General features: G+C 57.6%; 3 protein-coding genes across 4 annotated transcripts; all 3 read right to left on the bottom strand.

Moving 5' to 3' along the window:
* Positions 1 to 650: 650 nt before the first annotated feature.
* Positions 651 to 23039, bottom strand: ALKBH5 (alkB homolog 5, RNA demethylase). Its single transcript, XM_004432995.3, has 4 exons — positions 21521 to 23039; positions 12736 to 12816; positions 3243 to 3398; positions 651 to 2377 (listed from the first exon to the last, which is right to left on the bottom strand). The coding sequence occupies exons 1-4, from the start codon at positions 22288 to 22290 to the stop codon at positions 2200 to 2202; spliced, it is 1185 nt and encodes a 394-aa protein (XP_004433052.1). The 5' UTR covers positions 22291 to 23039; the 3' UTR covers positions 651 to 2199.
* A 3993-nt stretch (positions 23040 to 27032) lies between these two features.
* On the bottom strand, positions 27033 to 80626 carry MYO15A (myosin XVA). Its single transcript, XM_087440299.1, has 64 exons — positions 77004 to 80626; positions 74915 to 74997; positions 74233 to 74296; positions 73403 to 73512; positions 73004 to 73078; positions 72696 to 72786; positions 68736 to 68839; positions 68541 to 68604; positions 67487 to 67600; positions 66833 to 66994; positions 65161 to 65274; positions 64469 to 64527; positions 64261 to 64384; positions 63098 to 63193; positions 62512 to 62643; positions 61873 to 61998; positions 61116 to 61193; positions 60190 to 60338; positions 60027 to 60072; positions 59714 to 59838; positions 58882 to 58999; positions 58155 to 58330; positions 57566 to 57650; positions 56829 to 56882; positions 56650 to 56731; positions 56440 to 56570; positions 55873 to 55968; positions 54650 to 54885; positions 53026 to 53207; positions 52622 to 52694; positions 52229 to 52420; positions 51841 to 52001; positions 51635 to 51729; positions 50952 to 51072; positions 50672 to 50739; positions 50522 to 50599; positions 50184 to 50364; positions 49960 to 50092; positions 49539 to 49644; positions 49312 to 49384; positions 48068 to 48189; positions 47830 to 47889; positions 47306 to 47381; positions 46842 to 46957; positions 46626 to 46744; positions 45927 to 46068; positions 45143 to 45254; positions 44991 to 45065; positions 44346 to 44524; positions 43624 to 43739; positions 43337 to 43409; positions 42966 to 43038; positions 42638 to 42711; positions 42321 to 42403; positions 40854 to 40984; positions 39612 to 39706; positions 39301 to 39378; positions 38823 to 38919; positions 36802 to 36962; positions 35611 to 35744; positions 33515 to 33648; positions 32992 to 33125; positions 31375 to 31515; positions 27033 to 28184 (listed from the first exon to the last, which is right to left on the bottom strand). Exons 1-64 carry the CDS (start codon positions 80580 to 80582, stop codon positions 28083 to 28085), a joined length of 10563 nt encoding a protein of 3520 aa, XP_087296425.1. The 5' UTR covers positions 80583 to 80626; the 3' UTR covers positions 27033 to 28082.
* A 9497-nt stretch (positions 80627 to 90123) lies between these two features.
* DRG2 (developmentally regulated GTP binding protein 2) lies at positions 90124 to 111701 on the bottom strand. Of its 2 annotated transcripts, XM_004432994.3 has the most exons (13): positions 111540 to 111701; positions 107927 to 108087; positions 101915 to 102004; positions 101223 to 101283; positions 99530 to 99620; positions 98834 to 98906; positions 98655 to 98745; positions 97700 to 97797; positions 97218 to 97294; positions 95793 to 95881; positions 94911 to 94969; positions 91264 to 91317; positions 90124 to 90929 (listed from the first exon to the last, which is right to left on the bottom strand). In XM_004432994.3, exons 1-13 carry the CDS (start codon positions 111601 to 111603, stop codon positions 90843 to 90845), a joined length of 1095 nt encoding a protein of 364 aa, XP_004433051.1. In that variant the 5' UTR covers positions 111604 to 111701; the 3' UTR covers positions 90124 to 90842. The 2 variants fall into 2 exon arrangements, with proteins under 2 accessions (XP_004433051.1, XP_087296423.1); XM_087440297.1 differs by lacking the exon at positions 95793 to 95881.
* Positions 111702 to 114101: the final 2400 nt, after the last annotated feature.

Raw genomic sequence — 114101 nt, 5'->3', positions numbered from 1 at the left:
CCGGGTACTGGAAGCAAATGAAGGAGATGCGAGACCAAAGCCCTTGACTAGAACCTGGCAGCCAGGTCCGGGATCTGGAGGGACTAAAACCCTCCCAATCCTACTCCACCCCAAAACTTCTGCCTCATGCCTGGATCCAAATCCCACAACTCTATTGTACACATCTTCAAAAGCAGAGACCAGAAGAGTTTTGTTCACTATTGGGGCCACACTGACAGCTTGGCCAGCATATAGTAGGAACTCAAGAATTTGTTTAATGAGCAAAACCACTTGCCTATCTTCTACAAAGGCCTTCCTCCTGCCTTTGCTCAGGCTGTCCCTCCTTCACTGGCATGCAGCCTCTCTGATCGCCCCCAGAAGAGGGGCTTCCAGAACTCAGCAGGGTGTGATCCTGGCCCCTGTGGGCCCATAGCACCCTGGGCACCTGGACACTCACTTTGAGAAATCCATCCTCCTGGGAGTGGGAGAGACAGCAGTAGGCAAGTCTACCTTCAGCTTTCAACTCCAGGTCAGCGACTCCTCTGGGGCTCTGGTGGGCAATGAGCTCTGCCTCCTGCCCCCTGCCCCATTCAGAGTTTAAGGAGAAAATAAAAGGATCAAGGAAGAAGCACCAAAGGCAAGCCCTCTCTTACGACAGCATCAGACAACTGTTTCAAAATATATTAGATTTGGTTTTTATTGTAGAGCACACATATCAGGGCAAAGTGCTGCACACACAACTACAAATCATTTTTGGGAAAAAAGCTGTAAAAAAAAAAAAAACTGCAACTGCTTTAGTTATGCAGTCCCGACGTGAGGAGTCCACGCTGGCAAAGGAGTTCTGGCCCCTGAGAGGGGCTCCTCGATGGTGACTGCCCCCGACTTCTGCAGCCTCAGGCCTGGGCCTCTGTAAGACAAGGCCCCCGGGGGTGATGGCAGCCTGGGGACTGGGAGGGTCTCTACTCTCAGCAGGCCGGGGTCTTGGCCCTGGCTGGCAAGGAGACATTTCTAACGAACCTAGATCAGCAAAACCTTGCAGCCTTTGAGGATCTGAGTAGGTGGAAATTGCCAAAGAGTTTACCTTTTTCTTTCCTTTTATTATTATTTTTTAAAAGCCCCTTCCTCAGCTCCCACACCCCTAAGGCTGAGGAGGCACCAACCCAGTTTGCAAGCCTGAGCTGTGGCCTTAGATGCATGCTGCAGGTGGACAGAGGCAGCACACACCTTCCTATGGGGATGACGTAAGAAGAAGGCCCAAGCTGGCCAGGGTAGGAGAAAGGAAAGGGAAAGGAAAAAGCCAGGAGACCCAAGGAAAAAATAAACTCGAAACAAAAGAAAACAGAAACCCTACCACACACCACAACAATTTTCCATACCCCAAATGCTAGACTGGGAAGGACGCCAGTCCCTCTAGCTAGAAACAATTTCTAAAACTGCCCCAACATGGCAAGTCTAACTGTTCCATACAATCACACGCATATGCTTGAAGGGAGCAACCCAGCCAAGAGGCATGCTCCTGGCAAGAGAGGTCAGGACCACTGCAGCCAGCCCCTCAGCTGCCCTGGGACCGACCCATGGGCAGAGCAGGCCAGCGGGCGTGAAGGAAGCCCGGGGGCTCAGCCAATAGCTCTGGGGTGCAGGGGCTGGCACTATGTAAGCCCCTGCCTGGTCATCCTGAATGACTGCTGCAGGAGTAAGAGGGCGTTTGCGTGAGCTTCCAGGGCCTGGAGAGCAGGTGAGAGGTGGGAGGACAGCAGGCCCCTGTGGAGCGGGCAAGGCCCAGAAGACCTCAACCCAGACATCAGTGGGCGGAGGGGGGACAGGAGACTGAACTTCATTCACAACACTGAGAAGATTTACATTTAAAGCAAAACAAGAATTTCCTTAACCAAAACATTTTGTTGCTTTTAAATAAACCCAGCATGACACAGCCCCACTTGAGGACAGCTGCCCCCAGGCCTCTACTGGCCACTCCAGCATGAGCTTCTGTCCCCTGCGGATGCCAACAGCCTTTCCATCCAGGAGGAAAACTAAGAACATAAGAACCAGGTCCCAGCAAACGCTGTTCTTCAGCCTTATCAGGCAACAAACCAAGGAAAAAATATAAAGCTCAAAAAGAAAAAAAAAAAAAAAAAAACGGAAACAAAAACCCTCAAAACGAAACTGAAGGAGGGGGCAGCTACATGAGGATTAACAGAGTCCCTGGAGGCGCAGCAGGCCTCAGTGCCTCCGCATCTTCACCTTGCGGGCGGGGCTGCCTGCCGCCTCGGAGCAGTCCTCCCCGGACTCATAGGACTTGCGCCAGTAGTTCTCAGAGCTGAAGCTACCCCTCCGCCGGTGTGTGGGCAGCAGCACCGAGCGCCGGTTCTCTTCCTTGTCCATCTCCAGGATCCGAGGCCTGCAAGGAAAGGGATGAGGGATTACCGGAGAGGCTGGCCAAGGGGCCCGGCCTCCTACCTCTGCGCCAGGGTCTGACCCTCATATGCGGCACAGCTCACTCCAGCTCGGTGCTTCTCCACAAAGGGCAGTGCTGGCAGAAAGCACTGGTGTGACTGTCCTTGCCCACTAAGTGCTAGTGGCCACTCCTAGTCTTTGAGACATTTCCCAATTACGCTGTGGGGTCTGCTTGGCTCTGGAGTCCAGTGCCCCGTACTGCCAAGGCTGCCACACAGAAAGAGTCATTCCCTCTCACAACCTCAAGATCCCACCCTCTACCTCTACTCCTCAACCCTCCCCTCTACTCCCACTTTCTCTCTCTGCCCACTCTGCCTCTGCTCACCAATCCTACTAGCCCCTGAAACCACCAAGCTCTTCCAGCCTGAGTTTCAGTCCGTATAGTACCTCCTGTCTAGAACCCCCTTCCCGCATGTCTTCCTCATCCTTCTGGTCTCAGCTTAAACAATACTTCCTCAGAAACCTCCCCCAACCCTCCTCAAATGGGTCCCTGGTCCACTATCTTCTAAGTCTCAAGCTTATCTCCTAGCATTTAAGTATAAACCACAAAAGTGTGTCTGGGTGGACTGAACAAGGGAGGATACGGACAAGCCACGAAGCATTCCCACTTGTCAGGGTCTCGGCCCAACTCCCTCTCTCAGTGTGGATAGGCAGTCGATAAGGGGTTAGATGGGAACGCCACCAACCCAGGGGAACCAGATATAAGGCTTTGGAAAGGTGGGCAATGCCAGGCTCCCCCACCCATCTGCCCTGTAGCCAGCCCATGGGGCTACTTTGCTGGCCTTTGTTGAGGGTCCTAAGTCGAGTACCTATGGGCAGCATCAGGGTCTGCTTTGCGGTGGGACCGCTTGGGTTTCAGAGTGGGGTCCCTGTTGTTTCCCGATAGGCGATCTGAAGCATAGCTGGGTGGTAACACAGAGCTGCTCAGGGACTTTGTTTCCAACCGGGGCGCATCTAATCTTGTCCTGCAAAGAGAACACACATGGGGTCACCAGTGAGCCTCTGATGAGGGTGTTGGCCCCATCGGACCAATTCTCTCTCTGGCCAGGTTGAATGGAGAGGCTAGCAGTCTCTGCTCTGTGCCTCAGGCTCCTCACGGTTCAACTAGAGATTGGTCTGGCTGACTTCCAAAGACCCACCATCTTAAGTTCAAGCTTAGCAGTAAGGCACAGGAATACTTCTGTTTGGAGACTTCCCTATGAGACTTCCAATGATAGAGATCTGCTGCCCCAGGAGAAAGATCCCAGGACTCTCTCTCAGCTGGACGAGGCAGCCCCACCTCACCCCACTCAGGTTCTCCAGAGACATTTACTCCACTTGCCAGAGGACTGAGGGCCCCACTGGTGGGCACCAACATACTCCAACAGACACCTTCATCCTTGCCTGAAACACCAAGACAGGAAGGTTCTCCTGGTCCAGTCTTGTGGAAGGGCTGGAGAGAAAAAGAGTAAGAGCGTCCCTACTCTCACACAGGGACACTGAGGCTGTGCAGAGCCAAGAGCCGAACTCCACATTCACACACTTGGCTCTGGTCCTGCCACAGCTACCTGGTAGCTTCTGCTCGTTCCAGGATGCTGGCCGAGCCAAGGCCAGAGCGCTTTTGAAGGCAAAGTCCTCACCTAGCACTGGGAGTGAGTTTCAAGGAACACACCAACTAGTAAAGAGAAAACACGCAAGTATAGAGGGGGACAGAGAAGCTGGGCAGGGAGGTAGTCCAGACAGTGATCTGAGTCCTAGATGAAGCCAGGTCAGCAGGAAGCTGGCCTGGGAAACCTCAAAGAAGCCCCAAGGTTTCTTGTGTACAGAGTACAGAGCGTGCTGGCAAGTCAGACCAGTGGCTGCAAGGGGCAGGAGTGAGGCTGGGGGTGGGAGCGATGGGGGCACAGCTGGCCAAAGTGCGGAAGGCACCTTTCCCATAGGCTGCTGGGTACAATGCAGTAACGTGGTTCTGAGAGAAGGTGCTGTAGTTGGGGCAGGACTCAAAGGACGGCCTTCCAAGAACGCTGAGGGAAGAGAGCAGGAGGGAAAGCTGAGAGCCGCCACAGCCCAGGCTGCCTGGCATTCTCGGTAACAACTACGTCCAGTCCTCACAGCTCCCCCACCCCTGCTGGCTGGCCTGCTGTAAACAGATAGGGAAAACTGGGTCAAAGGCAGGAAGTCACATGTCCTGGAAGTCATGGGAGAAAGGTTTAAGCCTAGGTGAGACTCTAAGCCGGTGAGGCAGGAGCCACAGGGCTCTAAACCTAGGAAGGGGTCTCTACACTGAGGCCAGCAGGGGGTGCCTTCTGGCTGGGAACCAATGTTCTGAGGCCCTCAGGCCCAAACAGGTGAGCAGGCAGGTGAAGCAACTGGTCCCTGGCCCTTTGCTTTGGCCTCATAGACACGGAGGCCAGAGGGGCCCAGCTGCACAGACAGGCCCACTAGTCTGAGCCTCCACTATGGGCACTCCAAGCTCAGGAAAGCAGGCCCTAGCAGCAAAAGATCCAGCCCTGATGCTGCCACTCAGAATCCAGCCTAGTCACCATCCCTCTCTGGGCCTCAGTTTCCCCACCTAAGCAAAGGAGGGAGAAATGCAACTGACTCTAAGGTCTCTTTCAGTTCCGAAGGTCTAGAAACTGAAGACAAGTCCACCTCCTTCATTCTTTAGATGGGCACCAGGAAGAATTGGTGCTGGGCAACACTCAGATATGAGGGTGGTATTTAGAATCACCTGAGCCCTGAGGACATCATCTTTACCAGGCCAGGCCTCATAGCCCTGCACTGAGAGGTCCAGGTGGCAGAAATCAGACCAAATGAGACATTAGCCATTAAGCTTGACTCAGAGGACTCCAAGGCTCTGAAGCCTCACTGAAGAAAGTTCCCGTTTGGCAACCACAGAGCTAAGTCCAACACTTCCCCGTCTGGTACTATGGAGCTAAGTCCAACATTAAGACCCCACGTGTGCCAGGGAGCACACACTCAGGGCAGGAAAGCCTGTTTGCCCCAAAAAGCCCTAATTAAACCCTGGTGGGCAGGGCCTACCACCCTGGAGTTGTTTCCTGGGGTGAGTGACAGATGGCAAGAGAACAGCAGAGCCATCAAGAGGAGAGCTTGGCCTACACACCTCCGGGGCTGGAAAACACGAGCACATCCTTCCACGCGGGTACAGCTGGTACACGCTGAGCCCTGGTGTGGCCCCACAGCCACGGGGCAGTGGTAGTGGCCCCTCACAACGGGTCTAGGACTTCTGGAGAGGCTGGGGAGACAGGTGGGACAAGCTGAGACTGGACAGACAGGCTAGGGACATGGACTGGCTCTGTTTCTCTCCAGCTGCCTAAAGGAAGAGAATGGTGTTGTTCCCCACCCCCACCCTCCCCCTCTTAACAGCTCTGCTGCCATCAGGGGGCAGCCCTCAGATGGGGGATGACGAGGTGGCCCTACCAGCAACCCAGCCCCCTGCACCCACTTTGGGGACAATATGAGCTCTGGGGTCCAAAAGGGCTCCTGAAGCATCCCTTGGAGCTGTTACAAGTACGCCTCAGAACAGCCAGAGAAGCTCCTGCTCTCCCTCCACTTCCAGCCAGCTGTGGGAAGCCAGGCTAAAGTCAGATCCCAGCCCAGAGCCCACGAGCAGCTCATCTTCAGAGCACGCCCCTCTTAAAAGGCAGCCAACTCCCAGGGAACAGGCCAGGCCCCTCAGGGTTCAGTGGACAGAGCCACAAGTTTGGAATAAGGAAGCCCAGTTCTACCAGTAAGGTCTGGGCCTGGGCCTCCTCAGGTGGCAACAGGAACGAAGACCTGTGTTATAGACCTGAGTCAACACCCAGGGTCACAGCAAGGCACCCCAGGCATGTGAGGTGAGGGTTAATCAGGCAGACCACCATACCCAGAAAGGTCAGCCAGGGTGTCAGGACAGCCCCCAGGACAAAGCAGGGACTGGGCCTAGGTACAGGGGAAGCCAGAACACAGGAAGGATGACGGAGCAGTAATGTAACACATTAACATGTGACCTGGGGGGAAAGAAGGGACTCTGTCCCAGGTGCTCCCCTCCTGTTCCTTCATCATTCATGGAATCCTGCAGAGAAGCTGTGGGGAAGATTATTCTCAGTGTGGGAGTGGGAAACAATGCTACTTCAGAGACCAAGTCATTGGCCTAAATCACACAGCTACTACCCCATGGTGGCCTCTGAAGCCCAGGTGGGCTCTCTCCACTGCAGCAGGGCAGAGTGCTGTCGGACAGACCACCCTTTCTAGGAGATGGGGAACCAGTTTGCACTCCAGGCCCGGCTACCAACCACTCCCTCGACTTCTGGCTCCACCCTCACCAAGCCCTTGTAGCCCTTGTGCTACAAAGCCTGGCTTTCGCGAAGGAGCCAGGGGGCAGGGAGCAGTGTGGCGCGCATGCTGAGCACCCCCTTGTCTACTAAGTAACCTGGGCCCCTAGGTCCAAGCTCCAGCACTTCTGAGTATCAGACTCCCACAAAGCACAGACCTGTGCCACTGTTTCTCCTACAACAGTACCCACCGCCCCCCACTCCTGGCACCACCTCCCATCAACCTCCCTCCAACATCACCCTCTCCAACTTCTGCCCTGCTCCCCGACAAGGTACTTCTGAGACAGGTGTAGAAGCCTGCTATGGTCACAAGAGCCTACAAGGCACACGAGGGGTGTCACCCAAAGAGAGGGCACCCCAAGCACATGGTCCTGGGCTTCCAGCAGACCTGCCCCCATACATAGCCTGCAAGATACTCAGGTCCCAAGGGGAGCCTCTCCAAATCGTTCAGCCCGATTACCACCCGTCACACACACGTGTGTAACCCAGGGCTCCAGGAGCCAGGGCTCCAGGGATGCCATCCAGACAACAGGGCCAGCATCACGAGTGCCCAGGGATGCCCCCAGCTCAGGTCTGTAAGGTCTAGATACCATCCTCCAGGACACCAGAAGGCCAGACACCAAGCTTACCTTCCCTCCACCTGGGCCACTGAACAAGACACCTCTGGGTTTCCCTTTCCTCCCACTCCATGTGCCTCTGCTCACACTGTACCCCGACTGAGCACAGCCTTCCTCCTCCCCTACCTCTGACCCCTCAAGCTCAGAGGGGAGCTATGGTGAGGATGGGGCTAGGAGAAGCGCACACAGCATTCTCGAGTTTAACTATCCCCAGCACCACAAGTGCCCCAATTTACAGGTGACAACACAGGGATCAGGTAACCGACCTCTATTCAGTGAGGAAGAGGCAGAGCCAGGCCAGGAGCCCAAGCCGGTCACATCCCCTCATTGCCCCCTTATTCCTTGGGCAGGTTGTGGACATATCAGGCTGGCCAGGCTGCCAAATGAGCAGGGCGTATGCACGTAGACACACACATTCACTGGACCAGGGAACAAAGGTGGGCTAACCCTTGGCACAGGGGACAAGAATCATGGACACAGAAGTAATGGCAGAGTCTCGGTGGGGGCACTATCTCAGGCCTGGCCAGGGTCAGGGAAACCAAGAGCTGGCCACTCTTCCCACTCCACTGAGGGACAAAGCCTAGAGCACACCCTCCATTCTCACCTTCCACTCATCCACACACACAGCCTACATCTGGGCTGCTCTGCTTTCAGGAATGGTCTCCCTCTGACCCCTGGGACCCTTTGGGCTGAATGACCAAATAAGCCATTTAGCTCAGCCTCCTACAAACACTCTCTCCCATGCAAATCCCTCACCACCCCCTGCTCACACGCCTCCATGGCTCTCCAAGGCCCTCTAGATTTCTCTGGCACAGCACGCAGTCCTCTGACTAGCTTAGATCGTATCATGTGCTCCACTCCATCTCTACTCAGTATTCCAGAACAGATTACCTCCAAGTCCCCGGACTCCGAGCCTCTGTAAAGAGCATCTCTTCTGCCTGAATGGGCTTTCCCCTGAGCCTCTTCTATGCATGCCTGAGGCCCACACCTCTGTGACCACCTTCAGGTAGCACTTCTTTGGAAAGCCTTCCTTGCGCAGTCCCTAGTGAGGTGCTAAATGTCTGCCTTCCCCCAAAAGACAAAGGGAATGAGAAGAGACTAGTATACTAACCATTCCTGGCACTAGCACAGAGCCTAGCACACACTAGCCTTGGTTAACATTTGGCAAATGAATCTCTAGCTGCTTTTCCTAGCTTCTGCTCACTCTTAGCTGAGCACCACTTGACCAAGAAGTGGGCTACTTACACTGCCTTGAGCCACTTGATGTCGTTAACTGGAGGACTAACATGCTGGAATAAAGTCTTGTAGGCAGAGCCGGTGCAGCCCTGGGGGCCTCCTGAAGACCAAGGGACTAGGTGCCCTGGCCATCAACTGGAAGGCCTGAGGACCCACAAGCCTTTTCCTGATAATCAAGTTTTGATCCAAGGCCTCCTTCCCCCATCACCCCTCAACTACAGATGTCCCCTTACTTACCACTTTCCAGCCTTTGAGCTTACCATTTCTACCTGGCCAGCAGTTTCTAGCTCAGGAGCCAGATCTACCAAGCCTGTCTTTGCCTTAAATTCTGCTCCCCCACTGATACAAGCTGGATGTAATTTTTTGTTTTTGCTGGGCCCCAGGGGACACATACCGTGCTTTTAGGACAGTGGTCACTCTACTTGCGTTGTACTGGCCTGCAAAGTGCCAACCTATTAAATACCAAAGCACCAAGGGAGCGCTAAGTCTCCTGCATGCCTGCCTCAGGTGCTTCGTGCATGGTAGATGCTTGTTTCCAAGTTAGGAATCCTTGTTCAAAGATCACTCCAAACTAGCTAGATGACCTGAGGCAGCTCAATTCCTACCTGAGCCTCTTTCCAAACAGAGTTCACACCCTCTACTCTGAGGGTTAATGTGTAGGCAACACTCTCTCCAGAGCCTGGCACCTAACAGGTGGGTACTGGGCATGCGGCAGCACGCAAGGTCCTTCAGAAGGTTGCACATTAGGAAACTGTAGGAAAAAATGGAACACTCCCCACCCCCCCCATCGGCCCTGACGAATTGCTACACCATAGAAGTTGGTTAGCCTCTTCATTCTCTAACCAGTAATTTAAAAATTTAACCACATCTTCAAAAAAGTTAGGCCCAGCTTCCCTGCCAGGGGTACCAATAACTAACAAAGCGGCATATTGGGCAGCTCGCCCTGGGTGGGCTGAGAAACAGCGACATTCAGGGAAGTCGGAGGATGCTGAGGAGCTGACCAACCTGCAGCTGCTGCCTCACTCCACTTTCTGTAGAGTAGCCCCCTTGCCACTTAAAACACTCTCACCAATCAGCTTTCTACTTGCATAACAGAGGCAAGAAAGTTCTTCTCTATGTGAGCTTGTTTCTTAAACTCATGGAATCCACCCCAACGACACACTGGGGCAGGAGCAGGGCTTGGGGTGCTCCACTGTGCAAACCACCAAGGGACAACAAGACCCAGCACTGGGAGACCCAGGTTCAAGGCTTCACTCAGCCATGTACTGGTTGTGACCCAAACAAATTATAACACTAAGCTGCAGCCCAAGGATTCCACTACTGTGGAAGCTCTCAGAAGGTTACTTCCAGCCTCCTAGTCCTCCCTGTGAGACACGATGGTACCACGTGCATGAAGACTCAGCACCACCCAAATTCAAAGGAGCCACCTTTTGTTGAACCAGAAAGCACTTGGCAGCCACCCACCTGTTTCTCCCCGAGGCCCTTAGGAAGACCACCCAACTCTGACTGACCTGAGCAATGACAAAGCCCCCAGGCCCTCCCTCAGCGACATGTGCAATCCTTACCTGAACTTAAAAGGCAGCAGGACTGGCTCTATCCCCACCCCCCTCCATGAGGAGCAGGACCAGGCTCAATGCCCAAATTCCACCCACCTGGGCCCGGCTTCACCAGAAGTCAGCCAGGTACTCACCAAGGCCACATCCCTGATATCTGGGCAGCACCCGGGCCAGGATGCTCCCCTTTCTATCTTGTCACCAGCTTGTTCTTTTCCAAGACAAGCCTCTACAGCTACTCTGGAGCTGCTCCTCATCAGCCTGAACTGTCCTCCTCTGACGCGTCCACTGCCAGGGGCCCAGGTGACCAAAGAGCTTCCAGGGGGCAGCTGGTTAACAGTGTAGACTCCTAGCTCCACCAAAGAGCATCCGATTCAGCCAGCCTGGGCAGCCAAGTATGGGAGCCACCATTCCAGAGGAAGGAAACAGCTGGAAGAGACCTGTCACTGGCTATGGCCACCTCCATGTGCACCTCCAGTGAAGATTTTCCTGGGATAAGCTACTAGGAGAGGCTTGGAGGGCAGACCTGGGAAGTTGTTGCTCTGGTACTATATACCCTGGGAGCTCCTATCTAGGTTCCTAGCCTGGGTGGGCAGGTGGAGCTGGAGATGCCAGGTACAGCCCGAGAAGAAATGACTGGGGAAAAGAGGCCAGAAGGGTGCTACACTCTGGGCTCCATCACTTCTAGGTTCTGGGTTTTGACCTGTGCTGGAACCACAGGAAAAAAAAGTGGAAAGGCAGATAAAAATTTTTCTTCTGATGAATTCTGGGCATATTCTTAGGCTAGAGGAGAGAGGCTGCCAGCTGCCAAGCTGACCCGTCTGGAGCTCCTAAATGTGCCTAGTGCTCTGCCTGCACCACAGGACTGCCCCGCAGGTCTGCATCACCTCCATTCTACAGGTGATAAAATAGAGTCTCAAAGTTCTGACGAGACAAAGTGGCAGAGCCATGCCAAAGAGACTTCACCACCACATTATTCTAGAGTTCTCGGCCCAAGTGGCCAAGATGCCAAAGTTATCGACTGAAATTAAAAAGATGGCAAGCCAGAAAGTAAGGATGTACTTTAAAAAAGAGAAAGCTCCCAATGGCCAAAGCTGGAACAAGTTGAGCATAAAATACCTACCAAAGAGTTCATACTGATATAAGTAAATGATTGAATAAAGAAATACACAAATGGGGGAGAAGAGACAACCTCCTGTGAGAAGAACTCAGAATAATTTGTGTGGCTACCCACTCCTTGAGGCGGTAGCCCCAACTCCCCACTCCTGACATGGGCTGCACAAGCGACTTCCCTCCTGAGAGGACAGTGCGTACAGGGGAGGGACACAGGGACCTCACAGTGCAGACCCTGACACGCACGGCCGCAGCCCTGGGTTCAAGGTCTACATCAGGGGGATGAGTCCTTGGCCCGGACATGACACGAGGAGAAGCGTGCTTCTTTGTGGTCTTCCTCCCCAAGACCTGTAACTCCAGTCTAGCCGTGAGAAAACATCAGAAAGTCCCAATGAGAAACGTACGTTCTACAAAACAGCTGACCAGTCAGCATTATCACGAACGAGGCTAGTCTGAGCAACTGCCAAAGCCAAGAGGAGACAACCAAATGTACTGTGGGATCCTGGACAGAAAAAGCACATTAGAAAAAACCGAGGAAATCTGAATAAAGTCTGGACTTTAGTTTATAATCATAGATCACTATTGGTTCATTAATTGTAATAAATGTACCACACTAGTGTAAGGCGTTAATAAGGGAAATGGGGTGTGGGGTACATGGGAAATCTCTGTACTATCTTCACAATTTTCTGAAATCCTAAAACTGTTCTGAAAAATAAAGTTTAATTAAAAAAAAAAAAAAGATGGCAAGCTATAGGACATCCTGCTCCAGCCTGGGTCTCGGGACTGGTCTTGCTCTGCTCACTGACATCCATACAACCCTGGGCAGCCACCTAGCCCCCTGGAACTCCATTCTAAAGACAGGCTTGTCTTGACCCGGCGTCTGCTTGGCTCAGTCCATTCACCCATGGGCAGAAAGAAGGAAGCACTGGTGAGGCCAGGTTTGGCGATGTTAGTCAGTACATCCCCGACTCCCTGGCCAGAGAGGAGGGACAGCCACTAGCCATGTGCCTGCACAACACTGCAGCCTAACCTCCCATCTTCGTTTCCTCTCCTCATTCCCTATTCCTCCCAGAAGTGAAAATAGAGGGATTTTTAAAGCAGACTGCTAAGGCACTGTCTAAAAATAATCAGCAAGAGAACATGTGACAAGTCAGAAGCAAGGAGGCAGGGAGAAGAAGAGGGGGGTCTGGAAAAGTGTTCCCCAGATCTTGTCTCAAGACTGTGCCCATAAACACCAGGAGCATGTGCATTTGCTCAGCTCTAACCTCCCTAGTTAGCCACAGAATTTAATTTTCTGATGAAGAAAAGACAAAACAGCCTTATCCTCACAGAATTAAAATCAAAAAGTAAACAGACCTCGCTCCCAGGCTTCACGCTGCCGTGCTATTGCTACAGAGGAGCCAAGTTCTAAGGGAACCCAGACCTACATCTCCAGACAGGCCTGCAGGTGCCGGACACCAGGGCACTTACTTCCTGAGAATGATGACCGCTCTGCGCTCCTTGATGTCCTGAGGCCGTATGCAGTGAGTGATTTCATCAGCAGCATATCCACTGAAAATAAACACAGAGCATGTGAGCATGGAGAGTAGACACACAACCAAAGTTCCTGGGGCGTAAGAAAACAAAAATATGGTTCAGGTCTTATAGCTGCCCTCTGCTCCATTATTTGAGATGTTCAAGGATCTATACGGAAGGGAAATAACATGTTAAGCTCCAGGACACTTTTGCCCAGAAACCACTCAAGGAAAAACCTGGGATGAGGCAAAGGAGGGCCTTCAAGGCAGAAACTGAAGCAGGAATCTCCCTGTTCAGGAGTCTTTCTTTTAAAAGGCCCCCAAGAGGGTACACCTTTAGTGGCCTTGGAGGCAGCTGGAGTGACTCAGGCCAGACCTTGGTGAGAAGACAAGAACTGCATCTCCTCCTTCTTCCCTCCCTTTCCCCCACCCTTTGGCACACAGAGGAAGCCAAGGCAGACGCTGACAGCACTGAGTCACCAGAGAGAACTAAGACTGCAATGTTCAAAAAGAGAATTTGCCTACTTGAAAAAAAAAAGCTTTCAAAATCACCACTTGGGGGGATCCAAAATCTTGAAGACAGCTGTGTTTGGGATATTTTAAGAATTTCCATCACACTTAAATATCTATTTATTTTCATCAAGTTACATAATTTTTAAAACCGCTCACAGACCAATGAATGTGGGTAGATGACTGTCCTCTTCACAGCTAATGTCTTTGGGATTTGAAATTCTGGAAAGAAACTCAGCTTCCTGAGCCCCTCACATGCCCTCAACGGGAGAATTGGCATCTAAGAGGAACCCCACCCCAAGTTCCTCCACTGAGCTGAGGCAGTTCTACACAGCCAGAAACACACTCAACCACAGGCCTACTGGGAGGTGAGTACCTTCTCGGCCTTCTCCTCCTGTTCAGGATTCCCTTGACCACCCCTTGACCACACTTCTTCCTCTACATGGCTGCTAATCAGCTCCCTTCTCAAGGGCAGCTATAAAGACACATGCTTAACTGTCAGAAACACTGCAGGCCCAAGAAGGACTCCTCAGGATGGCCAGGCCCCTCAAGTGCGGGCAAGAACTAGATGCAAGAACGAATAAATAATAAAAAGGCCAAGAGGGAAACAGCTCTGATTTGGAAATTTAATTTGAGGCCATGGGAGGGGTAAAGAAAAGAATCTTTATTTTAGGGATTTCCCCTCAGAGCTGCTCCTAGACCAGAGTTTTTCACTTTTCTCTGTGAACACCAGTCCCATGAGAAACCATGGACAAACGTCCAGAGTCAAAGCAATTCGCAAAATACTGACGAGTTTAAAAAAGCATTAGTATGTTAAAGGATCCGAGAATTACTATGCAAAAGAATCTGCTGACTTGAACTGAGCACTGACCAAAGAACCTTCTCTCAAATAACACCTATTAGTATCTGCAGGCCCACAGTGAGAAATGCCACAGGGGGTTGGAAGAGCTGAAGAGACCTGGGTTTGAAGCTGAGCTTTGTCATCTACTAACTTTGTGACCTTAGTTAAGTCACTTGCTGGGCTTAAACCTCAGTTTCTTCATCTGTAATACAGACAACAGTACGTTCCTGGGTGTTCATTTTGTTATGCTTTATACCTTAGGTATATGTTACGTGGCCACTAATGACTCTAAGATTTTAAAAGTGGGACAGCGCCTCCTCCCTTCCAGGCAGAATTACAGAGTTCTATGACTACGTGATTGGCACCCCTGGAAAGCGGCAGTGGGAGGCCTACCCGCAGGGCTGTTGTGAGAATCAAGTTAGATAACACAGGATGCCTGGCACCCCACTCCCATTTACTAAGCGCCTGACACAAGCCAGAGGGGCCCTGGACCACCCTGGGGCAAGCCAGAGCCTTGGGTTCAGCACTGCCAAGGAGATGTGATCCAGGCTCCCTCCTGCAGGGATCTGCCAGCAGCAGAGGTCTCCTGGGCCCCATTCTCAGGGCTAGAAGCTCTAGGTCTCCTCCCATGCTCTTGTTATTCCACGTCGTGGGGCGTGCGGGTCTGGGCTGCAAGGCAGTCCCATATAAACACAGGACTTCCCCAAAGAGCTAAGTCCAATTCCCCAAAGGCACATATCTAGGGCCTGAATCTGCAGTACTGGCTGCAGGCAACCTTCCCTACTATCAACAAGTATTACCAATCTGTTCGACACGGCTACAGGCACTACTAAGGGTGGTGACTTCCCATCTCCAACAAGGAACCACTTCCCTTAATGCAATTCTGGAGCAAATCCAGACACCTGTCAAATCTTAACTGATCCCACCCCTCAAAGGGCTCTAGAATAAAGAACAAGCCATGCCAGGTTCCTGGCACCGAGCCCAGGCCTCAGAAGAACTAGTGTAGAGGCAAAACTGCACAGGTCCACAGAAATGACCGTGGCACTAACTCCACCTGACAAACTCATTAACAGTGCCCTTCTAGAGCCTCCTGGGCAGGTGTGACATAGCCTACTGACCCCACCTCAGAGTATCAGACTCCTCTGGGAGCAGGATGCTCCAAGTCCCGACCAAGGGAAGCTTTTCTGGCCAAACTTCCGCAGAAAGTGTCCAGCAGAGACCACAGAGGGTTATTTACTGCCAAGGAACCTACTCGCTACAAGAGAAACTGTTTGAAAGTCCTAGTTTGCCAGCTTGAAACTTAATATGCCCTGAGTCCAGCCCTACCCTTGGCATGAAGAAAAGTTCCAGTGCCTCCTGCTCTTGCGTTTTCACAAGGAAGGGAGAGGAGGAAATACCTCATGCTGGTCAGCCTGTCTGCTCCCTGCCTGGACTGAGCCCCCATCGAGTGCCCCCACCCTATGCAGCAGTGACCAGCATGCCGCAGGCATCAAGACCAACAGCTCTGGCTCTGTCGTCCACTAGCCCTATGCCTGAGAGGGACTCTTGAGAGCTTCCTCCAGTCCCCCACACTGCCGACCCATGCCTCTGCACTACTACATTCGGCCTTGTGGAAACTCTTCCCTGAAAGACAAAGCTCTGCAAAGGCCTAACTCATCTCTGCACACAGTGGACACTACAGGAAACGTATGTTGAGCTCAAATGTTCTACTGCTTTGAAGCCTCAGTTTCTACATCTGCAAAACAGAGATCGCACCAAGTCCTTCCTCAGAGGCTAAGGTGCAGGTTAAATGAGGAATCTGAAAAACTCATTTATCAGGGACTGCGCGGGACTGCACACTTCTCCTCTAGAGGACAGTCTTGGAGACTGAGTTGTTAATGGCACATTTCTAAGATGGCCACCATTCCCCATCTACCCTGTACCTTGCCCAGGACAGTACAGAACCAGAAATGGAGAGCCTGGCCAAGGTATCAGCTTGGTGACAGCCTCCCTCTGGCTGAGGCTATCTGCTCCAGGCAGCCCCCACGAGCATGCCTCACTACTGAGAGGCCCACAGGACCGAGAAGCTTAGCCTTTGGGGGGGCAGCAGGCCAGCCACCTGGGCAGAGGGTGGGGCAGGATCGTGAGCTCAGGCTCAAGTTATAAGCAGACCCGAACCTCCAAGAAGACCCATGGCCTAACTTTATGAGAAGTCCTGGGGCTTTCTGAATCCAGAAGGAAGAGAGTCAACCCGCTCAGAGTCACAATTCTTTTTTTTTTTTTTTTTTTGAGGAAGATCAGCCCTGAGGTAACATCCGACACCAATCCTCCTCTTTTTTTGCTGAGAAAGACTGGCCCTGGGCTAACATCTGTGCCCATCTTCCTCTACTTTATATGGGATGCTGCCACAGCATGGCTTGACAAGCAGTGCGTCAGTGCATGCCCAGGATCCAAACCTGCAAACCCCGGGCCGCTGAAGTGGAGCACACGCACTTAACCACTACGCCACCGGGCCAGCCCAAGTCACAATTTTATACACATTCAGGTATAAAGAGTAGCTGAGCACACCCAGCAATACATGTCCACAGACATTTTACCTAACTTCAAGCATTCAGCAGTGTGAAAGAGATTCAATTTTCAATAGCAACTCTATGGCATCAATAGCCCCATTTTGCAGAGGAAAACTAAGGCCCAGAGAGGTTAAGTAACTTTCCCAAGGTCAAACAGCTAACGTGGTGACAGTGGAACTCCAATCAAACTCTTAGGTTCAGTGTCTATACTACACTGGTTTTTGTTTCTTGGTTTTTTTGGTGGTAGAGCAGGTAATGAGGGCTAGGAAGAAAAGTCCACCTGTGTTTCCTGGTGACAAGGTCCAATCCATCCTGGGGACCTTGGTGACCTCAGCAAAGGACACATGCATACCCACTACCGCCCTGGAAGAAGTCTGCAAAGATGAGCCCATGCTCCCAGGACCATATCTTAGTGACGGCTGCACACCAACTGCCCAGCCAAAAATGGCCAGCCAGCCCTGAACTTTTTACGGCCTATTTAGTTCCTGCTTGCTCTGAGCTTCATGATTAAGATCACGGCTTGCCTGCTAGCTTCCTTGCCTTTGTTGCCCTCTGTGCCTTCTTGTCAGGCCTGGCAGGACTGAGGCCAGCCAACCCCTCGGCCCAGAGCTCCTCCTGAGAATGTACAGCCCTGACTTTACCCTGAGGTTCCTCCTCCTCCCCTGGAATCAGAAGATTCCACACAAGAGATGTGGCCTAGGACCTATCTGCCCTACTTTCCCAACTATTTTAAGCCACAAAGCTAAATTTTGCTTTCAACCAGCTGAACAAGATCAGCCCTTAGCCCAGAACTCACATGGGTGCCCACTCCAGCCAATATCAACTGTTAACTGGAAGTCACAGGCTACGCTCACCTTTGCATGTCCCATAGCTGGGCGATACATCGTTTCCAGACAGGTGGCTAAGGCCTGGGTCTCTGGGCATGTAGCCACCACAACCTCAGACCATGCAGCAGTGATTAAAAGTCACAGCAAGTAAGCAACTAGCCTTGAGGTAATTATTCTAATTAATCCAACTGAAATCTGTTTTAATCTACCCATTCATCCTACAAGGAACAGGAGACGGAATGTGGGATGAACTAATATGAAGAGGAGGTAAAAGATATCTATTTCCCTAGAGAACACCATTAAGAGGAAACCCAGGGGCTGGCCCCGTGGCCTAGTGGTTAAGTTCTGCGTGCTCCGCTTCGGTGGCCCGGGGTTCAGTTCAGTTCCCAGGCACATACCTACACCACTGGTCATCAGCCATGTTGTGGCGGGACCCGCATACAAAATAGAGGAAGACTGGCACAGATGTTAGCTCAGGGCCAATCTTACTCACCAAAAAGTAAATAAATAAAGACCTTTGAATGAATGAACAACAACTATTCAAAAAAAAAAAAAAAAAGAGGAAACTCACCTAGGGCCAACATAGGAAGGTAACAAGAAAACAACTGCCAACTGGGTTCGGACAAAGTGAAGCACTTCCAGAAGGGTCTGTGAGGCCTTGCTCTAAATGCCCACGTTTGGACACTGCTGAGTCAATGTTTGCCACACACTAACATCCACACTGACAACTACAAATATAAAACTGAATTCCCGGGCCGGCTCCGTGGCTTAGCGGTTAAGTGCGCGCGCTCTGATGCTGGCGGCCTGGGTTCGGATCCCGGGAGCGCCCCGAGGCACCACTTCTCCGTCCAACGCGGGGCCGAGTCCCACGTACAGCAACTAGAAGGATGTGAACCTATGACATACAACTATCTACTGGGGCTTTGGGGGGAAAAACTGAATAAATAAAATCTTTAAAAAAAAAAAAAAAAAACTGAATTCCTGCCACGTTGCCTTGGACGGGTAGTCATCACTGCCACCAACAACTGAAGTCTGAGTCAGATGAAAATTACTAGAGCTCCTCCCCATCTACAGAGAACCACTCTTTTCATCAGCTCCTCCTTTCCAATCTGCAGCTTCACCGCTCATCACCTCTGGGCTGGGATACATACCAGGAAGTGAAAGAAAGCATCACCTCTCAGCAGCTTGGAGAGGAGCCCAGGCAGGATTTGAAGAGAGGCAATACCAACAGACAGGTGTTCACCCACCTGCACACCAAGTAAGCTGAGAGTGCTAAGTGAGCAGGTGCCAGAAGATTTAAATCAGTGGTGGTGGTGGTGGTGGTGGTGGTGGTGGTGGTGGGTGTCCAGAACCCCAGAGCCAGGGCTATCAACTAGGGATGATTTTGCCCCCCAAGAGAGATTTGGCAACGTCTGGAACATTTCTGGTTGTCACAGAAGGTGGTACTGGCATCTACTGGACACAAGCCAGGAATGCTACTAAACATTCTACAACGCACAGGACAGCCCCCACACAACAAACAACTAGCCAGCCCAAAACCTCAACAGTACTGCTGCCGAGAAGTTCTGATCTAGAGCTTTACCAAGGCATGCCTCACCGGAATCTCTGCTTCAGGTCCAGGTTGCATCTGAGGACTGACAATGAACTCCATCTGCCTTAAGTCAGCATCTACCAGCCTCCCTTACCTACGGCTACTCCCTCCTACTGCCACCAAAGCAGTTGCATGCTGCCAAACCCCCTCACTTTCTTTGCTTGACTAAGTCTTAGTGACCCTTCAAGTTCCAGCTTACTTCCTCTCAAAAACTTCCAACACTCCAGAGTCAGTTAAGATGTCCCCCCTCAGTGTACTCCTGCACTCCTGCAGTTACCTTCATGGGCTGTAACTGCCTATGGCCTCCCCTGGGCTGTGAACTCCATGAAAGGAAGAGCCATGTTTTAGGCCCCACCAAATCCCTAGCCCCTTCCCCAGCAGAAGAGCAGGGGATCATTAAATGGTTGTGTATGAAAGTAAGCACCCATTAAGTGCTTACCCTGTGCCAGGCCCTATGTCAGACACCAAATCCCCACATTTAATTCCAGTAAGCTTTAGAAGCTGGTATCATCCCCTTTATAGATGGGAAAGCCAGCTCAGAGAACACCCACGAGATCCCAGAGCAAACGAGAGCTGGATGCAAAGCCTGGGGCAGCACTTCTCAGGACACGGCTGAGCCTCTCACACTGACTCCACAGCCAAGTCTGAACCAGGAGGGTTGGAAGGGACTGGGAAAGCTTTAGGACTTGACTATTCTAAGGAAAAGATGAGAATTTTCTTGATGATGCAATCCTGTTGCTGATCACTAACAGACCTGCATTTTCAGAACTTGGAACTTCTGCTCTTCAATACAGGGCTGCGCGTGTATACAGCGGGAGGAGGAGCCTCAACGTCGCAAACTGCCTCTTGTGATCTCCCCATTACACACCTGCCCACTGTCAGACCTCCTGACGACAACCCTGAGGGCCCGCGACTACGTGGAAAATTAATATCCCAATAAGAGACCAAACGGCCCTTGTGTGAGACCCTTTTAGCACCCGGCGCCCTTCAGTGAAGTCAGACACCAAGCTATCTCACACAGCAAGCCACTTGGTAAGGCATGCCCTGGAAACTCCATCTTAAAGTGCTCTGCTAAGACATCAATCTGGGAGCACCATGTGCAGACCTGAGGAGAAGCTCGGAAGCCCAAATGACAAAGAGGCATCTGACAGATAAGTGGCCCTCTAAGTTTGAGATGCACAAGGAAGCCGAAGCATTGCTTCTGCTGCCACTGACTTCCCAAACTTCCCATCAGGAGACCTTGGATATCACGAGGCTCCACTGCCATCCCCAGATACGGAAGCAGCCTCAGCTGTTCAACTCAAATGAGACAGACAGCCTGCTCATGGTAGTAAGAGGGCTCCAGGGACCCCACTTTTCCCCATGACTGTGGCCTATGGCACTGACCGCACCTCACAGATTAAGCTGCTCACAACAAAACCTCAGTGTGTCCTGATCCCGTACTAGAATTGGGTGGCCAACCAAGCCATTCTGAACAGCTGCAATCTAGATCTCCTAAGAGGTTTTAAGGATTACTGAAGTACATTGCTAGATGTACTTATTTCAGGGCTGGAAGGAGGCAGTTTCCAAATAAATTTTCTGCTTTATATAAACAACAAAGGTGTTCCAGCAGGCAACCTTCCCTGGGGGCCAGGGCACTGAGCTAATTCTCAGCAGGATCTAGGACCCAAAATAGGCCAAGAACCTAAGTTCTGCTGCTGACATAACCACAAGGCCAAATTCCAGGTAAAGAAACCAGTTTTATTTTGTTTCATTTGGTCCTGATAACAGATAACAGGTTCTTACAAAGGACCGATGGGACCTTCCGCAGCCAACAGGAGCTGAATTTTAAGAGTGTGCTGCACTCCACTCCTGGCCCAATCACTGATCTGTTCAATTCCAGGGAAGTCACTCCCTCTCTTAGGAATGGAGAGCTGTGTATCAATTAAGTACACTCAGGAGCCTTCCTCTGTATTTACTCTTAAGAAGTCCATGAACATTTTCTCTGTTAAGAAAACCAAGCACGGCAAAGTTGGAAACGCTTTTAAACAGTAAGTCCAACTCACTTCTTTTTAAACACAGATTTGGAAATAAAGGCCCAAAAGGGAAAAGTGACTTGCTAAAATCACAAAAGGAAAGAGACTCCTAAAATCTCAGCTTTCTGAAAAGACGCCTTTAGATTAATTCTCAGTCAAGTCCGTGATCACGTCAAATCTGCCTTTGGGATACAGAATTCTAGATCGGTTCCCTGACCCCTCCCTGCTTTCTTACTACGTATACACGTTTTAAAAGCAGACTCCTTTCCCCTCCCCGCCCCTCCTACAAACAGAAAAATGGGCATGAACTGTGAAAAGCGCGGCTCCTACTGGCTGGGGCCTCCTGAGTCGGGGTGGGCAGCCTACGGCCGCAGGATGCAGGGCGCCCCCTCCTCCCAGGTGGGTTACCTGAGCACAGTCACGCTGCCCCTGCGCACCGGCAGGGAAAGCACCGGTTCTGACACCCGGATAGGCTTGAACTGGAACTTGCAGCCGAAGCAGAGCGCGGAGTCGCTGAAGAAGGACACGGACACGATGGGGCGCTCGAAGATGTGGATGGGGTCCACGTGAGACACGATGCAGCCGCCGGGCTGGTAGTCGTTGATGACGGCGCTGTTGACGAAGCCCTCGGGGATGACGCGGTGCTCCACCAGCTTCTGGATCACCAGCTGGTGCACCCACTCGGGGATCTCGTCCACATCGCCCGGCGGGTAGAGGCGCTCCTGGCCGGGGCCGCGCTTCTGCAGCTGCGCGCCGTACGTGTAGCCCTCGCCGAAGAAGTACTTGTTGCGCAGCGGGGCGCGGTCCACCGTGTGCTCGTTGTACAGGCCCTTCTCGGCGCGGGACACCACCTCGTCGATGCGGGCCTCGATCTTGGCGCACTCGTCCTGGCTGAACAGGCGCATCTGGCGGATGCCGCTCTTCACCTTGCGCGCCTCCTCCTCCTTCTGCAGCTGCTGCTCCTCGTAGTCGCTGCGCTCGGGGTCCGAGTCCTCCTGGTACTTGCGCTTGGCCCCGGCCACCGGGTAGGGCTCGGCGGCGGCGGCGGCCGCGGCGGCGGCGGCCACGGCGGCGGCCGCGGCGGCCGCTGCCTCCCGGCTGCCCGCCTTATAGTTGTCCCGGGCCGTCATGGACTTGAGCTTCTCACGCAGGTCCGTGTAACCGCTGGCGGCCGCCATGGCCCCTGCGACGCTGCTCTAGGGTCCTCCGGGGCGGGCGGGGCGGCCGGGCATGGCTCTCGGGGGACGCGCCCCGGGCCCCGGAGGGAGGGAGGGCCTCAGCGCCAGGCCCCCATGCGAGGCCGCAGGACCTGGCGAGGGCGTCGAGGGGCCGGGCGTGGGGTCGGACTCAGGGGCGGCAGGTCATGCAGCGGCGGCGGCAACGGGGCTTCCTCCTCCTCCACCTTCTCCACGTCCTGGGGGGCAGGGGCGCCGGCAGCACCTCATGCCGCGGAGGGCGGCTGCAGAGGCTCGGCCTGACTCTCGGCCAGACCCTCGGACGCCCGGCCCGGCCCGCACTTTAAAGCGCTCCTCACGACGTCACGGGCCGCCCGCCCGACGTCCGCCAGCGCCGCTCCTCAGCGGGCTCCTCAGCGCGCACGCGCAGTGCTGCCGGCCACCGCGGCTCCGCGCGCAGCGAGCATGCGCGCGCGTGCGGGCCGGGTCAACAGAGGTGCCGGCGCAAGCGCAGACGGGGACCGCTCATCCTCCGCCGCCCCTCCCCCACTCACTGAGGGCTTCGAGGGAGCACCTTCAAGTATCAAATAGCAATCTGTCTCCAAGCCGCGCCACGTCCGCGACCGAAGGGCTCCCTCCACCGGGGTGCGCTCGCGCTGTCAACGCTATCGCTATGCTGCGTCACGGCATCGTTCGAACGCCCGCAAACGCCTCAGCTCCTAGCGCGCAATCACCAGGGAACCGCCACAACCTACGCTGCCGCGTTACCGCCCCTTTTGGCGCTTCTTCTCCTTTCATTGGGCCACCGGCCACGCGCCGGGCGGGCCCAGATGGGATCTTCCGGAAGTTGGTTGGTAATCATGCCTGTCAATCAGGCGGTCGCCTAGGCTACTGCGCCCGTCACTTAATTAGCCGCGGGAGGGCAGGGAGGGCGGTGAGGACCCCTGAAGGGTGAATGGGTGGCTAAATGTATGCCTGAATGGAGATCCCACAGGAGGAAAGCCCTCAGACGCTTAAGGAAACTTCTGAAACCGGCGTAAACTTCTCAAACTGCGCGACGGAGAGCACTAAGTCACAGCTCTGAACCCAGACGACGACGGCCGCAGAAGCTGGACGCAGTGTCGGGGCGCCTCCCTGGCCCCCTGCCGCCGCCGCCGCCGCCGCCGCCGCCGCCGCGAGTGGACGTTCCACGAGTCACGTCCCGGGGGCGGCGGGCGCGTGCGCAGCCGCGGGCACGCGCCGCCGGGTGGCGTAGCTCCTCCCTGGGCTAGAGATGGGTGGGGGCGCACATCTTCCCGAAGGGCGGAAGAAAACTCCAGGGGACGAGTAGGCGCACGGATAAGGCAGGACTGTAGAGAATGACTGGAGACAGTTCAGCAGTTAGGAAGCAGTACGATCGGGCAGGTGCTCGGCGGGAGCAGAGGCGCGGCAATTCGGGCTGCGCGCGGGCCGGGCCACAGGCGCGGGCTTCTGGAAAGGCTCCCGTGGCGCCCCAGGATAAAGTTCAGCGGCTTTGCTTGGCGTTCAAGACCCTTCTGGCCTTGCCCCGTCTCCGCTCCAGGAACGCTGAGCCCCAGCCTCGTCCTGGCACTGCCAGGTCTGCAAACATACCGTGTCACACCTCCTGGACTTTGCCCAGGCTCTTGCTTCCACCTGGAATGCCAGTTCCTTTCCACCCGTCTCCTTCATTTTTATTTTTTGAGGCTCAGCTCACCTCTTTCTAGCAGCCTTCCCAGATTCTCTCTGAAACGAAATACATCTTAGCCTGTAGATCTGGCCTCTGGAAGTGCCTTCAGCTTCACCTCCCTGGCCATTTTGCTCCCGGCCAGGATGTCTCTGGGCCTTCCTGGCACCCTGCCCCTGCGCCAGCATGTCAGGGCGTAAGTACAGACTCGAATCGGACAGACATGGGTTTGAATCTTGACCTCATGAGAGGCCGTATGACTCTGGACAAGTGGCCTCTCCTCTCTGAATTTCGGGGAATAACATTAGCACCCACCTCATATGGTGGTCGTGAGGATGTAATAAAGTCATGTATGGTAAGCAGAGGGGATTGCTGACCTCCAGCTGGGCCTCGGTTTCCGAATCTGTAAACTGAGGGTCCTCCCATCTCTGTTGAGAGGTGGGGGTTATGTAGTGACCCGGCCACCCTCCCTCCCAAGAAGGAGCAGCAGCAGCAGGTGCAGGGGAAAAAATGGGGCAGGTACGAAGCCTGTAGTAAATTGGGCTCCTGCCGCTTTGCCACAGCCTAGTGGGGCATGGGTGGTCATGGAGGTAGAAAGGCAGCTGCAGGCAGGCAGAAGGTGGCCAGTGGGCAAGTCGGGGGCCAGGCGGCCTGGGCTGTACCATGTGGACACCTGGGCAGGACCCCCTTGCCTGCATAATGGACGGTTCAGCTGTGAGGGCTCAGGCCCGTCAGAAGCCCAGCGCTCATCTCTCAACTGCCCTGCAACAGGGTGGCCTGAGACTCTGCTCACACACCCGCCTGACAGGGAGCTCACTACCTCAGTCCTCAGCAAGTCCTCCCAGAGACTCCTCTATGGGGCCCGGCTCCACTCACAGAGGCGAAAATTGGAATCACCTCTGCTCTAGGTCTCAACAGCCCCTCCCACCCGAAAGACCCCCTCGGAAGCATCCACGTGCTCCTCCCTGACTGTGCTCTGGAGCCAGGGCCCTCCCTTCTCTGAGGCACAGTGAGAGACAGCATGGACCCTGGAGTCAGCCTCCCTGCGTCTGCATCTTGGCTAGGCCACTTAGTGGTTACTTGCTTCACCTCTGTGGGCCTCAGTTTCCCCATATATAAAAGGATGATAATAGTACCCACCTCATTGGGGTATTTTGAGGCTTAAATTGGTTAGTACGTGTACAGTGCCTGGTGCATAGTAAAAACCTGATAAGAATTAGCTTTAAAAAAAAGTCTTCCTGACCCCAGATATCCATTCGCATCCTATGCTGGACATTATAATGACCACTTAGAAAGCACTTGCCCTAAAGCTTCTGTCAATGCTTCCAGTTTATAAAAAAGGAAGCAGAAGCTCAGAGAGTGCAAGAAATTTGCAACAGGCCACACAGCTAATCAATAAACAGATGTGGAATTTGAACACAGGCCTCTGGCTCCACAGCCTGGGCCTTCAACTACCAAGCCAAAACTGTCTTAAGAGGCTTTTGGGTCCTGAGCAGGAGGAGGCACCCCTGGGCAGGGGGAGACCAGAGGGGTGAGTATGTGGACACTGGGATCTGGCCAAGTCCAGCCCCATGTACCACATGGGGGCAGCAATGAGATCCTTCGGTCACCCTGCAGCACCCAGATATGGTCCATCCTGCCACACCCCTCTGGGATCCCAAGCCTTCACCAGTTGACTGTCTCAGGCTCCCATGCCACCTAGATATTTCTCTTGTATTGTTCACACCCCATGCTAGGCTAGGAACCCTGGGGTTTGGTCGCCTCTGCTCTGGATCTCCCCACATCGACCTGGAGTTCCTGTCCTGTGTCTTGGCCCGGTGGGGAGGCCCAGTGTGGTACACCTAGGGTGTCTGTGGGACATAGGACTTTCCTGCCACCCCTGACTCTTCCCACTCTGCCTCATGAGGACTGTTGCCTCCTCTTAGAAGGGCTTGGCTCTCTGATGCCACCACAGAGTCACCAGAACAGCTGTTGAAACATGAGCCTTATGCCTTAAGGCCCAGGCCCTAAAATCCAAAAGCCTTGGTGTTCTGGTTGTCCGGTGTTCTGGTTGTCCGGTGTTCTGGTTGTCCGGTGTTCTGGTTGTCCAGTGTTCTGTAACAAACCACCCCAAAACCTAGACCTCAGTCACTTATCCATCTCACAGATCCGGCCAGGGTTCACCCGGGGGCCCCTCTCTGTTCCACACGCATCAGCCGGGGCAGGTCGACCTGGAGGACGCACTTCCAAGTGGCTCCCACGGCCCACTTGGATTCTGAAGCCCAAAAGGCCGCTCACCTCTCACCTGGGCAGAGCTGCTGCAGCAGGGGTAATGTGATGGATAACACACTCTCTGGATCCTTCCCCGCCTCCCTCACCTTCCAAATCAGCTCCGTGCACTGGACTCCTCGTCTCAGGTTGGCTTCTGGAGGAAGCCAACCTAGGGCGGCAGTAATGGGACAGCCCTGTGGCATATGTGTAGAGGGCTCTTCCTTGACCTTCCCGGTCTCAGGACCATTCGATTGATCCCTTAGTCCTGCCTGCTGGACCTCCTAAGTTTCTCCCGAGAGAGATTATCTCTCTCCTCCCCACCTGTCACCACCACCAGTGTCCACGCCACGGTTTCTAGGTGATGCTGCAGCAGCCTCTCCTCTGGGCTCCCTGCCTCCTACGTTCACTCTGCTCTGTGGTCAGAATGACCTTTCCAAAGTACAATCTGCAGAGTGCCCCAGCCCCACCTCCCACTGAAAAACCTTTGAAGCCTCCTCATGGCTCTTGGGATGAAATCCTAAATCCTTAGTGTAGCCTGCAAAGCCTTCCCCAACCCACCCCTGCAGCCTCTTCAGTCTCAAGTCCTACTACAAGGAATGTCCACTCCCTAGTAATATCCACTTCAGAGTCCCCACACATGCTGTTCCTTCTGTCTGGAATGCTGTTCCCTCCTCTCATCACCTAACTAACTCCTACTCACAAGTCTTGTCCTGGTTTATAGTTATTTAACTGTGAGCAACTCCCAGTGCCTGGCACATGTGTAGCACACAGTAGGTGCTTTGTAGGTAGTGAATGAGTAAATAAATCCTTCCTCTGATACCATGGCTCCAGCCAATTATGCCCTCACATACCTATCCAGCCTTCCTATTCTGAGCCTAGTGCTCCCCTCCCCCACAAGTTCCCCAAAGCACCAGCACTTTCCATTAAGATTCAATCATTTATTTATTTTTTCAGTCATGTGACAAGTATTTTTTAAGTGCTTACTTTGTGTTAAACACTGTCCTAGGGAAAAAATACCATTTTCTCTGTTAGGAGAAACAAACTCCTTCTCATCCTTCATAACCCAACTCCAATGTCCCACTCTGGAAAGCCCCTTCCCAGACTTCTCCCTCCCCAGCACTTTACACAAAAATATCTCTCTCCCTCCACTATACCACTCTTGAACCTTGTGTGGCCCATCCAGTGATGGGGGCCTGGGGTTGGGGCTACCTGACTGTGGAGTGGGAGCACAGGGGTCTGCAGGGAGAGGTAAGGACAGATGTCTCTGCAGAAGCTCTGTTCATGGGCAGTGCCCAGGGTACAAGTGGATTTCCAACTCCCGCCTCCTCCCTCAGGCTTGTTCTCCAGCCACTCAGCAACTCTGGAAAAAGGGCTGCCAGGCACACCTTTTATCTGCACAGAAATGACCAAGGGTCACAAATCCAAGCTGAGCGGCAGTGGAGGGGGCACCCGAGGAGGACCTGTGAGAGGCTGGGCTGTGGAGCTGGAGCAGACCTGAACGTCAGACCCTGGGCAAACCAAAGGAGAAGTCCAGCTTGTCTAGACCCTGGTGTGGGGCTGCCCTGCCACTGGCAGGAGTCAGGGGCAGGGCCCACAGGGGAACGTGGCAGGAGGCCCACTGGCCAGCCTTCAAAAGTTCCTCTTGCTATCTGACCCAAGTCTGCATGCTGTAATTCCATCCCACCTCTGGATGGGTCTTCTCCAGTTCCTGGGGACTTGGGTTACTCCTCCTACCTCCTCTTGGTGTCCCCCAAGGTTCTGGCCCCTTATAGGGGTCACTGGCCCAGAGAGGCCCAGGAACTCCCCTGGGGGCACACGGCAAGCCTTCTGGCAGAGGGCGGCTGGAGGACTGGGCGCTGGATCAGAGCAGCGTGATCTCGCTGGGGGGCAGCGTGAGCCGCCTCTCGCGGGCACTGAGCAGGCTCTCCACGTGTTCAGCCACCACGCGACACAGCTCCAGGCCCTGTGGGGAGACAGTGAGGGTCCACACCCACTCACCTCCTCCCTGACTCTCACCTGGGGGTGAGGTGTGGGTGGCAGCGAGGCGGGCTCCAGCCTCGGCCCCCTCCCCCAGGACACTGGGAGGACGTGAGAAGCTGCAGGAGTGACGTTGGCGCAGGCTGGGAGGGGTGAGCCGGCAGGAGACCAGGCACGGTGCCCACTTTGCTGCGCAAGAGCTGTGTGGCCCCGGGCCAGTTCCTTCACCTCTCTGAGCCTCAGTGGGCTCATCTGTAGGGTCTCAGTTTACCAGGGCCTGCCTCACAGGGCTGTGCTGAGGATTCCATAAAATTTTATTACCTGTAAATTCTTTAGATTTTAAAAATATTAGTCCAGTCAATAGCTGGTAACAGTTTCTGACTACGTGTTGCCATGGTTACCACCTGGCACCCACAGCCTAGAACAAGCTGGACCCGCCTCAGGGTTCCTGGTTGTGGGGGGGCCGGGGGGGAGCGGGGAGCTGTGCACGCGGCTCTCACACCACAGCCAGTGTCGGACCCCCCCGGGAAGTTCCTGCTGAAAGCTGCCCTGAGACGCGGAGAAGAACAAGGTGGCGCTCACTGGGCAGCTACCGAGCCAGCACTGTCTTGGGAGCGTCCTGTCACACCCCTCCAGTCCCCTCAGCGTTCCTGTGAGGCAGACGCTCTTAGAGCCCATTCCACAGGCGAGGAAACTAAGGCCCGAGCCACGAAACCACTTGCCCCGGAGCTCACAGCTGGCAGGCGTGGGGACCTGAACCCAGGTGGCAAGAGGCCACGGCCATGCTCTGAGGTGCTCCTTGCTGTGGTGAGCTATGCCTGCCCCCCCAGGGGCCACCTCGGCTACTGAGACAAGGGTGTGCATGACGAGGTCTTCCCCTCCAGCCGATCCTCTGCCTACCCACATGCTGCAGTGCGCCAGGTTCACTGGGGCTGCTGCCCCTCTTGACAGGTGTGGAAACTGAGGCTCAATATGAAGTGGGGTTGCCTTGAGACCCCCTCACACAGCTTGGCAGAGTAGGTGGGATGGAGACTCAGGTCTGTTGGCTACATTCCTGCTACACTCAAACATCACCTCCTCCTGGAAGCCTTTCCTGATTACCTCCCAGATAGCTCACATATGCCCTCCTGGCACTGGTCATGGTTTATTGGAAAGATTCTTTGATGTCAGTCTCCCCCATGAGACTCACAGCTCTGTGAGAACCAGGGCTTAGGGGGTCCCAGTCACTTCATTTATTTTTTTAATTTTATTTATTTTTATTATTATTTTTGTGTGTGTGTGAGGAAGATCGGCCCTGAGGTAACATCCATGCCAATCCTCCTCTTTTTGCTGAGGAAGACTGGCCCTGGGCTAACATCTGTGCCCATCTTCCTCTACTTTATATGGGACGCCGCCACAGCATGGCTTGACAAGCGGTGCCTCAGTGCGCGTCCGGGATCCAAACCTGGGCTGCCAGCAGCGGAGCGCGTGCACTTAACCGCTAAGCCATGGGGCCAGCCCCCCTGTTACTTCCCCCCAGTCACTTCAGTATCCCTGAGCCAGTAAGAGCCTGCTACCTAGAGAGGCTCAGTGGGTATGTGTTGAATGAATGGATGAATGAATAAATGCTTGCCCCTTCCACATACATGCCTGAGGCAGAGGGGGCAGCATAAAGAGGTTGGGGGGCTGCAAGGAAACAGAGAAGCCAAAAAGGCCTCCGTCCATCCACTTCCTGAGTATCTGCTCCATGCCAGGCACTGTGCTGTGGACATGGTCCTGCTCTCTTGGGGCTGACATTCTGGTGGGGGAGACAGACAATACGCAAACAAACAAATCACTAAATGGTTTGCAACCCATAATGGGGGCTACGGAGGCAGAGAGAGTGGATTATCGGGGAGGAGCGTCAGGGAAGGCTTCCAGAAGGAGACGATGTTTGTGCTGAAACCTGAAGAAAAGGAGGGAGGGAGCCCTGTGATGACCCGGAGGCCAGCATTCCAGGCAGAGGGGATAGTGAGTGCAAAGGGTCTGGGGCAGGGAGACGAGGGCAAGCTCGGCATCAGAGAGCTGGACGAGGCCAGGGCTGCCAGCGAGCCAGCAGAGAAGAGAGGGGTGAGAGCAGAGGCCAGAGAGACAATGAGAGGAGGGGACAAGGTGAAAAGTGCTCCTGGGAGCCCGGTGAGAGCTGGGAGGGAAGGTGGAGAGGCCTGCTGGTTTTCAAGGGAGATGCTGAGGGGTCAGGGCAGGAGACAGAAATATGGGGCTGTCACGGCAGAGATGGTTTTGAAAGCCTCAGGGGCAGCAGGACTAGGACGCAGTGGGAAGTGGACTGGGGAGCCTGGTCTGGAGTTGCAGGATCTCCCAGGGGTGCAGGGGGCCAAGGGGGCTCTGTTCTGGCCCTGTGCCTCAGGGGCAGGGCTGGAGCAGTGGAAACCCCTCTCTCTTGCCCTGGGAAATTGACCCCTTCAAGGCAGGTCTTGGCATAGGGGGTGGTCCTGGGCCCAGACCTTGAGGGGGGATGAGGTGGGCAGAAAAGGGCAGACACGTGTGGACCCTAGCCCTGATTCTGCCCATTCTGTGAGCCTCCATCCTCTCTCCAGTGGGGTGAGAACTCTGGTCCTGCCCCACCTGCAGGGGCTGTGAGACTGGGACAGGAGCCGAGAGGTCGCCCCTGCCTGTTAAAAGCAGCCACGGCTGCTACAAATATGAGAAGGGACAGGGTGGGCCTGTTTCCCTGTCTGTCACAACCCTCAATCCCAGGCCCCACAATCCATCTGAGCCTCAGCCCAGGGGAACTTCCTCAAACTTCCTGTGTCCCTGCCCTCTCACCAACTTTCTAAGGCTACCTAGTGCCCTCATGAGAAAGCCCCAAATTCTTAGGTTGAAATTCAGGGACCTTCAAGACCTCCCCTGCCCTGGCTGTCTCTCTCCAGTTCCCCATAAAACTCCTCACTGTTCTGCAAACAACCTGGGCCCTTTGCCATGACCCCACCACCAGGCTGCTTCGCTGGGAGAGCCCCGTAATGACCCATGGTCCTGTGCAGTGTCAGGTTAGCTCTGTCTCCTGCACTGGGCTGGACACTCCCTGAAGCACAGCCAGGACTGACCAATCTTGGAGGCAGGCCCAGAGGAGAGCCCGGTGAGCTCAATGAGGGAGGGTGGCACGGGGCAACAAGGCCTGGGGGCAGGTGGGGGCCCACCTGCTCCAGCTGCAGCTGCATGGTGCGCTGGGCAGCCGCATCCCCCAGGGCGAGCTCCACATAGGGGGAGCTGGAGCTGGCCGTGGGCCGCTGGGTCCGCATCGACTGGATCTCCTTCAGGGGGACCTTCACCATCAGCTCCTAGGGGGAAGAGAGCAGACAGGCTTGCAGATGGGACAGTCTCACCCACCCTTACCCCTCTCCTGTAGATCAGATCAGTAGGAGGCAGGACACCCTGGTTCGAGTACCAGTTCCCCAGGGACTTGCTGTGTGACCTGGAGCAAGTCGCTTTACGTCTCTGGACCTCAGTTTCCTCACTGGTAAAATTGATTCAACAAATACCGACGCAACAAACACATCTACCGGGATCCAGGAATGCAGAAGATGCCGGTGGTGCCGACCTTCACATCAAAGCTGCTTCTAACACCTGCATCTCTTTGGAGCTTTCTTTCTGGCCCCAGGAGCAAACTCAGAGTGCATGCAGGGAAAGCCAGAAGGACAAGACTTAATGCCTTGATGAATGACAGAGGGCGATGGGGTGGAGAGACACCGCGGCTCCCTCGCTCCAGGATGGAGGGCGTCCTCTGAGGGGGGTGTTCCACGCTGTCTCCCAGGGTTCCCAGCCGGACTGAGCGCCAGCTCCCACAGCGGAAAGTTGCTTGCTAACACACCCTTCCCAAGGCGTGTTCCCAAGGTGGGTGAGCCGTCCCTTCTGGGTCTCACCTCCTCACTCCAGTGTTTCCTAGAATCACCTCCACATAAACCACCTGCCCTGGAGTCCTCATCTCAGGGTCCACTTCCGGGGGAAGAACTGAAAAAAGCAGCTCTATTTTTTGCTGAGGAAGATTGGCCCTGAGCTAACATCTGTGCCAGTCTGCCTCTTTTTGTATGTGGGCCACCACCACAGCATGGCCACTGACAGACGAGTGGTGTAGGTCCACGCCTGGGAACTGAACCTAGACTGCCGAAGTGGAGCACGCTGAACTTAACCGCTAGGTCACCAGGGCTGGCCCAGAAGTCCTATTTTTTAGGGACTGAATTGTGTGTCCCCCCATCCATATGTTGAAGTCCTAATTCCCAGTACCTCAGAATGTGACTGTCATGGGAGACAGGGCCTCTAAAGAGGTGATGAAGGTAAAACGAGGCAGTCAGGGTGGGCTTGAGTCCAATCTGACTGGTGTCCTTCTGAGAAGAGGCAATTCAGACAAAACAAAGACACCAGGGATGTGCAGGCAGAGAAAGGACGCAGGGCGACGACGGCATCCACGGGCCAAGGAGAGAGGCCTCAGAGGGAACGCCCCGCCAGCACCCTGATCTCGGACTCGCAGCCTCCGGAGTGTGAGGAGTAACTGTCTGCTGCTGCAGCGCCCAGTCCGCGCTCTCCTGTCACAGGGCCTGTGAGACTCAGACGCCATTTGCGCGCTCAGCGTGAGGTCTACCTCATTTCACCTTCACACAGCCCCCCGGGGTGGGTTCCACTACCGTGCCCACGTTCCAGATGAGGAGGTGAGGCTTGGAGACGGGAAGAGACTTGCCCAAGGTCACACAGGAGTAAGTGGGGACCTCGGCCTCTCGGAGGAGGAGGGCAAGGGGCAGCGCCAGGCTGAGGCCACTCACGTGGGTCTCGGTGCTGAGGAAGTTTAGGCCGTTCTGGTTGACGGCCAGGATGCAGGGGGCGGGCACAGCGATGCTGCTGCAGCTCTGGATGAAGAAGAAGGAGGCGCCGAACATGGGCGAGGCGCCGAGGAGGCCTGGGGCGGGGAGGCGGCGGTCAGCGCGACAGCACGGCTCAACAGGCACAGCCACGGCCCTGACCCGAGCGCCCGCCCTCAGCTGCGTCCAGCACGTGAGCCCTCTGTCCGGGTCTCCTCCCATGCCTGCAGCCTCCCCATCCTGGCACCCGCCTCCATCCCTGCTCTTCTCCCTCACCTGGCGCCAGCTGTCTCCACCCAGGGCCACCCCGAGCCTAGCTGGTGCCGTGCTGAAAATTTTAAAAAGGGGTTTTCTCCAGGTAGGTGCTCAGCTTGGCTAACACGGAAAATGCCTTTGTGCACAGGACAAGGTGCCTCCATCCCCGCCCTCCAGGATCCCCTCCTCAGCAAAGCCCCCCATGATTATCTCCCCCAGCCTGGACTCTTACCCAGAAACTGGGCACGGGCCTGGTGGGGGCTGAGCGCCTGCGTCTGCTGTCGGTGCTGGCTGACCAGGTTGAGCCAAGCCGAGCCGGCCAGGGTGCGGTAGAGCTGGGCCGGAATGTACTCCTGGACCTCTCGCCTGAGTGTGGAGGGAAAGGTGGTCCTGAGCGCTCACCACCGCAAGCGCTCTGCACACGCAGTCTCATTCTGTCCTCACTGCGAGGCAGATGTTATGCAAAATGGATGTGATCTTTGCATCCCCTGGTAGACTAAACGCCGGGGAGTGCAGACAGGTTTAAGATGGGTGTCAAGTGCTCACACAGTGCCTTGGCATACAGCAGGCACTCAATAATCGCCGGCCAGTACCACTAGGCTCCCTGTTTGAAGATGAGGGAACTGAGGCTCTGAGAGATTCACCAGCTAGTCCAAGTCCACACAGTGACTAAGTGAGTCGGGAGCCGAGACTTCAACCCAAGGCGGTTTTGTTCTTCGTAGCCCCTGCCTCCAAGGAGAAACCCAGGCCAGAGGGGTGACAAACACACGGGTGGGGGAGATATCAGGGTGGGCAAAGCAACCACCACCGGCTGGTCAGAGCGTGGCGCAGAGGAGCACTGGCTCCAGGCTGGCTCCCCAGGGCCATCAGCACCCCCACCTGCTCTAGTCCCTTCTGTCTGACACATGCTGGCTCCCTCAGGGCAGCCCCTTTGCCTCTCAGGACATCTGAAAAATACCAGCAGCAGTCCCAGACCATGAGCTGCCCTGGCTGCAGACTAGGGAAGTGTTGGCAGAAAGTCAGGGGAACTCCCTTCCCCCGCTACCGGCAACATCTTTCCATCTTTGCACTGCTGGGGTGAGAGCCTGGCATCAGGACCCAGCCTCCCCCGGTTTGGATCCTGGCTCCCCCACCTATTAGCTGGGTAAACTTCAGCAGGCCATGTAACCTCTCTGGGCCTCAGTTTCCTTATCTGTGAAACGGAAAACAAAGTGCGGCTGGGAAGATTAGCTGAGATAATGTGTGCAGAGTGCCTTGCAAAAAGTAAGAAGTCAATGATTATTTTCCTCCAGGATGGAGATTATACCTTTGTGTGCTTCCTGTGCTTTTTGCTTAGAATTAGAACATAAAAAGAGCTTTACATATTGAGCCCTTACTGTGCTCTGGACACTGGAACATGCACTGTACATACATCATCTTACTATTATTCACACCAGGAGTTCTCCAAGTACGGCGAGGGTCTGGGAGGTCAAAGCCGCATCCACAGTGACACTGGGACCCTGTCTGCCTCTCCCTCCCTCCTCTCAGCGGCTACGTGACACGTGAGATCACAACAGACTGACGGCAGAAGCAGACAGGAGAATCCAGCTGTCTTCTATTGAGCCAGATGGCAGAGATTTGCAAAATGTAAAACAGTGCCATTCTTCTCACTAAATTTTTTTGGAAAATACAGTTGTTTTTTCATAAGTTATTTACATTAACATGTAATGTTAATTTATATTATTTGTATTATAATTATTACATATGATTATAATTATAGTTATTACAGTTATTTATATTAACATGTATTATCCTTATTTTTGAATTAATAAATCAATACTTTAAATTGTTTCTCAGTTTTAATTTTGAATAGGGTAAATATATCGGTAGATACAACCCACATAAACAAAAGCTCTTAGGGGTCCTATTTTTAAGTAAAATGGTCCTGAGACCAAAAGTTTGCGAATGACTAAGTGATCACCTCTTTGAGAACCTCATTTTAAAGGCTGCCTAATGCCCGAGAATTTATTTAAGGAATCCCCTGTTGTTGGAGACGGAGATTGCTGTTGTAGGCGACACCACGGTGAACGCTTCTGTGAGCAAATCTTTCTGCATGGGCACGTGTGTTTCCTAGACCACAGAGGGTGTGTGTCCTGAAAGCTTTCTGATCAGAAACTTTGCTCTGAGCTACTAATACCAGGCAGAAGTGACGTGTGGTGCAAAGAGGTAGGGACCCAGCTCACAGGCGAGCTGGAGGCCTTCAGCTCCAGGCCAGGCCAGCCCCTTTCCACAAAGCCTCACTGTGCAAGAGGGGAGCCTGGGAGCCGGGCTGGCAGGGGCGGTGCTCACACACTGGGCAGGAACAAGTGGTCCTTGGCGCGGTGCTGCAGGGAGGCCAGCTTGGACACCTGCTGCAGCTGCTGCTCGCTGGGCCGGCTGGCCGGCACGCTGCTGAAGAGGCCCTTCAAGTAGTCGGGCAGGACCTGCGGAGGAGCACTCCGATGAGGGCTGCAGGCAGGCACGCACTCAGGCATGCAACTGCAGGGATGTACAGACACACAACGTGAGTGGTTCCAGTCCCCTCTGCTCCTGGGGTTGGGGGGCCTGTCACTTTCCTGGGCTTTGGGGAAAGATAAAGGAGGCGTGTGAGGGTGAGCTGCAAGGGCTGTGGCCTTGAAGCCCACAGGGGAGTCCCACAGGGACCCGGGAAGCGTGTGGGCATCCACGCTGTGGTGTGCAGGAGTGTCTGCTGAGCTGGGGTTTCTGAAAACTGAGCATATGCGCCAGAGTTACTAAAACAGATGCTGGACTGCACCCCCAGACTCTGAGTCACTAGCTCTGGGGCAGGGTTGAGGATGTGCATTTTAACAAGTCCCGAGGGACGCTGCTGGCCCGCAAGGCCACACCCTGACCAGCACTGTACTGAGTGCTCAGGGTGGTCGTCGATAGCAACACCACGCGGCCTGAAAAGCTACATGACCGTGTTCTGTACTCAGAAGTGCCAAAGCTTTGGCATCACTTCCACAAAAACACGTGCTCTCTGTCCCAGCACTTCCACAGATGTTAGCCCAGGAGGGGACACCAGATTTTGTAAACTCCACGATCCTGACTTAGAGAACCAAGTCTCAAAGAGGAAAAATAGAAAGACAAAAATAACAATGACAGCCAAAGCCTGCTCAGGACTTCGAGCGAGCGACAGGCCAGGCGCTCGCACAGAGGAGAAAATCAGCAGGAAAGGGGGAGTCAGAGAGGCCTCATGGGAGAGGTGCTGTTTGGGGGAGCCTTGCAGGGGCGGACTTAGATAAGCAGAGACACAGGAAGAGCAGGCCAGACAGAGTGACAGCACGTGCAAAGGCCCGAGACTTAGGTAGTAAGGGGGACATGGTTTGACCATGCAGGGGAGCAGAAGCCTCATGGCTAGAAATGCCAGCAGGGCCCGAATCATGAAGGCCTCAAATGCCAAGGCCGTGGTGTCTGACCTTACAGGCCTGGGAGAGCCTGGAAGGTTCCAGGGCATCAGAGTGGCCCACGCGTGCTGACCTGGTTGTAGTGCATGGTCACGTATAGCTCATTCTCGAACTTGAGCGGCTGATCCCAGAGCACACGCCGGAACCAGAGCATGTAGCCGCCGTCCACCTGCTCCATCTCCGAGGCCACATCCAGGATGTAGGTGCGGCGGCTGAGCGGGCACACGTGCTGGCCTGCGGAGAGCCGGGGGCAGCTGGGCGGGGGCGCTCATGTGCATGTGTTTGCACCTGCGCAGAGCACATGTGCAGACCCCAACCTGCCACCCAGTTGAAGCATCCCCTTGGGCAAGCCCCCTCCCCGCTCTGGGACACGGCTTCCTCGGTAAAGGAGAGCATGTGCACAGAGCAGGGTGCCCCGTGCCTGTGGATGCTGATGACCACAGACGGGAATGACTCCAACTCAAAGCCACAGCCCAACTGGGTCTAGGAAAAAGCCCTGGCTTAGCCTCAGGGAAAGCCCAGCCCCATTCCAGAGGAGGCTGGGGACAAGGAGAAGCACAATAGGACTCAGATCATGAGACCCAATGGGTGCCTGTCTGCAGAACTCCTTCAGAAGATACCCCTTGCTGGGCTCCTGGATTGTGGGGGGGCGGGGGGGGACTGGGGTCTGGCATTGAGCTCACAGGAGAGGCTTAAGTTTTTATTTCCTGCTCTGACATTTCTGCTCCGCATCCCACACTCTCAGGAAAACTTTACCAAAGGTGGGAGCGGGGTGGCATGATGATAAAGCCCAGACTCTCGAGGCCAGACTGCCTCGGTTCAAATCCCAATTGTGTGACCTTCGCTAAGTCCCTTAACCTCCGTGGCAGGCTGAATAACGGACCCTCCCCAAAGACATCCACATCCTAATGCCCAGAACCTGTGAATATGTTACCTTCATGGCAAAATGGACTTTGCAAACAAGATTAAGTTAAGGATCTTGAGATGGGGAGAGTATCCAGGGTTATCCAAGAGAACCCAATGTAATCTCAAGGGTCCTTATAAGAAGGAGGCGGGAGGGTCGGAGAGAGGAAAAGAGAGAGAGATTTGAAGATTCCACACTGCTGACTTTGAAGACGGAGGAAGGGGCCACAAGCCAAGGAATGCAGGCAGCATTTAGAAGCTGGAAAAGGCAAAAAAACATTCTCCCCTAGAGCCTCCAGAAGGAGCCCACCCTGACGCCACTCTGATTTCAGGACTTCAGACCCTCAGAACTATAAGATAACAAATGTGTCTTGTTTTAAGCCACTAAGTATGTGGTGATTTCTTATAGCAGCAACAGGAAACTAATACAGAGTCCCTGGGCCTCGGCCTCCCCATTGTAAATGGAGATGGTAATGGTCTCCATTTCACAGAGCTGTTGTGGGAATTAAAGGAGTTTATAGAATTAAATGCTCTGAACGGTGCCTGGGACGTTGTATCTGCCCCATATGTGTCAGGTATTGGGACCATTTTGCTACCACCTTCCCCTCTCCCCACGTCTTGGCTGGACACGGGGCAAACAGGGCTGAGGACAGACGGTCGGTGGGGAGGCGGCAGTGGGGAGAGTCGGCTGGAGGTGGATGGAGCCGACCAGCTGGTAGCAAGAGGGAAGACCGCCTTCTAGAGTGGGTGGGCAGCAAATGGACGGCGCTCTGGGCCGCATGAGAAGGGCCTGGTGAGACCAAGGGAGGGCGCTCTTATGGCCACTATTAAGGCACAAAAGGCAGGAGAAAATGCTTGTGCTTGTGGGTTCCAGGAGTCAGGGCCTATTAAGGGAAACCTTCCTAGGGTGGAAGCTCCTTGAGGCCAGGGCCCACTGAGCAGACCCCAAGGGGCAGAGAGAGGAATCAGAGAGGGCCCTGTCCTCCACAAGCTCCCAGTCTGCTAGATGAGACAAACTTATGCAAAATGAAGCAGAGAGGGACAGACGGAGGGCTGGGGATGTTCGATGTGCAGAGAGGTCCTTCCACATGGGGGTCAAGGGGCTTCCTGAAGGAAGTGGCATCTGACCTGGGCCTTACAGGCCGAGTGGCAGGCACGAGCCCTGCATACTCAGTCCTCCTGGTCACCTACCTCGGTTGGTGACAACAAAGATGACGTACTCATCAAAGGCCTCAGGGCGTGTCAGAGCCATCTCAGCACAGATCTCCTCTACCACGTCCAGGGTCACCTGCGGGAGCAGAGTGAGGCTGCACTGGCCAGCGGGCGACCTCTGTCCTCCCAGCCCGCTCAGGCCCCAGGAGCTGAGCACGGAGTTCCTCAGCCCTTCTGCACAGAGGCAAGGATCCTCCGAGGTCTCTGAGAATGAGCCTCACGCGGGGAAGGAGCACGGCTTTGGGAGTCGAGAGACTCAGGTTCCAATGCGGCTCTGACCCTTATTTGCAGTAAGACCCTGAGCCCCTGGGGCTCCATTCGCTCTTCTGAGAACTCAGTCCTCCCTGACGGGGCTGTGGGAGAGTCCGGGAGGGCTCAGTACCCCTGGAACTTGCTCTGGAGGCTGGGGTGTCCCCACCCCTCTGCGCCTGCCTGCTGGAGACAGTCCTTCACTTACAGTGCACGTTTTGATTTTCAGATGGCGTTCGAGGCCCCCGGGGAGAAGAAAGAGCTGCCTCTTGGAACTGCGGCCCGCCTGGAACAAGGAGGAGTGAGGAGACGGGAGAGGCTGGGTCTGGGATCTGGGCCAGCCATTGTCCCCTGCCATGGGAGTCCCCAAGCCGAGGGGCTCTGGACAGGAACACTTGTGCACCTGGACCTGACAGGGCCCGTCTGCACGGCTCTAAGCAGTGAGTGCCCACGACGGGGTCTCTGGGCAGGGCTTGTGTCTCACACTCATCCCGACGCCCCCTCCCACCCCACACTCACCAACATGGCCCGCAGCTCCATGCTGCTGGGGAGTTCCAGACGGCCACCGAAGCGCAAGGTTTTCTGCAGGTTCTGCTCACAGGCTTTGGCGATCCCTGCAGAGACAGGGAGTCAAGGCCTTGCCCAGGGTAGGCTGTGGGAAAAAGGGGTTCCTCTGGCCGCCAGCAACGAGCCCACTGCATTCTCTCCGCACCCATGGGGAGGCGTTTACTCTCCTATTTGACAGCTGTGGAAAGGGCTCAGAGAGGGGAGTGAACCGCCCGAGGTCAAGAGCTGGAGCACAGAAGCCGGGGCGAACCCACCACCACCTGGTCCCCTTGGCTCCCTAGGAGCCCTGGAAACACCTGTCCCCAGGAGCCATTGACTGGGTGATGGCGCTGGTGATGCGGCTGGGTCCCTGCTAGAGGGGCCCCCGTGCCAACCACCCTCCCTCACCCAGGGTCCCAGTGCGGGACTCCCCCGTCTGCTCCTCCGGTTCTCTGGGTAAAGCAGTGTCCTCCCCCTGCTCTGGGGAGGGGTTGAGTCCAGGGTTCTAGGGCACATTCTGCTGCCTTCATGGATCTAAGAGCCCTTCCCTGGAGCTGGGTCTATTCATCTCTGAATCTGGGAAAGTTTGTTAATTGAATCAAAGACGAGGATTCAGAAGAGGAAAGAGCGCGATCCCCTATCTCCTTCACGGCTGCCGTGGTGACCACAGGGGCCCTGGCCTCTCTCTCAGGGGAACCCAGGGGTTGCTATGGCAACAAGGCTGAGGAGTGGCCCCTTTCCTCCATAGTCCAAGCAGGGAAAGGTTAAGACCCTGCCACCAGCTTTTTAGGCCCACCCCTGCCTGGACCACTCAAGAGCCTTGTTGGTTCCCAAAGACCACAGAAGTAGGGCCTCAGCCCAGTCTTCAGGCCCTTGTCACCTTCTTCTCCTCTTCTTCCACAGGCCACACATATCCACCTCTGGGCCTCTGCTCCTGCCCTCTCAGCCCAACTAGAAACCCCTTCCATATGCCCACGACCAGAGCAACACTTCCTCCAGAAAGCCTTCCCTGACATGCCAACTACTGATCAGACAACCCATGGCATCAGCCCCTGCGGGGCCTTCACAAGCACCTGGGGAGTGAATTCACATTAGTAAACACTGCCTGGCACCTGTGAAGAGACAGGCCCTCTGAGTTTCCCTCCTGCTGGCTGCCTGGCCAGTCCCCATGCAGACAGGCCCTCAGCCCTGGGTCCCCACTTGCTGGCCCCTCACCCTGGAAGGGCAGGCCTGGGGTCCGGCTCACATCTTGGAGAAAGCGAATGAGGTGTGGCTGGAGGACCTCGGAGCAGCTGTGGTAGGCGGCCACGATGTACAGCAGCCTCCAGCCTCGCTGGCAGCTGTCCCTGCAAGGACACACGTACAGGGCCACAGCACAGGTGGCCACAGCACCAAAGCACCACGCCAAGAGTCTCCTGGGATGGCGCTGGAGGTCTCCTGTCTTATGAGGATGTTCCTCCCCGCCCAGTGAGAGCAGGGCAGGGAGGCCCCAAAGCCACGCAGGAGGTATGTTCTGCTGGGGAAGCCAGGGTGGGAGGTAGGAAAGGAAGGGGATGAAGCCCCCGATATGCCCGACATGCACAAAGAAACAAGCCTTCCCCAGGGAGAACCTCTCTGGAGAAGCTGCTGGGTGAAGATCCTTGAAGGAGAGCCAGGGGAACATGCTGGGGCTGTGCAGAGATAGGGCAGGTAAGGCCTGGGCTGGAGGGGCAGCAGGATGTGCTGAGCGGGTCTAAAACTCCCAGGGGTGGAGGGTGAGTGGAGGGGGTGGAGCAGATGGGGATAAGAGGGAGCCCAGAGGTAAGGAGAGCAGCGCACACTTTGGGCACCTGCTGTGTGCGCGTCCTGTGCAAGACACGGCAATGCACCTTCACACTGCCCTGGTGTGATGGTTTCACTTGTGGGGACCTCTCGTGTCTGCGACAGCACTTGGGCCCCCTTTGGGAAACCACCCACCCCTCCCTAGGTCCCTGTGGTTTGGAGATGGGCACGGGAGCCAGGTCCGGCCAATTAGAGTTCAGCCTCCCTTTGGCTATGGGGATTGGTTTGGAGGCAGAAATGTGACCCAAGTCCAGCCAATCAGAGCTCTGTCTCCTCCAGCCGTTGTGGTTGGTTCAGGGATGGGCATGTGACCAAGTCAGGCCAATAAGAGTGGATTTGGGAATTCTTGCTGCAAACGTTGAGTCAATCTTGTTTTATCTGGGATTGCTGAGCTGGGAAATGTCTCCCCAGAGATACCATCTTGCCAATCTATGGGAGATGTTTCTTGGGAATAATATCAACACAGAAAAAAGCAGGACCAGAATACAGAGAAAACCTGCTTCCTGATGACACCTGGATCCAGTTACACCTGAAGCCAAACGGTGGATTTTTCAGTTCCCCAAACCCTCTTTTGCCTAAACCAGCTTGAATTGGGTCTGTCACTTGCACCCAGAACCTGGGACTCACATGTTACGATTGCTGTTTTACAGAAAAGAAAATTGAAGCTCACAGAGCAGAAACGGCTTGTCCCAGAGCACGCAATTCCAAACACACATGCCCTGTCTATTGAGTGAGAAGGAGGGTAAGGGAGAGAGAACCAGAGAGGGGACAGGCCTGGGAGGGGGAGGCGGAACCGGCCCCTCCTGGGCACAGACACAGTCGGGGAGGGGCAAGACGGAGTCAAAGGCCCAGCACACTCACTGCTTGGTGCTGGCGTTGTCTGTGACTTGCTTCACAACCTGGCAGTAACACTCGTCCCGCATGACCTCGTGGTTCCCGCACAGCTGTAGGAGGCAGGCCAGGGCCCGTGCCACACACCAGGCACGTAAGAACAGGGTGGGCACTCGGAGATAGGGCTGGTGTCCCTTCCCTAGGCCCCTTCCCACCAGCGGGATGCATTCCTCTTTGGGCCACACAAGAAGCTTCCCACTCCACAGTCCTGCAACTCCGGTTGTCAGACGGGGAAAGTGAGGCACAAGGCAGGAAAGGGAGCTTCTGGCAAAGTGGGCTGGACTGACCTTCAGGAGGGCGCACAGCACGTCCAGTTCACTCTGGCCCTTCATCGGGGCATCCCCCATGAACCGCATCACAGCTGCAGAAAACACCTGTTCCACTCAGGCCACCAGACCCCCAGCTACCCACCCAACTCAGGGGACCCCAGAGTTGGGCCCCTCACTAGGAGGCTGTGGCCGGGAAGCCGGGGGCTTCTTTTCTCTTACAGGGGCCCCACACCTGAGGTGGAGGAAGAGAAAGAATCTGAAGCCCAGAGGAGTGGAGATGAGCTGGGGTCACACAGTGCTGGAGCCCACCCGGCCCAGGGCCCTGGCCGCAGCCCCACCCCCACACCTAGGAACATGTCTGTGGCCATCTTGTTGAGGCTGCTGTCATTGAGCTCGATGAGGGATTCCTGGAGCGGTGTCTGTGAGGGGAGGGAGGAGCTGTGTCACGACGAGGAGGAACACGTCAGAACAGAGGAGGGCCTCGAGGCGCCTCATGTCCGACAACTGGAGGATCCACACAACAAAAAGAGAGCCGGCCAACACTGGGGACAGATGCCCCCCAGGGAAGAATCCAGGCCCCGGGGGCTGAGACCTGGGAGGTCCCGCTAAACACAAGGCTGTCTGCCTTGTGTCCTGGCCTGGGAGGAGGCTGGCCTGGGAGGAGGCTCTTATATCACCATTTTACAGAGGGGGAAACTGAGGCCTGGCGGTGGACACCTTGGTGAAGCGAAGCATGTCCTCCAAGGTTCTGGACTCCCGACCCTCCTTGGATTTCAGCCTGAGGCCATCCCTGCAATAGGAAGGGGGTGCTACTGACCAGTCTTGCCTCTGGGCCTTTGGCTAAATCCTTTTCCCACACAGGAATGTTCTAGACCCATCGTCAGTCAAGCAGGCAGGAAGGCTCCAGAAGCTGAGCTGCAGGTGGGCCTCCCCACTTGGACGGCTGCAAGACGCCCCAAGAGGACCCTCCTCAGAGTGCGGAGGGGGGTGGGGCCACCACTCACTGGGGTCTCCTCTGAGGGTCTCGGAAATACTTCTGGGCAAACTCGAGCATTGTGTGTGGTGGGAGAGCCAGGCCGTCCTCCTCACGGTCAGCAGAGCCAGCCCTTACTGGGGGACCCTGCGGGAAGGCCAGAGCTAAGAGGGCTCAGCCTGCCACACCCCGCCTGCCCACCCATGTCAAAGCTGACTGCCTGAGACCCCAGGCTGACTGTGCCCCTCCCCCAGCCCATATGGACCCACCCTGCTCACCTGACCTCACCTCCTTGGCCTGGTCACACCCAGCTGACCCCACCCCCTGCCCTACTTGGCCACACGCCAACACCAGACCCCTCCCCACCTGGGCTGGCCTCCCCAACTGCCTGGTCCCGGTTGACCTTGCTCCTCACCCCACCCCTCGCTCGCTCCACTCCACAGGCCCAACCCCACCCCATTCACCCAGCCCACCCTATCTCAGTCTAACTTCACCTACCAGTGGGCCCAGGCTGGTCCTGCCCAGTGGCCTGGTCACAACCTTCCGCTGACCCACCCTTACCAACACCACTTGGCCACACCTCCAGCCATCTCTGGTCACAGCCCACAGGTCACATATCCAACTAGCCCTACCAGGTTCGCCCTATCCCAGGAGTGTTCACGCCCTTGGATGACTTTGCTCCCATCCACCTCCACAGTCAGGCTGATGCCCCTTGCTGGATCCACCCCATCGCCCTGGGCCCATCCGTCTCACCTCCCTCCTGCGGCCCACCTCCCGTGCAGCAGCAGTGGAGGCCACGGCAGCGGCTACGGCAGCGGCCCGGCCCCGGCCTGGCTCCGCTGGCAGTTGTAGGAAGTCAGGGGCAGCCGCAGGCTGCACCAGCTCGGAAGGGAAGCAGCCTACGCGCCCGTGGATGATCCCGAACCTCCAGCCTAGGGGTCGGGGAAGGAGGCTGAGGCAAACAGAGGGTCTCCTCTTGGGATTAAGGGGGCCCTCTGGGGTGACCTGAGCAGCTTCTCGGCCCCTCCCTAGAGCTCTGGGAGGGAGGCATGCCAGGGAGCCTAGTTACAGATGAGGAAACGGGCTCAGGGAAAGACGGCACTGCCTCAACGGAGGTGGAGCAGGGAAACGCAGCATTTGTGGTCTCAGCCACAAAGATGGAAACACTGATGCCACCAAGACCCCTCAGCCAGATATGCAGGCCGAGGGCTGGGCCGCATGGCCACCAGGAGGCCCTGACAGGCCACGGCAGGCACTTGGGAGACTGAGCCAGGCCAGACACCTGTGGCGCCCCGGGAACCCACTGCAGTGTGAGTGCATGGAACCGGGCTGAGCTCCACTTCGAGGTGCCAGCTTTCGGAGCAGCAGAGGCTGGACTGGGGGACCCCAGGGACCCACCGAAGTCGGGGCCTTTCCGCCGCAGCTCCTCCAGATACACGACCTTCTTGCGGACAACACAGCCAGCACTGTAGCCTGCGGGCCAGGCTCTGTCAGCACCGCCAGGGGACCCCGGTCCCCCTCTTGTCCCCACCCTACCGTGTGGCGCTGACCCATTCGCGGTGGCTCCAGGGGCTGCAGGTGGATGATGTCACCCTTGTGGAAAGCCAGCAGGGCCGGATCCTCAGGCAGGAAGTTCCTCACGGCGACCACATAGTCCGTGTCCTGGGTCAGCCAGGGGCTGGGTGAGCGGCTGCAGTCCCATGCCCCTCCTCTTGGAGGCCTGCAGCCACTCCCCTGCCCCTCACACCCGCAGGCATCCCTCCTGATTCATCAGCAAAGGAACATTCCTGAGGTCAGAGGAAAAGGCATTCCAGGTGGAGGGGATCGCCCCCCAAAGGGCTGGAGGCCTGAGTGTTGAACACACAGATGTCAGCGCCCATGCACATGCCCTATCCACTCCAGCCCTCGGCAAAGCTTCCCCACTGAGGCCAGCCTGGGCCTGAGGTAGAGAGGACCTGCTCTGGCCCGGGGCTGCCCAGCCTGGAGGGAGGGTGGGGGTAGACACTGCCGCGGCAGTGGGCAGTGGGGGACAGTGCAGTCACTGCAGCAGGGTCAGGAATGCAATTGCTGTGGAGCTTGGGAAGGTGCTGTGACAGCCCCGCTGAGGGCATTAGTAAGGGTCACACAAAAGACAGAGAGGGGCATCCCAGGCGGGGACCCCAGGCACAGGCTGTGCAAAGGCCTGAGGGCTGACTAAAGTCTGCAGACACAGTGACTGACACGCACGCATCCATACTTCCCAGGCACGGGTGGCTGGTGTACATCTGGGGTGGGAGAGCCCTGTTCTTGGGCCCTCAGTCCCTGGTGGGGGGGCATCTGTAGGAGGACCCTGACCTTCTTCAACTCCAGGATGAAGTTGTCCACCAGGGTCTTGACCTGGTGAGCTCGGGCCGAGAAGAGGATGACCTTCTCACTGGCCAGGTTGAACTCCAGCATGTTCTGGGAGGGGATGGCCACAAACAGGATATCTGCAAAGCTGGAGAATGAAAGGTGGCATGAGGGCAGGACCCCATGGCTAGAGGGACACCCTCCACCCCACCCATCCTGCTCCTTCTGCCCCTGCCCTGTCCTGTTCCTGAAGCCCAGCCTCTGGGACCGGCCTCCCCTGTCTGCCCCGACGGCTCCAGCTCACTGCCCACCACCCTTTGAACTGGCAACATTCCAGCCCCTCCCTGCCCTTTGCCTTTTTTTTTTTCCCCGCCTCTTGATCTAACCTCCCAGATTTTGCCCACACAAATCTCTTTCACTCATTGATAAATTCTCTCCATCTTTCAGAGCAAGGAGCTTTCACCCAACCGGTGAGTGAGGCTCTCTTCCTGTCCTGCTGCTATCAAGGACAAAGGGGCTGCAGGCAGGGAGGGGCCCGAGGACTCGGTAAGGTCTCGGTAAAATGGGCTTGATCAAAGCACTCGGCACAGAGCCCGCACACCCTAGGCACTCAGTAACTGGCTGTGGGCACAGCCACGAGGAAACACTGAAGCCAGTCCATGCCCCAGTGTCCAGCGACCCCATTCTGGCCCGCCTGCCGGTCACCTGTATGTGCGCAGGACCCGCAGCTGCCTGCCGGCCTCCCGGCTGCCCCTGACCATCCGCAGGAGTTTGATGCCCGTGTGGGACACGGCTAGGATCTGCACACCAGTGCCCACGCTGCCCTGGGGTGGGGATAATGGGCACGTCAGGGTCGTCTAGCCTCATCTCTAAAGCCCTGGGGCAGGCAGGGCAGGTAGGGGGCGGGCAGGGGGCTCCAACCGTGGCTGGGAAGAGGCGCGAGAAGTAGACCTCCCAGCTGTCGCGTGCGGCGTTGACCACGGCCCGCTTCACACTTTCCGTCACCAGGGGCCGCTGCATGTCTAGCTGGTTCTGGGCTAGGGGACACCAGGTCAGGTCAGGACCCTCTCCCGGCTCCCCTGCCGGCCCCCACTGCAGGGAGGGAGGCCGACACACAACAAGAAGGTATTGGATCGTTGTGCTCTCAGTGTCCATGCCGGGAAATTGAGATCCAGAGACAGACAGGAGGGCCGAGACCACACAGCCTGTCAGGCAGAGCCAAACTCCACCTGGCCTGGCCACGGGAGAGGCCGGAAGCAAAGCGAGGAGGGGTGTCTGGGAGGCCAATGGGGCTAGGCCCATCAGAACCAGTCTCCCTCTGGGAAAGGGCTGCTGTGGCTCTAGCTGGCTGCCCCATCAACACCCCTTCCCTCCCCATGTGGTACCAAACAGGGCCTTCATCTTGAGCCTCTCATCCTCGGAGATGCGCAGGCAGGCCTCGGAGAGTGTGTCGTGCAGGATCTGCGGGAACGAGCCATGAGGCAGGCAGCCCGCGGGACTCCCTCAGCTGGGAACCCAGGCTGGACTGGTTGTGAGGGAGCAGGAATGTGGGGGTCCCATTTATGCAGCGTGGGGTCCTGTGTGAATCAGAGCCCACCTCCAAGGGCCCTCTCCTTCCTCACTTTGCACGCCACGCCCCTCTCCCAGGCCCCAGTTTCCTAACCTATACAGCCGGCTTGCATTCGACCTCTGGGTCCTGCCTAACTCGGATAAACCATGAGCGGGGTGAGACGAACTGTGGGCTCACTGGCTGTGTTCACCGGTGATGGGGATTCAGGAGAACAGCGTCCCATCCTCACTGGTCAAGGACCCCAAACCCAAGAGTGCAGAAGCAGACTGCAGACAGCTAGTCTACGTGCCCACTGCCCTGCTGAGTACACTGAGGCAGAAAGGGAAGCGAGGCCCTCACCTGCCGGAACAGGAGGTCGAGCTGCACAGGGTGGCTGTAGCTGTCCTTGGGGTAAAACACCTGTGGGGGCGCGCTTCAGTGAGGACCTTCCGAGGCCCCCTCACCTTGCTCCACTCCCAGCCCCACCCCCTGGATGCAGCCTGCTCTGTACCAGCCCGCCGGGCCCTGACCCGGTTCCCCTGGCCCCGCCCCCCGGGGCCGCTCCGCCCCCTTCAGCCCCTCCCCTGGCTCCCGGCACCTCTTTGCGCAGGAAGAGCCGCCAGGGGGCGTCGTGGTAGCCGTAGACGTTGGGGTTGGGGAGGCGGTGCAGCCGCGTCTGCACGGGCTCCTCCGCAGGCTCCAGCGACCGCGACCGCAGCGCTGCGGCGCGCGGGGGCGGCATGAGCGAGAGAGGAGGGTCGGCGGGGGGAGACTCGGCGCGATCGTGTCAGGTAAAGGGCTGGGGCAGAGTGGCATCCCACACCCTGGGCGCAGACACGCCTGATCCTGCGGGCACACACACACACTCTCACCGCCCAACCCTTCCTTCCACACATATATAGAGCACCTAGTGTATGCAGGCCTGTGCTAGGGGTTGGGGTGCTACGGCCAACAGGGCAGACAAGGCGCTGCCTGGAGTGTCGAGTCTCCTTGCAGGTGTGGGTGGAACAGACACTTCAGAAGCCACAAAGCTCTTAGTGCTAGGAGCTGGGGTGGAAATAACACTGGGTGACTCAGGAAAGAGTCTGGAGGGCTGGTCTGTGAGGGTCCTTCAGTCTGGTTGCTCTGGCAGAACTCTCTGAGGAGGTGACATTCGAGACCTGAATGATAAGAAGTGGCCAGGCATGCAAAGATCTTTTGGGGAAGAGCATTCTAGGCAGTGGGAATAGCAAGTGCAAAGGCCCTGAGGCAGGAGCAGGCTTGGTGTGTTCTAGGAACAGTACACCAAGAGCAGAGTATGAAGAGATGAGGTTGGGGAAGTGAGCAGATGTGCAGAGTTTCATAGGCCACACTGAAGAGTCTGAAGTCTACCCCAGGAGCCACTGGAGCATTTTTGGCAAGGACACAATGTGAGCTGATTTATATCTCTTAACATTGTGACTGCAGTGAGGCAGAGGATGTAGAGGTCAGGGCTCCAATTATGATGCCAGGAGGTCTGGGTTTATATCCCTGGTCTGACACTTTTGAGCTGTGTAATCTTGGGCAAGTCACTTAACCGCTCTGTGCCTGTTTCCCTATCTGTAACGTCTGTAGGCACAAACGGTACTGCAATGAAGGGTTTTAGTGAGGATTTAGTGAGGCCAGGGTGGGCCTGGCCTGCAATCCGTATTATTTAAGTGCTGATATAATTAGACAAATGCTCACAGAGAAGGCCCACACGAGCTCAGGGACAGAGACACACACACACCACTGACACGCAGACCAAGACGCACCTGTGCTCACAATGACTTACTCGTACCCTCGGACACCTGCCCTGCCCCCTCCCTCCCTCGTGCCCCTTACCTGGAGTGGGCCCCACGGATGGCCTTGGTGCACTGGTCACTGGCTTCACCAGGGCCACAGCCTCTCTGGGGACCTGTCCCCACCCCAAAGAGAGTGCTCAGGGGCAAGGTGGGCCCAGTGGAGGGCAGCAGCAGGGCCAGAGTTCACAGGGCGGCTGGTTTCTGAGCTCCCTGGAGGCCCTGCTTTGTCTTCTGTCTACCCAGGCCCAGCCCGACCCCGCCCCTCACCTGGGCGCCAGGAGCTGCCGACGGACGGCTCATCTGCCCCTTCAGGATCATCAGGGCCTCCTCATGGGGGTCTGCCTGCTTCACGAACGCCCGTCCACAGTCCTTCCTGGGGGGTGGCACACTCAGTCTCCTCTTCCCAGCCACAAATTCCTACAGTAGGGAACTCCTTCCTCCGCCCCATCATCATAAATGAGACCCAGAGAGCATCAGGGACTGGCTTGAGGTCACACCGCACCACCCAGAGCAGAATGGGCCTCCCTCTCCTCGGGGCTCATCTGGACCACCTGCATAAATAGACTCACTCCCTAAAGGCTGCTGGGGGGGGGCGCTGTTGACCAGTGGATGGGCACACGGATGGCAGGCGCTCAGGCCTGGTGACGAGGCCGCTGGGCAGGAGGGCTGGGGTAGGGGCAGAGCTGACCTGAGGGCTTCGGGCCGGCCTCCGCGCGGCAGCTGCTGGCACTGCCTGACGATGTCCCTGATCTGCTGCGTGGGCTGCGGGAAGTGCTCCGAGTTGAGCGTTGAGTACCGCACCAGCTCCAGGCAGGGCGCAGCTGTGGGCAAGGGGTGACGGGGGGGACAGGGTGGGACCACACTCCCACCCCATCCCGGGAACCCCTGCCCCAGCTGGGACAGGACACTCACTGGTTTCCGGAGAAGCCCGGTCCTGAGCTAGAATGGGGGCAGCCACAGGCTTGGTGAGGGGCCTGGGGGCCTTGGCCAGACGGGCAGGGGCCAAAGGCTTTGGAGCCGGGCGCAGGAGCACAGGTTTGGCTGGGGGCCGAGTGCCTACCGACGTTGGCCATGCCTCTGGCGCTAGGGGTTTCTGTGGAAAACAAGCTGTGAGGTGGGCTTCCTGGGACACACCAGCCTGGTCTCAGGGACCCTCTGTCTGCCCAGGGTGGGCGGTGGGGCTCCTGGCTCAGAGAGGCACAATGACGCCCTGGAGCAGCACAGTGCTCCCCTGGGCAGGCCAGGCTCACCTCAGGCAACAAGGGCCTTGGGGCGGGACCCAGGGGCTGCTGCTGGAGCGCCATGGCCTGCAGGGTCATCTCGCGGGCCTGGGGAGAGGGTGTGGTGATGACCAGGCAGGCCCATGCCTGGAGCCCCCCCGAAGCCCCTCCCGCACTCACCAGCAGCACGGCCTGTTTGTGGATGAAGGCTTGCTGCAGAGCCAGTGTGGAAGCGTCCAGGCCTGGGACTGGGGGAGCCAGGTCGGAGGGCGTGGATCCCGAGGCGTGGGAGATGGGGGGAAGTGGAAATTCCCTACCATGCCCCGCCACCCCCCCCCCCCCCAGCATCTCACCCCCACCATGTCCATGGCTGCTTCCATGTTCTAGCACATGAAGGAGCCCCAGGAACCAGCAGGAGGCCCTGCCCAGCCCTGGAACTGACCCGGGGGCAGGCACTGACTTGGTTTTGGCTTTGGCTCTGGGGGTCTCCTGGGGGTGTCTTCCACGCTGCTACTGCCACCTCTTCCAGGCTGGCCTCCCCCTTTCATGCGGGAGGCAATGGCCGTTGGCTTCTCTAGGTCCTGGAGGGAGCAGGTGGTTTGAGTGACCGCCCCAATGCCTTACACCCAAGGTTCCAAGGCAACGGGTACCTGACACCAGCCACCTTCTCTGCCCTGGGGGCCCCCTGCCGACCCGGTGTCTGCTCTGTGCCCAGCCTCTGCCCAGGCAGCATCCCAGTCCGTCCTCCCACGACCTCCTGAGCTCCCGACCCACCCTCTTTCATAAAGGAGTAAACTGAGGCTCAGAGAGGGCTGTGCTCTGCACAGGGCTGCACAGCACGCCATGGAGGGGCTCCTGGGAGTTCCCAGAGCAAGCGAGGGGCCTGAGGGGTCTGGCTCCCACAGGAGATGGGGGAGGGGCCCTGGACCTCTCGCCGTGGCTCTTTCCGGAGTCTGCCAGGGGCATCACTAGCATCTCTAACCATGAGGACACCTTCCTCCTTTGCCCAGCTCCCTGCAGAGACTTGAGACACACCACCCCATGGTTCTGGGGGGGAAAGGCTCCTGTGTCACCCTGTGGGTGTGTGTGACTTGGTGTGTACATGCTGTGCCCGCCGTCTGCAAATGCCCCACCCATCCCTACCGTGTCCCCATAGGACAGCACGGGGTTGAAGAGGCTGTCCAGGTAGCAGTCCAGGCCCTTGTGGGGCATAGCAGGCTCTCCAAGGCTGTCAAAGTCTGGAGCGGCGAGAGGGGAGCCACAAAAGTCAAGTTCTTTTCTCCGGCTGATCACCTCCCGCCGCCCCCAAGCTCCTTCCCCACCAGATTCTTCGGCCACTGCTGGCTGACCTTGGTGGGTTGCTGTCCCTCTCTGGGCCTCCGGCTCCCCATCTATACCGTCCTCGTTGTGGCTGCAGTACCCATCAGAGTCAGCCACTGTGGGCACGTGCCCCTGGGGCTGGGGCCTAGTGGGCGTATCCTCATCCGAGTCCCAGCTGTTCCCAAACACCCTGTGGGGAAGGGGAACAGGGAGCAGCTGACCCCCAGAGACCCAGGGCCCTCCCAGAAGAACCCCCCATTGTCTTCTGCCCTAGAATCAGATGACTCTCCCTTTAAAGGCAGGACCTTTTGGTAAGCCCCACCTCCTCAAGAAGCTTAGGCAGAACTTAGTCTCTCCCAGGAGCTGGGAGGAGCCTCACGCCAGAGGCCGTGTGATGAGGGGCGGGGAGCCACCTACGCTCTGGAGCCTCCCCTGCCGGCCACAGGCCCTTCTGCACCCACGATGAAGTAAGACTTCTGCCGCGGGAAGTCCCTGAGCAGCTCCAGGTCTGACACGAGGTCCAGCACGTAGTCGTGGCCTGCCAGCTCTGCCCACTGGACCCCATTCTTCATGGCCACCGTCCAGCCGCGCCAGCCGTCTGCCAGCCCCCTGGTGACAGCATGTAGAAAGATGGAAATGAGGGGCGGAGCCAAGAGGTAGCAGCTGAGGAGACCCTGGGATAGGAGCCAGACCCCAAGCATGACCAGAGTGGGCCCCACGGGACCCTTTGGGAGATCTGGCCTCCTGCCCCTCCCTCCTTCCTTCCCAGGTGCACGAGGGTGTGCTGGGCAGGGCATTCCAGGAACCAACCTGTGCCTTAGAATGTCTCCAGCCACCTCTTCCCCCGTGCTCCAGGAGTGCACAGGACAGGAGAACTGGTCACCTGGGGCGGCAGCAGTGCCAGACTCAGCCCGGGCACACCTGTGGTCCAGTCCTGCTGCCTCCCCACCTGCTTCCTGCTCTTAGGCCTCAGCGCTCTCATCCTGGACCCTGGAACTGCATCCTCACGGCCCTGCGTCCCCTCCCCAACTCCAGGTCCAGCCTTCCCATCCACACGCATACCTCTTTCCGGGGCCACACCCAGCAGGCCCCTCCCCAGCTCCAGAACCTTCCGTGGCTTTCCTGACCCCAGGGCACACTGGGGACTGCTGACTCCAGCTGCCCCTCCGTGAGCGAGGGAGGGAAGGCAGGCAAGGTGGGAGAAAGCAGCTCACCGTTGAAGCAGCCCACATCCAGCGCCATGGCAGCCTTCTCCTGGGCTGCTATCCACTCGAGCTGGGTCGGAGGGAAGGTGCGGGCAGCCTTGGAGCCCTGCTGTTGGGCCCGGCCCATGGCCTGCATGAGGCGATGCTGACACACGGCCTGGAAGCCATTCCGCCCATAATCAGACACAAACCTGAGGGGCAGCAGTTAGAGTCAGGATGAAGAGGGATCTGAGGCTAGCCCGGGGTGGGGAAAGACTCTGAGGCTAGTCTGAGGGAGGCCCAGGCTAGCCCAGAGCGCTAAGGTGAGGCTGAAAAGGCCCTGGACTAGCCCAGAGTCTGAGACGAGGCTAAAAAAGATCTCAAGCTAGCCCAGAGTTCCAGGACTAAGCTGAAACGGTCCCAGGCTAGCCCAGAAGTATCTCAAGCCCGCATAGAGGTCTGAGGATAGGCCAAAGAGGTTGCAGGTTTGCCTACCTAAGCTTGCTGCAGCAAAACGTCACTGTCAGAGTGGGGTCTGCAGCAGGGTGGGGGCAAACACCTGACTCTGGAGGACTCTGCCCTCTGCTCTTCCAACAGGCAACCCCGGGTGCTCACCTGCCCTCTCTGAGCCTGCCTGCAAGCTCTCCTCCACACCAGAGATGGCTGTGAGGGTCAGCCTGACCCGGGACCAGGGAGTCTGGCCCCTGCCAGCGGCAGGTACTCCTCGTGCCTTGTCCCTGTCTGCTGCCCACCCGCTGCCAGGCCTGGAGCAGCGGCAGAGCAGGTCTCAGATGCTACAAGCAGGAACCTGGAGCTGTGTGCACAGAAAGCCCCGGACAGGCAGGCAGCAGCCCTACCCTCCTGCCACAGACTCACAAGACTGGCTGAGTGAGCTGCCCACCTCCTGCACGAGGCCCGGGCCAAGCTCTGTCCACTCTGGGCTCACAGGTCCCCTGTAAGGTGGGTTCTGTCACCGTCCCTAATTCACAGGTAGGGAAAGAGGCTCAGAGAGGAGCAGTGACTTGCCCTAGGTCACCGAGCAGGGAAGTGTCAGACCTGGGATTCGTACCCAGGGTCTGCTTGAGCTCCTCTCCTTGCAGATCATCCTTATCACCCAGCAAGGTGACCTCATCACCAATCATCATCAGGATGCTGACGATGGCTATACTCACATACCATGTGCTCTCTTCTAAGCACTTAATTCTTACATAGCCTATGCAATAGGTACTCCTATTGTCCCCATTTTATAGGTGGGGAAACTGAGGCTCAGAGAGGTTAAGTAATTTGCCCAAGGTCACACAACTCATACATGGTTGAGCTGGGATTTGAACACAAACTGTCAGTCTATACTCCTAACTACCCTGCTATACTCCCATGACATGAGAGGTCAATGTCTCTCTTCCAAATTCCCCACACCCTGGTCTTGTAACCCTCTGAGTTCTAGAAGTCCTTAATCCAGTCTCACCTGACTCCTACCCTCCGCAGTGAAGATGTGCCCTTCTTTCTTGCTCTGAGCCCAGTGGAGACGGAGAGTAGTCCCCGGCCAGCCTCCGTGCCTGAGCGCCCACGCAGAGACCTCACTCCTCTCCTGACCTTTAATATCCCACCCCAGGGTCACTGTCCCCAGGCCCCGGCCCAACCTGGTTCCACTCACTTGAGCAGGTACTTGTTGAGGCTCGAGGAAGGTGCAAAGCCGCTGAGGCAGGCAGCCAGCAGGAGCCAGCCCCGCTCAGCGTTGTGGGCACTGGGGTTGCGCCACACCTGGTTAGCCAGCTGTGCCAGGACCTCGTCCCGCAGTTCGGGCACCGCCAGCCCCTTCTGCACAATGTAGTTCCCGAAGATGTTTTCCTGGGCACCGTGCAGGTGGGAGTCACCCATGAAACGCAGGATCTGGGCCACAAACAGACTCTCCTGGGCCTCCCGAAGGTTGTTCCTGCCAGATCCCCACCCCCAACACGCATCCCTCTCATGTCCTTCCCGTGGGTCCCCCTGCCCGTATAAAAGTCCCCCATAATACAAAAGAATAACCATAGCCTATGCCAAAACCCAGGCAGTTCACCCCAACTAGGGGAAAAGTCAAGATCCAAGTACATACTGACTTTCTCTCTTGCTCACAAACCTTCTATCGCTCTCCATACGGCCCCAGCCCCCTCCACACACCGCTGGCCTCTCCTCCTGCTCCATCCAGGCCCCAGAGGATATTTTCCAACATTCATATCCAATGACATCCCTCCCATGGAAGCACCTTCCTTGGCTCCCTAGGGCCCTTGGGATGAAATCTGAGCTCTGGGTCTGTCAGTCAAGGCCTCGTGACACCTCTCACCTTCGTTCTCCTGGTCCTCTGTTCTGACCTCGTCGGTTCCCTCTTCTCCCGGTGCCTTCTCCACCCGCCCTGGCTGGGATATCCTGACTACTCCTTCAACTCTAGCTCAAACGCCCCCTCCTCCAGGAAGCCTTCTCGGACCCTGCCCAGAGCTGGATTAGGGGCCCCATTTGGACTCCCCAGCCTCCGTGCCTCCCTCTGTCTATGCTAGTGGTCAACAGTCAGGTCTGCTCTGCCTCCTCCTTCAGACTAGGAAGTTCTCGAGGAGAGGACCTGGATCTATTCTTCCTGTCCCAGGGAAGCTCCAGATGGGCTCCAAGGCAGCCTTTTAGCCAGGAGGATGGCCGGGAAAAGAAAGGCTCCCAACCCCCAACCCCAGCCTAGAGAGGAGGCCAGATTCCCCCTGCCCCCTGACAGAAGTCTCTCCTCCAAGGAAGAGGCCTGTGCTCATGGCTTGGGCTAGTGGAGGGTCCAGGAGGGCCGGTGAGGGGCCTTGTGGCCTGGCCTTGGGGGCAGGGGCTGTGAATTCGAAGGTGGTCTGGGTAGACCCATACCAGCTTGAACAGGCTCACAGCTTCCGCGTGGAGCTCTACGGGCAGCCGCGTGAGGGGCATCCTCAGTGGCACCATCAGCATCCCAAAGGCAGGTTCCTGGAAGCACAAGGCAGGCAGGTGGGGACAGAGCGGGGACTGACAGGCACATCTGGATCCAGCTCTGTGCCAGGTGGGAGACCTGTCTCCACTGTGCAGATGGGGAAACTGAGGCTCGGGGGGCAGGTGCCGACCCTCAGCAAGTTGGTGGGGGAGACAGTCTGAGCCCTGTCGAGGCCCCTTCTGGAGGGCAGGAAATTACAGCAGGGATGACATGTGGTGGCTCCACTACCTGTTAAATTTCTGAAACATTTCCAGACTGTTGGAAATAGCCACTTCTCGAGCCTGAGGGCCCTCCACTGCTACCTAGGCCCCCGGGAGCCCCCAGACTCCTCAGGAGCCAGCAACTGAAGGGCTCACACCCAGCCCCACAGGGCACAGCCAGGAGCCTGCCCCAGGCTGCCGACAGGGTCAGTTCACATCGGTCAGTGCCCACTGGCCAGAGCCCCTTGGGCCTGAGCCAGCCCTTACCTTGAAGTGGCATCTGATGAACTTGGCCATGGGGTAGTTGTTGATATCCAGGGGCAGCGTGACACCAGGCTCGGCCTGGAGCCGGGGAGTCCGCACGGGGGCCACCCGGGGCTCCTGGGCCAGCCTGAGGCCTGTAGAGAGAAGGGCATGAGGTGCTTGGCTCCCTTGCCCACCCCACCCACCCCACCACGCCATCCAGCGCTGGTGTACCTGCCACCGCTCGTAAGAGCGCAGCCAGCTCTGCTGGGACCTCCAGATGCCCCACAGCCACCACCTCCCGCTTGCTCAGCTCCTAGAGGGACCATGCAGGGTGAGGGGACAGGCCTGCCCTAAGCCCCACCTGCAGCCTCCCTTCCTGTGCCCTGCTCCACCCAGACCCCCGCACCCACCTCCTGCTCCCGCAGCCGCGCCTCCTCCACCCGGAGCCTCCGCTCTGCCCTCAGCTGCAGGAGAGCAGATGGTCAAGGCGGGAAGTGGGGGCAGAGGCGACGGCAGGCCCCAGGCTCACACAAGGTGGCGGCACGAGAAGCAGGGGGGCAGTGTGCCTGTTGTCGGGGAGCAACTGTCCCAACTCACAGATGGGGGAGGCGAGGTGTGGCCAGAGAAAAGGAGAGGAAGGGAGGACAGAGCAAGAGAGAGACAGGCAGAGGGCACGATGCTCTGCACAAGGAGGGTTTCTGGGAAGGAGCCAGGAGCACGAGGAAGCCCCTCCCTGTCGCTCCACAGAACCTGCAGTCAAAGCCACAAAGTTCCTCGGTGCTTTGGGGAGTTACATTTATCTCTCTGGTGGACAGTTGACATGACAGCGGGCTAAGGCCAGCAGCGAAGTAAGAGCAAAACCGTCTCTGTGCTGTTCGGTCGCCAGATTCTCATCATACCCCGTCACCCAGGACCCCGCTGCGACCCCAGCACCAGGCCAAGCCTTGCGTGCAGATCTCAGTTAACCCTCTGCACAACCCCAAGGGGTAGGGGGACAGCGAGGCCAGAGAGGGGCCACAGCCACACAGCTGTGAGTGGCAGACCGGGGTCCAAACCCAAGAATGTCCAAGGCCAATGGTCCCTGCTGGGTGCTAAGTGCCTCCTCCCCATGCTGCTGTCCCCAGCCCCGGGCGGGGCAGGCCTGCACCTTGAGGTGACGCTGATGGCTCACGTATGTGTGCACCAGGGACCGGAACTTCACCAGATTCCTCCTCTTCTGCTGATATCGTTGCCTGGGGGTGGGGAGGAAAGGAGTGTCTGGGCAGGGGCCCTTAGGGTCGGGGTCACAAGTGACCAAGGGGCAGAGATGCCCACACCAGCCTGGCCTGGGTGCCAGTGCCTATACTTCACCCTGGGACCCTTTGGCACAAAGGGAAACTGGGGCTCAGAGAAGGGCAGTGACTTGGCCAAGGTCACACAGCAAATTAAGTGGCAGGTCCTGGATTTAACCAACTGGACCATGTACTTCCCATCAAGGTTGCCATCCCAGGGTCCCTGAGATGCAAAGTGGGGCCTCTCTTGACTGGATGGATTCCCACCCACACACCAGTCACAAGGGCCAAGGGGTGGGAGGGAAGGACATCTAAAAGCAGAGACGCAGAGAATCTGATCACCCTTCCTACGGGGGCCCACGCTCAGCTTGCAAGCCTCCAGCAACAGGGAGCTTACTACCTAAGGCATAGCACCTCCCAAGCCCAGCCGGAGGCTCAGGGAGTCCTGCCCTCTCTGGACCGCACCTGGCCAGGTAGCCGCGGGCCCGGCTTTGCAGCAGGATGATCTTGCGGCGCAGAGAGCGGAAACGCCGCTGGATGAAGAAACCCCGGAGGCAGCGCTGCAGCGTGAGGGCAGCCAGGTTCAGGACGTGCTCACGCATGCTCTCCAGCAACTGGTGTAGGTGTTCCTTAAGGAACAGCTGCGGACAAGAGGCAGGTGAGGGCCAGGTGACTGGACTGGGGGCCCGCCCTCTCCAGAAGTCCATGGAGCCAGAACAGAGAGGGCAGCTGGATGGGGGGAGGGCTGGGTTTGGAGAGGGAGAAGAAAGGGTGATGGTGGATCAGGCAGTGGGAATACCGAGCAAAGGTCAGGGGTGGGATTAGATTCCATTAACCAAGCACAAGGGGATGGCCCCTGGGACAGGGATCTTTAGCAGGGGCATTCTTTTTTTTTTTTTTTTAAAGATTTTATTTATTCAGTTTTTTCCCCCCAAAGCCCCAGTAGATAGTTGTATGTCATAGGTTCACATCCTTCTAGTTGCTGTACGTGGGACTCGGCCTCACGTTGGATGGAGAAGTGGTGCCTCGGGGCGCTCCCGGGATCCGAACCCGGGCCGCCAGCATCAGAGCGCGCACACTTAACCGCTAAGCCACGGAGCCGGCCCAGCAGGGGCATTCTGAGTCCATGGGCTCCAGTTCTGGAACCCCTGAACGTGGGGCCCCCAGGGGCTGAGTGTGGCGTGGAACTCACCTTGCTGACACCAACACGGTACATGTTTGGCATGACTGTGCACAGGCGGCTCAGCAGCGACACACACATGTCCCCAGTGGCTGGCAGGCTGTGCTTGAGGGCCACTAGACAGCGGTACCTGCAGGGGCCCAAACTCAGCCTGGGGCTGGGGGACCTACCCCAGCTGCCCACGAGACCATGGGGTCCCCCACCCCCATCCTCTTGTCTCCAGGAGGCGCAGGTCCCAGCAGTGGCTCTACTCATAGTGTCTTCTAATCAGAAAAAGGCACTCCATCCTCAAAACTCTACTTCTCGGGGCCGGCCTGGTGGCGCAAGCTGTTAAGCGCGCACACTCCGCTGCGGCGGCCCGGGGTTAGCCGGTTCAGATCCCGGGAGTGCACTGACGCACCACTTGTCAAGCCATGCTGTGGCAGTGTCCCATATAAAGTGGAGAAAGATGGGCATGGATGTTAGCCCAGGGCCAGTCTTCCTCAGCAAAAAAAGAGGAGGATTGGCAGATGTTAGCTCAGTGCCAATCTTCCTCACAAAAAATAAATAAATAAAACTACTTTTGGGTGTCAGAAAATCGTTAGATGGTTTCAGTAGAATAAGACACTTTACTGCCATCTGCTGGAAGCTTGTCAGAATAACTATTAAAACTATTCTTTAGAATCAACACATATATAATAAAACAATGAAAAAATGCAAAACAATAAATATATCTTCCACATAACAGCTAGCGTGTGGTGATCTTATGTAGTGCACAACCTGAGCAACTGTGCATGGCAAGCCCTCTCCTGCCTGGATTGTGTATTCCTGGAGTAATGGGGGGCTGGGTAGGGGTCTGAGGTACCTGTCGATGAACACCTGGAAGGGCAGCCGCACTGGAAAGCCCTCCTTGCGGATCCGTATGGTCTCCAGCACCCCCGAATAGCGTAACTGTGCCATTACCACATCTGGCTCAAAGACGCCTGGCTCCTGCAGGGAGGGCAAAGATAGGGAGTCTGCACATTGGCCCACCCATGTGCAAAGGGCACTAGCAATGGTGAATAGCCCCCACAGTGGGCCGGGCAGATGGAGGGCCAGAGAGACAAAGCCACTTGCCCAAGGTCACACAGCATGGGGAAGAGGATTTGGCTCTCCTAGGGACCTCAGCCATCACGTACCTTCTTGTGGTTGGGCTTCAGGCAACGCACGAACAAGGGGTTACACCTGGGCAGGGGCGGAAGGACGGCAGTGTGAGGCCCCAGAGAAGAAAGGTGCTTACTGCTGAGGGTCATGGAGTGGGTCAGAGGTGAGGCAGGGTACCCTCCCACCTGCCATGCCCACCTCTCCATCTTTTCCACCAGATCCAGGAGCGACTGCTGGAACTTAGCGGCCACCGTGTGAGCCTTGTACAGCCGGGTGGCGGAGCTGCTCTTGCCCAGGCGCTGAGGGGCAGCCTGTGGGGCGTGGCTAGAGAAGAGGTGGGCCACCACCTGGGCAGGGGCGGGCGGCGGGTCGGGGCAGTGGTCACGGCGCCGAGAGACAGGGAGACAGGGAGAGGCAGGGGCCAAGAGACAGAAACGAGGAGAGAAACAGACGGAGAGGGAAAGGCAGAGAACAAAAGGAGTCAAGTCTCTGGACCAGAGGGCTCAGAAGACTAACCCACTGGACCCTGTCCCCTCTGCAGGGCCACTGTGCTCCTGGCTTGCACACCTTTCGAGTCAGGGTGCTCAACACCTCCCAAAGGACCCACCCTGTGGTTGGGCTGACTTTTTTCTTCAGTCTGGGGAACACACAGGACTGACTGTGTACCCCGCCCCAAGGTGGCCTGTTACACACATGGCCATGAACTCTGGCACCGACCCCAGGAGGAGGGTGCCCACTTAACAGAGGAGGAAGTGGAAGTCCAGAGTGCAGCTGATGGCTGAGAACACCGGCAGCTGGGAGAACCGCTCAACGAGGGGATGGGGCAGGGCTGGGAGGGCGTGGCCAGGATGGGCCAGGAGAGACAGGGCAATCCAGAGGGGCTGGGCAGGGCCAGGGATGGGAGCAAGTACAGAGCGAGGCAAGGCTGGGGGCGTGCAGGGTTAGGGTTGGGATTGGGGTCAGGGCCTGGCCGGGGCTGGGGTGAGGCAGATGAACGACTTGCGGGGTGGGCTAGGGTACCTCCCCTTTTCCTGGACTGGGAGAGGAGCGTGACAGTGGGCTAGATGCCCTGGGAGAGGAGCCTGACCGCAGGGCCCGGGCGGCGGGAGGCGAGGCTTGCTCACTCGCGTCCGGCTCCGCACGAACAGGTCCAGCACGTCCTGGCGCACCTGGTCGTGGTTCTTGTCCAGGAACTTGTGCACCTGCAAAGGGGTTACAGCGGGGCAGCTCGGGCTGGACCCCACCCCACACGGCCTGGGGACGCACTCGAGGGTAACCCCCAGGGTGTGTCAGCCTGCCTGCTCCCCTCCTCCTCCCTTCCTCTTTACAGCCCCTGGGCGACCCCAGCCCTGCCCCTCCAGGCCTGTCTCCTGGTTCCCACCCCCCACCCCCGCTCTGGGCCCCTCCCCTCAGCCCCCACTCTCCTCCCCACTCCTGGGGTAGGGGGGCACCAGCCGCAGCTTCACACGACTAGTCCAGGCCTTGGACTAGTGCCTACTCTACAGACGATGACAGTGAGGCCCAGACAGGGACAGAGGCTTAGCAGCCTGGTCCGAGACACCTCAGGGCAGGAACGTGCCTGAGACAACAGTGATGAGAGCGACCACAGCACCATTGCTACTGACCACAGCCATGCTGCATTAAACCCGCCTAGCCCTAGACTTCTCTCCCTCACCCCAGGACATGGGCACTGTAGTATCCCCATTTCCCAGATGAGGAAACTGAGGCTCAGATAAGTAAAGTGCTCTGCCCAAGGTCACATAGATAAGGATCAGCGGGGCCAGACCCGGGACCAGGTACAAGTGCCTGGAGCCACGTGGTGCTTCCGTGTCCAACAGCAGGGACTGCGGCCCTGGAGGCCGTGGGCTGTCCTGGTCTCACCTGGTAGGTGACTCTGCCTGCATAGTGCCTGATGGTGAACTCGGGCAGTGGCATCTTGGGTTTGGAGTAGAGTGGGTTGGCGCCATGGTGGTAATGGCACTTCTGCAGAAACGTGTGGTCTGTGGCCTAGGGGTAGGTGGGGGTCAGTAGGTGGGCAGGAGGCCTGGGCAGCGTGTTCCCGGCCTAGTGGCAAATTCTCCAGCCCTGACTGGTCCCCAGCGAGCACGGGGTCAGTTTTCCCTGGCTGCCCATTGCCCTGAGTGGACCCCTGCAGACAGGTGAGTCTGATTAGCTCCCAGCCACCTCCGCTCCAGCCAAGCTGCCTTTGCACGCTCTTATCCCACTGCCCAGAGCACCCATCCCACCCTCGTGTTTTCCAATCAAAATCTGAGGCCCAATCCCAAGGTCAGCTCCTCCAGGAAGCCTTCGGTGACTTCTCAGCCTGCCACAGCCCCTCCTCTGGACACCCGTAGCCCTCTATCCAGTCACAACTACCCAGGTTGTGCATGGCAGGTTGGGTGTACTGAGCCCCCATAGCCAGGCCAGAGCAGAGCAGACTGCAGGACTCAGGCCTGATGAGGACATGAGGCTCAGAGACACTGAGCAACCCAACAGGCTCACACAGCACCTGTGGCTCACCTGGGGAAAGCAGCACTGGTCATCGAGGATGCGTAGGATGCCATAGGGCTTCAGTGAGATGAGGTTGATGCAGGGCTGATTGTCGGCGAAGCTGATCTCCCGCCAGTCGATCTGTTCGCGGATGTACTCCTCCTGCGGGCAGGGCAGCAGGAGCTCAGCCTCCAAGCCCTGCCCAAGTCGCACCCACATTGCCTCCCAGGCTGAATCCATCTGAATGGGCCTGGCCAGGGGCACCTCTGCTCGCACACCTCCTGGCACAGGGAGCTCACTCCCTAGCAGGACAACATGAGCCATCCCTGGGCCCTGCTCCTCCCTCCACCTGGGACGGCCCTGCAGAGGGTGAGAAGATCTTCCCCCAGCCCTGCAGATCCCCCTTGTCTGGGCTCAGCACCCCAGCACCTTGCCCTCCAGAATACAGGCCTTCGCACTGCACATGCCGGCCCCCAGCTCAGAATGCCTTTCCCCCGTTCAGTTTACTGACCACCACTGATTTGCCTTTAAAGAACCAGTATATCCTGTCTGTCTCCAGGGAGGCCCCAAGGCCAGTCAGGATGGGCACAGGCGTGCCCACGGAGGCCCCGCACACCTGCTCCTCCTGGAAGACGATCTTGTTGAAGAGGTACTGAAGGTTCTCGTTTGCATAGTTGATGCACAGCTGCTCGAAGCTGTTGAAGCTCAGGTCCTGCCAGGTGGGCGGTGAGGCTGGGCCTGGTCTCTCCTTGGCCAGCAGCCCATCTGGCCCTGCCTAGGGCCCTGTCCGTGCCCCCACAACCAAGCTGAGGCTCAGTGCCCTCCCTGCCCTCCGTGGCCACAGCTTCAGAAGGCTGAGCCCTGACCACAGACCCCCCTGCTTGGAACCCTCTATGGCTCCCCGTGCACAGGTGAGGAGGGCCTGACAGCCCAGGGCCCGATGACAGGCAGCATAGGTAGTGGGCAAAGTCCCAGGCGCTGGAACCTTCTGCCTGGGTGCCAATCCTGGCTCTGCCACTTTCTATGTGACCCTGGGCAACCCCTCTGTGCCTGTAAAATGGGGATAATGACAGTACCTATCCTAGGGCGGTTGTAAGGATTGAGTGACAATAAACATAAAGTGCTCAGAACAGTACCTGGCACACAACAGGTGCCAAGTGAGTACCAGCCATCACTTTTACTGTGATGACCTTACCTTGTCTCTCACCACTTCCTTCACTGTGCACTCAACCCCTCACCCCCACCCTGGCCCCGCCCTGCCCCACCCCACCTGCCCAGGGCAAATGACTTCCAGCTCCCAGACACCATGCCCCACCACACCTCTCAGCCTTTCCATATGCTGTTTCTTCCACCTCAAATGCCGTTACTGGTTCTTAAAGAGTTAGCTCAGGGATGTCTCCTCCCCCTCCAGGAAGCCTTCCCTGACCCCTGCCCAGCTAAGGGCCCTCTCTAGGCTCCCCCAGTGCCAGGCTGCCTCTGTTATGGCTCTGACCACGTGTGTTTGTCAGCGTCCATCCCTCACCCCCACCCAGTCCCTCTGGAAACTCCCCAAGGGCAGGGCCCAGGTCTGGCCCTTCCCGGGGTCCCTGGTGTTGCCCAGCACAGGGCCTGGCCCTCAGAGGCCTCAGAGAGTGCCTGTGGGTGAGTGAAGAGACGGCAGGAGATGGGAGAGGGCAGTGAGGGAGGGCCCTGAACAGACAATGGCGCGTGCTGTAGGCAGAGAGACGCGAAAGATGAAGCCTCACGTCCCCTGCTCCTTGCCCACCCACGAGGCCTTACCTCAAAGCCATAGATGTCCAGGATGGCAATGGACAGCATGTCCTGCTGTGGGGACACCAGCGCATTGACCCTGGCAATGAGCCAGCTGAACAACAGCGCGTACAAGACCTTGGCAATGGCATCCCTGAAGCAGAGATGGTGTTGGGGTGCTGAGGCACGGGGGGGGCCTGGGGTCTGGGGGCTCAGGCAGGGAGGGACGTGGCCTCACCTGGCATCCACAGCACTCTCCACGGTCAGGGGGGTGAAGATCTTCTCTTGCATTGTCTCCTGGGGAGGGACGCAGCCCCTGAGTGACAGCAGGCTGGCCACCACCTCCAGGAAGTCCCCAGAGGATTGGCGGGGGTGGCACGTGGGGAAGGGAGCCCGAGAGACGGTGTGACTGGTCTTGGGCACACAGTCAGCCAGGGGCAGAACAGGACCCCCTCATCCCTCCTTCTGCCCGGCTATGCGGGCTACTGGACTAATGGAGGAGACAGAGGCATAGCAGACACAGAGAGTGTGAGCAGCATAAGAGCATAAGCAGACACGGGGAGACCAGCCATGGGAAGGGAGGAAGGGCCAGGGGTTGTGAGAGGCCAAAGGAGGTACTGACCCAGCCAAGGGTCAGGGATGGCTCCCTGGGGGGGATGCCTGTGTTGGGTCTTGAAGGATGAGTAGGTGTGAAAAAGGGAAGAGCATTTGAGGCAGAGGGAACAGCCTATGCAAAGGCTTGGAGATTGGGGTCTAATGCCTAATGCCTTTGGGGTCTGAGGTCACCCCCCTCTGGGCCCAACGGAGAAGATGGGAGGGACAGGAGGAGCAGGGAGAGGGAGACAGGGTCCACACAGGATGGGGCACGAGGACGCTCTGTCTGGGGGCCAGCAGGAGGCTCAGACAGAGTCCCCGGAGCCCGAGACTCACGGTCACTCTGAAGGTGATGGCCTTCTGCAGGCCCTCGGGGGAGACCTGCAGCAGCTCCGCCACGGCCTGGATCTCCCGGGCGCTCACCACCGAGGCCACCTCCTGTGCATCCGTCTACGCAAAACACCACAGGAGCGTGTTCTGAGCTATTAAGCTGAGTTTAAAATTCAAATAAAAAACACGAACAAGCTAGAATAGCCAGGACAATTCTGAAATAGAAGAAGAGTGCAGGGGGCCCTACAAGATGATAAAACGTTTCATAAAGTTACAACAATCAAAACAGTGTGGTCACAGGCACAGAGGACGTGCACAGATTAATGAAGCACAACAGGAAGTCTAGAATTAGACATAAATGCCCACGGGAATTTAGTTCATGATAAATGTGTGTCTCTCAAGTTGGGGGATTAGTATAACTGCGTAACCATCCGGAAAAAAATAAACTGAATCCCTACCTCACACCTTACTAGGGTAAATTCCTGATAAACCAAAGATTTTTTATAATTTTATTTATTTATTCACTTTTTCCCCCAAAGCCCCAGTAGATAGTTGTGTGTCATAGGTGCACATCCTTCTAGTTGCTGTATGTGGGACGCGGCCTCAGCATGGCCGGAGAAGCGGTGTGTCGGTGCGCACCCGGGGTCCGAACCCGGGTCGCCAGCAGTAGAGCGCACGCACTTAACTGCTAAGCCACGGGGCCGGCCCCAAACCAAAGATTTTGTGTGTGTGTGTGAGGAAGATCAGCCCTGAGCTCACATCCATGCCAATCCTCCTCTTTTTGCTGAGGAACACCAGCTCTGAGCTAACATCTATTGCCAATCCTCCACCTTTTTTTTCCCCCGAAGCCTCAGTAGATAGTTGTATATCATAGTTGCACATCCTTCTAGTTGCTGTATGTGGGACGCGGCCCCAGCATGGCTGGAGAAGTGGTGTGTCGGTGCGCGCCTGGGATCCGAACCTGGGTCACCAGTAGCAGAGCGCGCGCACTTAACCGCTAAGCCACGGGGCCGGCCCAAACCAAAGATTTAAATGTTAAAAAATATATATACACAAAAAAACCATAAAAGGTCTTGAAAAAATCAAGGGAGAAGGCTGTTATAATTTTAGGGAGATAGGACTCTCTAAAAACGATAAAAGGGGCCAGCCCTGGTGGCCTAGTGGTTAAGTTCGGCACACTCCGCTTCAGTGGACAGGGTTCGGTTCCCAGATGCGGATGTACACCACTCATCTACTAGTGACCATGCTGTGGCGGTGGCCCACATACAAAATAGAGGAAGATTCGCGACAGATGTTAGCTTAGGGTGAATCTTCCTCAGCAAAAAAAAAAAAAAAAAAAGATAAAAAGTCTAAAATTTATACAAGAAAAGATCTATAAATGAAATGCCTGAAAATAATTTTAAAAATTTGCATGGCCAAAACAAACAAACACCAAGAAAAACCATAAACAAAGCCAAAATATAAATGGTAAACTGGAAAATATATTTGCAATTCATATCAGAGACAAAGGGCTGATTTCCTTAACATACGTAAACAGCTCTCACACATCAATAAGAAAAAGATGAACAGCCCAAAGGGGAGTGGAAAAGAACAAACGCTATGTGCACTGTGAGGCCTCTGAAAAGAAGCCTGTGTCCCCAGGGCACCGGGCCCTGGGGCGGGCACGACGTTCTCTCACCTCATACTTCTCAAAGTAGACGTTGCCCAGGTGCAGGATGGAGGCCAGGATGCGAAAGATGCTGTCCTGGTCCTCGCTGCTGAAGCCCAGCCCCTCCATGGCGGCCAGGAGCCGGCGGAAGTCACCCGCATCACTCTTCCCCAAGATCTCACAGTTCCCGCCCTGGGCGAGGGCAGGGCAGGGGTCAGGGACCCCGAGTGGGGGCCTGGAGCCCTCAAGGTCACCGCTCTGCCCAGAGCTGCAGCGTGGCCAAGCTGGTCACTCAGCTCTTGCTCCGTTCCCGTGGGCCTGAGGCTCCATGCTAGGTGCCTCACCTACAGTTCCTGCACCTAATCCTCACTGCGTCCCTGAGGACGGGTACTAGACTGGGTCCCCAGTTCACAGCTAAGGAATCCGAGGCACTAGAGGGGAAGTTCAGCTCTGTTCTAGGCTCCAGGAAAGTGAAGAGTCAGGCAGGCCTCCCCGACCCCGGCTGTGCACCCCAAAGACGCTTGTCCCCTTGCCATGATGAGACACCTGAAATCCAAACTCACCCCCCCAAACCTCCATCACCTTGGCTGGCCATCAGGACACCATGACCTGGCTCTTTAGGCCCCCCTGGGCTGACGGGTTGGGGTACAGGCCCGGGGCCCGCACGCGCCTGCCGGCGCTCACCTGGTTCAGGTAGTAGTAGGTCTCGGCCTCCTGCAGGCTGAAGGCCTCCCGGAGCTGGGCGGGCAGCCCGGCCAGCAGCTCATAGAAGATGTGGTAGTTCCTCTCGTTTTTGGCCTGCAAGTGGGTGGGTAGGTACGGAGAGGGGAGCCACCCACCTAGGTGACCCCCAGACACACACACAGGCCCCGGTGTCCCCACAAACACAAAGACACGGGCTCGCAGGGCAGACAGGCACCTCCGTGATGAGGGAGCTCCCAGTCTGTCACTGGCGGGGGTGGGGGCGGGGGCGGGGCTGAAGCCCCGAGATGGGGCGGGGAGGGGGCTCTGGGCAGGACTTAATTTTGTTTAGACAAATAAGAGCAAGGTGGCCCTTCTCGAGTTTCTGCCGGCTATGCACGCCCACGTACACGTGGCTCCACAGACCAGACGTGCGCACACGGGACCTCCTGAGGATTCACTCAGCCAGGGGCTGAGCACTGACCGCGTGCAGGCCCTGTTCTAGGGACACAGTGGGAACGGGCAGACAGACGCCCCTGACCCTACGGAGCCCACCTGCTTGCTGGGGCGACAGACACTCAGCAAATCACTGGTTAAGACAGAAAAACCTTCAGGCGATGAGAAGCGCTGCTCCGGAGAGAAATAACGCAGCGAAGGGGGTGGGGTCAGGGAGTTTTGGCGGGATGGAGAGGGCTGCATGTTTAAATGGGGTAGCTCCCTGAGCAGGGGACATTTCGGGGAAGACTTGAAGGCGAGGGGTTTGGCCATGCAGGTGTCTGGGGGAAGAGTGCTCCAGGTAGAAGGAATGGTACTTACAAAGGCCCTGAGGCAGGATCAAGCCCAGGGACAAGGAAGCGCCCACGCGGTTGGAGGGCATGGGGGAGGGGCGGGGATACGCTTACACACTTACACACATACACACACCTGGATTCATTCACTACTTTCACGTTTGGCCATTCCCCTGGCCACGTTTGCCAGGGTCCAGGCTCTGAGCATCTGCACACACCCCCACCCCAACCCCCTTCCAACACACAGGGCGTGGGAGGGCCCGGCCCACCTGAAACACAATCCTGGACTTCTCGAGCAGGTACTGGGAGGTTATGGCACCAGAGACCACGCCCCTGAGGTGGGGAGCACAGTCAGCTCAAGCACGGGGTGGGGGGTGGGGGTGTCTGGCGTTGGCTCTGAGGGGCTGCTCCAGGACACAGAGTGAGCTGCAGGCCTTGGGGCGCTCCTCCACTGTCCCACCTACCCTTCCAGAAAGATCTCCACAAACTTCCCAAAGCGGCTGGAGTTGTCGTTCCTGACGGTTTTGGCGTTACCGAAGGACTCCAAGAGGGGTGTTGCCTCCAGGATCTGGACCCCAAAAGAAGACGTGGGAAATGTTCTGGGGAGCATGGCTACGGCCACCTCTAGGTTTCCCCAGACACAGAGCCCCCCCGAGGACGCCCTTTGTGAGGGGCAACTGGAGGTGGGCTCCCCCCAGAACCCCAGGGTCTCCCCAGTGTCTCGACCACATGCTGCCCAAGCCCCAAGTGCAGACCTCAGCTACCCCTCCACCAGCCCCGGGGCCCCTTGCACAGCAGCCCCCGGCACGGACAGGCCTTCAGACACCCCTTCCTGCCGTCACACACGAGTGTGCACACACATGCAAATCCACACATGCATTTCACAGGGTCACGAGCGTGCAAACACACGCACACACTGAGTACCTTTATCTTCAGTAGTGGCCAGGAAGGAGGAGGAGGAAAGAGGAACAAGAACAGAAGCAGGTCACCCGTAGGACTGACCACCTCTCGCCCCAGGACAGCAGAGGCCTCAGACCATGGAGGGACTAGTCAACCCCTTTGGGCCCCTGCGGGGGGCAGGAGAGCCACCAGGTGAGAACAAGCCTCAGCGACCCCAGGGGTCTGGCTTGGGGACTGCAGTGTGACCCCAGAGTGGAAGTCTGCTGGGTCCACCTGCCAAAAGGCTCTGGGGATGTCCTCTTCTCCCCACCCCCATGGCCACTGCGGCCATGGATCACCTGGGCTCCTGGAGGAGCATCCTCCCTGACTCCGGCCTTGCTCCCTCCAGGGCTCCTTTGCAAACCTGTTCTGGGTCACATTCTCCCCACGGCCCCCACCTCACTCAGGCTCAAGGCCAAGTCCTCGCAGTGACCTCCAAGGCCCTGCGCAGCCCAGCCCTGGCTGGCCACATCTCCGTCCCTTCTCCCCTCCCTCGCTCTGCCCAGCACCACAGCCCTCCTGACTGTGCCCTGGACACCCAGCACACTCCTGCCTCTGGGCACCAGAATTCCCTTCCTCTCTACCCCTCAGCATCATTGGCAAATTCTCTCATTTCCTCGTATCGTCTGTCTCCCCCAACCAGAATGTCAGCCCCCACCGGCAGGAATCTGTCTGCACACCTCTGGGTCCCAGCGTCTACACAGGGCCTGGTACAGAGGAGTCTCTCAAAAAATATCTGCTAAATGGATGCAAAAAGGAACAGCATTTTACGTGAGCAGAGCGGCCCAGCGCATAGCTCATCACAGCTCCTGCTCAGTAAGCACCCACATGCGCAGCCCCTTTGCCCGCATTACGTGGTTGCTCATAGTCCTAGGAGGCAGGTCCTAACACCACCCTTGTTGACAGATCAGGAAACCGGGACTTGGAGAGGTGAGGTGACGGGCCCAGGGATTCCAGGGTCCGTAAGAGGGAGATCACCACACCTCGACGAGCACGTGCACAATGTGTACACGGCGTTTTCTCTGGCTGAGGCATTTCCTCAGGATAAACTCCTAGGGGAGAAGCAGGGGAGGCCCAGTCTCTGCAGAAACAGTAACTGTCACCCTGGGGTTGGTGCCGGTTCCCTCCATCTGCTCACTCCCATGGTCCTGTTTCGGCCAGGAAACACTGTGCCCGTTGCCTAGAGGAGTAGACTGAGGCCCAGAGAGGAGCGGGGGCCAGCCTGGGGTTGCTCGGTGAGTCAGGGTCCGCCTAGGGTCTCGCCTGTGCAACCCCTCAGCCTGGGAGCCCCTTCAGGGCACCTGGAGGAGGTTGGCTGCTTCTCCGTTCCTATGTCCAGCACAGGGTGGGGCACGCAGCCAGGGGCCGGGGCGAGGACTGGTGGGCCAGGCGGGTTGAACATCTGGCCCTGTGGGGGTATCCAGCCCGGCCCCCAGGTGAGGTGATGCCTGTGGTTTGGGCTGTGCAGCATCCGGCACCCCCCACCCCGGGAACCCCTGTCACATTCCCAGCCCAGAGGCACTCGGCTCGTCAAGGCACGACTGTGTCCAGTGAAGACACACGGCCAAAACCAGCCCACCGAGAGGGGCCCTGAGGCTTCCCAGCACACTGGGAGGTGTGGGCTGTGTACAGTGCACCGTCTTGCTGACCGACGGGAGACAGGTTGAGAATGAGGCCCATACGTGGCGAGGGTGGAGCCAAGACAAGGGACATTGTTTAAGACCCTGGATCCAGACACGCCTAAAACTGACCCCAGGTCAGACTGTCCGATTACACCAGCAGAGCCGAGCGGTGGCTAGAAAATGAGCCCGCGGTTGTTCCCGCTGGCAAGTGCATCCACACCTACTGTGTGCCCAGCCACGTCCCATGGCTCCAACGTCCTCCCCGACCCGTCAGGGCAGCTCTCTGCTATGACCTGCAGATCCCAGCTCCTCCATCCTCTCACTTTGGGACACTGGGCAAGTCATCGCCCCTCCCAGGCCTCAGTTTCCCCATCTGTAAATGGACACAAATGTACCTGCCCCCAGGGCAGCACAGAAGCGCTGGTGTGATGACATAGCTGAAGGCACCCAACACACAGGAGAGGCCTGATGCACACATTTGCTTGCCGACCTAGCCGGCTTTTCCAGAAGTCAACCCTTAGAGGTTTTAAACCCTGCCTGGAGCAAAGGGATGGTCTGGTTGGCTGCCAGGAGCCTCAAGCTGGGATGGGAGGGGTGGCAGGACAAGACAGGCATCAGAGGGGGCCTGCCAGGAAGCAACCCCTCCTGACCACAAAGCCTGGGCCAACCCACTCGCCACCGAGGGCCGAGCAGCCCCCATCTGATGCCAAGACCACTCTTGGCTGGGACACTGTGGCCATCTGCACACCTCCATGGGCCCAGGGCAGAGAGTCGCAGAGTCGGGTTCTGGAGTCTAAGCTGGGAGCCTTCGCCTGGAGCTCCCCGAGCTCCAGGCTCGTGGCGTATCTGCCGCCTCCCCAGCGCTGCTGCATGGACGCCCAGCAGACACCTCAAGGGCACCGGTGTCTTCTTTCTGCAGCCCTGCTGCTCAGCTGATGGCATCTCTGTGCTGCCTGTGGCTCAGGCTGAATGCCTGGAGCTGCCCTTGGACTGTTCTCCTCTCTCACACCCGTCTGGTTCCTCAGCAAGTTGCTGGCTGGCCTTTGAACTGTACCAGGGTCCAGCCGTGCTCACCAACCCCATCGCCACCTCCCTGGCCCAAGCCACCGTCCTCCCTCACCTGGACTCCACACTGCCTCTGCTGTCCCTTGAGCACACCAGACTGGCTCGCACTCCAGGGCCTTTGCACTTGCTCTCCCCTCTGCCTGTCTGCTCTTCTCCCAGACGTCCTCAGGGGTCGCTGCCTTGCCTTTTCAGTAGGGCCCACCCTGACCACTACACTTCAGATTACAACCCCCCAAGTCTTCCCACCCATCTCTCTACTGTTTTTCTCCACAACTTACCACCCTTTCACACATATGTCATCTACTTGTGTACATTTTTCATTCTAATCCTCCTCTAAGATGAAATTCCTACGGGGGCAGGAACATTCATCGGTCTGCGTTGTTGCTGCCTGGCTCACAGGAGCTCCTCAGAAAACCTTCCCTGAAGTTCTAACACTCGCAGGTTCGGAGGATTCAGCACTCTTAGCAAACCTTCATCTTGCAGACCCTGGCCCGGCCTCCTCAGTGCCCCAGCATCTACTCCCCCACACTCAGGCCTGTCCTGCCTCCTTCACGCCCAAGAGCCACAAGCAGGAAGGCGAGGCCAGGCAGGGGAATTGGAGTGGCTCCCCTTGCCCACGTGGCCTCTGCTCTGGCGGGGCCCTGGAGCCCCAGTCCTACATGCCCTCTCTGTGCAACCCCGGGCTCAGCCTCCCCGCCCTCCAAGTGGGGCCAAGGAGTCTTGTCTCTTGGGGAGCACGAGGGCCGCTCAGCTGAGGAATCTGGGCAGACAGACAGACCACGCAACAGACAGACTCACCTGCTGCATGATGCCCCGTTTTTGGTTCATGGTGGCCAGGTAGCGTAGAATCAGCTTCGTGGCCTCAGTTTTTCCAGAGCCGCTCTCTCCACTGACGGGGCAAAGGGGCAGAGTGAGCTTCAACCTGCTCACTGCCTCTTCTGGGCTCCCCCAACCCCGCCACAACTCAAGAGAACATGGGCAGGCAGGCCGGCCAGGGACGTGGAGTGATTTCCCCAGTGCCCCCGCAGGTCTGGCCTGACCCCTGAGATTCCCCCCCACAGCCCCCACACACGCGCACGCACAGGTCCCGGCCTCCCGCTGCTCACCTGATGATTATGCACTGGTTCTGTTTGGCATCAAGCATTTTGGCGAAGGCGACATTTGCAATTGCAAAGAGGTGCCTGGAGAGACAGGCTGCAGGCTCACTGGAGCCGGCCCCTGCCTCCTTGCTCCCAAACCTCCTGGGGGCCGGCAGGGGGGCATCTCTGTCCAGCCAAGCAGCCAAGCCTGCACCACCCCCACCCCCTTGGGGAAATGCTTCCTGCAATGCTCCCCATCCTGGTCTGAGCCACCGTGGCCTCCAACCCAGAGGGGACCATGGCCAGGCTCTGGGAGAGACCGCTGGGCTGAGCAGGTGAGCTGCCCACCGCCATCAGTCGCAGAGCTCAGGCAGGGACCCAGGAGACCCCAGGGCAGTCCCCTCCCCCAGCCCCAGAGCCACTCACGGGGGGTTCTCTCCCAGGGCGCGCCCACTGTACTGCTGCACCTGCTCCGGCCCGTAGATTCCAAACATTCGGTACGGGTTCACTGACACCAGGATGCTGCCGATATACGTCTGTGGGGCAGACAGCGGCCTCAGTGCCCCCGGGGCCTCACGGCCCTGTGTCCCTCCCTCCCCTGCTCCTGGCTGCCTGGCCTCCATATTCGCACCTTGGACCCTCTAACAGCTTGGAGGGTCATCTGCTCTGGGAGTAGAATTTCAGGCATTCTACCAGGCTGAGGCTGGGAGGAGTTTGGAGGAAGCAAAGCCCCACAGCCACGGTTCTGCCAAGGTCGTGTTGGCTGCTGCCTACTTCATTTACTCATAGTCTGGCCAGCTCCAGGAGCCTCTGCCTCACAGTGAGGTCACACCTCCACTGCCCGGAGTGGGGAGGGAGCTGGGAGCCCAGGAGATTCCGGCCCTGCCTCCCGCCCTGTGGTTCTGTGCCTCCGTTCTATCACTTTGGGCCAGGGGCTCCCATCCTGGGATCCAGGTCTATGGATTCTAGGATTCCAGAAGCTGTACCCGTCAGGTTCCTGGTGGGGTCACATTTCTCGGTTCCCTGTCTGCAGGTCTCTGCCCCTGGCATCCACCACTCGAAGACTCTGGGTTTCAGGACTTGGGATTTAGAGCTCCGGGCTCTAGTACGCTCAAACAGAAATCCCAGTGTTCAAACCAGGGGCCTCATGTCTGGGGCCCAGCAGGAAAATCTCTGCTTCCCACTGTGGCCCCAGGGGGCAGGGAGGCAGCTGCCTTCCAGATCTAAGCCCAGGGCAGACCAGCTCTAGGACTTACATAGATGAGGTTCCGTTCAAATCTGTTCTGGAGGTTGGCCAGCACGGTGGTCTCTTGGAGGTCTCTGGCAGTGCATGGAAAGGGGCAGTCAGAGCCCACCTTTCCCCTTGGTGCAGGGCCTTGGTCAGAAAGGCCTGAATTCAAGACCTCTCTCTGACACAAACCGTGAAGCCTTGGGCAAGTTACTTAACCTCTCTGCGCCTCAGTTTCTCCATATGTCTGATGGGTATGATAATCACTGCCCCGCCTCACTTGGTTGGGGGAAGCTCTTAGGTAGCTGACATTGAGGGCTGAGTCACCGTGACTGGATGATGACACTGACCAGCACAGCCCTCACATTTTAGGCACCTCCAACGTGCCAGCACCCTCACAACAGCCACCCCAGTCCTGTCTCGTAGATGAGAAACTGAGGCACAGAGAGGCAAAGTGATGTGCCCAAGGTCCCCCAGCTGGTAAGCAGTGGGGCTCGGATTTGAACCCAGCCCCGTCTGACTCACGGAGCTGTGACTTGCACACACTTGGCTTCTATGACACTGCATGACTGTCACTTTGCAGAAGAGGAAACTGAGGCTCTGAAAATGCTCCAGTAGGTGAGGCACCCCTGGGAGGAGGGGGCTCTCTGGCCAGGAGTGTGACCACCCCGAGGCGACCCCTCACTGACCCCACCGCCCCGCCCACTCACTCCAGTTGGGTCATGTCCTCTACACCCTCCTCCCGGTGCTGCTCTCGGAACCTCGAGGACGGCAGGTTGCGGATGGAGTGCATCTGCAAGAGAGAGTCCATGGTCGGCCCGCTGGGAGGGCGCCCGTGCACAGCCCTCTGGCTTGGACAAGACCGGGACCTGCCCCCGTTGAGCAGGAGGGAACCTTAAGGCCAGGCCTGGTGGGTCCTGCAGAACTCCTTGCCTCCGAATGCCATGGCCCGTGGAGCCTGCATGGAACCCTTATTCACAGGGACACACACCTGCCTGCCCTCTGTCCACACGTGCCCTGCGGGGGGCGCTCCCACGTGTTTCCAAGTGTCCTGACCCGGGGGGATGAGCACACGCACATGGGCACTGCCCCCTCTGATTTGCCTGAAGCCCTCCCAACCTCATGCTCTCCCAGCGCTGACACCCTTCCCCAGGGTGGACCCCAAGTCTCTGCTTATGTGACAGCATGAGGAACATCTGTATCTTGGTGCATGGGGTCTCCAGGAGGGCCAACACCGAGACTGTCCCATTCAGCACCTGTGCCCAGCTCGGGGCAAACATGTAGACCCACACGCACAGACCTATACACAATGGTATTTGCAACTCATACAACTCCCACACACAGATACAAGATGCCTGTGGACACGCATGCAGGCCTGTGAGCCTGCTCACACACGCTCAACATCCATTTCACAGCTGGGGCTCTCCCCACAATTGGGGGGTCTCGAAGCAAAAGTCCCGATGCCACTTTTGGGCTGCAGGATTTCCACTGTGCCCATCTATGTGCACATGTGTGACCCCATGGATGCCGTGTCTGCTCAGACCTTGGCGCGCACACACACGTACTTTCCTTGCTTGGCTATAGTTCGCCCAAGCACATGTCCCAGGCACACAAGCCTGGGGTGACCCGCATGACTGCGAGCACGTGTGTACCCTTACCAGCTGCTCAGATCCAGCCCGCACCCCTCCCTGAGCAGGTGAGGAAAGAGAACACCAGGAGGGAGCTCTGTGTGCTAAGTAGGGCACAGCGAGTATCACCCTTGAGGCCCTGGCCTCCTGCCCACCCGTCTGCCCATGTGCGCCAGTGGCTGCAGACCCTAAATAATTCAGCCACTCACGTATTCCAGGGTGAGGAGGGCCCAGGCATCCTTGCCCCTCACCCCTGGGCGCCCTGCGCCCCGCTCCCGCAATGCTGCGGCCCACACGGCACGGGGCACCCGCCGCCGGGGCCAGGGGCCCCCCAGCAGCCAGGCTGCCCCGGTCGCCATTGCCGGGCCCGGCTGGCTGCCCGCTCCCCGGGACACTCCTGCAGAGGCTGAGAAACACCAGCCACCCCTGCGTGCCCCGCCCACCCCAGGCGTCCCAGGGGAGGCTCCAGTGACCAACCCCCTCCGCTGACGGCCACTTGGCACTGAGCTCGTGTTCCGCCATGACCGTGGTGGCCAGGCACAGGTTTGGCACCCCTCAGACAAGCTGCCTGCCCTGCACCCCACAGTGGGTCCAGGGAAACTCCTGGCTTAGCCTTGATCCACTGTGTGACCTTCTGGGCCTGGGCTTCCCCACTGTGCAATGAAGAGCTGGAAGTTTGGTTTCTGAGCCCCTCACCCTCGGATAGTCCAGAATCCTGCAGGCCAGGGGACTGCCCTCATGCAGGAGCCCCAAAGAGAGAGAAGACTCCAATCTTGGGGAGGGTCAGTGGTAGGCAAGAGAACCAACATGGACATCACTGTGGGAGTGGGCCAGGGTGGACAGGCCAGTACTGTGGTGTTGCACTCAGCCAAAACCTCTGAAGGGCAGCTGGGGATGGAAATGCCATCCAGACTGGACCAGGACAGGGCTGCTCAGAGACCAGGCTGGACAAGATCCCTTCCTCAGAGTGACCTGTCCTGTGCCTGCTTGTGCTGAGCATCCCCTTGTTCAACCCTCCAGAGGCTCTGGGAGCCCCAGGCTGCTCTCCCCAAGTTACAGATGTGAAGACTGAGGCCCAAGCAGGCAGCAGCTCACTGAAGTCCTGAGGCTGTCTCCTGCCCTGTTTCCCAGAACAGACCCCAAGCCCTCCCTCTGACCTGCGCCCCCATACCTTGTTCCACCAGCTTTTGGGGCCAACCTCTTCCCAGGGGTCCCCGGGGGGCAGGTAGGCAGCTCCAGGGCCCAGGCAGCAGGACAGGTGGTGGTTGTGTACCTGTGGCCAGGGTTGGTGGGCCTTCCCTGGCAGCAGGCGGCTGTGTGACCAGAGCAGACTCCAGGCTTTTGGCTTGGGGTGGGGCTCTGGCTCCTGGGTGGGCTGGATGGGGGGCTGCAGGGTGGCAAGACCAATGCGCTGGAAAGAGCTCAGCTTTTGCACCTGAGGCATGACCACGGCAAAACGCCCCAGGCCTGCCTGGCACCGCTCACCCACCTTGGGCAGGGGCCCCGGGGCCCCAGAGGGCACCAAGGGGGCTGGGGCACTGGGCATGGTCCCCCAGTGGCGCCACGGCGGCCACGTGGACCTCTTCCAGTCACACGAGGCCAGTGGGTGGGAGAGACTAAGCCTTAGTGTCTTCTGTTCTGGGGAGGGATCCTTGGGGGGTGTTGGGGTCAGGACCTCAGTCTCTGCTGGTATCTGGGGGTCCTCCGAGGTGGCCTCTTCTTCAGGCTTTTTGGGGCTCGGGCCAGCCGATTCGGCCAGCTGTCCAGGCCCCGGGTCGTGGTGTCTACCCAGGAAGACACTGGTCGAGTCAGAAGCTGGGCCCTGTAGCTGGGGAGCAGGCGATGGCTCAGGGCCCACGTGCTGGAGGAAGGGGTTTTCGGGTACAGGTGGTGGCCTGGAAAAGCCGCGCCGACTGCCCACACCTCCTCGCCAGGGTGAGGGTGGGTGCTGGGTGGGAGGCATGTCCACGTCCCAGCTGGGGGCCAGCGGGGGCACCGTCCAGAGTGTCTCCGAGTCCTCGGGCTCACGTGGGCTCTCCCGGCGCTCCGGAGCAGCCGCAGCGGCCGGCCAAGCCCCGGCGCTGGGAGGCCGGTGGAACGGCTGGCGCACCCTGGGCTTCACGGCCCTGGTGGGCGGCTCGCTGAGCCGGCGCCACGTGTGCGCGAGGCACGAGGGCAGGTGGAGAGAGCGGCGCCGCGGGCTGTAGCCCAGCAGCGGGGGCGGCGAGGGCGGCCGCGAGGAGCCCAGTGCGGGCGAGCAAGGCGGGCCCAGGCGCCCCGAGGCTCGCAGTGGGGACGCGGGCTCCCACCGCGAGCGGGGCCGGCGGGGCGGGGGCGAGAAGGACGGCTGGAAGAGGGCGGCGCGGACGGAGGGCTGAGGGGACGCGGGCCCCGCGGGCGAGCGGCAGCCCGGGCCGGGCAGGCTCCTGAGCGAGGGCTGGGGCGAGGGCAGGGGCGGCCAGGCCCTCCTCCGCGACGCCCGTGGGGAGGGGCCCTGGAAGCCGAAGGCCGCCCCTGGCCCGCGGGAGCCCCTGAAGGAGGGCCGGGCTCCGGGGAAGGCCAGCAGGTCGGGGGGCACCTCCGGGCTCCCGGGAGGGGGCTCCAGGAAGGCCCACCAGCTGGCCTGGGGTGTGAGCGGCACGTGAGCGGGGGCGGCCCAGGGCGGCGGGTGCCGGCGGACGGAGCCGTAGGGCGAGGCGGGCCGCGGGAGGCCCGAGAGGGCCGGGGAGAAGGGCGGGGCGGGCGGCGGGCCGGGGCTGGGGGGTCGGCGGGGGGCCGGCGGGGAGAGGAGCGCGCTCCAGGGGGAGGGCGGCGCGGGCGCGCGGTGGGAGTTGTTGTTGTTGCGAGCGCGCTCCTGCGCCCTCCGCAGCACGATGGGCGTGCCGGGCCGCTCGGGGTCCATGCCCGCCAGCTTGTAGCCAAAGCGCTTGTAGGCCGCCTCCCTGACCGCCGGGCCTCCCAGCCGGGCCTTCTGGCTGCCCCTGAGCCTCGGGGGCGGCTTCTTCTCTGACAGCGTCTTTTTGAGGAACCGCGCCAGCGAGGTGGCCGGGCGAGGCGGGGGGCGACCCAACTCGGGGCTGAAGCCCAGGCCCCGGTGGGCACCGAAGGCCGAGAGGGCCCGCTGGAGGTTGCGCTGGCGCGGCGTGAGGAAGCCCCAGAAAGGGTGGGCGTATGGCACCGGGGGCATCTCCTCCTCTTCCTCGTCTTCATCTGCATCCCCCAAAGGCAGAGGGATGTCCAGGGACGGGGGCAGGGGCACCTCCAACTTCTCCTTCCCAAATAGCTTCACCTGTGGCCGCGGGAAGAGGCGGAACCTGCGGATGAGGGACAGCTTGGACCTGGCGGGCTTGTCCATGCCCTGCTGCTCGAAGAAGGCGGCGCTGGGCAAGCGGAAGGAGGTGCTCGGCCGCTCCGCGCCCGCCTCCTCCGGCTCCTCCAGCTCCGCGATGTCATCCATGGGGTGGGCGTACGGGTTGTGAGGCGACAGGATGGGTGGCGGCACCCACGGGTACGCGAAGGACGACTCCTCCGGGTAAAGATAGGGCTCTGCCGGGGGGTAGATGGCCTGGTCCCCGCCAGCATAGATGCCTTCGGCGTAGGGGGCGCTATAGGGGGCGCCATAAGGCACCCCGTAGGGATCGAGGTAGGGTCCGTCATACGGGAGGTCATACGCGATGTCGTAGGGCGGGTATGGCGCATCATAAGGTACATAAGGATCCACGTAGTAGCCGTGCGGGTATGCCTCGCCCTCGGACCCGTCGTAGTAGCTGTAGGGAGATGCGTACCCCGACGGGGGCGCGTAGGGGGGCTCGTAATCGTCGTAGCCATAGCCGTAGCCGTAGGTGGGGTGGTAGGAGCCCCCATAATAGTCCAGGTGGTAGTAGTGATAGGGGTCTTCAGGCGGGTGCCCGTGGGGGTGGCCTCCGTAGGGTGGCCAGGCCGCGCTGTAGGGGCCGTAGCCGGACAGGTAGGGCTCCTGCTCCTCCTCGTACTGGTAGAGCGACTGCTCGTCGTAGTAGTCGTCGCCGTCGCGGTGGTAGTCGTAATACTCGCCCAGGTCTTGGAAGCCCTCCAGCCCGTACAGGGACTTGCGGGAGCCCGAGGGCTGGAACGGGGCCTCGTCCTCAAAGGGCAGGAAGCCCACGGGCTCGCCCGCCGCGTAGATGCTGCGGCTGCGGGGGAACCTCCGGAGGCGGCCTCCGTGCCGCAGGATCTCGGCGCCCGACGGGAAGGGCAGCTTGCGGGAGCCCACGCGGGAGCCGGAGCGGTTGAGCCAGGCGTCCAGCGTGGCCTGCTCGCTGCCCGACTCCTCGGCCTTCTTGATGAGGAACTTCTTGGTGAGCCAGTTGATGGCCGTGGACGCCTTGCTGAGCGACCGGGCGCGCGGCCGTAGGCGGCCGTAGCCGCGCCGCCCAGGGAAGCGGATCACCATAAAGGACGGCTTCTTGCCCTTCATCGCCCGCTTCTTCTTGCCCATGCGCATCTGCGTCATGAGCTTCGACGTCGACTTGAGCACGGTGCGCGCCTTCTTCTTGCGTTTGGTCTTCTGGGGGCCGGTGTGCAGGCCCCAGAAGAAGGCCGACGCGCTGCGGAATTGGCTCTTCTTGGAGATCTTGGGCGTGCGGTCGCGGAAGCCCATGAAGAGCCGCGACGTCCCCTTCAGGCTCCGTTTGGGCTTCTCCGGCTCCGGAGCCTTCTTCCCCTTCTTCCCTTTCTTGGCTTTCTTCTCATCTTCTTCCTCCTTTGCCATGGTGGCTGGGGCCGGTGCCACAAGCTCAAGGACTTGGACACACGGGGACCTGCTGAGTCTCCTGCCTGTGGCTGGACAGGCAGCCTCCTTGTGCTCAAAGCAGCTGGGACTGGCCTGGGTGGCCTGAGGAAGGACGGTCAAGCTTCTTCTGGCTGGAACCGGGATTCCAAGAGGGTGGATCCATAATTCATCTCCTCCAGGCGCCGCCTTGGGTTTCACCCTCAAGCGGTGGCGGAAAGTGCCTGGGTGTTGTTTACCGGAGCTGGGGAAGCCTGGCGGAGGCCTGCGCTGGGGGAACCATCTTGTCCCTCCAGTCGCCGGCGGGGATAACTATGCTGACATGGGTCAGGCCCTCCCTGTGCCTCAGTGGGTTCAGCCCACCCCAGTGAGAGCTTGGGTCATTGTCACTTCACAGAGGACCACCCTGAGCCCCAGAGAGGGGAAGCCACCAGCCCTAAACCAACCGGTATGTCTGTCCTGGGCCAGAAGGAGCTGGGTTTCCTGAGCCAGTGTGGGACGTTCAAAACCCACCAAGCCACCTTGGAGGGGAACCTCGGACCCTCCAGGTCTTGGGCAAGGGAGGAGGGGAGTGGCAGGGCAGGTGCCCAGGGCTGTGGTGAGTGTAACTGGAGCTGGCTGGTTCTGGGGAGCATGAATAATGCATTGGGGAGAACCAGGCTGTGGGCTCAGCAGGCAGGCTAAGATGCGGCCGTCTCAGTGGAACTCTGGCACGGCTTTGTGAGGCTACATGCTGGGGGGCTGGGGGAGTAGAAACAGAGGGTGGGTCAGGCCTGGCTCTGATCCCCAGCTCTGCCACTGACTGGCTGTGTGCCCTCAGGAAAGCCCTTTGCCCTCTTTGGGCCTGTTTCCTCATCTGTAGGATGGGAGTGATAAGCCATGCTTTGTCTCCTTAACAAGGAGGAAGCAAGACCTGATGGAGCACCTGAGTGGCTGGAGGTGCCACATGTGTGGCTCGTATCTGAGGTCCCGCCCCAGCCCTGGCCCCTCCTCCCAGTTTCTGCCCTTGCTGAGAAGGCAGTGGCTGTGTGGCCCCCTGCCCTCTCTGGGTGCAGCTGATTGCTCCAGGGTGGACACTTGACCCAAGGCCATGTGCCCACTGTCTGGCCAGTGACCAGTCCACTTTTGAGAATCTGCACTATGAGAGGTAGGGGCTGTGGCTTGTTAGTTGAAGGGGGCAGCGGGCAGCTCTGGGAGCTGAAGCCCCGGAACCTCCCTCCTCCCCCTCCCCCTCCCCCTCCTCCTCTCTCTGCCCAGAGATCAAGGATCAGGACATACAGGGCCCAGCGTGGCTGAAGACAGATCTCCAACTGATGTCAGGCTCTCCACTCACTGAACTGCTTAGTCTTCAAGTCCTACAGTGAATTCTTTGGTCGTTTAAGGTTTTGCCTAGGAGGCCTCAGAGCAGAGAGGCTCTGGTTCTGCCACCTGCCGACCCCATGCCCTCAGGTGGCTTCACAGCCTCTGCTTCCTCAGCTGTGAAATGGAGACAGCGAGAAGCCCGTCTCAGAGGAGGGGTGAGGAGCTGAGAGGTGAATGAGAAAAGTCTCTTTCTCCTCATCTCCTCTCCTCTTCTCCTCACCTTCTCTTCTTGCTTTTCTCCTCTTGTCTCTGCTCTTCATCCCCCAAGATTCACGCAGAGCCAGTCAGGTGCCCAGCAGTCCGGACGGGTTGTGCCAGGGGCTGGTGGTGCGGGCTGCAGGTGCCCCCCAGGGAGTTGAAGGGGCGCTTGAGGACACAGGTAGCTTCTGGGGGAGGTGTGCAGGAACCGGGCCTCCTGCAGTATGGGATGTTGAGGGGGCATCCACTCTCCCCCTCGCCTCCTACCCTGCCCACTCTCCAGCCTCGTTCCAGGCTGTGGCTGCTGCCCGCATGAGGAAAAACAAAGGGCAAAGGGTTCATTCTTCCTGAGCGCAGAGATGCCAACACCCACTCCTGCCCCTGCTGGAGCCCGTTTCCAAATTCAGGCTTCGGCCACTATTATCTCCTGAGATTCTCACAACAGGCCTGTGGAGTGAGCACTATCATCTCCATTCTCCAGATGAGGAAACAAATTCAGAGAAGTGAAGTGGCTTGTTCAAGTTCACCCAGTTTGGGAGGGCAGGCCTGGGTGGGTCCAGAGCCACCTTCCTTCCTCGGCCCTCCTGCTCCCTGAGCTCCTGGGTGCTTAGGCTGTCATTCGGGAGGAAAGCAGCTCTGGACACCAGCTGGAGGCAGCGCCTTAACCAAGCTCACCCCAGAGCCTGGGCCTTCCGGGAGTTCTGGGGCCGATGGCCCTGCTTGAGCCACTGGGCAAGCTGGAGACCCAGTGAGGCCTCCACAGTGCTCCTCCCTGACATGCCAATGGCGGTTGCCCAGGTCGGGTGGTTGCCCAGGTCGTGCGCCTCCTTGGGGCCCCCACCTGGGTTCCTCAGTCAGCCTGGCCCCTGCCCCTCAGGGTCCTGTAGCCAGCACTCATTTGCTTGTTCGTTCCTTCACTCGTTCAGAAGTATTTGCTGAAAGCCTTCCGTGCACCAGGCGCTGTCTAGGCATTGGGAACACAGCTAAGAAGGAAACAGATAAAAACCCTGCCCTCGTGGAGTCGACGTACAGGGGGGGATTGTCAACAAACAAGGAAAATAAGTAAAAGATAGAATTGGTCAGATGGTGATGAGTGCCGTGGATTGAAATAAAGCAGGGAAGGGGCATCGAGAAGTGGGGGGGTGTGCAATACTGAATGGGGGCTGGGGAAGGCGACACTGGGAAGTGACACGGGGGCCAAGAGCTGCAGGAGAAGAGGCAGCGAGCCGTGGGGGAAGCACAATGGTCCTGATGTGATGGAGGAAGAGCAAGGTCAGGGCGAAGGTGGAGGTGAAGTCAGAGGTGGGGTGAGCACCTGGCTTTGACCCTGAGTAAGGTCAGAGACTGGACCTCAGTCTTCACAGGACCCCCTGGCTGCTTTGGGGAAGACAGACTGCAGGAGGTGACGGCAGGAGCAGGGGCCGGGGTGGAAGCTGCCGTAGTGGTCCGGGGAGCGACGCCAGGGGAGGTGGAGAGAAAGGGTGGGATGCTGGTGACTTTTGCAGGCAGAGCCACCAGGATTTACAGGCAGGTCACAAGCACCTTTCCTTACTGAACAAGGGGGAGGACGGAGAGGCCATTAGCTGAGATGAGGAAGGCTGTGGGCAGAGCAGGTGGAGGAGGAAAGACTAGACGACAGCTTTGGACATGTTGGTTTCAGATGCCAGTTGGGCACTGCCAGGCAGTTGGGGGGTACATTGCAGAGATCGGGGCTGATGGCTTCAGTTAGGGAGGCGGTGGCCGGTAGCGGTGTGGAAGCCACAGTTCTGCAGGATGACGCCAGGGAGTGAGCCCTGGAGCTGCACTGTTTGGGGACCAGGAGGTGGTGAGGGGCTGAGTAGGAGGGCAGGGCAGCTGCAGCAAATGGGCACATGGGGCAGGTTAGGTGAGGACGGACAGCCAACCATTGGATGCAGCTACAAGGGTGGTCCAGGTGGAGTGGTGGGTGCAAGGGTAGTGACAGCCTGATGGGAGAAGGTTCGAGGAAGAAAAGACTGTGGTGGTCACAGAGCGTGCATGCCTGTGAGCATATCAAAACGCACTGCATCATACACAATTGAGTAGGTGAACCCTATGGTGTGTGAATTATATCTCAATAAAACTGTTACAAAAGAAGAAGGAAGCGAGGGAGGGAGAGAGGAGCCCACTGCTGGGAATCTATCCTCCAGAGCCCCTTGTGCACACGGGAAGGATGTACACACCAAGCTGCTTGTTGCTACGTGCACTATTGTACATTCCATGATGGAGTAGTACACGGCTATAAAAAAGAACGTGGAGGATCTCTGTGTACTGACAGTGGCTGACCCCCAGGATCTGCTAATGAACGGAGCAGGGCACAGAACAGTGCTGTCTATAGTATATACCTAGGCCTTTCTTTTTGTAAGAAGTGTGTGTGTGGGGGGGACATAAATTCATATTTGCTTTCATTTACATGTAGAAATACTGGGAAGGATACACAAGAAATTGATGAAAATGGTTATCTCGCTGTAAACCTTTCTGTCAGTTTGATATCTGACCCAGGTGAATGCATTTCCGATTCAAACACACAAAAAAGTAACTTTTTTTTTTTTTTGTGAGGAAGATCAGCCCTGTGCTAACATCTGCCAATCCTCCTCTTTTTTTTGCTGAGGAAGACTGGCCCTGGGTTAACATCTGTGCCCATCTTCCTCCACTTTATATGGGACGCCGCCACAGCATGGCTTGCCAAGCGGTGCGTCGGTGCGTGCCCGGGATCCGAAGTGGCGAACCCCAGGCCGCCACAGCAGAGCGCGCACACTTAACCGCTTGCACCACTGGGTCAGCCCCAAAAGTAGCATTTAAAAAATGAAAATGGGAACAAAGGAATTGGAGAGAGTGAGTGGAAACGCCCCCTTAGAGGAGATCCCGGAAGAACGGCAGGGCCTGAGACTGTAGGCTCCAAACCTGCCCCCCAGCTCAGTGTGACATTCGAGAAAACTGAGGCGGGAAGAGAGGGCAGGGAGGGTTCGAGCTCAAAGACCCCTCCCGGAGCCACACCCCCTGCCTGCCCCAAGGGGAGGGTCCTTGGCAGGCATCTTGGCGCTCCGAAGCCCCGTTGTTCAGATGAAGAGACTGAAGCGCGGAGAGGTGAACCCAGCTGTGGGAGGGCCACGCTCTCAGAGACGGAGCCCAGAGGAATAGGGGCTGGGCAGCTCGGAGCTCCGGGTCAGGTTCTGTTCCCATCCTGGTCTGACCACAGCAGGTCCTGCAGCCCCTGCACTTGGGTCTCCTCATCTGTAAGTGTGGGTGCTAATAGCAGCCCTACTCCTGGGGCTGATGTGAGCACTAAAGGAGGTAAACAGAGAGCCAGGCAGTGTGCCTGGCCCGGAATAAAGGCGGTTATTATTATAACTGCCATCATTGTTATGATAGGCCACTGCCCCCGTCTGCTCTGGGAAGGCCTGGGTGACTGCTGGCAGCAGGGCCTGCTCACATGACCCTTTCTGGGCTCGAGCCCAGGCTGCCCCAGGCTGTGGGGACAGTGTCCCCAGTCAGCCAGGGCTACCCTTTCTTTGGTGGCTTTGGGGTCCCCAGTCTCTGCAACAGCCACAGAGAGGGTGTCAGGGAACAAATCTCTCACGTATTCACTCATTCCTCAATATTGTTTGTGTACCTACCATGTGCCAGGCACTGTGCTGGGCACTGGGGGTCACAGAGTCTAGCAGAACCAGGCATGGTCTCTGCCTTCATGGAGCTCCCAGTGTCATGGAGACACAGAGTTGAAGCAAAGGGCCACACTAACAAGGGGGAAACTGCAGCCGTGAGAAGAGCTGTGAAGACCAGGCCACGACCGAGATGGGCGAGCACTGCATTGGAAGACCAGGAAGGTTCCCTTGAGTTGGTGACTGTGAGCTAAGATCTGAAGAATGAGAGGGAGCTAATCAAATGGAAGAGGGAACAGTGTTCCAGGCAGATGGAACAGCACGTGCAAAGACCAAGTGGTGAGAAGGGTCGAGTGATGTGGGGCATGTGGAGTGAGAACCGGCCAGGAAGGCAGGAGGGAGCAGCTCCACAAGACTGTGGAGGCTGGGGCAGGACTTTGGTCTCCATCCCTAAGGTGGTGGGGTGCAATGGCACAGTTTTAAGCTGTCAGGAGCGCTGTGACTACACCTGCATTTTGAAAATAATAATAAAAGTAACTAACATTGCCAAGTTTTCCTGAGTGCTAGGCTTGGTCCTGAATGCTTGCCTATAATATCTCACTAGATGCTCACAATACGTAAGGTGGGAAGTGCTATTCCCATTTTACAGATGAAGGGCTCCGTCTGCAGCAAGCCCACGGCGAGGAAGGGATGGGGCTGTGCTGAGAACCCGGCCACACAGTCCTCATTCAGCCCCCACTACAACCTTGGGAAGTGGGGACTATTCTTCTTCCCACTCTACAGATGGGGAAACAGGCCCAGAGAGGTTTATCCAGTATGTTGCCTGAGGCCACGCAGCTTGAAACTGGATTCAAGCCCAGGCAGCTGACTCTGTGTCCGTGCTCTCAGCCACTGCCTCACACTGCCTCTTGGAAGGTGATCTGGAAAAAAGCTCTTGGGCCACAGTGTGGAGACGGACGGGGAGGGGATGCACAGTGCAGGCAGGGAGAGAGGACAGTGGCTTGGCCTGGGACAGCTGGACGGAGTACAGTGGGCACATTCAGTGAGGGGCTGCATGGAGGCTGGGGGGAGGGTGGAGCCTGGGGGACTCTCCAGGTTGGCTTGGTGCATCTGGACAAATGGGGGAATCATTCTCTGAGACAGGATGGGGTGGGAATATGACAGGTTTGGTCTGGGACGTGGAGGGTTTGGAGTGACTATGGGACATCCAGGTGGAGAGTCAAGGACGCTGCTTAGACCCACAGGTCAGGTGAAGTGGGGGGAGGTGAGTCTGTCAAAGAGAGGGACAGAGCCAGAAGGGGGCCTCCGACTCTGGCCCTTAGTGACTGTGCAGGAAGGAGGAGGAGGAGCCGGAGGAGGGGCTGCCGCCAGCTGTGCTGGGCCAAGTAAGTGTGGCTGGAATTGGTTGCTGTGGAGCAACATGTGGCCTCAGGCCTTGGAGGAGCTGTTCTGGCAGCCTGTTGAAGAGGGCTGAGGGGTGAGGAAGGTGAGGGAATTGACACGGTGGACTTGCAGAAGCTAAGTCATGAAAACGAAGTGGCCACAGGGAATGACGCATCCAGGGGGCTCGTAGCTTTTTCAGTGAGGGAGGCACACGGAGAACAGGCTGCGTGAGGATGCAGCTGGAAGGGGTCCATCTGCAAGCCAAGGGGAGGGGCCCCCGAAGACACCAGCCCTGCCGACACTCACTCTGATCTGGGACTTCCAGCCTCCAGAAACTGTGAGGAAATGAATTTCTGTGTTTAAGCCACTCAGTCTGTGGTACTGTATGGCAGCCCCAGCAAACTAGTACAGATTAGTTGGCAGATCAATGGGACAGATCCAGGAGGGAGGGAGGGAGGATGGATGGATGGATACAGAGAGAGAGAGACTGAGAGAGAGAGGGAGATATTGAGAAACAGAAGGGATGTTGAGGGCCGGCTCTGTGGCTTGGCGGTTAAGTGCGCGAGCTCTGATGCTGGCGGCCCGGGTTCGGATCCCGGGAGCGCCCGGAGGCACCACTTCTCCGTCCAACGCGGGGCCGGGTCCCGCGTACAGCAACTGGAAGGATGTGAACCTGTGACATGCAACTATCTACTGGGGCTTTGGGGGGAAAAAGCTGAATAAATAAAATCTAAAAAAAAAAAAAAGAAGGGATGTTGAATCATCCCTGGAGTGTGAAGGCCCTGAGGGAGGTGGCCTGGACGTGGTCTCTCCATCGTGGAGGGAGCAGGGAGGGCGGATAAGTGTGGGGGTGTTTAGAGTTTCCTAGCTAGGCTTCGAGGGAGCAGAGCAGGTTTAGAAGAGCTGCTGTGGCAGGCAGTGCTGTGGGGAGACGCTGGTGGTACAGCACTGCCCCTGGGGCCAGGCCAGATGGGATCTCGAGGAGGACAGATGAGCTAAAGGTTTCTTGTCAAAGGAAGTTTCTGAAATGAAGAACTGTGGACTCTACACTGGAGAGGATGGGACATAGAGACGAACACACGGACGTGGATAACACTCACGTCCTGGACCCCTTTGCACCCGAGTCTCGTGAAGCTGCGGGCCACACCCTCTGGGAGTCTGCCTGTGGCCCACAGTGTGGGCCTGGGTGAGGATGCCGGTGGTGTTGACCTTCACAAAGACGATCAGACTGAGCAGGAAGGATTGCGGGTCACCCTGGCCAGAGCTTCCCTGCCCAGAAGGCCCAGGGAGGGTGAGTGATGGGAACAGGGTGGCCCTCGGTGGCAGGGCCCAACCCTGGAGTTCACCCTGGTGGGCTGAGGCAGGGACTTTTGGGGGGCTCTTAGGGGGGCTTCTCCAGCCCTAAGAACACGTCCTGCAGCACGAGGCACTGTGAGCTGCCAGTTGACACCGACCTGGGCATGCACAGCATGAGGCTCCTCTGGCTGTCATGCAGGCCTCGACAGTATAACCATGGCAACCACGGATCCAGAGAACCAAGGACTCCACACACAGACAGACTGCTCTGATCCATGGACACACAGACCAGGCCCAGGAAACAAGCCCCTCCAAGGTAAGGAACAGTGGCTCAGTAGCTGGAGCCTTTCACGCTGCCTGCCCTGAGCCCACACTGCCTGAGGATGCCGCGACCTCCAGCCAGGCCGCATGTACCACCCTTTCTTGGCCAGCTTGGGGACAGAATAGGCCTCGATCTAAAGCCCTATGAATGCAGGGCCCTTTCCTACTATGAGGCAGGAAGTGGCAGTGACCATTCCCCAGGCAGAAACCCTCACTGAGGAGCTCATGGCCATGCCTCGTAGCAGTGGAGAGAGGGGCCGAGGTAAGCCACTGAGCACTTACCTGTCCTGGCATCCCACTGTCGCCAAGGGGGGATTTCATTGGCATCCTCATGTCCGTTTTATAGATGAAGAAACTGAGGCTCAGAAAAGGACCTCACAGTGAGTTAGGGGCAAGGCCCCAGTTCTGCTACTGCCCTCTTCCCTCTTCCCCTCTGCACACTGGGGGGGCAAGTGGCAGACCCCAAGGGCCCAGGGCCATTACCTGGATCTCGTGGCTTGCTCCCTGCCTGCATGCCGCCTAATGGGGGTCCTGTGGCTGGCCCCAGGAGTGCGGCTGGCCCGGCAGAGCAGCTCAGTGTTGTGGGGAAGGGAGGCCCAGCCCACCACGCCGACCGCCTGGGGCCTCATGTATATTTAATGATGTCTATTATTCCTGTTTTGTCTCTGGAAAGGAGCCTGAGCAGCTGACAGAGGAGCCAGAACAGCCTGGAAAGCAGCAGTGGGCCTGCTCCACACTCCAGCGCCGCCTGAAGACCCCCAGGGGAGCCTTGTACCCCTCCTGCTGGCCCACTGCCTGGCAGCCTCACAAAACTTGTTACCATTCACCCCCAAAAGGTGCACCTCCAGCAGGAAGCCTTCCCTACAGCTCAGAAGTCTCAGACTGTGGTTCAAATCCTGGCTTTGCACTTACAAGCTGAGTAGCCCAGGGCTGCCCCTGGAGAACAGACCTCTGTGGAGACTGCCGCGCAGCCCCGGGTAGGCAGCAGGGACTCAGCAAACACCTGCCGCCACACTGGGGCTCCTCCACTCCTGCCTCTGAGGCAGCAGAAAGTGTACCCGGCTACCCTGCTGCCACAGGGGAGCCTCCCTGCCACCCCAAAAGTTACAGGGGCCTTCTAGGGATGCTGCCCACCTCAGCAGCTGGGCCTGGCTTCAGGAGGGGCCACATCTGGGGCCTACAGCCCCTGGCCAACCCTGCAGGGCAGAGTCCGCTCTGGAAGACCCGACTCTCGTGCACCCCAGGCTTGGGCCTGCTTCCCCACAGCCCAGGCTCCACCACTCGCTCATCACCTGGCAACTGGGTTCACCAAATTTATAAAACTGGCCTCAGTCAGAACAGGAAGCGTTTTCATCCTTTATTTCAGAATGGAGAGCCGAGACAGCAGGGGTTGAGAGAACAGAGAACCCAAACTCCCAAGTCCCCACCCCCGGTGTCCGTGCAGGGCCCCGCTCCGGGGTTTGTGCTGAGCCGGGGCTGCCTGGGGGCGGTACTCCAGCACCCCACTCAGGCTACAGAGGTGTGAGCAGGGCCTTTAAAACCACTGACCTCCGGTTTCCACCACAGGGCAGCTGTGTGTGGAGGAGTGTGGGGGTTTTGTCCTGGGGAAGCCCCTCCCTGAGTGCCAGAGAAGCTGGCAGGGGCTGAGGGGCCCCCACAGTAACTTCTGCCTCCAGGGACCCAGGCAGGCCAGGTACCCCACCCCAGCACCAAAGAAAGCCATCTGCGTTAAGCCCTGGCTGGGGGTCTGGTGGACAACTTGCTCCCTTAGGGCCTGAAGGGGGCCGGGGGTGGGGGTGGGGCCCAGGGTTCCATACTCAGAACCCCCATCTGAGGAGCTGGTCTCATGGGAAATGCCCCCCACCCAAGTCCCCCAACTTCATCCTTCCCTCTGCCCCAACATATTCTTCATCATCTGCCTAGTGAAGAAACTTCTGGAAACAGCAGAGACTTAAGAGACTCTCCTGGGGTGTATTTGTATTTTTCCTGTTTGGGCTTTGGTGTGTCCCACTGGTTCCGACTCCCCAGGGAGACAAGGCGGGTGGGGGCCTGGCAGGAGCCACTACTTCTTGACGATCTGGATGACGTCCTCATGCTCCATGGTGTGGGTCAGGCCCACCCGCTGCGGGCTGTACTTGGTGCTGGTGCCCTGCATGGGGAACGGGGCAAGGGCCACATCAGCCTTGTACTGACCGAGGTCGAGGGAGCTATCGGGGAGGAAGGAGTGCGTGCTGGGTGTGTGAACATGAGTCTAAAGCAGGGGCCCCAGCACTGGAAAACCCCACAGGCCTCAGACAGGAGGACATCGCCAGGGGTCTGACCACCCCTGGATCCCAAGGTGGGAGAGGCCCGAGTCCAGGCTGGGTCAGCACGCACACCCCACCCAGTGGGACACCGTGCAGACCAGCATAAATGCCTTGCTCCTGCCTAAGCCAGGCGCTATGTTGGGCGTGACCCCAGCCACCTTCCACCCAGAGACTCACCCACACCAGCGCGTACTTGAACTGGCTGGCCAGCGACCGGTGGATGCGGTGGCACTAGAGGATGAGAGTCAGACAGCGAGATGAGGCTGCACCCAACCCCGCACCGAGCTCAGCCACACGCCCAAGCCCTGGGCATGTGCCAAGCAGCAGCAATTCCCAAGGCAGGTGCTCAAACAGCACTGGCCTTGTGTCAAGGAAGACCACGTGCTCAATCCACAGGCAGACTCATATTCACAGCTGCAGGCTGTTCTCATACCCCCTTCCAGGTTTGTCCAAGGGCTGTGGTGCCCGGTTAGGACTGTTCTTCGCAGAGGAAGGTCTGGGATCTGGCTGTCAGTGGCCCTCTGCCTGCCTTGCCTGAACAAAAGCCCTGACAGATGCTCCTTCAGATGGGCAAGGGAGGCTTTCAGGACACTTCGCCTCAGCCTGGAGTCCCCAGACCTGGTCACTGTCTCCTGGCCGGAGCTGTGACCTGGACCCGCCAGCATGTCACATCATATCCCCCCGGCCCCAGGTCAGCCCACATCCTCTAGCATTCCCGGGGAGGGCTGAGGTCATGGGATCCCAGAGCTCCGAGGAGGCTGGCAGGAGGAGACCCTGGAGGGGCAGCCAGCTCTTCCCCTGAGCACGTGGGCCCCTCGCTGCACAGTGCTGGGCGGCACTGTGGAGGCAGGCTGGGGAGAAGACGGTGGATGGTGCCTCTCCTCCCACGTGTCCACAAGCCCTCCAGGCCCTGGTCAGAGAGCAAATGCCTCCGCCCGGCTTCTGTGGGGACGCCAGGGCTGCAAGAACAGTTCCCGAGTGTAGACAGGAAGCCAGCCTGATCTGCACCTCCTCTGGGTGGCCATGGCAGAGAGGATACCGCTGCCACGCTGCCGGTGACAAGCATAGATACCCACACAATCGGTTCCAACACTTGCTATTTTCTAGAGCAGAGAATGAAATCTGATGGCCCAGAAGTCAGCTCTCGTCTGTAAATATGCATTTTATATTTATTCAGCTTGTCTAATAAAAAAAACTGAGCCCACTGGCAAAATTTACAAGGCAAGGTCACATAATCACAAGGATTCTCCTGGGACCCTGAGAGCTTCGGGAGCACTGGGCTGGTGCTCACGCCCTCAAGGCAGACGGGGCATGTACGCTCCACTTTGCGACAGCCTCACCGTGCCCTAGTGTCTCTGACACTGAGGTCAAGCATTATCAGTAAAAGCCATCTACTACTGAGCTTGTGGGAGAGAAGTATGTCTCTGGACTTGCATCTCCAGCAATGGGAGAGAACAGAAGGGCACCCAAGGCCATCTTTTTCAGTGAGGGAGAAAGCATACTGTCTGGAGATGGGAAGACTACTGCTCCTCAGCGTCCACTGTGCTTCTCGCTCCTGAGAGCCCTGCACGGTCCTCTCCGCCTCTGAGGTTTACGGCCCACGACCCTCTTGCAGGCCAGGCCTTTGTCGGCTCTCACTAAATACGTGCCAGTGGCCTGGGCTGGGTGCATTACAAAGGCCTTGGGAGGTCAGTTATCCCCCGATGAAGAAACTGAGGCACAGGGAGGCTGACAGCTAGTATAGTGGAGCCAGGGTAGGACTCCAGGTCTGCCTGGCTGCAATGTCTACCTGGTTCATCTACTTTGGGTCCCTGTTGTCAGCCTTCAGGCAGGCCTTTAGATACGCTCCATGGCACCTGGGACAGTTGGGTGTCCTGGGAGGGAGGCAACTGTGGCGAGGGCACGCAGGGACGATTGAAGAGCAGGCCTCTCTGGGACAAAGTCCAGGCTCTGGGGCAAGGCCTCTAAAGCTCTTCACCCCCCTGCTGGCCCCTCCTCACCCTCCTGACCACGCTGCCAGCCTCTCCTCACCCTCCTGACCACCCTGCCGGCCTCTCCTGACCACCCCGCCGGCCCCTCCTCACCAGCCTTCCAGCCCCTCTTCACCTGCCAGCCCCTCCTAATCACCTTGCCAGCCCCTCCTCACCCTTGGGTCCAGCACCTGCTGCCTGTGACCCTCTGTGCCAGCTGATGGCAACAAGCCAGCATTTCTCACATTCGCTCCTGCCCCTTGGCCTCTGCACCTGTCATTCCCACTGCCTGGAACAACCTTCCGCTATCTCCTGCTTTTCTTCCCTGGAGTGGCTGAAGCATCACATCCTCTTAGGCAAGTGGCCAAGGGCCCGAGAGGGTTGAGGGAAGTGGCCAGAAGGTGCAGGGTAATCCCAAGCAAGGCCAGTACTCATGGCACCTGTGTCAGCAGCCTGCCGGGCCCCCAGCAGAAGACGCTGCAGTCACGGGTTCTGAAATAGGCCCAGGGGACAGGGACTCCCTCATGGAGCTCCTTGTGAGCCATGTAAGGGATCCGGGAGGGGTCTCCTTGGCCTCTGCCTAGCACTCGAGCCTTCAAGGCCAAGCCCTGTCCCATTTGTATCAGCATCTCTAGGCCAGCAGAGGCCTCAGGCTGGCCCTGCCAAATGGACGAATGCATGAGATCAAACTGCAGGCCCACCCACCACGGGCCACAGCACAGATCCTGAGAAGAAATGAGCCAGAGGAAAATAAAACAAAGGAAACAAAAGCACAAGAATACGGCCGTGTGACCTGGAGCCTCAGCCCGGGTTCTCAGGCCATCACCTGCCCCTGCAGGGCCCAATGCACTTGCATAGAAGACAGACAGGGTCATGTCCAGGGGGCAGAGTGACCCCCGGGCCTCCAACAAAGCTCCAGACCCAAACACACACCCTCCCTCTCCGAGCCCACAGGCTCAGCCAGAGCCCTTCCACTTAGGGGCTTCTGCACACCCCGCTCCCCTGCCTGGGGGCTTCCCCCACCCCCAACTCCTCACTGTCAGGGCCCGCTTGCTCTCCAGGCCCGCTCAGGTCGCCTCCTCCACGACCTCCTGGCTTCTCTGTGTAGACTTGGCGCCACCTTTCGCCACTCGCCATCCTCCTCCTTCACTGCACTCACCTTTGTGTGCAACTGCTTAGCTCTGAGACTGGGGGTTTCACATCTGTTGACCCCAAAGGACCCCGATTCTGGCAGGAACTGGGGCTACTTTGTTTATCGTTGATGCTCAATAAACGCATGCTGAGTGCAGGAAGCATTCAGAGCCATCCCCGGGCTGGGGGGCAGGATGTGGGAGTAGGGAGGGGCAGGTCACTCTGGGGCAGAATGGGGGACAGGAAGCCAGTAGGGGCCAAGGGCATGGAAGGCGGCAACTTGGAGCCCTAGGCCAGCCCTGGGGAAACACGAGGTGGAGTAAAATACGGAAGTGCCCAGGGCAGCAGCTCTCCTGGAACGAACACCCCAATAGCTGTGGCCCTGAGGACCCTGCAGCACAGGGACAGGACAGGACAGAGACGACCACTGCTTCCTGGACATCTACCAAGCTCCAGGCAGCATGCCGAGCACTTCACACGCTTGACCTCGAGCAATGCCCACTCCTAACGCCAGTGGGGTAGGCAGAAGCATCCCTGTCTTACAGGAGAGGCACGACGTGCAGCTAGGAAGGGGGTCGGGGTGCAACCCCAGGCCTAACTCCAGAGCGTGCCCTCAGCCACTCTGCCACCGCAGCCTCTCAGCTAAGGGCATGTCAGGCAGAGCCCCTCAGATGGGATGGAGGGCTCCCGACATCCTTGTCTGGACAGGCATCGTCAACTCACCACGTGCTCCACGGAGGCCCCTTTCCGGAGGATGATGGCGTCTGTGAAGTCTGGCCTCTCTGCATAAGGGCGGGGGGGGCGGGGGACAACAGGGAATCAAGCACAGTCATGGGCCCATGCTGCTTTGTGATTCCCTTCCATAAGGGAACAGAGGCCCTCCCGGCCCCCAGCCTTGGCTTAACCTTCCCCCGACCATTTGGCACACCCTTGCTATAGATCCCCGTGTAGTCTTCCACAACCTTGACCTTAACACAGAAAATCTAAATAAATCTAAGTCCAGGATTCAAACTGCCTGCAACCCCCTCAGCCATGAGAGCCCCGACTGAGACGAGCCACGTAGAGCGTCTGGACTGAACTGGTAAGACGTGACAGCTGCTGGTGGCCAGTCAGGGGCAGCTGCATCTCTTCTCTTGCCAACTGGGTCAAGGTCGACGCAAACTTCCAGAACTCAGCGGGTAGGTCCCGGGGTGTGCGACGTGTGCACACAGGGGATGGGGTCACGGGGAAGGCTCCTGTGTATTCCAGTCGCCTAAAGTCCTGACATGGGGCCTGCCACTGCTAGGGGAGGTCAGGACGGGGCCACTGCTGTAGCCGGTGGGGAACTCCAGGACAGCCTCCATCCCACTGCCCACGCAGCCCCACATGGCACCCTCAAGACCAGCAGCCCCAGAACTTGGCATTCTTTGCTATAAGGGCTCAGGCCAAGGTCTCTACCAGCCTGAGCTGGGGCGGTGCCGGCTCTGAGATGGGAGAAAAGCTGAGACGTGTACAAGACCAGTGGGGCCGGGGCACTGGGCCTCTGGGTACACGTGCAGGGCCTGGCAGCCGTCTAGGGAGAGTGAGGCTCAGCCTGTTTCTCAGGCCACATGCCACACAACTCACGTCCTCTCTTCTTGGTGTAGATGCAGGTCAGGGCCAAATACTCCCAAAGCATCTCGAGCAAGTAGTCGAGGTTCAGCTTCATGCCACAGCTACCGGGGAGGAAGGCGGCCAGTCAGAGGAGCCCCACGGGCTGAGAGGCCGGGGTTCTCTGCTTTCCCACTGCTGCAGAGGACAACCTCCATCTGGCTGGGCACAGGCACCCAGGCCAGTGTGGCCCAGATGGCGCCAGTGGGGAATCAAGCCCACAGTTCTGATGGCAGCTTGACACTTCAGCTGCCAATGCCTCTAGTCACCAATCACGATCACACCCAAGCAAGCTCAGCTGTCTCTCCTGGGGATCACAGCTGCGCTCTGTGAAGGGCACAAGGCATCGCTAATTGACACAGGGTGCCTGGAGGCTGGGCTTCCCTCCTGGCACCTGGCGAGGGGCTCTGATAGGATTGTGGGCAGAGGATGACAATGCAGAGCTCCCCACTCTCGAGAGGCAGGAGGGGCTGCGAAAGAGCCCAAGGCAGCCCAGCATGGTTTTCAGTGATGGGGTGGCCTTCGGTTTGATGGCCTGTAGTGGTATGACCCTGAGCGGTTATCCTGACCTCCACTGAGGTGTTGTGAGCACAAGCAGGTAAAGGCGTGCCATTTAGGTGTTCTCACGCCCTGAGGAAGCCCATGTCCTCAGGCAGCCCCTGAGGGAGCCTGGGATGCAGGAGGAGAGGAACCGAGGCTGTCCTGCGGGAAGGACGCCCGCTCTCTGCTGCCCTTTGTGGCAGCTGGCAATGCCCAGGAAATGGTCCTCACACTTGGGTCCAGGACCCTCACCCATCATTGGCACCAGTCACCCCGCGTGGTCCCTGAGCATCTCACTCCCCATAAGCCAAGCCTCACTGTGAAGCTACAGAGCGCCTTGTCTGAGCTGGGAAACCAGCAGAGTGGAACACCCCAGTCAATCTGCCCAAAAGAGAACCCCGCAGCAGGTGGGAAGTGAGCACACGGCCCTCAGCCAGAGCGCAGGCGGCACCCTCAGGACCACCCTCGAGGAAGGGCAGGGAGGGGGTGGCCAAGGACGGTCCCACCTGCCTGAAGACTTCAGTTCCCTTTTCCCTCCCCACTGTGGTGACAGAAGCCACATCTTCCAGAGCGTCGGGAGCAGCCGGCTCACACTCTGGGGCTTTCTGGGGGTCTGCAGGTAACTACTAAGCCTCTGAACCATTTATCTTGGTGGATGAAATCATTCTGTTTCCTTAACCTGAGCCCACCCCACACCACTCACCCTGCCCATGCCAATTCAGGGTGGGATGGGCCAAGGTCACCAGCAGCTACCAGGATGGTCTGTGCCCTGGGCCGTGAGCCGAGGTGGTTGGGAGGCCTGACTGCCAGGCTCACACACACAGAAAGGACAGAAGGGCAGCAGGATGCTGGGAGCCTCACCTGATGACCACACTGTTGGGTTTCCGGGCCAGACGGTCCACTTCTTCCATTGAGATCTGGTCAATTTTGTTATAAACCTGGGATTGAAAAGATGGAGGTGGGTGCTGGGGAAGGAAAGGAACAAAGCAGCGCAGGAACAGGGCCCCAGACAGCCACAGCCTCCACATGGCTCCGCCCCTGCGCTCTGAGGCACGAGGGGAGGGGGCTGATGCTAGGTGTCTTCCCTCCCCTCGGTGCCTCAAGGATGGGGAAAGGCTGAAGGGCCCTGGGGCCACGGGCCCCCAGAAGGAAAGGCTGGGCTAGAACGCCTGTGCCAAGCTAAACACGTCTGGCAGGTTCAAGCAGCCCCGAGGGTAGCGGGGAGGGGAAGGTGGAGACGGCTCCAGGCTCCCTGCTCCTCTCAGACCCTGTCTTCCATTGAGGTCAGCCAGGGACAAGGGCCCCCTCCCACACGGGCACCCTGTGGGGTTGGCGCCACTTACATACAAGCAGGGCATGTACACGCGGTTGCCCACGATCACATCGATGAACTCATCTGGGGAGCAGTCTTCTCGGAAGAGCACTTCCGCGTTGAAGATCTCTGAGAGGCTCAGGTTAAGGGCCACCTGCGTGCCAGCAGCCCCTCGTGCCCCCGTCAGGAAATACGCTGCTCGAACGGACCTCGGAAGTTATCTGCTTTTGAGGCTTTATAAAATTTTAAAGTTTGGGGAGCTCCCTCATTTTTCTTCAAAAGGAACCACAATATGTAAACATTTCAATCAATAGTTTGAATCTTCACTATTAGGCAAGAGAAATAACATGTTTGCCAGAATCCCCAAAGCACCTCAGTGGAACCCCAGGTTTCAGTGCAGGAGCAGCGTCTGCGAGCACTGCTCTCACCCAGCTCCCCCGCATGCAGCACCCTCCTCTGGGGCCCATCCTGCCTCTGCACGCACACCCACAGTCACGGGGCCTTATCACCTCACTAGACAGCCTGTCCACCACGAGTTCTCCCTGTGCTGAGCTCAACTCTGCCTCTGGGGCCCCGCCCTGGCATCCGGGGCCTAGGACTCCCCCAGCTCCCCGACAATACTTGAGCAGTGTGCACAAAGGCTTCTCCAGGCCAGGAACCCACGGTCCTCCGGGGCTGTTTCCCTCACCACCTCGTCTTCCTTCCAGATGTAACTGGCCACAGCGCCTAGTCCCCAGCAAGAAGCCAGGAAGCAAGCCACTGTTGAGTGTGTGGCTGCAGCCCCACCAGCCTGGTGAGCCGGGAGGCAAGGGGGACAGGAAGTGCCTCGAGTCTGCCGGCTGCAGCTGTCCTGGAGCTGCTCAGAGGGAGACGAGGTGGCTCAGGTGGTCTGCTGGCACCCTGGGCCAGGGGCCTCCTGCCCCAGGCTGCCCCACCCTGCCCTGAGGGCTGTGGGCCCTGCCTCGCCGCTCTTCCGGGAAGGATACTGTATTCATGCAGGATCAGCTGCACCAGCTTTTCCGAGCACTGGGTCAGCGTGACTGTTGAGTTAAAGGAGATGCCACCACCCTTCTTGGGCTGAAGGAGGAGAGAGGGAGAGCTGCTGACCAAGGGGCAGCTGCCAGCTGAGGCAGTCCCAAACCTGCCCACAGGGGAGGGGCCTCACCTTGAAGTAGATGTTGGGCTTGTGCTTGTTGAGGCGGATGCCCACTGACTCCAGCTCCTTCTCCAGCAGAGACCTGGGTGCCCAGGAGCAGGCTGTGCAGCTTCCACATTACACAGGGAGTGCCCTTCCACCAGACAGAGACCAACGCCCTCCTCTACCCCCCACCAGCAGCCCGGATCATCCCTTCCCAAATAGCCCAAGGCTGACAGGAAGGAGCCTCTGGACCTTCTGCCCAGTCTTAGGGGCGACCGGCTGGGTCTGTGGTCGGTTTGCAGAGGCAGTCCTGCCAATTAGCTAGCAGGCCAGGACATGAACAAGGCTTCTGCTGCTCGGGGCTGGACCCCTGGCGGGATGTAGGCAGTGACTGGGGCACCCGGGCCTCTGCAGGCAGAGGCCAGAGCCAGGACAGCCTGTGCTGTCAAGGAGCATCCAGCAGGGGCTTCAGCTGGCACAGCCCCCAGCCTCTAGACACCTCTGTGCCAGACGCAGGCCTTTCGGAGAGGACGCTCCAAGCTGACTGCACTGGGTTTACCCTGGGGGCAATCCTGCCACTACTCCCACACGTGAGAGGGCCAAGGCCCCTCACACCGCCCACCATGAGCTCAGAGACACACCAGCTCGAGCCCCAGTGTTCCCCCGCCACACCGAGGGGCCTCCCCAGACACGTCAGCCTGCCCCCTGCCCCACTGTGCGGACCTCTGCACCTCTCCCTTAGTGGCGTCCAGCATCATGATGACAACGTCAGCTGTGCGCGCCACAGCAATCACCTGCCGGCCACGGCCTTTCCCTGGACAGGTGGAAGGGATGTGGTTACACAGTGACATAGGTAGGACCCATGTGACACCTACCAGCCCATGGCGCCCCAGACTCCTGCCCTTTTCAGACCTGCCACGGTCTCTGCCACCTGCCAACCCCAGGCTGTGATTTCCTTGGCATTTTTCTTTAAGCCACGGGCTGCTTCACTCGTTGGAGACTTGTTTTAGAAGGAAATCGACACCCTCACCTTAGGAGGAGTTCCGTCCTCCCCCTGCCCCTGCTGTGCAGCAGGCCCTTGCTAAGTGCTTCACGAACATTTCCTCACTTAATCCTCAGAACTGTCCTGTATCGTCAGCGTTATCAAGCCCATTTTACAGATGAGAAAACTGAGGCATGGCTGAGAGCTACTCAGTCACTTGCCCAAGATCACAAAGCTAGTGTGGTACCAGCATTTGCCTCTCCTTTCCGGAAAACTGGGTGATAGAACCCACCCACCTGGGGCTGCAGAAAGGATCACACAAGACAACACGGGACGAGGTGCTTTAGGAACTGCCACACAAAGATCAGACCCTGTCACCAGAGAAGTCAGGCATCTTGCTAAGGTCACATGGCAAGTTGGGCCTGAGGTCACAGCACCAGATCCAAACAGTGTGGGTTCCAACCATGACCTGCCTCCTCTTCTGCGAATCAGGGGCTGAACCAGGTGATCTCCCGGCCCGCTGCCCGACTCTCACCGGTGTGTTTCCCTGACAGCGGCCAGATCACCCCCAGGCCCTATCAGGCTGGCTGGGATGGCGGGCTCCTGGGGGACCACCACCATTCCTCCCACCCCTATATAAGCAGGCAGGACCTCGCCCCGATGAAGGTGGTGGGGCATGGGAGGGGGCAGAAGAGAGACGGCAGCTGGACCCCCAGGGAGGAGGCCCAGCAGGGCGGGCTGCAGAGCCAGAGAGCCAGGCTCCAGCATCAGCCCTAGCACTTTCAGGCGGACAGTCGTTTGGGGCAGACCCTTTACCTTTCCATCCCTGGGGTCCCTCCCGGCTACGAGAAGGAAATGATGACATGTCCTAAGTCCCAGGGCTACCTGAGGGGTCAGTGAGACAACGGTCAGCACACAGCCCGGCACTTAGAAGTGCTGGGTGACCATCAGCTGGTAAGCGTCTCTGCAAATGCTGCAGGCAGCCACCGGCCACCACAAGCCACAGGCATGTTCCCACCTCAAAACACAAAACAAAACAACAAAGGGCAGGGCTCCAGGACTAGGAGCGTGGTCCGAGCTGACCAGCTGACAAGTGTCCATTCCTCACAGGCGTCCATCCAGTGGCATGGCGGAGCATGTGGAGTGAAGCGGAATTCAAACCTGCCTGGAGAGCTGTGTGACCTTGGGCAAGTCATTTCACCTCGCTGGGCCTCAGTTTCCTCGGCTTTAAGATGGGGCCTTATGGGAGGCCAGAGTCCCTTAAGTCAGAGCACTGAGCAGTAGGAGGGGTTGCGAGCCTACCCCTACCCATCACCCTCCACAGCCACCCCCAATTTTAACAGTGAGGCCAATACACCCAACACCCAGAGTGGAAGAGGGCGCCCAGGTGCTGAGTGCCACCCTGTCTCCCAACCGCCTGCTCCCACCTCCCACCTTGCGCTGCGCCTTCAATGATTCCAGGAAGGTCCAGGAGCTGGATGTTGGCTCCTTTGTACTAGGAAGCAGAAGAGAAGAAGGTAAACTGAGGATGGGTCAGCGCTGGGACGGGCCTGCCTGAACTCAGGACACCTAAAACAGCCTGCGGTCCAGCGGCTATGGGAAACCCAGGGTCCGCCTCCGGGGCCAAGCCTAAGCCTCGTCACTGCCCCAGCCCGGCACATCCTGTGAGCTGAAGAGCCACCTGGGGGGACGCTTGAGTTTTTACAAACCCATAACACTCATCACTGATGGTAACAGCTCTTCACAAACAAATCACTTCACTGTGGGAGGCTCAAGGCCACAGGACCCCAGCTGCCCAAGGCTCCGAAGCCTCGTGGGAAACAGAAGGATCCAGCCAACCAGCAATGAGTGACCCGAGCTGGGGTGGTGTGGGGCAGTGGTGCAAAAGGGCACCAGGGAGAGCTGCCATATGCTGGCTTGATTTCGGGTATTAGTCAGGTTCCAGGACTGGCCAGGCATCCTGGGGTCCCAGCAGCCAGACTCCCCAGAGACGCCGGTGCTTGAGGGCAAAGCAGCTCAGTTCAGAGCCTTCCCCCAACAAGGACACCCACACAAAACATACATATACACAATCGCAGACGCAACCACACACGCTGTCCCCTGGGATCCAGCAAACCCCAACTTACTTCAATGACCCCAGGGATACACGTCAGGGTCGTGAATTCATATGACGCAGCTTCACTGGCTGTGGAGGTCATCAGACTCAAGAAGGTGGACTAGGAGAGAAAGGAGGTCATTGCAGTGAGGAGGCTAGTCCCAGCCTCCTTGGAGGATCCCCACAGGCTGGGAGCCTGCCGTGCAGGCAGCAGGGAGATCTTCCTCCCCCTCGGCTTGGTAATCCTGGTGGGTGTGAAGAGAACAGCTGGAAAAGGCACCTCTGGCCCTGCCCGGGGGGGTTCAGGCAGCAGAGGGCCCCTCTGTTCCTTGGAGGTCTCAAGGCCTGTCTTAGGCGGACACAGGAACCTAGTTTCTAAGTGAGTTCCCCGACTAAATCAAGGGCCCTTCCTTAGCTCCACAAAACCCTCCAGAGCCTCCTGGGCCCCAGGGAACTTTAAGCAGGAGACAGCCCCATGGCACTCAGAGTTTCTGCTCACCCAGGGAAGGTGAGGAGATGTGCAAGGAGATATCGACCTTCCGGTCTGAGACAGAGCCAGATGTGGAAGAAGGTGCTGCGAGGAAGGGAGGGGTAAGCTGGGAAGGATCTGGACGGGAACACTTATGTCACAGTTCGCTGCGGGCACAGGGCTGTGACCTGGCTGGGAGTTAGAGAGACCCTGCCCTGGATTCCACCTCTGCTGGTGGACGCTGGGCAAGAAACTTCATCCTTTAGCTTCAGAGTCTTCAGAGGTAGACTGGACACGCACCCAGTCCCTACCTCGTGGGGCTGCGTGGGCATAAAGGAGATGATAAGGCACGTGGTGCACCAGTCTCAGAGCACAGTGAGACCGCAGTGATGGACAGTGTGGCCCAGAGGCCAGCAAAGCAGAAGGCTGCGCCAGGAGGGGAAGAAACCCAGCCCTGGCCTCCCAGCCCCATCCTAGTCAGCAGGGCACCTGGAACAAGAAGCCTGAGATGCAGCTGCAAGAGGCCCGTGCCGCCTGGACCCTGCCCCCTCACTGGCAAGCAGGAAGGGGGACACATCTCACTCACACACCCTCAGACCTCTGAAACCCAGAATGGGGCATGTGAAGGAAACACAGGCCTCACATCCAGAAACTCTCTGCCCTGAGGACCTCTTGCAACCTTGAGGAAGGATAAAAACCTTGTAGGGTGGACAGGTATGGGTAGACAGGGTGGCCCCAAGAGCAATGGCTGCCAAGACACTCAACAATGGCTACTGGATGCCAACTTGGAGGACACTCCCAATCCTGTCTGGCCTCTGCAGGAGAGAGGCCTGGGCCTTCCCATGGTCGGGGAGCACAGATTCTCAACAGGGCGGTGGGATCTGGCCACAGGGCCCAGACCCCAGGGGCACAGCCCTTGGTAACTAGAGCAGCTTCTCCCAGCCTGGGCTTCTCACCTGGGAAAGAAGCCCTTGACAGGCTGGAAAATAAAATCAAAAGAAAAGGCTAAAACTAATGAGTCCATAATAACACCTGAAGAGTTAAAGCCTGAAAATACTCACCTGTCGCCCTGTGGGACAGCTCTGAACCCACCATCTTGCTTGGTCACTTAAGTGCAACACACAAGCATCTGTCCTGCCTTTCCAGGAGCAACTTTTTCAGGGTACCCAAACAGCCCACACTGCTGAGAGAAGCGCTAGCTTACAGAGGGATGTCAGCTGACAGGTGAGGAAGGAACAAGAGAACTAGAAAATCGACATTTGACAACGTTAATAAGAACCCCCAGGCAAGCACAGTCCACGGGTGTCAGAGCCACTAAAAGGGTGTTGCCAGGGCCTGAGCTCTGCGAGCCACCACAGTGACACCCTGCAGGGGACTTTCTGGTTGCTGGGGGGTGGGAGAATGTAACTATACAGAGGAGACACATGGTGTTCCTCCTCTTAACCCAGTGGTTCTGGTAACACAACCAGCTCTCAGGGGCTTTCGGGCATGGCACAAACGAGGTACACACCGTCTCCCACGTGGAACCTGCCAACACAGACCTGCTTTCCACCTGGCTTTCGGCTCACAGGAAATACAATAAACAGATGAACAAGCTAACGCACCCCACGATGAGGCAAGCAGACAACTCCAGAGCAAGGACCTTCTGCGAGTCAGAGAGCCAGGGTCTTGACAAAGTTCTAGATTAAAGCAGACATAGGGACAACACATGCAGGGGCCACATGTGGTCCCAGAACGGACCCTAGTTTGGGCAGACCGGCTGCAAAGGTCATTTGGGGTAACTGCTGACATCAGAATGTGGCCTGGGCTCTAGAGGAAGACTGGATGACCGCTCACTTTATTTGGTGTGATATTACAGTTTGTGGCTAAGTAGGAAAATGTCCTTATTCTCTGGAGATACAAGCTTAAACATTTAGGGGTGAAGGGTCATGAAGCATGACGTCTACAGTTTATTCTCAAATGGTTCAGTCAAAACAAAAACAACCCCCCACGCGCATACACACAAATATAGAGAGACAGCAATACGGAGAAACGCCAGTAATCGACACACCTAGACAGAGGGTATGTCGTGCTGGTTCTTTCACCTCTTCTGCAGGTTTGGATGCCTTTATTACTCAAAAGTGGGAAAAATGAGAAAGGACCAAAAAGGCAGAGGGGGAGCTGGAAGCCATGCCAGGACTGAAGACTGTGAGGGTGGTCAGCTGGCAGAGGGCACGCCTGGGGGCAGTCCCGGCCCTCTTCCGCTGGACGGTCTCCTGCAGTGGGGGTGTCAGCTCCTCCCCAGGGGCTGAAGCAGGAGGCCCCTGAGCCACTGTGTCCAGCTTTGCGGAGCTGGGAGTGAGGAGCACCCAGTCACTAGAGGTCTTTGAGCTCAGGCCGGGAAACTGCAAGTAAAAGGGTGCTCACGTTCTCTGGAAGGGTTGAGAAGGGCAGGCTAGAGGAGCTACAAGTGGCTTGGAGGAGCAGGAGCTGCAGGGTTTCCAGTGTATTTTATAACTTTCCCCCACAGCAACCTCCCTTCCTCATTCCACCTGGCTCAGACGATAACTAAAGTGACAGGGTATTTCCTGGGCCCACACCAATGGAGGACAAAGAAAAAAAAGCACGCAGCTGGGGACCGAGAGTAAAATCCAACTGGGGTGAGTGTTCCTGAAGATCACCAAGCACTTAATGCCATCAAGAAGGAATTCTTCTGCAGATTTCGAAGCAGAGACCAGTCTGACTCCAATCTGCATCTGCCCCAGCACACAGCCCAGCTCTGACACAGCCATGTGTGTGGCGGTACGTGAGCAGACACTAGGTGACGCTCCTAACTGTCCCCAGATGGAGTCAGCTAGAGCTTCTTTGCAGGGCAACTAGCAGTGCTGATGGCCATTTTTGTTTTCTTTTATTTGGTGAGGAAGATTAGCCCCGAGCTAACATCTGTGCCCATCTTCCTCTATTTTATGTGGGACGCCTGCCACAGCATGGCTTGATGAGCGGTACGCAGGTCTGTGCCCAGGATTTGAACTGCGAACCCCAGGCCACGGAAGCGAAGCACATGAACTTAACCACTACGCCACCGGGCCAGCCCCTCGATGGCCATTTCTAAAACCCACAAACCCCTCAGCCACCATGCTCACTTCCAGGAAGGCTTCCTCCAGAAACACCAGCTCGAGGGTGCAAAGATTCAAGCACGAGGATGGTTACTACAGCACTGTGTGGTCGAATAGAAGCCCGGGGACAACCTAGCTACCATCGACCAGTAAGGGAAGGAACATACTGTTGGTGATATGACCACAGCGGGGGATTCCAGGCAGCCGTTAACAGACGAGGTAACTCCACTGTATGAACATGACACATATTCACGGTGAAGTGCAAATGCCAGTGGCAGATGTAGATATGATCCGATTTTCACTGTGTGCGTGGGAAGGAGTCAGAGAGCAGATCAACCCCCACCCCCATTACATAGGCAGAGGGAAAACGAAGGCAAGAAAACACATGGACAGCACAGAGCATCCTCCCCGCCTGCAGCAAGCACTCAAGAGACGGCAGCCATTACCAACCTCCCCTAGGCGTGGCCCAGAGCAATGGGGTCAACACATTTTTCAGCTGAACTGATTTCAAGGCTCCTCCACCTGCACCTGGTCCAAGCCCCCTGGCCGTTCTCACTCGGCCTACACCTGAGCAGCCTCTTCACCGGCCTCCCTGCCTCCACCCTTACCCCAGCCTATTATCCCACAACAGCCAGAGTGATCCTGTCACAAAGGAAGTCAGCAACCCAGATCTTGGTTTCTAAATACCATTCTCCACTAAGAGGATCAGGGCTTCTTGGGAAAACAGCCAATTCTAGGGCTGGGGCAGGGAACATACAAGCTGAGCCCGAAGCATCTTGCAGTACCAGAAAGTAAGGAAGTGCTCAAAACACAACAGGAGGACGTCGAAGAAGCCACCTGAACTAGCCCCAGAGCTAGAAGAAGCTGAGTAACAACATAACACAGCACAGGGTGGAACGCAAAGTACAAGATACATTCCCAGGAGTCTATACTGATATAAGTAAGTGGGAGAGAAGAGGCAACCTCCTATGCAGAAGAACTCGGAATAATTTGTGTGGCTACCCCCCCTCGAGGCGGTGGCCCCAACTCCCCACTCCTGACGTGGGCTGCACAAGCGACTTCCCTCCTGAGAGGAGAGTGTGCACAGGGGAGGGACACAGGGACCTCACAGTGCAGACCCTGACGCACATGGCCGCAGCCCTGGGTTCAAGGTCAGCACCAGGGGAGACAAGCCCTCTGAGAGTGTGTGCCCTGGACAGGTGACACAAATGTCGCTTCACCTGTCTCTTCCTCCCAAAAGCCCACAGTCCCAGTCCAGCCGTGAGAAAAACACCAGACAAATCTCCACTGGGAGATGTTCCACAAAACAGCTGACCAGCACCTCTCCAAACTGTCCAAGTCCTCAAATCAAGGCAAGTCTAAGAAAAGGTCTAGAGGATCCTAAGGAGACAGGACAACTGAATGTAATGTGGGATCCTGGGTGGGATCCTGGGACAGAAAAAGGACATTAGGGAAAAACTGAGGAAATCTGAATCAAGTGTGGACTTTCATTAATAATAACAGGTCAATACTGACTCATTAGCAGCAACAAGTACACTCTACTAATGGAAGATGTAACAGCAGAGGACAGCGGGGGCAGCGCACGCGGGGACTCTCTGTAGCATCTTTGCAATTTTTCTGTAAATCTAAGACTACTCTAAAATTTAAAATTTATTAAAAAAAAAAAAAGCCAGTCAGTTCAGTCCCTTTTCTGCTCAAAACTCTGCAATGATGTCTAACTTCCCACATAAAAATTAAATACGGATTTTACACTAAACTGAGACGCCTTTGGTTTTACCGAAGAAACCTTCTGGAAAAATCTGCAGCGGCTCCCGCTTCACTCAAAGCCAAAGTAGTATGGCAGCCCACAAGGCCTCTCTAACTCATCTCCTGCTGCCCTGTTGGCCACTCAGTCAGAGCCCGCTGCCCGGGGCCCCTGTGAACATACCAAGCAAGCTCCACTTATGGCCTTTGACTCACCATCCTCTCTGCCTGGAATGTTCTCTCCTGAGGGCTCTGCAAACTCCCACCCCTCCTTCAGGCCTCTGCTCAACTATCTGCTCACCAGAGCAGCCTTCCTGGACCCCTGACATAAACTGGCGGGACCTCAGCCCCCAACCCCGCACACCATCCAGAGAGTCCTCACCACCTGATCTCCTACTCTATTGCTTACTGTCTCTTCTCCACCAGGAACTGGGCTTCTGTGGGGGCAGGGACAGAACCGTCCTCGTCCCTGCCGTATCTCCAGCACCTGGTGTGGTGCCTGGCACACGGTGCACGCTCAGCAAGTGTCTGTGCACGATGGATGAGCCAGAGACCAGAGCCAGAGTGGAGCCACTTCTGCTGGAGAGAGGACACCGTTCGCTACGTCAGGACGATAAAGGGGCAGGCTGGGTCTTCTCGGTCCCCGGAGCTGATTCAGAAAGGCAGTGAGAGGAGGCAGTCATGTCTGAAAGGAGACAACCTGCCTTCCTCCACGGCCCACATGACCATCACTGACCTTACCCACAGAGGGGAATCCAATCAGTGCCACGCGGGCGTCTCCTGACTTCATGACATCGAAGCCCTCTCCTTTGGATGAGGCTGACTTGGACGGTTCCAGGAGCTGGGCCCGATACTTGGCGAGTTTTGCTTTCAGCAGGCCCAGGTGATACTCAGTGGCTAAAGGACGTAAAGCAAGACAGAAGGTAAGTGTCCAGCGTACCCAAGCCCTGTGGGCGGGGGGGTGGCCCCTCCACACAACCAAATGCTGGCCGGGAACATCAGAGCCAGACAGCAATCGTCAAGGAGATCAGGAAAGAAAAAACCACCCCTCTGCTTAAAATGCCCCCTTGGCCTCTCCATTCAGAATAAAAACGAGTCTCTTTACTGGGACCTCACGACCCCTCTCACATCAGTGGTTCCCAACAGGGGCAGCAGCACTCCCTGGGGCTTTCCGCAGGATGTTCTCTGTTGTCACTGTCATGGTGAAATCCTCACAGGCATTTATCAGGCAGGGGAGCCAGCTACCCTACAAGGTGTGAGTCAGCCCAGCAATCAGGAACTGTCCGTGTCCCACGTGAACTGTCACGTCCCGAAGACACCCACAGAGGGAAACCAGGGGCAGGACCACCTGTGCCTAGAGCCTGACTGTTTCACACATAAACACAGGGCGTTTGTTACAGCGTTAATAAACATGGAAACTTCCAGAAACGCAACTCCTGTGTGAAGGGAAGACTGGAGCATATTTTGTTTGAGACCTTACCTAGATGCTCACCACCTTGGGAGCCCAGGCTGCCCACAGCGATGACTCCCATGGGCACCCAAGTCGCCAACAACGCACCGCGGTGGTCTGCATTGTGGCCGCCCCACGCCCAGTGATTCTCCCCAGAGTGCGCGAGCACCTCATCGCTCCACCGTAACCTCACTACACCGTGGCTGGGCCCCAACACTTACATACTGAAATAAACACTACCTTAATTACAAGTTACTTCCCTTTTTCTCCTCCTTTATGCTACCATCAGGGCATTATACTGATTTTTTCAAATTGTGTGTGTACAAAAGTTACACTATTGATGGGGAGCTGCGTTTCAGGACAGTAAAGAGGGTGTTACAAAATCTTCGCTACAAAAGGGGGTTGTGGCCAGGTGACCTGGTCCCTGGCTTCTTCCCCAACATCTCCTACCACGCTCCCTTTTATCTGCTACATTTCAGCCACAGTGGCTGTCTTTTTGTTTCTTCAGAACATGCTGACCCCATTCCTGCCTCAGGACCTTTACACTTGCTGTTCCCTCCATTTCAACCTTATCTTCCCAGGGCTGGCTCCTTCTCAACATCTGAGGCTCAGTTCAAAGGTCATCTCTTCAAAGAGGCCTCCCTTGCCTGGCCTCAGGAAGCAATGTCATGCAGAGGTTAAGAGCCTGTGATGCAATCCCACCCTGCCATTACTGGCCATTTTACTTTGGAAAAGGTAACGTTAATCTTCTTGTGCATCAGTTTCTCAACCTGCAAAATAGGGATGTTAACAGTAAGAACTACTCCTGTAAGGCTTAAAGAAAGCACTAAGAACAACGACTAGCACATAGTAAGCGCCCAACAAAAGTTGGTTACTGTTATTATCTACAGTAACCCCCACCTGTCCCTAAGCCCCCCTCTGCCTCATGACCCTGTTTACTGTCTTCACGGCTCTTATCACTATTTGAAACTACTTAGTTTCTTCATTTCCCTCACTCCAGTAGGGCAGGGTCCCCAGCTTCCGGCAGCACAGCATGGGGCGGGTGTTGGGGAAATGTTTTACCAACTGAATGAGGGAACTGACAGCAGTGAGAAATGGGCAAGATGGGTTCAGCAGTCAGGTTCACACGGGCCTTCCCGTCACCCCAGCTCATGAGACCCTGAGCAGCTCCGAAGGGAAGGACTAGGTCTTCACCGTTTCATCGCCTTTACATCACCTCCTCTGCCACTGCCAAAGAGGCAGCATCTCTAGCCCCCCTGCCACCTTCCTTGAGCCCTGTAGATGATACTCCACAGGGCAGTCAGAGGAAACTTTTAAACAAAAATCAGACTATGTCTCTCCCCTGCTTAACAGCCTCCACTAGCTTCCACTGCCCTTAGAACACAACTCAGACTCTTTTCCATGACCTACAAGGCCCTACGTGATCGGCCCTCTCCTTTCCCATCACTGCACTCCAGCCCCAGACCTTCAAATCCTTGAACAAGCCAAGTTTGTTACTGCCTCAGGGCCTTTGCACCAGCTGTTTCCTCTGCCAGAACACTCTTCCCCCAGATCTTTGCATGGCTGGTTCCTGCGTCTCATTCTGGTCTCAGCTCAAACATCCCCACCTCATGGTGGTCTTCTCTGACCATTCCACCTTAGTAGGCCCAGCCCCCACCCCCGCTACTCTTACTATATCACCCTGCTTTGTTTTCACAGCATTTATCACTGGCTGAAATTATCTTGTTCATTTAGTTACTAGCTTACAGACTGTCCACTGGAAGATGAGTCTGTGAGGGCAGGGACATGCCTGCTGTGTTCACTGCTTTAACCGCAGCGCCTAGCACAAAGTAAGAGCTCAGTGAAGATTTACAGAATGAAAGAATGCAGGAAGCGCCTCAACGCCTCAGCCTTCAGAACTAGGTGGAGCCAAAGGAGGACAGACACTGAGACCAGCCACCCAGCGTTCCTTGCTCCCGCTTCTGCAACCCCACAGCAGGACTGGCCAGGCACTGGGCCCCACCCACCTCGGCCAACTCCATCTCCCATTGCTCCTTCTGACCCAGACTGTCCTCCTCACTGTCCCCTGAACACACCATGCTCACCTCCACTCCCACGCCCTTGCCTCAGGGGAGCCCCCACCTGCAATACACTCCCCTCAACCAGCTCAAGTCCCACTTCCTCCTGGAAGCCTTCTTGGGTGTCACTCTCCTCTCCTCCCCTCTCTTCTCTGGCTCCTCTGGCCCTTAGGATCTGAAGTCCAGACTCGATGCTTCATTATGTGCTCTCTACGTTGGGGCTTCACTTTACATAGCTAGCGCTCACCACGTGCCCAGGGCCTTGCAACACTGTCTGAGTTAACTCAGCTGTGAGCTAGGATGGGACAGGGGATTATTATTCTCATCTGCAGAAGAGGACACTGAGGCTCAAGGAGGTGAGGTGGCTTTCCGCGCTTTCACAGCAGGCGTGGTGGGGCCAGGGTTCAATCCCGGCCCCCAGACTCCAGAGCCCTGCCTGCCTGCCTCCGCTGCACCTACCGGCTGCGGGCTAGGAGAGGCTGCACCTGCGCGAGGGCTTCTCCCCGGCCTCTCGGCAAAAAAGGGGAGGGCACCAGCTCCCCGGGCCCGGCCACCAGGAGCCGGGGTTCGAGGCCCGAGCCTGCCTCTCTCTGCCCGGGTCAGACGCTAGCTCTGCGAGCTGGGACTTCACTCGGTCACCCGGTCCCCCACTGCTCAGATCGCTCAGGGGTCGTCCGCAATCGGACCCGGGCGGGGGACCCGGTCCCGTCTGGCCCCGCCCGCCTCGGGCGCTGGGCGGCCGGCCACTCCTCAGCGGCCTCCGGCCCGCTCGGCCCCAACGCCGGGGCTACCGCGCCGTTTTACAGACAGGGAAACCGAGGCCCCGCCGCGCCGGCCCTCACCCTTGTTCTTCTGCGTCCGAGCAATCTCCTTCTCGATCTCGGAGATCTTCTCCAGGATCCCCATGGCGGCGGCTGCACTGGGCGAACCGACGGGCCACGGCGGCACCGGGAGCTCCGGCCAGGCGGCGGCGGCGGCGGCGGAAGAGCGTGCGCCCGGAAGCCCACCGGGAACAGCGTCCTCGGGCGGCCGGAGCTCCGCGATTGAGCGTCCGGGCGGATGACGTCGAGCGGAGCGCCAGGCACTATTGGTTCCGCGGGCGCGCAGGCCGCCAGCGTGAGCCGGGGCGGGCCGTGCAGTAGGCCACCAGGGGCGGGAGCCGGGCGTGGGGGACAGGGAGCGAATCTTGGGCGAGGAACCCTGGACTACGGGTCCCCACGGCAGCTGACTTTGCTGGTTTCAAAAAAGGCGCTGAGCTGAAAGGCGGGTGGCCCTTTGTGCAGAGGTGGCAGCGGGTCCTCAAGACCACGCTACCCACGTGTCCCCACTGCCTACCGGCTGCCCCATAGGGGGCGGTGTGACGCAGACAGCGGCTCCCCTGCGGAACAGAAAGACCGGGGCGTGTGCGCCGGGTGTGTGTGTGTGTTCAGATCCCCGCCGGGGCGTGTGCGCCGGGTGTGTGTGTGTGTGTGTGTGTGTGTGGTGTGTGTGTGTGTTCAGATCCCCGCCGGGTGTGTGTGTGTGTGTTCAGATCCCCACCGGGTGTGTGTGTGTGTGTGTTCAGATCCCCGCCGGGTGTGTGTGTGTGTGTGTGTGTGTGTGTGTGTTCAGATCCCCGCGCGGTACTGCGTCTCCGTGTCCAGCAACTAGAAGGATGTGCAACTACGACATGCAAACTATCTACTCGGGCTTTGAGGGGGGGAAAAGGAGGAGGATTGGCAATAGATGTTAGCTCAGAGCCGGTCTTCCTCAGCAAAAAGAGGAGGATTAGCATGGATGTTAGCTCAGGGCTGATCTTCCTCACAATAAATAAATAAATAAATGACTGTTAAAAAAAAAAAGCAACTATAAAAAGACATTCTTAGGACAATTGGGGAAAATCTGACTTTGGGTAGGATATTAGATATTACAGAGTTACTGCTAATTTCCTTGGGTGTGAGTATGTAGGAGAATGAATTTATTCTTAGCAGAGGCACGTGGTGGTACTTAGGGGTTATCTTAGTCTGCTCAGGCTGCGGTAACAAAATACACTGGATGGCGTAAACAACAGAGTTGAATTTTCTCACGGTTCTGGAGGCTGGAAGCCCGAGATCAGGGTGCCCTATGGTTGGGTTCTGGTGAGAGCCCCGTTACTGGCTTGCAGGTGGTCACCTTCCCGCTTACCTTACACGGCCCTTCCTTGGTGTGTGCCTGCAGGGAAAGTGAGACAGAGAGAGAGGGAGCTCTCTGGTGTCTCTTCTTATGAGGGCACTGATGCCATTATGAGAACTGCACTCTCGTGACCTCATCTGACCCTAACAACCTCCCGAAGACCCATCTCCAAATACCATCACATAGGGGGTTAGGGCTTCAACATATGTGTTTTGGGGGGACACAAACATTCAGTCCATAACAGGGGTGAAGGTCATGATGTCTGTATCTTACTTTCAAGTGGTTCACAATATGTCTACATTTAGAGAAAGTGTGCTGAAGTGAATGTGGCAATGTGTTAACGGTTGCTGAACCTGGTGGAAGGGTATGTGGGTACGAATTGTTCTTTCAACTTTTCTGTACGTTTAGTATGTGCACCACCAGCACAGCACGGCCGCTAACAGAGCGGTGTAGGTCCACGCCCAGGAACTGAACCCCGGGCCGCCGAAGAGGAGTGTGCTGAACTTAATCACTAGGCCACCGTCGCTGGCCCTCTGTATGTTTTTAATAAAAAGTTGAAGGTGAGGAGCAGGTCCTTGGAAATTACACTATTTGTGTTCAAATCTGAGGTTCATAACTGTGTGAGCTTGGTTAAATTTCTTAACCTTTCTGAGCCTGTTTCTAAATCCTAAAAACGGGAGTAACACGGCCGCTATGAAAATGAAATAGATGCAGAGCACCTGGCACATAGTTTACTTGCTCCGAAGTTCTCCTTGAAGGCCAGAATCACCGTAAGTCATTTCTCCTATCTGTGTCTCATATCCTCCTCAGATTCAACCCACATTTATTGAACACTTATTATGCACCAGGTTCTGGGCTAGGTGGGGCAGTTGTAAGCTTTGAGCTTGCCATTCTCATCCACCTTTTACAAAGCAAGGTTACAAGCTGTGCAAGGTGCCTGGCCTAGTGGCTCAAGCTGTTCAATGGCAGGGCTGAGATTTGAAAGCAGAGCTTTCAATTCCAAGTCTAGTGACCCCAAGGTAACATGGTAGACCGTGGATGGGAATATGTACGTATAAGATTTCTGTAAGGTTTAAAGAAGATGATATGAAAGCCCTTTGGGAACTAGGGAGGTCCCTGCAAATGTGGAGGCCTGTAAAAGCCCTGGCCCAGGAGTGGGTCTCTAATCTTCTCTGCCTCCAAATTCTACGTAATGTGGTTCCTGGGGCTTCATTCACCACCACACTTTTGCCCATGGAGGTGTGTTCACTGCC

The sequence above is a fragment of the Ceratotherium simum genome, chromosome 16 (genome assembly GCF_057802395.1).
Source record: "Ceratotherium simum simum isolate JZ-2026a chromosome 16, ASM5780239v1, whole genome shotgun sequence".
Lineage (NCBI taxonomy): Eukaryota > Metazoa > Chordata > Mammalia > Perissodactyla > Rhinocerotidae > Ceratotherium > Ceratotherium simum.
This window is presented reverse-complemented; position numbering and strand designations above follow the sequence as displayed.

Coding starts and splice junctions, on each gene's coding strand:
- MYO15A (XM_087440299.1), bottom strand. CDS start 80,582: ATGGCAAAGGAGGAAGAAGATGAGAAGAAAGCCAAGAAAGGGAAGAAG. Junction 73,513..74,232: donor TTGAACGGAACCTCATCTAT/GTAAGTCCTAGA, acceptor TCTGCCCCACAG/ACGTATATCGGCAGCATCCT. Junction 60,339..61,115: donor TCGTGCGGAGCCGGACGCGA/GTGAGCAAGCCT, acceptor GCCCCTGCCCAG/GTGGTGGCCCACCTCTTCTC.
- ALKBH5 (XM_004432995.3), bottom strand. CDS start 22,290: ATGGCGGCCGCCAGCGGTTACACGGACCTGCGTGAGAAGCTCAAGTCC. Junction 12,817..21,520: donor GGCAGCGTGACTGTGCTCAG/GTAACCCACCTG, acceptor GTTTATTTTCAG/TGGATATGCTGCTGATGAAA. Junction 2,378..3,242: donor GACCCTGATGCTGCCCATAG/GTACTCGACTTA, acceptor CTTTCCTTGCAG/GCCTCGGATCCTGGAGATGG.
- DRG2 (XM_004432994.3), bottom strand. CDS start 111,603: ATGGGGATCCTGGAGAAGATCTCCGAGATCGAGAAGGAGATTGCTCGG. Junction 97,798..98,654: donor GCTGATCCTGCATGAATACA/GTATCCTTCCCG, acceptor TGAGCCTCTCAG/AGATCTTCAACGCGGAAGTG. Junction 91,318..94,910: donor GGGCCTCCGTGGAGCACGTG/GTGAGTTGACGA, acceptor CTCATCCTCTAG/TGCCACCGCATCCACCGGTC.